The following is a 144,179-nucleotide window of genomic DNA, read 5'->3' as shown; positions in this document are numbered from 1 at the left end:
TGATGATCCGTGATGATCAATGATGGTTTCAACTGCATATTTCTAGGATGGTTTAATTGTAATTCTTATTAGTTCTCAGGAATATACCATCAAAACAATTAATTTTTTTATGTTAGACCATCATAAATCATAAATCAGCCCGAAATCCTACATTGGGATGATGGTTGTTCATGATCACTGCAACGTTTGATTCGCCAAGATTCATAAGGATACAATACATACCATGATGGTTTAATGGAAAGTCTTGTTGGTTCAGTAGGAATATACCATCAAAATCATTTAGTTCTGATTACGCTTCTTTTATAAATTATGATGGAAATTTCGGATGGTTCAACTTGAGCAAAAACCATCAAAACAAGTTTCTATTCTTACGTTGAACCATCATAAATCAGTCCGAATTCCTACATTGGGTTGATGGTTACTTATGTCGGTCACCATCAAAAAATATAATGGTTCATGATGAAATTATTGATGGTAACCATCAAGATTATGTTGGTCCATCAATGGGAAACCATCAAGAATTTTGACTTGCATGCACGTAAAGCTGGAATAAAATTTATTAATATACATTGAGCGAGAGAAACGAGCTCTAATTGTGAAATAAACCAAAATATCAACAAAAATGTTTCGTATGCAAGAAAAGACAAAAGCTTCTATTTTTACAGAATAATATCCTAGACATTGTCTTGTAAACATTTCTGGAATTAAAATGTTTTGTTTAAAGCATAAAAGGTGAAAAATGCTCCTTTATTCAATACAATGTAGCCTTACAACACACAAGAGTGTTGATGATTTACGGGAATTGAATGCACGCAACAGCCGAAGAATTATTTAAAACTTATTCAATCTATATCAGCTTTATTTTAATTTTATATCTTCAAACTGGTGTGCCTTTTTTATTTAGATAAAGCAAATAAAAACACTAAACACTTTTTGAGAAGCATCAGATATCATTAAGTTCATAGCGAAAAAGTATCTTTTTTTTGTCTTTCACCTCACTAGAAATGTCAAAAATTATTAAAAATTTAAATTTAAATTTTTATTTTTATTTACATTTAGATCAGACACGCTTAAAAACATAAGATTCTTTATTTTGAAAGATTCATATAAATTTTAAAGCTTTTTTTTTAAGTCTAAAATGTTGAGATTATGTAAATATTTTGATGATTACTTAAATTTCTAATTTCCATGACTTATCAAAAAACAGCATGTCATTAATTTGACTGGGAAACCTGCAAGTGACGTAGTGTGAGTATCTCTATACTGATTGGTTGTTCAAACGTAGCATTTGTTTACTTTAGCAACTGTTCTTTCCATTCCATTTCGAGAAATCCAAGCCCGTCAAGTATCAATTCTCTTAAGTAACATAATCTATATTCTTTCACAAATATTTCAATTCTTTCACAATATACTTCTTACTTAACACAAAGACAGACACAAAGCCATGTAGAACATAAACAAACAAATTATTTATCGATGTTGCCAGATACGCAAAACGAAAATATTTCACTGTTACAATAAAATACATGAATAAATAATAAATCTAAAAGGAAAGTAAAAGACGTAGATGAAAAAAAAGTATATTTCAATGAATTCGAGGTGCAATATATCGCTGCATTTAATTAGTTTCACGTTAATAAACTTATGTGGATAGCCATTTTGCTTGTAACTATTAGCTGGCGCTGACGTCATAGGTCAAATATGCGGGTATCCGAGATCTCCTTCTTCTTGAAATGCGTTGTTGTTGTTCAATTACGTCGCACTAGAGATGCACAATGGGCTATTGGCGACGGTCTGGGAAACATCCCTCAGGATGATCCGAAGACATGCCATCACAATTTCGATCCTCTGCGGAGGGGATGGCTCCCCCGCTTCGGTAGCCCGGCGACCTGCGCGCGAATCTTGAAATGCGAGCACCTAATTTAAAAACCATTTCAAATTTTCTGGTTTTCAAGTGACGAACAATTTTCCTTATATTTTCAAATCAATCAATTTTTTAACATGATCTCAGGCCGGCAGGATATGCAATACCACTAAAATGAATTGAAAGGCTTGAATTGAGTTCTACAGTCAGGTAGAGCTCAAAGCTGCTAATACTGCGGTCTTTGGCTCGATTCCCGATGCAGTCAAATTTAATAATTTCTACTGCAGAACAAAGGAATTTTCTTAAAGTATAGCAATATGCATTAAGTATTCCTTTATTTTTTTCCGTTTTATTATTTTTAAGAGCATTTATAATGAAAATGTAAGAAATTAGAAACATTTTTTCTCATGTTCTGAATAAATATGAAGCCAATATCTCCCCTTAATACGAGGGTTGCTATTTATATTTCTGGCCTAATAATGAAAAAACAAATATGCAGGATCGAAATTGATTTTATTGTTTTTCAAAATATTCTACATGATAATCAATACACTTTTGCATACGTTTGAACCAATTTTCAAAGCACTTTTTCCAGTCCGATTGAGGTAACTCCAAAACATGCGTTTTGAATGCATCAACCGCTTCATCGGGGGTCGAAAATCGTTGTCCACGTAATTTATTTTTGATGTGTGGGAATAAGAAGAAGTCATTGGGTGCCAAATCAGGGCTGTACGGCGGATGACCTATCAGTCTACTTTCGCTCCGAAAGGCATTTCCGTCAGAAATGCCTTTGTTTGAGTCGATGTGTGAGAGCTCGCATTGTCATGATGAAGAATGAATCGCCTGTTCTTCTGCTTTTTTCGAATTTCTCCAATGACTTCTGGCAAACAAATGGTCGTGTACCGTTCAGAATTGACCGTCCTGTGTTGCTTTAACGCCACTGTTGCCACATGACCGTTAATGCCGAAGAAACAGGCAATCATTTGTTTCGATGTGCTTCTTCCTCGAACAACTTTTGTTGGTTTGGCCTCCTCTTGGAAGACCCATACAGTTGATTGCTGTTTTGTTTCCGGCTCATATACATAGATCCATGATTCGTCACCTGTGCAGATGTTATTCACAGCCTTTGATGCACCTTGAACGTATTTTTCCAACATTTCCTTGCACTAATCGACACGAGCCTTTTTTTGAGCGTTTGTCAGATTATGTGGGATCCAACGCGAACAAATTTTTTTTACGCTCAAATGTTCATGCAATATTTTATTGATGCTAGTCATACTAATGTCCAAAGACGCCTCTATCTCACGGTATGTCACATGACGATCTTGCTTTATCAGTTCACGCACAGCATCGATCTTTTCTGGCACAACAACGGATTTTGGAAGACCTGCACGGGATTCGTCCTGGATCGAACGTCGACCACGATTAAATTCGTTATACCAATTTTTTACAGTGCTGTAGAATGGCGCTTTATCGCTGAATAAAGAATTAAGTTCATCGAAGCACTCTTGTCTTGACAATCCACGTCGAAAGTTATGAAAAATAATGGCACGAAAATGTTCACGATTCAATTCTATTTTTTGAAAGAGAAGAACTTTTCAATTTACTGTCAACAACACAAATGAAGCTATAATGGTAAATCGTCTGCTGAATTTATGTTTAAAAATATCAAAATTTCGATTAAAATCGTCTGCGGTCGCCTAGCAACACTTACTGTTGCCAAGGCCAGAAATATAAATAGCAACCCTCGTAATCACTTATAATTTCGACACTCGGTCAGATTTTATATTGTAACTGTCTTACATTGCTCAAATCCCGCAGTGAACTGATCGTTAAGACACGGTTCCCAGCAGAACAGCTTGGTTCACCGAAGTCAATCATCACTGGCTACGGCCAATGTGCGGGTGACTGACCACTTGGATTAGTCTGCGTAGGGATAGAGGGTGTGCGGTATTTGTACTCCTTAAACTGTTCTACCTTAAAGTGCTCGACTTCGCGTGCAGGCCGTCGGGCTACCGAAGCGGGGGTGCCATCCCCTCTGCAGAGGATCAAAATTGTGACGGCATGTCTTCGAATCATCCTCAGGGATGTTTCCCCGGCCGTCGCCTATAGCCCAACCTGCAGCTCTAGTGTGACGTAAATAAAATACCTACCTAGATAGAAAACAGAGATTTTATTTTTTACATCATAATGATGCTTATTTCTCACATTATTATTCCTTATTTTTTTGGTTTTTTCCATGAATTCTTGGTTTTTATTCTTGTCTTTATTTTCAAAGATTCTCTTTGAATTGAAGTAAAAAAATAACTTTTGCCATGTCATATTTTCCTAGCATTTTACATTTTTAAAACAAAGGATGGATGTCAGTTTTAAGCTAAAGATGACAGGAAAGAACGAAGATTCTCAAACTGACTCCGATGTCAGATCTTTTGTTTTGGCCCTCGGAGAGAAGAATTTCCACTCTCTTAAAAAACGACAAGAGGCGTCGCTAAGCAACGCATTCTGACAAAGGTTATAAGCCAGAAAGAAATAAAAGTTGATGTGACATTAATTTGAAATATTTAAACATAAGTAATCGCTTTATAAATTGTTAAATATCCTTCATTTTTTTTCTAAACAGTTTGAAATGCTGATAAAGTAAATAAAACCTTTGTAACATTAAAAAACTTTTGCAATCCGTGGCAGGTTTTATGTAAATTATACGCTAATAATTAAAATGACACTAATATTTATACTTATAAAAGGTAGTAAGAATTAATTCTGAATTTTATTGACCTTTTAAACAGGGTACTTGCAAGTGACGTCATGCATGCGTGTCGAACCTGATTGGCTGCTGAATCGTAATATTTGTTTTATTTTATTTTATAACCATCGTTGAACAGCCGACCCAATTTTTGGGTTTACGACTACTAATGTTAAACTCCGTACCCTTGTAATTTCGAACCCAATCCTAAAGACAAGGGAACTGGATCAAGTATTGGAAATAAATTTTGTCTTCGCGGAAGCCTTTTTGATGGGACTTACCCGCATTTGCGCTATATGGAGAGGAAGACAGTGAGAACCTCCCACGGTTAGCCAGACCGCAAGGGAACTCTAATCCGTCTACCACTGAGGATATTTCACGTCAACACTGTAGTCGGTGCAAGCCGGATGCTGAATTCGTATCAACCAGCCATCACCGGGATTCGAAACCGGTTCACCTCAGTGGAAGACAGACACTCCATCTCCTGAGCCTCTGTAATTTTTTTTATCATGATTTAATAGCCAATAAGGTACGATACCTCCACGTGACGTCGAAGTACCCATTTAAATCCGATCCGAAAATTAATTCCGAGTCATCCTTTTTAGACACAACCAGCTGATTTCAGCTGTCTTCATCTTCTAGAGCAGTAATCACCCAATTATTGTAACATTAGACTGACATCATTAATGCGATGAAAATAATATATTATATAAACTATTTTTTCTTGAGTGATCATAAATACACCGTTAATAAATAAGTAAACTTACTGAGCATTGAAGTTTGCAGCAGCAAACAATAAAATAAAAATCCCACAGCATAATCTTGTTTTTTAAGTTTTTTTCAAACAAAATTAATTAAAAATCCATGAAAACTAATTCATTGCAAATAATATCATAATATCATGTTGATAATGGCACAGCATTCTCCAGTAACAACAGACAGATGTCAAACAAAAGCAAGCATCAAAGTTAATTTTTTAAAAGAGAAAAAAACCATTACGGTTTTTTCCCCTATTTGGTAAGTTTTTACATAAAAAAGAATTACTTTACTTATAGTCAGAGAAATTACATTACTTTTTGTGCGTATTAGTGCTTTAAATGATTTAGGATTTTTTTAACAGTAGGAAACAGTTTTGGTCTACGCGTGAGCCTATTTCTAGTTATTAGAAAGCAAAGACAGCACGAGTAGCTATGATGAGCTATTTCGCGAGTTGGTACAAACATGGAATGTTCTTTCGAAAATCTTTTAAAATACATATAAAAATTGAAATATTTTGTTTGACAAAAACCTATTTGGAAAGACTATAGAATTTTTTTATTAAATACATTTGGTTTTAAACACTATAAAAATTTTTAGTGTATTACTACTTAACTCTAAAATGATGTAAAAACACTTTGGATCTAGGTTTTTAATACAACAAGAATGTTTTTTACACTATTTGGTGTAAACTCAATAACACTAAAATTCATGATTACAATAAGATAAGACACGCATTAGAGTCAGCAAAGATGTGACGTAACTACCACTACAAATTTTAAACATCAATTCACTAGTATATAAAACATGATAACTCGATTCAATCATGAGGTAAATTTTGCTAGATGTAAGTTGGCATGGTAGATGTCTTCTCTCCCCACATTGATGAACTGCGGACGTATTATGAACACGCCTACCACGAAAGCAACGCCCATTTGACTAGGACACGCCAACTTCGAAGGATGTTACAGATTGAAAAGTTAACTTACTATCTGTGACTGAGTCATTGTTCTCCTCACGCTGTTGCTTCTCAGTCTCATTTACGCACAACAAGATTTTGCCCATACTTCACTATTAATAGCAACACAGGAGAGACCACACACAACCGCAAACTTAACACTGCGAGCACGACAAATACTCAAAAAAATTAAAGAAGTTAAAAGAGCTCTCACCACCAGAGTTCAAAATCTAGTGAACTTAATACGGCTCTCCCGATCTTTCGCAATTACGGCAACTAGTGGTATCCGTTCATCGAATTATATTCCTATAAAATTCTGGTGGGGGAGTATTGTGGAGTGGCTATCCCAACCAGGTTATCCCTGCCAAAATTGGCGAATACAATTCATGAATGGATTTAATGGGTGATGGAATGGTAAAGGCGTATAAGTTTGGTTTGAGCTTTGTCAATTGTTCGCGTTAACATTTAACTATGAACTGTGGTGGCTCAGGGGATAGAGCTTTCGTTTTCCAATGAGGCGAACCGGGTTCGAATTCCACCGATGGCTGGTCGGTATGAATTATGCATCCGGCTTGTGCGGACGTAAAATATCCTCAGTGGTAAGGAGTCCTCTTACCGTCAAGCTAAACGAGGGAGGTTTTCATGGTTTTCCTTCCCATATAACTCAGATGCGGGTTACTTCCATCAAAAAGTCCTCCACGAACGCAAATTTCTTCCAATACATAATTCAGGAGTTCCCTTGTCTTCTGCATTGTGTTCAAAATTACATGACTACGGAATTGAACATTTGTAGTCATAAACCTAAAAAATTGGGTTGGCTGTTCAATGACAGCTATAAAATAAGATATTTAACTATTGACCGGAATAGCCTGATTTGTAGTGCACTGGGCCCATGTCCAAGAGGTCGCGAGTTCAATCCCAGTCGCCGAAGACTCCCCGTGTTGTAAAAGATGACTGATGCACGTTAAATCAGTCGAGTCACAAAGTCTTCCATGTTCCCATTACAAACCATACCTCTAGGGATACTAATTCAGGAGTTTCCTTGTCTTCTGGATTAGTTCAAAATTACGAGGCTACGGAGTTGAACATTAGTAGTCGTAAACCCAAAATCGGGTCAGCTATTCACCGTTGGTTATAAAATAAAAATAAAATATTGAACTATACCTTTTAAATTGTGTATGGAAGCTCGATTCGTTACTTACTGGAAATAACACGTAATTTTACGAGTTTTTACTAAGTAGTACTGCATATTTTTTACAGGGAAAAAACAGTATATAATAATATTCCTGCAGTATATTCTGTAAACAATACCTGTAGCATGCACTTTCAGTTCACTTGCCCAAAATGAAGACAAAAAAATATACACATTAATATTCACATAATTAATGTTTAAGCAATTAAAGAGCATAATTGCTTTAAAAATCTGGAGATTTGTTAATAAGGTTGGCGAGATTAAAAACCTCAAAATCTTCTCGCTGGTGGATATGTAGAAGTGGAATTATTAGAATCAACTTCAAATTATAACAAGTAATTACACTAAGTTGGAAGTTTCTAGTACCACATCCTTTAATAGATTATTTCAGATTTTGTCAACGTTTTTTCGTTTTTGGCTACTTGTACACTTACATTTTCAATTTTATTTTAAGGGAGGTCATTAGGAACACCGCATAATAATTATGTATATTAATACTATCAACTTTATGATGTATAATGAATTAATGTTTTCAGCCCTTTTAATGAGCATGCTAAAATAATTAAGACCGTATATTTCTGTACTTTTGAGTACCATTTAATAAATTGTATGAGACTCTTTATTAAAAGGTTTTGTAAAATATTCTACTCAAAGTTATTTATACAAGTCCGGCAATTCCTACACTGATGTTTTCATAAGCCTAAGAGTCATGGTCTATTGCCCGGTATTCCCTAAACTGATGTTTCTAACTGATGATGTTAAACTGCTGATGATGTTAAACTGACTTGATGTTTCATAAAGACTTGACTCTGTCAAAATCTATACCAGCTGAACAGTTGAGATTAAAAAAAAAATAATGATACATAGAAGGTTTAAAAGTTTTATTCCAGAACTACTGGTTTTATTTTAAAGCTTTTTCAACTGATATCGCGCTTTCAGCTTATGGCGACAATAACAATGAAAAATAATTTCCGTCGCAATTCTTCAAAGTCTCTTAATAAAGGAGAGTCATTTCATAATATTTTCCTAAAAAAAACTATATTTTCCAACATAATTTCATGTCGTTATGTGTCGTGTTATGATATGATTTTTAATAACATTATTATAATTTCATTTTCACGTTTGCTATCGGCAGATGCATCTATTGAAAAGGTTTTGAGCTAAAATCAGGAACTCTGGAGGAAAACAATGTATGCCATGTCATATCAATTCGCTTCAGTTTAATTTTTTTTAAAGCAAAAAAAAACTTAAGAGTTTTTTATTTATAAATTTTTGAATATCATTTGCCTGATTTAAAAATAAAATAGCTATTTTATTCAGTTAAAGAGATATGAAAATATGGATTTTTTTTAATTTCAGAACTAATGCGATACATTAAATTTTCATTAAATATAAACTAAAACATTTTGAATATCTAAAATTTAAATTTTATCTGCTTATCATCATCTGATAAAATTGATACTAAAATAAAGAAAGAGGCTCTCTTAAAAATTCAATGAATGAGCTTAACTTTTGCTTTTTCGCATTTTTTCTCAAAGATATTGAACTAATTTGTTTTCCTACTTGAGTGCTATATTTTTAGCATATTATACCATCTCGCTCTTCTAAAAGCTCACTATAGCAGGAAACTAAATTAATTAAAACAGCGGACGCATGCGAGCTGTTTTACATGTGTCAGATATTTACAAAGAAAGTTCTCATTTTTCAAATTATTTTCTGAACTTAAGTGAAGCAATGTTTTTATTATCACTTATAGTTTATTGTTGTTGTCAGAGAAACTGATTAAAAATATCATTTCTTCTCAGCAGCGATGGGAATTTCTTATTAAAATATTTTTGGAACTCTTCGCTTCCCATGAAGTTTATTGAGATTCTGTTTGAAGATGATGCTGAAGTAAAATAAATTTTACGCCGTAGAAAATTCTTTTTATAGATTAATTTATTTAAAGTTGTGTAGCATAATAGTATGAACCGTTTTCAGTTAACTGATACATTATTCACTTATTCACAATTGTGCTGATTCACTTATTTGCTGATTCTCAAAAACGCTAGTTAATTGAGTTGATTATACTTAATCCTTCAGCAAGAGTTATTCGTAGAATCAATTGTGACACATGGTTCATAATATAAGTATTAAGTGACGATTCTTGTATTTGATGATATCTGAAACTATATACTGTTTTCAGTTCACTGATTATCCCCTATTCACAATTGTGCTGATTTATTTATTTGCTTATTTACAAAAATGTTAGTTAATTGAGTTAGTTAATATCTTAATCCTTCAACACGAATTATTCGTAGAATTAATTGTGACACATTGTTCTATTAAGTGACGATTCTTATATTTGATGATAGTCTGTATGCTTGTCATGTTTCCTTGAATACATGCATGTCACACTCATGTTTTTTACTCATCAATTAATCTTTTCAGCAAGTGATAAAACAAAGTATTAAATGTTTATTTTTTATTAAAATTTAATTATATCATGTAACCCCCCAATTTAAAAATTTAATAAATAAAATCAGAAAATAATATGGAATATTATGTAAATATTTACCAAAGTGTAAAATAAACATTATTTAACAGGAAACAATCTGAAAAACAACCTATAAAATATTTCAAACTCACCACATTATACACTGTTCGAAATTTCATTCTAAAATTATGGTAAAAGGACCTGCAGCAGCCTGCTTATTCAATTAACCGTTAAGTTTAAGGCAAGGAACTTTTTTTACCTTTACCGTTTACAACTAGTATGGTGGTAAAAAACATGAATACAAAACTATAACATTTTTAACCATTTGCAATTAACATGGTTTCAAAACCGTAAAGAATGCATATAACTGACGATTGCAGATAATTTGTCAGCTATGGTGTTGCCATCTAAGCGTGCATGAGAGTTTCGTAATCCAATCACCCTGAATTTCGAATTGGGGAATGCAGGAGACTGGAAACTATTTATGTGTCGAAGGGAATGGGGGAAAATATTCTGGTGTACAAGCTGTAACTCGAACCCTCGTTCTGTCAGTCATGAGATTGACATATTAGCCCTCTAGGATATAATATGTACACATCTTCAGGGAACTAGGTGGCTTCATTAAGTGAATCTGGTTGGTACAATAAGATTCTGGTTGAGTAACCGTATCCGGTGAAAGCAGTTAATAAATGGTTTTTCACACAGTTAACGGTAAAATCGCAGAATAGCCCCCCTCTTGGCGACTTTTTGAAATTTCGCCAAGTTGGTGATTATTATTGAGATCAGCGTTGCTTTTGGTTATTAAAAAAAAACAATTTAAATTATTAAAAAATTTATTAAAATATTTTTTAATAAAATAAAAAATTAATTACCTTTAATTAAATTAAAATTTCAATCATACACCATTCAATTATCACTCGCTTACCGTTTGTATTCAATAAAATTAAAAACTCACTCGTCCATTCACTTGCCATTTTCGACCTTTATTACACAAAAAAAAGAAAAAATAACTGTAATAAATGAAAAAACGGTTAAAAAATGAAATTATAACGATTATTCTAACAGCAAGAGATCAAAAGCATAAATGGCGAAAAAATAAACCCTTTAACCTCTTTTCTAACGAAATCAAACTTTCACGTACGTATACATGCCAAATAACCAATCAGGTTTAAGAATTTTGGTGGTGTGATCGGACGTTTAAAATAATCTCTCCGAAATATCTTCCGGAAACCTAGTTCAGTGAGATGTCAAAAATTTGCTTGGCGAGATTTTAAAAAATCGCCATGGTTCGAGCTGTTCTAGGATCCACACTAGTTAACAGTTTGAATACCATCTTAGTTATTTGACAGTTTTGTTTGAATATGTTAAAATAACCATTAAATAAACTGTTATGTAATCTTTTTTTTTCCCAATAAATTTCTTACCGTGAAATTTCTTACGTTAATTATTGACTCTTCTTTTTGCCTGTTAAGAACATAAGTGTTGTTATCACTAAGAACAATTTTATTAGCCGACCGTAAAAGGTTGCTGTGCTGTCATGCTTAACAGAAAACTCCTTTTTTTTTAAAAAAAATCAATAGGTTTTTTTCTCATACGTTCGTAAAAACTTTCTATAAATTAATGTGGACGAAGGAGGCATAAATTATATTCGACAGTAAATGAATACTTTGTTGCGAGAGAAGCAACGAGATTAAATTCTCGGATTGATCGTGATATATTATCAGCCACCTGATTAAGACAAATCGTTTGGGTAGACCTATACTGTAAATGGAACGTTATTGGTCGAGACACATAAGACGAGGATATTGGATAACGATGTCCTTTGGGTGCTAAGATTGAATTCAAAACAGTATAAATCAATATACAGTGAAGTCTATAAAGAATGAAATCGATTGTTCCCAGCTGAAGAATTCGCTAAAAAGAAAATTCCGTTGACGAAATTTGCTCAACATTTTTAGTCTGTGTTGATAATTTGATAAGTATATAATTATTATATTTATTTTAAATGATCGAATACTTGCTAAACATTTATAGAGATTATAAATTTTATTGAATAAATGAAAGTCTCAAAAAAGAAAACAATTTAATTTAGAGAATAACTTGTATTAGTATTAACTTTCGTTTTTTTTAATTGAGAAATTACGTGCGTTTCGTGAGGTTAAATTAGCATGAAAATTTTTACATTCGAAGAATAAGCTAAGCATGAGTCATTTTTTTCAACTCACGAAGTTCTATTGCTTCATCTTATCGTTGTAATGAATAATGCGAGTCATTCCAGAAATAAGCACGTGTTGGATCATGTAAGAATGAGATCCAATGTCACACAACTTTGTCAGTTTTCAACAAATCAATTTTAAATTTAAAAGTAAAAATTTTCAGTTAATATGCATTCAAAATTACTTTCACGTCTGTAGCATTTAAGTAGCATGACATTTAAGGTGGCTTTTTTTATTACCAATTGGCAAAATTGGTTTTGTTTTGAGTTTGGTATGCGCTCCTTATTTGGACGTCATCATACTTTTCAACTGTGTTCAAGTTAACAGTGCGCATGCGTCGTCATTGCATGCGTTACCATGGCGATCGCTGCTGTTTGATTATTTTTTTTAGAATTCTTTTTTTTTCACTTTAATTTTGTTATGAAGTTAGTGAGTTTATTTTTGAGATATGGGATCAGAGAGATCCTAGAAATACTTTTTGAGTTGTGAATAAAAGAGAACTTCCTCATTTGAACGATATTTTTGTTTTTATTGTTTTAATTAATAATCAGAAACTCTAACCTACAGTTCAAACTGGATCGTTTTCTATACTAATTCACATGAATATCACAAAGAAAGAGGGTGAAAAAAAATAGACAACAACCATTTTGACAATGGGTAACCTGTGATCTTCGAAAGGCGATCGCAATTTTTTTTATTGAGTGATATTGTTACCAATATTGATATATTCATATGTCACATAGTTGTTGCTATTCAATGAAAAAACGCAGAGATGCATCGAGCTCAGAAGTATTTGTTTTTTTTTTATTTTATCTATTTTTTTTAAAAGGCAGCTTCTTCTATGCTATTCGTAATTGTAAAAATACCGCAAAATGTAAAGATGCACAAAAAAGGGAAACAAAAGAACGTAACAGGTTTCCGAAAATTAAAAGAATCAGTGGTCCATTTTTTTTAAATTTTGAATACTTACTCCATCGTTGCATTGTTTGAGCTCATAACGATTTCAAATATTCAGAATTTTTCATCTAGATAGAAAAAAAATCCCCAAATTTATTTGCAGAAAGAGTATGACAATTTTTCATAATTATAAGCTATATATAAAGTACATATATTAATTCACAGCCACACTGTACTCCTACTTTGAAATTAGGGCTGAACTTCGAGTTAAATTGATGTTTGTTTTTTTAAAATTCTGGACAAAGTAGTTTCGTAAAACACCAATAAATAATCAATAAATAAGGGTCGAAATATTATGAAATTATGACAGGTATTTTTTGAAAGTCTTTGCTATTGAACATACGTAAGTGTGCGCTTTTAGTGGTTCCATTTATGCATTATTTTTTGAGACATTTTGGCCAAAGTTATGTAAAGCATTATGGCAATAAGCAGTGCTTAATCTATAAGCAACTTCTAAATTACCTTTCAGTGGTTGAAAACTGTGGGCGAAACATATTTTCTTTTGCTTCTTAATTATTGCCTTTTTAAGTAATAAATAAAAAAAAAATTTCAAATTTACGTGCGCATAAAAAAATAACTAAAAAGTTTAATGATTAACAAGTGTTGACGTAATATTACAATTATTATTCAAAAACTAAATTTATACTACAATGAATAATTTTTGTGTAATAGTATTTACTTATGACATTACCTAGCTAGTATTTACAATTTAGTTATCTAAAAAAGTAATTTTATATAAAATATTTGAAGAGTTTTGACATGGAACTTCAGTAAAATATTTGATTTTTAATTACCTTTAACACCCTTTTTATTTACTATAAAGTACTGAAATAAAATGATACGAGATAAACAGTCATAAATTTTCCATATTATTAAAAACTTACTAATCATCAAAAATAAAATAGATCTTTCTATTAGTAAGTTATGAGAAAAATATTAAAACACGTTTCTCCTTACAACATCTTTTTAATACTTTTTCTAAAAGCACCGTTTAATTTTATTACATTAAATCCTAAACAATTAGAAAAGTGTATAATATAATACCTTTTTTCAAAAATAAACTACTTGGAAATCGTGTATTATACGAAATACGTCTGATATAAAGACATCGCTGTATATAAATGAGTATAACAACTTTTTTTCGTAAGCCTAATGTTCATCCAAAATAATGTAGGCATTGCTAACGATAATTTACAAGAATTTAATCAAAATATAATTTCCTACAGCATTTTTCTTACAAACAGCTTCAGTTGTTTAAGGTTAATATTTAGTTTTCTTTTATTAAACGGTGACAAAATGTGCATAAAATAACTAAGTATTTCTGATAAATTTTCTTACTTTTAAATAAATTAGATTATTTCCTACCAAGAACAGTTACCGTTACTTTTAATAGATTCGAAAGATAAGCACTAATAAAGTATTAATAGCAATGATGTAATTCTTTTCGAAAGAAATTTTTTCTTTGCAAAAATGTTTATTAAATTCATTAATCTAAATGAAGAGAGGAACCATAGATAAACGATAATTTATTTTAAAATATTTCTGTTGGTCTACAGTAAATGATGTATGAAATCTTTATAGCTGTACTTTAAAATTGTTTAAAGAAACATTACACCCGAGATTAAAATAAGTATTTTTTGTAATTTACTCGTAATGCTACAAATTTTTTTTTTATTAGTCTTGAAGAATCCCATATTTTTACTACATTCAAAGGTTTAGAAAAACAACTTAATTTTCGTGATTTCATAAAGAAATTTAAAACTATTACATTAATTGAGATCTTAGATACTCCAAGAAAAAAAAGCTGTTTAATCCAGCTGAGAGTAATTACGTTTTTATTGGAATGAAATTTAAAAATGAAATTAAAAAATTTGTCTAAAAATAAATAAATGAAGAGAATCAATATCAAGAAAACAAAACAAAGTAATAAGCTCTTTACTTCGCAAATTTCTACATGGAATTTAAAATTATGATAGCTATAGCCACCATTGGCACTCAGAAAAAAAGAATTAACTATAAATGCGTTTAAGGAATTAATTTTAAAATAGACAGTGTATTTTAAGGGACTACTCTTGTTTTAAGGAATAACGTTGATAAAGCATTTAATACGATGAAACGTTTAAAAGCAATTAGTTTTACATTTCTTGTGGTTTGCAACATTTTTTAAATTAGTATTGCCTGATTGGCTACATTGCATTGCACAGGGTTAAAGATAAGGTAAGGAATAAGGCTTGTTGTGGAAAAAAAATTTTTTTCTTAAAGAAGTAATATAAGATGAAAGATTGTAAATTCAAAATGAATTCAAGATAAATGTTTCTAAATTCAGGATGAAAGATTGCAAAGTGAAAATGAATTCAAGATGAATGTCTCTAAATTCAAGATGAGAGATTGTAAATTCAAAATTTATTCAAGATGAATGTTTCTAAATATAAGATGAACGATTGTAAATTCAAAATGAATTCAAGATTAATGCTTCTAAATTCAGGATGAATGTTTCTAAATTTATGATGAAAGAGTCTCTTCTCAAGAGATTTTAAAAAAGCAATGATATATCGGAATGGCTACCTCGTGATTCTATAGTAATAAGCATCATTGCTTTTTTTTGAAAAAATATATACAATTTTACAAACATTTCAAATTTTTTACTATATACTATTGTGTGAAACCTAACACTCCCATTAAAATATAATTGGAAATGCATACACCGTACACGGAAATAAAACATTTTATTTGCGTTTATTACAGTAGGATTTATATTTGAACGACTTAGACGATATGTTTGTGTACTGAATGCTTATTACTTGTTTTCTTTCTTCTTGCAATCATATTTTTTATCTTCTCAATCCTAAATAAAATCGAAATGATTCCAATCAAATCCTAGTCGCTTTAGGTGATGTTGCTTCGCAACGGATTGTTATCAAAAGAAGTATCCATCTCAAACTAAAAATATTTTATCTTCAGAAATGATAACAAAGCTCATTTCATATTTGCTGTAACTATTAGAACATCAAAAATGCTTATGCAGCTGATTTGTGAGAATTGTTTTGGTAATGACATAATTTCCGTCGAGTTACATTATTTGTATTCAATCATTTATTGTTTTATTTATTTATTTTATTATTTATTTATTTTATTATTTATTTATTTTATTATTTATTTATTTTATTATTTATTTATTTTATTACTTATTTATTTATTATTTATTTATTTTATTATTTATTTATTTCATTATTTATTTATTTTATTATTTATTTAACTTATTATTTATTTATTTTATTATTTACTTATTTTGGTATAAAATGCATTGAAGGAAAAACTATTGTATTTCGCGTTTTTTCTAGCAATCACCATAGTTGTGTTTATGGTATCCGACTAGTTTCGCAACCCTTTTTTTTAAAAATATTTTTATAAACTTTTAAAAAACTAGTTTATTTATTTTTTAATGTGCCAAAGCTTATAAAACTATTTTGGTATAAAATGCGTTGAAAAAAAAGCGATTATAGTTTCACGTATTTTTTAGCAATCATCATAGTTGTGTTCACGATGTTTTTTCTAAAAATATTATCATAGAATTTTAAAAAAACTAGTTTATTTGTTTTATAATGTGTAAACACCTACAAAACCTGTTATAAAAATTATTATTTTGCTTTTTTAAAAGGCTATTTTCAGGAAAAAATAAGGCATTTTTTGTATATACTCTAAACCTCGTAAAAATATCTATCCCCTGTATCAAAAAATCATTTGAAGATTTAATTTATATGGTTATCAAATACTATCTTGACAACAAGTGCATATATTGCTGAGTTAGGGATTAATGTAGTTAAAAAAAGCGAATTTTTAAACGTTTTTGCACTTGTCTTTACGAAAAATCAAGCACAAAAAAAATAAATTCGACTTTTTTCTCTTAGTCAGTTGTTCAAAACATATGTGCTATAATCATAAACACTCGGGAAACTTTGTATACACCGAAGAGCCATTACATTATGACCACCCTGCTAATAATATGTAGGACCACCTTTAGCCCTCAAAACTGCTAGCACCCGCCGTGGCCTTGATTCCAAAAGGTGCTGATAGGTAGTTTGAAGTATCTGGTACCAAGCGCTCACCAACTAGTCCTGCAATTCCCTCACATTGCGAGGGGGTAGCGTGGCAGCACGAATTCGGTTTTCCTAGTAGGACCACAAATGCTCTATTGGATTAAGGTCAGGTGAATTTGAGGGCCAAGACATGACTTGAAGGTCACTGGAATGTTCCTCGAACCAATCCATGACGATTCGACCCTTATGACATGGTGCATTATCCTGTTGGTAAACACCATCCCCCCGCAGGAAAAACTGTTACCATGAATGGGTGAACCTGGTCTGCAAGTATGTTCAAGTAGCTTACAGACGTCAGGGATTGTTCTATGAAGATTATGGGTCCTAATGTGCCCCATGAAAACATTGTTCCTGGGCGAGAGAAACGAAAACCTGGGCGAGCCCATTGTTATAGATGGAAGGTGGACTTAATGTAATGGCTCTTCGGTGTATATATATAGAAAATTATTTTAAAAACAACGTACTTATAAATATCATAGTATTAAGCACGATATTTTGTAATATCATGTTTAAGGTGGTGTAAAATGTAAAAAAAATCTGATTTTATAATAAAAACATTTAAAGACTTAAAATCACTAGTCTATTCACTGTCATCACTAAGGCCCGGATTTTGATGACATTTGCATTTTTTTGCATTTTTTGAATTTTTGGACATTTTTTGTCTTTTAGAGCATTTTTTTAGATTTATAGGGCATTTTTCTTTAAATTTTGGGGCGTATTTTGCATTTTAATGCATTTTTTAAAGTTTTCGGTTAATTTTTTCCAATTTTTATTATTTTTTATCAATTTTCATTGTTACACTGGCTTCCAAACATTGAAGAAAATCGATAGGATATTAACAGGTGAAGCAAAATCTTTTCAAATTGAAGAAAAATTGTCAGTAAGTGAGACCGTCTTTTTCAAGTACACACCTATAACATCAGTAGACGTTGAAAGAAGCTTCTGCAGGAATGAAAATTTACTTTCAGACAAGAGACGCTAGTTTACATTTCAAATTATCAACAACAAAAAAATTAATAATCCAATGTAATTCTGATATTTAGTAATATTATGAGATGGGAGTTGTTACATCCCTCAAAGTTTCTCTACAAAAGAAAAATATTTTGGTGTCAATATATTTTCCTTTTTTTGTTATTTTAGGATATAAAACATATTTTTCAAACTTTAATGAACGTAGAACAAGTATTGCATTGCTTTATATTTTTTAAATGACTCATAATAATTTTAAAGAGCAAAAAAAATTTTTAATTCAATATTTTTACTTTATTTAAGGCATTTTTTGAGCAATTTTTGCATTTTTTAAGGGCATTTTTTGCCCTTTTTAAGGGCATTTTTTGCCCTTTTTAAGGGCATTTTTTGCCCTTTTTAAGGGCATTTTTTGCACTTTTTAGTTGAGATTTTTTAGGTCATCAAAATCCGGGCTCTAGTCATCACCTTGCACAAAAACTGCTATAACTTTTTAAATAAAGGATTTAAAAATAAGAGTAAAGTTTTTTTAGAAAGCGTAAATTACTGGAATTTTAAATTTATAATAAACTTAATGTTGAAAACTTAGTCTAAAATTATGTTTTTGCTCTAGTTAGTCAATCCTAAAACTTAATATTTGCTGAAGAATTTCTGCTAATTATTAGATAAATTACTGAAAATTACTCTAAAAAGTACACTTTAAATGAATAAATTTCTATATTCGAGGAATTCAAAATTCGGATTTTAAAAATTCGTATTCAAAATTCGGATTCAACTTTCAGGTTATATCCAAACCTGGAAAATGTGTATTCATTAGCCTGGAGATTCTTCATATTTTCCAATCTGGAAGTATGTTTTTTTCTTCTAAATTTAGGCAAAAAACTGTTAAATGTTTTGTCACCTCCATTCCTTTACGCAAATCTTTGTACTTCTGTTACTTAAAGCTTAATCAAAAATAAAATCCCACGCAATTTGTAGTAATCACGTGGTGGCAATAGCTTCCAATCAACATTTCACTAATATTTAATTTTCAAAACTTAAATTTATAGTAATCGAAGTAATTTAAACCACAATAGCGTGCATTAAGTAGAACACCGACCCATCCTCCACAGGAACGGGAATAAAACGGAAATCAAGGAAAGCAAGACGTTTTCGATGTCGAAAAAATTATTTTTTCAACCATATCGACAAGCCATTTTTTCTAAATATTAAATACATTTTAAAACCTTAAACTTTACATTTATGAAAACTACATATTAATATCATTCGATAACAATAAAAAGGAATTTAAAATGTTTATAAATTTAATTTTTATAAATATTTGAAAATTTAATGCATATATAATTTTTTTTTTACCAGATATAGCTTTCGGTAAGCTCAAAAAATTTTCTCATGAAAAATCAACAAAATATTGGCATACAGTCATGTAAATATGTTTGAAAAATTAGGTGAAATAGTTTGTTACATAATATGTACAGAATATATTATATATAAGCAAAATAAATGTAGTATTTCTGAAAAAAATGCAAAATTTCGTTCAAATTTTAAAAAACTTCCCCTGTATAACAAAATTATAATGGAAAAAATAAACTTTATATAGTTAATTAAATGTAAATAAGGGGTATGTACAAGCATAGAAATTTTCATAACTTCACAATGATTTGTTTTTTGTACGAGCGTACCGAAAGTTATGTCTGGTGAAAAAAAATTATATTCACATTAAATTTTCAAATATTCATAAAAATTAAATTTATAAACATTTTAAATTCCTTTTTATTGCTATTGAATGACATTAATATGTAGTTGTCATAAATGCAAAGTTTAAAGTTTTAAAATGTATTTAATATTAAGAAATAATAGCTTGTCGATATGGTTGAAAAAATCATTTTTTCGACATCGAAAACGTCTTGCTTCCCAAAAGTTAAAATATTGCATTAAATACTTGTTGATAACAGTATAAATAGTAAGAATATGAAAAGCTAAAAATATAGTAAAATTTCACTCAGTGATAGTGTTGGTGATCAGCAAACGAAGATAACAAAATAAAACAAGCAAACCAAATGCTTCAAAAGTATGTAAGATATCAGGTTCGAGTTCAAGTAATACATTATGAGTAATAGCTTCAAGGTATATGTTCCAATGCATCAGTACAGAGCTCATCTCTCTTTCTGCTATGCAAACAAATCAATGAGAACATGGTTCCTGTAAGAGCCAAGTATCAGCAGAACAAATCAGCTCTAACACTATTGTTGTTAAAAGATTCGAAATGAATGCTATGGAATTTTATAAAAGGAAAACGCTTTAATTACGATATTTGCAATAATTTTGGAAGCCTAATAAAAATTCGAATTACAACATATCTAATCAAAAAATACAACTATTGTAGAGTTGAGTTGTAGGCTGCTGATATATCAACAACCTTCCACCTTGCAATTCAGGTGATTGCAACATTTCATAAGTTTAGTCTATTGGGAATTTTAACACGTCGACCAATTCTAGTGGCGAAATCTGTTACTAATTTGGTGGTACAGTTTCATTCACTGCTTCTGGTACATTTTTCTTTTTCTTCTTCTTACGCTTCTTTTTCTTTTCTTCAGTGAGCTGTTCTCCATTTCCTTGTGGAGTATTGACTTCACCTTTATCGGTTAAAACAGTATTTTTTAATTTCTTCTCAATTTCCACTATCTGATTATTCAATTTGCTAGTAAGGTTAGTCAATTCGCTCTGTAATGTAGACAGTTCTTGCAAATCACAATGATCTTTTAATCTTACAAGTTTTGCAACTAGATATTGGGCTGCCTTAACCATTTCAGTAGAATTTAATTTTCTTCAGCTTTTACCTCTTCCTTTGTAATTGAGTTTTCAACTTAGGCTTCCAAAATTATTGTAAGTATCGTAATTAAAGCGTTTTCCTTTTATAAAATTCCATAGTATTTATTCCGAATCTTTTAACAATTGTCATTCAAACATAGGTACAAAAATTAAGTTTAAGGGTATTAAAATCAAGGCCAATGTCCAAGGCAATTAATAAATACATAAAATGACTGTCTAGTCTAAATAATGATAAACCATTAGAATCACTAAAAGTCAATGTAAGCTAAAAGTTAAAAATGAAATAGCTCAAAATTAAAATAACGAAAAAAACATGATTTAAAATCAGTGGAAGATTATAATAGCGCATATAAATGCAATGATAAGAAAAATATAATAAACTAGGAGGCTTCGCCCCCTTCTGGCTGGCGCTCACCAACCCCCGGAACTGCTTTCACAGTTCATTTCGGATTGCTTCGCAATCCAATGCTCGCTTTGCTCGCTCATTGGATACGTTCTTAACGTCTAGTTTTTGTATACTTTTTTGAATACTGAAGTTCTAAAAACTTTTCACTGTAGAAAATTCTAAACCTGTACATTTCAATATTAATTTGAAATTGCAAACAGCTCACATATTTTTGATTCAGCTCACATTATTAAGAAAATAAGTATAGTCATAGAAAAAGTCAAAATTATAATATAATATTTGTCAGTTTAAATAAAACTTTTTATTCAAGTCATTGCTAACAATTCAAATTTCTCTGAGGCAATTCTAAAGTATAAATTAAGGTAGTATTGTTAAGTTGAAACACAATATTTTTAGTTTTGATGTCAACAATTCATGATGATACAATTCAATTTTTCACAAAAACGATTGTTTCCATTGTTAAGTTCAATGTCAACAATTCAACTTTTTCTGAGGCAACTCTTAACCTCTAAATATTTTTTTTGTACACATTTCTAAATGTCAGTATTCAACCACAGATCAACTTAAAGTCCTCAAATTTAGCATTAAGTTGTAAAATGTAATGAAAAAGGGTCGTAGCAATGATGAAAGTAGAAGTAAAGTTAGTACTGTAAAATTAAAACAATATTTTTAATCAATGAGCCAAGTTCTTCAAGAAGCAGTTGTAGAAGTAGGTTGTTTATTTAAAACTTTTTATAGAATTTCTTTAAGAACACCGTTGTTAATTTGGGCATTTGGCGATACAACACTTTTAGAATTGAAGGATTTGTTACATCAAGCGCTCAGGTATCATAATTTTGATCTAGTTGCGCTTCTATGTCATTTTGATTTATGTTGCTAAGTTAACTTTCAAAAAATTCTATGGCTGGCAACAGCATTTTTATTTTTTAAGTTGTTTATTCTTATTTCTTTTAGAATTCGTTATTTTTTTAGCGAAATGTTTTTTAACCTAACAGAATTCTTTGCCGACTGTTTTCTCTATGAATGAAGAAAATAAAGTAAATATTTAACTGATGTGAAAAGAATCTTATTTCGTTGTACAAAGTACTTCAGCCAAAATTTGGGAGCCACGTAAGAGAATTATATATATTAGATCAGTAATATATCATTAATAGGGAGAATGCTTTGGTGTTTTCAAAACAAAACGAACGTTGCCACCGGCGGAAAAGAAATACAGCCAAAATTTGGGAGCCACGTAAGAGAATTATATATAATAGACTAGGAGGCTTTGCCCCCTACTCGCTGGCGCTCGCCAACCCCCGGAACTGCTTTCGCAGTTCATTTTGGATTGCTTCGCAATCCAATGCTCGCTTTGCTCGCTCATTGGATACGTTCTTAACGTCTAGCTTTTGTATACTTTTTTGAATACCGATGTTCCGAAAACTTTTCACTGTAGAAAATTCTAAACCTGTACATTTCAATATTAATTTGAAATTGCAAACAGTTCACATATTTTGCTTAATCACACTATTCTAAATTTCAGTTGTTGAGAAAAGTAACAGTTGTAAGTTTTGTTTTAAAGTCTTTCCCACCAGAGGGCTAAAGCCATGTGTTGTAAAACAATATGAAATAGTAGTCTGCCACTGAACGCCGGATCTAAAGCATCGGCTTCGATGAATATAATTTTGTATTTTTAATTCTCTGTAGGGCGCCATCCTAATAATATGGAATTTGTAAAATAAATATATATATATTTTTGATTGCTGATGAAGCCCATCATTTTGTGTTTTCATAAGTGTTCAGACGAAGAACAACTATAAGTTTTTTATTTTATCACAAAAATATAAAATATGTAAAAAACAAAGAAAAGAGTAAGAAAATGAGTATAGTCATAGAAAAAGTTAAAATTATAATATAGTATTTGTCAGTTAAAGTATAACTTTTTGTTTAATTCATTGTTAACAATTCAAATTTCTCCGAGGCAATTCTAAACCTTAATTTTGTTCTAAATGACAGTATTCAGACACACAACAGAAGTTTAATATGAAGTTCTAAAATGCATATATATATACATATACATATAAAAAAGGGATTATAGTAATTAAATGAGTAAAAATTAAGGTAGTATTGTTAAGTTGAAACACAATATTTTTAGTTTTGATGTCAGCAATACAATTCAATTTTTCACAAAAATGATTGTTTCCATTATTAAATTCAGTGTCAACAATTCAAATTTTTCTGAGGCAACTCTTAACCTCTAAATATTATTTTTTTTATGTACACATTTCTAAATGTCAGTATTCAACCACAAAACAACTTAAAGTCCTCAAATTTAGCATGAAGTTGTAAAATGTAATGAAAGAGGGTCATAGCAATAATGTAAGTAGAAGTAAAGTTAGTACTGTTAAATTAAAACAATATTTTTAATCAATGAGCCAAGTTCTTCAAGAAGCAGTTGTAGAAGTAGCTGGATAGAGGTTTTTTTATTTAAAACTTTTAATAGAATTTCTTTAAAAACACAATTGTTAATATGGGCATTTGGCGATACAATACTTATAGAATTGAAGGATTTGTTACGTCAAGCGCTCAGGTATCATAATTTTGATCTAGTTGCGCTTCTATGTCATTTTGATTTATGTTGCTAAGTTAGTTAACTTTCAAAAAATTCTATGACTGGCATCAGCATTTTTATTTTTTAAGTTGTTTATTTTTATTTCTTTTAGAATTCGTTATTTTTTTAGCGAAATGTTTTTTTAACCTAACAGAATTCTTTGCCGACTGTTTTCTCTATAAATGAAGAAAATAAAGTAAATATTTAAGTGTTGTGAAAAGAATCTTATTTAGCTGTACAAAGTACTTCTTTAAAAATGAAAACTGTTGCCACCAGCGGAAAAGAAATACAGCCAAAATTTGGGAGCCACGTAAGAGTATTATATATAATAGATGTTAATCTAAGGTACTAAGAGTAATCCATAAATTTAATGTAGATTGTAATGAAGATTTTTGTTTACTGTTCATTTTTTTGTATCTTTAATAAATTAAATATTCAATATTAATAACGAAGAATATTTTTTTATATGTAAAATTTATTTTGAGTAAATAAGATGCATTAAAAGATGCCAAAAAACTATTCTTAATGCAGAAATATTTATTGCAAAAATTTAACATGTGATGAAAGCACCTATCTCGCTTTATATTGGGAACGTGTTTTTCAGCTCAGGATCAGTTCAATATTTTGATAATGAAAGCAATAGTTTAATTAATGATGTCTTCATGAAGAGAAAATATTTTTCTTTATTTATTGATAAGAAAAATTGATGTCAATTCAACTTGAAGATATGCTCTTCAAACGATTATTACATGATAGTACGCAATAATTCTGTCATTGGATAAACAGTTATTTCGAAACTGGAAAAAAAATCCTTCCTAAATGCTTGACGAGATCTTTCGTTTTGTATGGTACACTGAGGCAAACAATGAACATTTCGTAAAATTTACCGAATTTTTGGCTTGATGGGAACATTGAAAGGCTCGGTAATTTTTAACGAAATGCTTTGGTAATGGTTTTTGTAAAAAATATCGTTTTATAGTATGTAATAAAATTTGGTAATTTTATCATGATAGTTTACAACATGGTATAAAAGCTGTTTAATGGGTTAAATCATTTTTCAGTTTTTTTTTAAATTTTTACTAAAAGTGTCGCAATAAAAACTATAATTTTAAAAACCAGAATTCCCCGTAAATTGTTACCATATAAACGAAAAACACCAACTTGGTGGTATAAATATCGTTCTATTACAAAAATTACGTTTTTAACGCTTAAAATGATATTACTATGCAGTATAGTAATTTAACAAAAAAAATTTCTCCATGCTCGTGTTCAAGGTACAGTATTTTTCTCATTTTTAGTTATCTGTCTCTTACTTTGTTTATGGAAAGTGGCGGAAAAAGGGCGGAAACTTATCTTTAAAAGGGTGGTATCTTTTGCATCCCTTGCAAGTAAATCTTTACTTGTACCGGTTTCAGATAAAGAACTCCAGTTGAAATTTGAGCACACTAGTTAGTTAGAAATTGGCCGTAATGGCAATGATCCTTGCGGTGGTTTAAAGTCTAGCCAGCTTCAGGCTTATGGATAGTAGTTGCTCGATTCCAGCTTTATAGATACGGAAAAAGAAAGTTTATAAAAACGAAGTAAAATGTAACAAAATTGATTGCTTTTCTTCTATGCGAACTTTAAACATAGATAGCATGAACATTTGCGTTTAACTCTTTATTTCCTAAAGCTTCAGCCATTCGAGGAAAGAACTATTTTAAGAATTGAAGTTAATTATTGTCGTAGAATTCTAATTTTATTTTTTTTAAAGAATGTTAAACTAAAATTGTCCGGAAGGAAACTGATAAGAAAACTACTCTCTTTCTATTTCACTTTTAAAAGTACTCTAGATTTCTTAGTAAGTTTTTTTTTCTTTTTTAAAGAAAAAGAAACTCTTTACTTACTCTTTACGATGTTTAATCTTAAAGAAAAATGAGTTCTTCTCGCCGTCACAAAAATCACTTCGAGTGGAAGTTTTGTGAAATACTTGTTTTAAGATTTCGTTTAAGAACATATTGTAGACGTTTTATAGGGTAGAAATATATGCGGTTTCAGCAATATTTTTATCAAATATAGAAACTTTTTGGGTATTGGATTTTCAGAATTGTCCCTTCCTGACAAGTTTAATATAAACTAAACAATCATTTTTCTTTAGTGAAAGATTTTATTTAAGCGTTATTATATAGAAAGGATTCAGTTTTTTTTTTCATACGAACAATTTAACTGAATGTTCACCTTTTTATTTTGAGGAATAAAATTTTTTTTACATTTTTTAGCGTATATGCAAAAAATGCCTTATTTTTTACATAAAATGGCCATTTAAAAAACAAAAATTAAGTAATAAATTTTATTGCTAGTTTTATAGGTTTTTAAACATTATAAAATAAATAAACTAATTTCTAAAAATTTTATAATAATATTTTAAAAAAATGTGGTCGAAATGTTCGCATTTTAAAAACGTGAAAATATTACATCATTCAAAATTATAATTGAATATCAAAGTATTGAATTCACATTAAATAACACTTTTTTGTGAATATTAAGCTATTTTTATAACTGTTATAGACTTCGGACTGTTATTTATGAATTTTATGTTGAATTTCGTCCAAACTTCCTGGTGTTAATTAGGAAAAAACAAAAAATATCAAAATAAAGAAAAAACACTGTTTTGAAAAAACTGAAAGCCCTTATTTTTTAACTAAGAATTCAATTTTAAGTATTTATAAGTTCCAACTTTGCATTGTTTGATATAAAAAAGCAAAAATTTTAAAATAATCATTGATTTCAATAATTTGATTCAAATAATTTGAAAAGCTACTATCTTATGTATCGGATTGTATTGTATTTTCTGAATTGTCCTATCTTGAGAAGTTTAACATGAATTATACAATGTTTTTTTCTTCAGTGAAAGTTTTTTTTCAAATATCTTTTTACAGAAAGGATTTATGTTTTTTTTTCTATATGAACAATTTAACTGCATAAATAATAGTTTTTTAAAAACGTGAAGATACAACATCATTCAAAATTTAAATTGAATATCAAAATATTGAATTCACATTAAATAACAATATTTTGGAATATTAAGATATTTTTTTTTACTGTAGCAGGTTTCTGACAGTTATTTGTGAATTTTATGTTGATTTTCATTCAAAGTTTTTAGTATTAATTAAAAAAAAAGTAAGTAATATCAATATGAGAAAAGGACACTGTTTTGAAAAAAAAATTAAGAGTGTTAATTTTTTTAATCAAGAGTTTAATTTAAGTATTGATAAATTCCAACTTTGCATTGTTTGATCTCAACAAATATGCAAGAATTTAAAAATGATCATTGATTTCAATAATTTTGAAAACTAATATGATTCAAGTAATTTGAAAAGCTACTATCTTATGTTTGAAAATTATGAATAACATGTTTGAAATCTTATTCGTAAAATCAAAATAATTTGGTGATTTTCAAGCAAACTGAAGAAACAAAATCCTGACAAGGTCAATTCTTTATTTGAAAGACACTAAACCGAGAGAGAACCTTTTAATAGCAAATTCTGTTTCATCTCAATTTTTGTATTGAAATATGAAGTTTTTGAGTTCAAATGGTGAACGAAATGAAATCTGTAAACTGAAAATATCATTTGAGTAAAAAGGAATCCTGACAAGGTCAAAATGGCAAGAACAAAATTGTGCCACAAAGAAAACTCTAAGCAAAATCAATACATCGATATCCTTATCGATACATCGATGAATCGATAAGGGTAAGAAGTAATGGTATTTTTATCGAGATTGTACGTCTTATACTCTTTAAAATATCTTATAACTAAATTTTAATCAATTAATTCTAATTTTCTTGTCTTGCGCTATCTTTTAGCCTTAACTTTTCTATCTTTTAACTTAGCTATCTTTTAGCCTTAACTCCTTTTTTCAATTCCTACTATTTGTTCACACGTTTCCAATACCTTGATCAAATTTTCAATCGTTAATAAAATATTTTTTTATTCATCCCCTCAAGTTCAAATATTTTTTTTAAAACTTGGAATGGATCACAGTTGATGTTAATGCAGTTTTTTTAAAGTATTAATTCATTAAATAGGGATGAGCAAAAAATGAAATGGAATTTTCTGATAGGTTAAGCGTTATTCATTGTTTTAAATTTCACTATAAGCGATTCAGTTTTTCACATATTTTTAAAATAACATCAGTGATAATTACTAGCTTATAGCTCTATTTGAACAAAAAATATAGTTCATAGAGCTCACTTGAATATTTAATTATTTTATATTCGTTGTGTCAGATGCATTCAATAAAGAACATTACGTGGTAGCACGTGTGGTCCACGTCAACAAATTTATACTTTTATAGTTGTTTGATACCACGCTTCCTTTTTTTTCCATTCCTACTATTAGTTCACACTCTCCCAATATATATTTGTATATCTTGTTCAAAATTTCAATCGTTAATAAAATATATTTAATTTAACTACTCAAGTTCAAATGCATTTTTTTGAACTTGTAGTTCATACTTGATGGTAATACAATTTTTTCAAATATTAATTCATTCATTAAATTTAATTAATTAATATCTGTCTTATATGAACGAAACAATCTTAATTATTTAATAAAAAGCAACTAAACTAAAAATTTTCTTTGTTGACCTTAATAGGAATTGATTTTAAAATGTTTTTTTTTGAAGTTATACTTCTTATGCGACTTCCAAAAAGGTTGCGTTAAACGTTTAACGCTACATTTTTATTGGCCGGGAAATCACGTGGTAGGATCCAGTTTTCCCTTATACATTTCCATATTGTTTTGGTTGTCACTAGCATAAAAATAATAAAAGTCATAAAAGTATTGTTTTTCTATAAATATTTTTTTAGTTTGATTTGATACATATACAATTTAATAGGGTAGTATTTTTTATTTTCAAATTTAGTGGATAACAATTGCAAAAAATGAGTGAAAACAATCCCACGAACAATGCGACGGATTTAAGGTTATGTCAAGGTACGTCTCTTGTGAATATCAATTGATTGTTAGGTTTTTCTCTTTTGAAATTACATCATGACGCATTCACATACATTATTAATGCAAATACATTTTCCAGGGCGAGACGATGAGGCAACCACAAGCACTTCCACTGGTTCAAGAGGTCCACGAGAAAAAATGCTCAATATTACCAGTATTACAGAACACGGAAGCGAGCGGAGCAGGAAAAAGAGTCGTTGAATAAAACCAGTGATCCTTCTACGACTGCTGATTCTTCTACAATTAACGTCGCAGGTTACGAAGTTTAACTTCTTCCGCGCGGAGAGACTCCACGCACATTTTTTTTTATTGCTTGCTTCTCTTCAATAAAAAAAAAAATTCGAAAAATTTTCGAAAGATTTCACCCTTAATTTTCTAACGGAATCTCAGATTAAACTTTGAATAAGAGACTTCCTCCAAACATTGTAAAGAAAGAAAAACTGATAACAAATATCATATGCGCACAAATGAGTTGCATGTTCTTTATCATGGGTTATAAGACCTTTAAAATATCAAAATATCGGAAAAATATTTCTGTCTGAAACGGAAAAGAGAATTTTCGTTTGCCTTTGAACATTGACATCTTCATCAATAAAATAGTTTTTAAAGATCGATAATCGATATTAGTGACAATTTACCATTACTTTAAACTACATTTTGAATTTTATCCTACAAATCTATTCCTTTTCTTCTTCTTTTTTTGTTTATTTTCTTCCTTGTGTCTAACTTTTTGTAATTCTTTTCTGTTTCTAAAGTTTGACGTAAGCTTCATTATTCTAAACCATTGCTAAACAATTGAAATCGTTAAAATAATTGTTGCATTTTGTTTTCTTTAGAGGACATAGATACTCAGACGTTTGGAAGAAAAATGATCAGAAAGGACATTTTTTTATCTTTTTCGAAAAATCTTTCTAAATTTGAACAAAAACTTATATATACTCCAGCATATATCCTCATCATGCACACGTAGATGCCTTTGAATAATTTTTTGTTAACCTTTCAGACGCGAGAGATAAATTTTGTAATTTTCTGTTGTTGCATTTTCTTATACAATTTAAAAATAATATAAATAAAAAAAATGTAATCTATTTAAAAATTTGAGCAAAATTTGATATTTTCTTTAAATATAAAAATTCTAAAACCTTTGCTTTTGAAGTTCCATGCAATTAAAAAAATTAAAATTTCGTAATTAAATAAAGAGAAAACGAGTTACAGTTTTTACAAGAATTCAGTTAATGTAAATACAACGAAGACGTTTCAATCCACGTAGATGCTTTCAGTAGACGGAAACTTTAGCGTGCAATTCATATACCGAAAAGTACTGACATCTTAGTGCAAAAGATATGAAGGAGGTGAAATCAAATGGTATGATAGAAACACATTCAATAGAATTGGGACTAAATAGTTCAGCAAGTTATTTAATAATATATTTACTTTCATTTGTTTACGCAAAGTATTACCGTTTTCCCATGTTCCCCCATATGCATCACAAGCCATTCCAATATTCCGGATGGAATTACGCCCATCTTTTCTTCTGGAAGGAAGCCCCGCATAAATGTTTTCGGTTTTTATATTACGATCTCTCTGTGAGGGAAGCGTTTCCAGATCATAAAATATTTTAGCAAAATAAAAATGCATGCAAAGAGATCTATTTCATCTTGCTATAAAAAGAAACTTAATCGAAATGTTCTTGTTATTCGAAATGTTTTTCGCGATTTCTTAAAAATGTTTATGGGTTGCATGCGTCTCTCTGGTTTCTGCAGATATTTCAATACTTAGTACAGAGAACAAAATGAAAATCGATCAAACTGAATAACCCTTGATCAATTGTTTAGATTTTTCCGGACACCTATGGCAGAATTTTTTCAAACTTTCTGCGACTATTAGTTCTAGTACTAATACCTTACCGAAAGGCATTTTTAATAGTAGCAAATATATATGTTACTAATTTAAAGTAACAAAAGCGTTTTCTGTTTACAAAAAGGAAGCCTTCACGTATAGAGTAGAACAGTGGATAGTATTTTTAATCATAGATGCAAGAATCTTTTTTTAATCTGCATATAAAGGAATACATATTCTAATATATATTCTGCTGTTCTAAAAAAATATTTGTATAATTAACTTCTCTATTAATTTTTTTCAATTTGGAAATTCCATTTTATAAAACCAATCTGAAATTCCAGGTAAAGCCAGTCATTGCGGAATATATATATACACTTAGTAATATATATATATACTCTTAGTGTATATATATAAAAGTTCAAAATGAAGATATAACAAAGAAAAATTATAGACATATGAAAAAAAAGGGGGAGGGGGAAGTAATAAGTAAAAAAATAACAAACAACAGAAAAAAAAGAAAGGAAAAAAAGAAAGAAAAAAAAAAGGATGAAATTTTATTAAAAAAACCGGAAAAAAATATTTTATATGTATAATATAATGTAATATATAATAATATTATTTAAAAAAAAAATTTCCGGTTTTTTCCCGTTTTTTCCGGCTTTTTTTCCGTTATTTTAATAAAAATTTCATCCTTCTTTCCTTTTTTTTTTTTTTTTAAACTGTTGTTTATTATTTTTTTACTTATTATTCCCCCCCTTTTTTTTCATATGTCTATAATTTTTCTTCGTTTTAACTTCATTTTGGTATCTAATGAGTTCTGTTTACTTGCAGCTTAAGCGCAAAAAATGAAAGTTATTGCTTTTCTTAACTATCTTCGTGTTTTCTTGTATTTATTTACTTATTATATATATATATATATATATATATATATATATAGATAGATAGATAGATAGATAGATAGATAGATAGATATACGCGAGTTCTTCCACCTCCAATATGCGAGAAAAGCATTTTTTGAAAATAATTCTGCAGAAAGGGGGGGGGGGAATTCTGCAGAATAAAAGAAAACATTTCAAAAAATTCTGCCGGTCATAAAACCCAAACTTTTTTGCTTTCCAAAAAAAAAAAAAAATTTCTGCAAGAACTCTGCAATGTTCTGCGATAATGTCGGAGTGTCGCCACGATTCTGCTACGGGATTCCGGACTAGGACTCAATCTTAATGGATCCTAGGATGAACTATAAATATGCAACCTAATTAGTGTGGACGACATCTATGAAGTCACAAAATCAGACTAAACAACCTTCTTCCTCTGATTTAAAAGCACATTTTTCTCAATGTATGTGGATTTTTAATCATTAAAATATGGAGATAATCAGCACTCAAGAATAAAGAGTCCCATTATTCAGACTATGGAGAGTTTTGTGGCCGAAATGATAATTTCATTTTTTAAGTATTTTGCGTTATCCTTAGAACTAATAAAACTAATTAATAACGTTTTGCATGCTATTCAAAAATTGTTCTCGATATTTTTTTTAAAAAAATTATAATTCTTGTAATTTTTTATTTTATTATTTATTTATTTCAAGTTAAAAATTTTGAACTGTGAAAAATGCAAGTTTTTGCACTAATGGCAATTAAATGAGGCAATTCAAAATTTGGAAAGAGTCCTATCAATTAATTAATGAGAAATAAAAATTTAAAACAATGCCTCTTGAAAATTTAATAGAACAGAAACTATTCGATTGATTTCGTTTCGAATTATGTACCTTTTTTAAAACTAAAATTGCATTGTTTGAAATGATGTAAGAATTTGTATATCATGCAATTCAAAAAAGTTTCAACTATTATTATTGAAATTAAAATAATAAATTAAAACTAAAAAAAATGTTTACGTGGAATTAAATTTGTATGAATTAATAATATAATTGTATTCAAAAGGTTTCCGAATAGTTTAAGAAGTATAGCAAATTAAACAAGAAATAAAATCAACTTTAAGGGGTTTAACTTTCAATTGCTTTCTTTTCTGAAGTATTGGAACCATGATTTTCAAATTGCTTCTAACCTCCATATTTTAAGGATCAAGAATAAAAATTTATCTAAAAAGGGTGCGCTTTTTCAGAGAAAGCGCAGTCATTTATTTGATATTCTAAATTTTAAATAACACAAATTAATTAACGTATTCTAAGTTAGGCTTACGATCCATATTCACATTGAGTTTTTTTAAGTGAAAATCCAATCATTTGATCAAAAGTTATTTCGAGATTCTCAATGATTAGACTTTTTATTCTCAGTTATAAGAACCACTTATCCCAAAGACTATTTTATGCTAATTTCTTTTGAAAAAGTATGATAATTTTTATCCTTTAACTGAATAATAACTTAAAGAGTATTTTTCTAATTGTATGACATACTATTTTAAAGCCACTTTAAATTATGCAACTAAAATTCATAAAAAAATTTCAGGAACCATGAACCTGAATGAATAATTCTGAGAAAAAGAAAATGTAAAATTACACATTTATTGTTTATAAGATCTTCGAATTAAATATTTAAAATTATTAATGCATCCTTCCGTATGTAAAACGGCTAATGTAGCAACTGCTTTTTATTTTTCCTTCTGTAACTTTTCCATTTGACTATAACGTTAACATAATTCAAAATTTAAAATTAAACACTCTTTATGTCCGAATTTTAAACGCTTTATTTTGGAGTCTAACTAACTTCTATAATATATATATAACTAACTTCTATATTATATAATAAAAGAAAGCTGTTTTATTTGCAAATAAGCATAAAAGCGAAAACGATTATGTTATACAACAAGAAAAGCATATTCTTACAAGCAAGAGTCTTCTAAAACTCATTTAAAAGGGATTCAGAGTAATCACTTATTTCCATGCTAAAAATAATGAATAAAATAAGTAAATGAAGTAAATAAATGAAAATTAAAAAAAAATAATTAAAAAATGTTATTAGTTATTCGAATTAAATAATAAAAATTACTAATATATCTTTTGGTATATAAAGGAAGCTAATATAACTGTTTTTTTATTTTTCCTTTGCAACTTTTTCATTTGACTATAACTTTTACATTATTGAAAATTTAAAATTAAACACTCTTTATGTCCACTTTTTAAACGTTTTATTTTGACGTCTAACTAGCTTCTTAATAGCAATTTTATAAAAAAAGAGAACTGTTTTATCAGCAAATAAATCTAAATACGACAACGAATATGTTGCATAACAAGAAAACATGTTATCGTTTTTTGTTAAAAACAAGCAAAAGCCTTCTAAAACTCAATTAAAAGGGATTAAGTGTAACCACTTGTATCCATGTTAAAAATAATGAATAAAATAAATGCACAAAATAAATAAATAAAAATTAAATAATTGAGATTAAGAGTCACGCGAACGGTAATTCTTAATTTGTCAAATGAGTGGTTCTAAACTTATTCATGTCAGTTAAAAAAATAAAAAATAAAATTGAAAAAATTGTTATTGCTTTATTACAATCACTGGTTACTCATTGGTCAAATGCTTTTTCTTTCTGGATTGACTCCGATAAACGCCACGACATTTCAAATCATGGGTTGCAAAAACTGTCTCAATTGTTTGTCGTAGGATTGCTTTTCAAATACTGCCTATGTACGTGTTTCAAGACGTCACAAAATACCTTTCCTTCTACAGTATTCATATTTATATTAAAATCACCGTCAAGACTGTAATTTTAAGTTAATAATAAAAAGAATATAAAAATACTTTAAATCATTATTATGTAAGTAAATTAAGAATGACTCATTATATAAAGAATTCTATCAAGCAGCAGCGGTCACCATAGCAACGAATGCAATAACGACGCATGCGCACTGTTTACTATCACTCTTGAACACAGTTGAAAAGTGTGATGACTTCCAAATGAAGTGGGCTCGCCATAAAACGCAAAACAAGACCCATTTTGCCAATGGGTAAGAAAAAAAATTTAAAAATTAAAAGAACTTTCCTTTTTTTTCCTCTTTCCTTTTCTTCAATAAAAAAAATTCATAAAAAATTGTAGTTAAATATCATATACACCATTTATAGAATTGAAACCTATTTAAATCCATTATTGTAAAAGAGAGAGATTCTTTAATAATAAAACAGGCGTTCATTAAGAAATAAAATTTAACGTGTCATGTCAAAGAACTCTTTTATCTGAAAATTTCCCTATTAAGCAGAAAAGTAGTTCCCTCAAAATACTTCTCCCAAGTAATGACCATCACAATAATGCTAATGGGGTCTCAGAGCTCATTTATATTATTTTTGGCGAACAAGAAAAAGTGTTATGCGAGCACTTTGCTAAATTCCTATTCATTATCATTTTAATCATTTTCTTCCATTTGCTTCGGCGAGTTTCCGCCAAATAAAATTCAATACATGCATACAAAAAATATATAATGTATGCCTGTTGTGTTGTTCTCGAACAATCGATTTCGGTTTGGATTTGTCTCCTATTAACACAAATTTTGTGTCATCTACTCTAATTAGATGGTAGCTATAAAGATAACACTTTCTGACTTGTAGTTGTTTGGAAAACGAACGAAGATAAGTTACATAGCAACTTTTATTTTTACAAGAGAAAAAGGCTCACAAATAAATATTGGTTAATATAATAGGAACAAATCATTACCTTCAAGAAACCATATAGAATATGAAATTAGATTTAGAATATTTTTTCCTTCAATAAATAGAACTGAAATTTCAGAATTTGAAATTCATATCTAATATTTCTTAACCAACCTCAACGCTAAAATTCCTAATAATTATGCAGTCGCTTGCCAAATTATTGGACGCTCTATAAGATTCTATGTAAAATCTTAATTATTGGGTGATACTATACAGCTTTATTGTTTTTACGCCTCTGAAACCGATTTGCTCTTGTTTATATTCGTGTATCACTGGGTTAGCACTCTAATGCAATACATTAAAAATAAATACAAATAGGAAGTATGTAAAAAAATCTCCTGAATAAAACCCCTTTACATGTATGTTTAAATATTAAAGTATTGCCTATAAACTGGTGCGAAACATGCAATTATTAAAACACTACAGTGCGTCTAATAATATGGTTTAATTATTATAATATGCTAATATAATACCTAATATAATAAATATTCTATATTTTTATAACATATCGTTCACTTTATATAAACATGCGATTTATATTATATATCGCCTAATTTAACCAATTGATACATGAACGTAAGCAAGTGCAAACCGGTTTCAGTCGCGTAAAAACAATAAAGCTGTATAGTAGTATATGATAATTAAGATTTTACACGGGATCTTATAGTGCGTCTGATAATTTGGCAAGGGCATATATTTTTAGCTTGTCGTCAAAAAACTCATTAAAAATTAGTTAGTAAAAAAAGTAGTTAATATGAAAACAGTTTTCTGTTTTATTTGAAAAAAACAAAAACAGAATCATTAAAAAAATGGCTTTGAAAAATACAAGCTTGCTTGGACAGCAGCAACAATAATTTTAATGAAGACTAAAGAGGAGGAATGGCTTGTGTTCATCAAAGCTAATTCTCAAGAAAAGAGACAGAATAGTGAGGATAATTACAGTTTTAAATCAACACAGTCAATCTTCACTGTGTAACAATTCTCAGAGAGAACAGATTTTCTACGTAATTTTTTTGTCAAAATTAAGTTATACTTAAAATAAAACTGACGGTGATCTCATCTCCGTTTATGTGATAAATAGACATTGTTGATCTTCATATGTGTTGTTTGGTTGAATAACACAGAGGCTAATGCCGGCAAATAAAGTATTTATTAAAACATAATATGAGGAAACAATAGTTCGCACACACAGTGCTACACATCTGAATCAACCAACAACTAGTCAGCTTCTACAACAAATATATATCTATTTCCCCTATCCGGAAGTCGTTGTATTACATCACGCAACTCGCGCAACTTATTTGAGAGGGAGAGGAAAAATGAGATTTTATTTGCATATTAACAACAATATGTTAATTAACTCTTTTTTTTAGCTTCTTAAAACAAAGATTTCTGAAGGATGCTCTTTATCGTCTATCATTTAATTCGCGATGTTAAGTCAGTGAGGAAAATACGAGTTTTTAGCGCAACGTTCAAAGCTTTGAATTTGCTTTTTGAATTCCATATAGAATAAGTACAACTCTTCATTTCATTGATTTACTGGATTTAATGTTTTCAAAAAATATTTCTCAAATTCTATTTATTTTAGTGCTGAAATTTAGAATTTTTTAAATACTTTTTGAAAAAAATTTAAATTGCAATCATAATATTTAAAATTTTACGAATACAATATCCGTGATATTAGTGCAATTAACACAAAAACTATGAATGCACTCTTGGTATTTGAAAAAGACAAATAAAATTCCGCATTTGTTTTTTTTTGCTTTTTCTTTTTTTTAAATTCGTTAATTCTATTAATTCCAATTTCGAATTTTAGGTAATTTTAATACTTTTTGTAAGGAAAATGGTTGATATTATAATAATACTAACAATTTTACGAATAGGAATATAATATTCGATTCTTTTAGAACAATCATCTCAACATCCATGAACATACTAATTGTATTCCATAAAGACAAATAAAATTCTGTATTTATTTATTTCATTGAATTTAATTTTTTTTTCTCAAAAAATATATCTCAATTTAATTTACTTTTTTTTTTGAATTTGCAAAATTTCAAAACTTTTAGTTAAAAAAAACTGTTTAGCATTAAGGCGATAAGACTAACAATTTCATCCATACGACTACTATGCACAATAATCTCAAAAACCATACTTGCATTCAATAAAGACAAATAAAATCCTTTTTATGATTGATTTATCCGATTTAATATTTTCAAGAAAAGAACGTTTCTGAATTTCTATTTGTTTTAAACTTGATTTTTTGACATTTTCAGGATCTTTTTATAAAGAATTGTTTGACATTAAAATGATGGGACTAACAATTTTCTTCTGTCTTAATGCATCCTCTTAAATACAAATATTTTAAAATGAAAAATGACATATTCACAAACTTCTAGTAATAATGCTTTACATCAGTGTAATAAAGATTCGCATCAATGTAATAAGGCTCAGCCTCTCCCGTTTGCTTCGAAATTGCTAAGGTTCCATCCCGTTTTGGTTTTTAAGTAATTTTCAGGCCTACTAACAGAATTAAATTTAAGTCACTAACCAGTATTGAAAATCGCAGACACATTAAATACCTTGCAAATGCAACCTACATTGGACAAATCAGCATTAAAATTTATTTTTACCCTGGTTGCATTAGTTCATTTTGATGCACCAGGATCTAGTTTCATAATAATACCGATCCCCTTTTAAGCATCACGAGTTCCTCACCATCTCTCCATAGCACGTAGAAATGCATTTTGCCCTAAATTGCCTCTCTTGCCCACAACCCTTTTTTTTATAGTTTTGTTCTTTAGTTTTATTTATTTTAATGATCCACTCTGGTCTAGCACGGTTTCTCTAATTTTGTTTTTCACCTTTGTTTTTACATTTTTCGTTGGGAACTTTCCGTTTAATACTTCAGACCACTTTTGACAATCGTGTCTGGCAGATCTTGAGAGTGAGTAAATATTTTAAACATGCCGATTTTAATTACCATCTACATATTTTTTTAAACCAATGAAGATTTTATTCAAGAATATATCTTCCAACAACCCTGTCCTAACACCTCATCCCTTCACATCTATCTAAAGTAACTTCTTATTCTTGAAATATGGATACACTGTAAAAATACTCCGGATCAAATTATGGTTATAATAAAGTACCGGCACTTTGGGGGCAGCATCCGTAAAAGTCGTTTTGTTGTCAAATGTATTTTTATCGGGAAATATTATACCGTAATTTTCACAGTAATATTTATTTAATTGGAGTGATTGTTTTGCTCCGTGACATGTACTGGAAGAAATTAATTGATCTACAGTGTGGAATACTACATACCCTCACACTGTTACATTTACGTCAGGAACTGCTTAAGTAAATTCAAAAGGAAAAAATTTACGTATGATATATATATATATATATATATATATATATATATATATATATATATATATCATACGTAAATTTTTTTATTCGTTAAAGTTAAAGCACCTAGAATATGATCTGAAAATAGCGAAAATATTTAAGAATAATTTACGCTGTGATTTTTCTCAACTTAAAGATATTTGATAAAGAACAGTGATTGGAAATTATTTGGCAAAGTAGTATTAATATTATTGTTAATTTGTATTGTAATGTATAGTTAATTGTATATCGTTAATTGGTTTAAATAAACTATCAGCGATTTGTTTGAAAGTTCTACCCGCTTCGTTCACTTGCCACCTTCTGATTTTTAATTGCTATTTCTACACATAGGATAAGAACATGAAATGCTTTTGATTTTTCTTGTTCGGTATGTAACATATTTTATAATAAACATTTTATAAGAAGGGAAAAATTCGATTTTATTAACATTTTAAATAGTTTTGTGGCCTGGAAACATTTTATTTTTTCGGAATATTAAATTTTGTTTCAAGACCAGCATGTAAAGAAATGCACTAAAAATATAATATCGCATTATTGCATAAAAATTATAATTTTTTTATAAAATAATTGAAAATATCCTAAACAGTTTATTGAGTTGAATGAACTGAATTTAAAAAAAACTATTTTATCGCTTTTTTGAATATAATTTCCTGCATATTTCTGAACAAACAGTAAATTTTCTGCTTTTTATTGAAAGCTCCATTCTCAAGAGGTTAAAATGCTGCCAATTTTATTTCAAAAAGAGTGTAAGCGCATTTCTTAGGGTTTATTTGGCAAACATTACACTTCAAGGAACTGTATGTTTACTAAGTAATATATTGTTTTGTTTTAGAGATGTAAGCTATATATATTTCTTTTCCTATTATTGAAAATATTTATTTCACAACAACAGGGCTAAATAGATTCTATTTCTTTATATATGTTCATCCACTGAATATAAACCGAAATATTTCATGTTTTGTAAGGGGCGTCTGGTGTACTATATCTGTTATATTTATGATTAAAAAATATATCAGATATTGAATGGAAAGTATATTGTATTTCTTACCTCTGTCAAATGCGAAAAATTCAAATTTATTTATTTCAATTTTATGTATTTTTAAAGACAGTGCTAGAGGATGCACTGATGATAAATCTGTAAACTAATTAATTCCAACTTATACGAATTAATGCCTTTTCTGTAGTCAAATATTAATTATTGACGTATTATAGAAGTAACAAAGATTTATAACTTTCAATAAATTTTTAATATTTCAAATATGATTGCGAAAAGTGTCGATTTTGACTAATGTCTTTGCATGCAATGCAATAAAGAATTTGTGTGTGTTTATGTCTGAATAGTGGATTGCGGGTATATTGTAGTTAATGAAATCGCGACATCAAATACGAATTTTAATTAGTGCAATAATAAACAAATTACGAAGGCTGATTTTTGATCTTTATTTATATTTTTAATTCACAGACATTTAAAAAATAAAACTTTCTCATCATGTAAGTGGAAGCTATATATTAAACTATGGAGATTCAGTTTGTCTGATAGTTTAAAGATAGCATGCTATTATGGAAACTAAAGATACTTAATTTTGATAATGGGTATAAATGGTATTAAGGTAATTGGTGGATGTTATTGAAATATGGTAATTTGTTTTGCCTTTTAAAACATTAAAAGGTAATGTTATATATAAAAGTGCGCTATAGCGCAATTTTTATCCCAGCTCTCGGCACTTAGTTCAATTGACATTTATGTTTATTTGAAATTTTTGTTTCGCTTAATTATATTTAATATAAGTTGTTATAATAAATACATTTTACATTTATCCACAAAAAAAGGAAGTATATACATTGTTTTATGTAGATTAAAGCAACAAAAAACGAAAAGAAGGAAGAAAAACGTACATAAAGCCCCGAAAAAAGTACAGAAATGGACATACTAAAAATTCAGTTCTATAAACAAGAACCTCCTTCAGTGTCTAAACATCAAATGATGGTTGAGAAATAAAAAGGCAAACACGCGTAAAGTGGCTTAACCAATGGGGACAGAGGAACAAGTTTGGACAAGATAATAAAAGGGGAAGAGAAAGTTGTTCCCAAAATGCAAAAATTTTGATTAAATTTGAGTTTAAAGTCGTTTTTTACTTTCAAATAAACTAAACTTCACCAACCTTAAAAAAACTATTGCTGATAATAATAGCTAGAGTATTTATCACATTTCGCGTCAGTGTGGTCTTGCGTATATTGCGTTTGACCAAGTTTATTGGACAAACATATTTAGTGTGTCTAAGTATATAGGACAAACTAAACGTACGCTTAAACTTCGACTTACAGAACACGACAGATATATCCAAAATCAAGACATTAACCAATCTTACGTCGATCTATATTGTGAGAATTCAAATCACAAGTTTGAGTCTTCTTATGCTGAACACTACCCTTCATCTACTGAAATACTGTTTTCCAATATTTGGACGTCTGTTTCGATTTAATCTGTTGCTCTTTGAGGTTCCCCACAAATCTCTTCAAAACTTATCTACATTTTCTATTATGCAATTTTTATTATTTAACTTACTGTTAATAACTTTTTTTTAACATTTTTGAAACTACAGTATTTGTGTATAACCCCCTCTCAATAGATAGTGCCATTTATTGACTTGGATTGTAGGAAAACATTCGATTGCGTGATTTTCAGCGATTATTGTTTTCTTGGTATTGATTGTTTTAATGGAACATTTGTCGGTGATTCAAACTGACAACCTAAGTAACATATTTTTTTTTATTCCATCTGTTGTAAATGGTATTTTAACAAAAACAATATTTTTTTTTTACCTTAATGATACTAGTTTATCATAGACGAGTGGAATATTTTTCTTTAACAATTTGAAATGAATCAATATAGAGCGTTTCTAAACTGCATTAATAACTTCAATATGAATGATTTTTTTTCTTCTAAACCAGATGGGCAGAGTCTCGTACCTTGGACACATTTCTACTCTTTTATTTCTCTCTAAAGAATGTAAAAATAAAAATAAACCAAAATACGAAGCACAATTAAGAAAAGAAATGCAAATAAAAGAAATGCGTTATACTATTGGCTATTAATGTTTTTTTCGCCAATGAATATTTTCATATATTTAAAAAAAATGTTTCACAGTAAAGAAAACTAATTCATGGTGTTGTATCTTGGGCCACCTTGCCTAATAAATTTTCAACTAACCGGGAACAGCTAAAATAAATCAAATGACACCAATTAATATTTCATAGGAATATTTCAAAAATTTTCAGATTTTCTAGAGTATAAATTTTTTTATTTGTTGTAAGTTGAATGTTAGCAGGAGTTTAGAATAATCTGTTGCTGAGCTAGCACTGAGTGTGTTGCATAGAGGAATTAGACAACATTACTGTTATCTAAAATACACTTAATTGGAAAAAACTACAGATTTCTGTAAGACTTACAGGTGTTAAACAAAGTAATGGAAACACTTTATACTAACGCTTTTTTTAAATTTTTCTCAAAAAATAGTTAAAGAATCATTTTATAAATTCAGAAGTGTTTAGAGTATGCAATTTCTCAAGTGTATATATCAATGATGTTTAAAACTTTTAAGGGTTTGTGGGAACGACAATGAAGTACAAACGGAATAAGAGTGTTTTTGAACACCCTATGATCAAAAATGTAGCAATAAATATGTAACTTGTGACTGTTATTTTGGTAATTATATACAACAAGCGCACAAAATTTCGTAAACCTTGCTTAACTAACTCTAAACCTAGCAACAAGGAAAATTGTTCGACCTTGTCTCCCTTTTTATGACTGCCCACATACCTTCGATCTTATTGGCCAGAAGAAAACCTTACCAGCCGGTATCCAAGGTTGAACTAACGGATCTCTGAAATCACATATACCGTTGAACATTTAAAAATAACGCTGAAATCTAAACCAATCAGAATCACGATTGGGATTCAACATCGCCCAGCTTGGTGATCAACCGCGATTACAACTTGGCGAGAATCAAGGGGCACCCTCAAATATAGTCAACCCGAGTTAGGCTCTGCCACGTGTTCTTCGAATACGGAGATTAGTCTCTGGCTAATGCCCTATAGTAATTTGTTAAATAATATTGCTTCCTCGCTTTATATAAGTTTATATTATTGTTTGTATTAAAATTGCTTTATATAAGTTTATAATGCTGATAACAAGGACCTCTGACATATTACAATATTATCATATTCTCTCTATGTGATGTTGGTGCAGAAAAATTGCCAGCTAATCTCCAGGAAAACGATTTTAATTTTGTTCGCGAAGCGAACAAAAATGTAATTGCAAAGCAGTTATCGGGGGTTGGTGAGAGGCAGCGAGCAGGGGGCGGAGCCCTCTAGTATATATATAAATTCATATTAGTATTATTAAATAAAGTTCTTTAAAAATTTTTGATTCAGAAATTATCTTTAAGCTATATAAAATAGATATAATATAAGAAAATAAACATAATATCATAAATAATGCATCATAAATAATAAATGAATAGTTAGTCTTATCCGAACAGACTTATATTTACCCTGAGTATTATAACCCAATCATAAGGATTGCCGCGTAACAAGTGATAAAACTCCCCCCCCCCCCCAGAGCTACTCCAGTGAGCATGCGCATTATGTCACCCATAAACTGAATAATTCTATCTACAACGGGTATTTACTCTAGGGAGAAATATCTACTTGTGCACTCTGAATTTTGATTACGGGTGGACATTCCAAGCATTTAACGTTAGTCTCCGACCACTTTCAAATCTTTCCCGCATGATCGTAGAATGTTTTGGATTCGTGAGGGGAATAATACTTTGGAATGTGTCATCGGAGAAAAAAATTTTTTTTGTCTCTTCTTTTTTTTTTCTTTTTTTTTGGAACAATGAAATAATAATAAATATCCCACCAAAATATAAAATATTCTGGCATATTTTTTTGTGATGATATATGCTTGGAACTGATTATAAGTAACTGTAAATATAAAATACAGAGATTAAAAAGTTTTGATGTAGTAGTTAAACATTAAAGAACATTTAAATACAGAATACAGACATGACATACAGAATACAGAATGTCTTTAGTACACAACTAACAAAGAAACTTGTACTAATGACTTGAGACAAAACATGAGAACTAAGGCTTCATTACAAAGTAAATGTTAATCGAATTTCGATTAATATATTAATTCTCAAGATATATTTGATAGGAACATTCCTAGAAAATAATAGGTCTCATTCATAAAAAATTGCTGTTCATTATATTTATACCATCATTTTTCATACCAATAAAAAAAATATAAAAACAGGAATCTTTTTTGAAGAATTCAGAGACTTTCCTGTAATCAACCTTATACCTTTCAATGGAAATCTGAAATCTTCCCGATAAAAGACAGCAACATAAAGATTCATTACGCAGTTAAAAAAAAAAAAGCAATATAACAAGCGAAAGCTTCTTATTATGTATGGTTTTATTACTTTTGTATCAAATTATTTTCAACTATATATGCCTATCAAAAAACAAAATACGGGATTTCTTGCAAATTTTGGTGAAGAAACTTATTTTTTTCTCAGTAATGTAATGAAAATCAATAAAAAAAACCAAAACATTGTTGGAAGTAATGCATGATGTTACGGAATTTTCTGCCCATTTTTAAATGCTATGTTATCTTGCATGAGTGAATGCTGTTAACAGCATTCAATGCTGTTCAACAATGCACTCTATTTATGAAGTTATTAAACAATAAAATTAATCAAGTCTCTTGCATCATGAGGTGACATAACAAAGATTAATAGATAAAAATTTCGGTTCCTTGGGGTATTCATCCACTTTTCCTTCGAGGTTCATATCTTCCTTACCTGCAGTATGCATGATTCTTTATCGCCTTACGAGATGATCGCCAACAAAACCAATTATTTTTAGTTTTTGAAATGCCGGATGCTATTTAGGCAAAGTATGAAATAATCGTCCTGATGAGGATATTATGTAAATGATGTGCATGTTACTGTGAATGATCGAAATCGGTGGTTGTTGACTTTCACCGGTGAATGTTGACAATCAAATTAGTCTCTTTGGTGAATGTCCGAAATATTTATTACATCCGATTTGATATTAATTTATTCGTGGATATAATTACATTTATTCGATATTTTAATACTTACTGACGATAGATTAGAACAAACATCAGTGTTTGGAGTATCGAGCAAATATATACCGGGCAATGGCACTTGACTTTAAAAAAACATCAGTGTTGGGTATACCGGGCAGTGGCACTCGACCTTAAAAAGACATCAGTGTAGGGTATACCGGGCAGTGGCACTTGACCTTAAAAAAACATCAGTGTAGGATATACCGTTCAAATGTATACCGGGCAATGGCACTTAACCAGACCCAGTATGACTAGACATTTGGTAAATGTCCGAAATATATACTAGGTATAGTGCCACTTTTGCTATAGCTTAAATATTTAAAAAAAATTAAAGAGAGCGTTTGAATCAATTTTAAACTGATAACGAAATTACTGCTTTAAAATTAAAAAAATAATAATAAAAACTGCGCCAAATAAGAGTAATTGAAGTAGATGCTTTATACAGCGCATGTGCGGAAAAAAATTTTAAAAAAAATTATCCACGTGCATCTAAAAGTGGATGAATATCCCAAGACACCAAAAATTTCAGAATAGTTTCGATAGTGCATTATATGAAGCTCCTTGAAAGAAATAAAATTATGACAATTCGATTTACGAATGATATTTAAGCTTTATAAAGTAAACACTTGTTCAATCTATTGAAAATTTAACATTAATTCTAGCTCCTCACTTTTTTATTTAACTACAAGTACATTGGCAGAAAAGTTAATTTAATGTTAAACAATAATGCATTGCTAACTTGCTAATAATAAGGTGTCAAATAGCACCATGATTCCGATTAAGTTTGTCAAAAAATACAAAATGCAAAATGACCTCAAATAAATCTCAAAGGATTTCGAATCAAATAATTAGGAAAACTCTACTATTGCGTTTAATAAAAGGGAAGTTTTATTAACTCAACAAAAAAATCACAGCATCGCCGTTCCAAAAAAAATCTTTCACTCTCTCCAAAACTATTTACATTCCAAAACTATCCCCATGGCAACCACAAAACTCAACTCGTTGCCAACTACTAACGGACATATAATTAGTAAATTATTTTACAAAAAAATACGGTTCCTCATAAACACATAAAATCTTACAAAGTTCTTTCATGGGATTGTGTAATAAAGTTTCTCATAGTTAGATAGTTTTGTAATGGTTCACGGGGTGACTTCAAATATACTAATTAGTTATTGCATATGATATTTTAAGTTGCGAAATCAAGCACAAAAAACATACTTTCTCCAAATAAATACGCTTTTTTGTCGATGAATCCAGATTTCTGACCCCTAAAATATCGGCCAAAGACACAAAATGGCCCCCAAAAGACAGTAAACAATCTGTTAAACATAGTTATCGACCATCAATATACCACATTTCGTCAAAGTTAAATTAATGAGTGAAGATACAAACTAAACAAACTATACATGCATTATTTCTGTTAATATACCTATCAAATATACCTTGTTGGCAGTAAATATACAATCTGTCTATCATAAACTCTATTAACATTCAACATGCAATCTGTCGAACATGCAATATTGACAATCAAGATACAATCTTCCAAACACACATTGTTGAAGGGTTATATACAGTCAGTCAAATTACATTACTCACAGAAATGCATAGAATAACGAAATTATTAATTTTAGTGACTCACTTAAAAAAAGTATGGAAGATAGGGAATATTTCTAATATTCAGTGAAATAAATAAATATATGATGATTCTGGGGATAGTAGTTATTGACAATGTCAACCTTCATCTATGAAAAGGTACCCCCAACATAGAATCGAGTTAACATGTCTTATATACTTGTGAATTGGAATTGTATTTTTGTAGTGGTAGATTCACTACAGTACTCCCCCCCCATAATTATAGCTGTGACAGAATTCGATGAATGGATACCACTAGTTGATTCATTGCTGTTTTGTGGAAAGCCGGGATAGCTGTATTAAGATCACCGTACTTTCGAGTGCTGAATGTGAGAGCTGTATTACGTTCACAGTTGCTCTTGTGTTGTCTTAGCAGTCGAGTGAGTACGTTGCGTGTGATCGAGTCAGAGTAGCAACAGCGTGAGGAGGTGGACAATGTCGCAGTCACAAGTAGCAAGTCAAATGTTCAATGTGGACCATCAATCGAAATAGGCGTGTTTAAATCGAAGTGGGCGTTTCATTCAAGGTAGGCGTGTTCACATCACTTCCGAAGGTCACCAATGTGGAGACAGTTGTTATCGACCATGTCCAACTTTATCTATGAAAAGGTACCCCTACATAGAATCGAGTTAACATGTCTTATATACTAGTGAATTGGAATTGTATTTTTGTAGTGGTAGACACACTACAATGATGTATGATTAGAAATCGTGATTAGTATTTTTTTCAAAATGTACTTTTTTTTATGACCCAAGTTTAAAAAGGAACACATTTTTATTTTTGTTCCCATTTTATCATAAAAAGGAATATAATTATTACCTTGTAATTTACTTGATAAAATATAATAAAACATTATTAGAATAACAATATGATTCTACTTAAAAGGATATGTAATGTCCCTTTGAAAATGTTTACTTTAAACTTAAATCTAATAAAATCAATGTGTTTTCGGTATCAAACAGTACTACAAATCCTTTTAAAAGTCTTCATTTCTCTTTCGAATGTAATTAGAGGGACTTTACATGTTTCATTAATTTATAATTAGATCCGCATAAAAGGAAAACAAATGAAAATTGTGCACATTATTACTGAATTAACTATTTTAATCTTCCAATGAGAATTTAATTATTCACATCAGTTAAAATCATGATTTCCTTCGATAAAAATAATTAATTTCCCTCAATTAATTTAATAATTATATGAAATAGATACATTTCAGTGCCAACATAAGGTTAAATAATATAATTGCTTTCTTAATTTAGAAGTAAAACTTACATCTATTTCATCGATATTAAATCAAATATTAAAACGTAATGAGGTATAAAGATTTTGTGTACGAAATCCTCATTTAAATTTCCTTTGCACCAAATTAATGTTATAGGAATTGATTAACTCTATTGTTTTCGATAGAAACATATTAACTATTAATCGAAAGAATACTTGATAATAGAATTGCTATAGTTTATGATTTATGCTAAGCCAATGGAGAATAGAATTAATTATATTATTTATAAGAAAAAATCTGATTAAATATATTAGTCATGGGGAAAAAACTAATTAAATCTTTTGTTTATGAGAAAATACTGAATAAATTTAAATTGCGCACACTAAGAAAAAAAATGTATGGCCAAAACATGATAAAATTTACAGTGTTTCTGGCTCTATAGAAAGGCCAGGAATCTTGATATTTTCTGCCGAAGCGCTTTTGTAATGTTTTTAGCAAATTTAGCAATAAAATATGGCTTTTCACTACGTGTGATAAATTCTGTCATTTTGTTACGATATTTTAGAGGATGGTATAAAAACTATTTCTTCGGTTGAATTTAATTTCCAGTTTTGTATTTTTTACTCAATCTGTAGTAATAAAAACCATAACTTTTAAAAGCAGAATTTCCGATTAACTATTAAAATAACTGAAAAATTACTATATGATTGGTTTAAATACCATATATTTGGGTTTTATTAACTAGAATTATGGTTTTTTCTTACCAGAACTGTCATTACCATACAGTAGTTTTACCAGGATTTTGTTCTCCGTGAGAAATTATGTATTTCTAGAAATTAATAATTACATTTATGTGCTGCGCACAAATTAATTAACAACACAAAATAAAATTTAAAAAAAAAAAAACAAATCGCTACACAAAATCAACACAATTGTAAACTAATTGAGCTCTAAGGATTATATAGCTTAGTTGTATTTTAATAAATAAATACTTTTTTTTAAGTATTTTCGAGTGAAAAAAAAGAAAGGAAAAGAATATAATACTTTATGTTTGAAAATTAGCTTATAAAATTCATGATTCTTAGAAACTTTTCTTAAGAAATGTAAATAAAAACAAATTTCTAATTTTTAAAAAAATAATAAGAAACAATCTGAAACATTAAATAAAACTCATCCGTCAATTTTCAATCACATGACTAAATACTGAACAATTAGCAATATTGATCAATTTTTTTTCAAAAAATCTTTTCTTTGTTTGGATAATATTTGTAAATTTCGGAAATGTATGTTAATGATGTGTTGCTAAAGATATTATTTTACTACTTAGCAATGACTATTCCCAAATTTATGAAACTCATATTACATTTTTCAATCAGCCCGCCAGTTATTTTTAACTTGTATAAAAATAAATTTTTACATTGTTTTTTTTTTTTTCAAATATTTTCACTGTACTAAGTAGCTGTAATTTGTTCAACATTTCTGTAGAAATGTTATTATCAGTAATTGTAAATAACATTTCATCCTTCAATTTCAATAAAACTAATTTAGCTTTACGGAAACTAAATTATTTTCAACTGAACTAAATAAAATGATGATATATATTTTTCAGAAAAACTGTTTTTCATTTATATTTATATCATTAATTTTATTAAATACTTTTAATTTACTTTTTATTTCTATAGATGTTTTCGAACTTAAAAAGTATTCTGAATAAATTTATACCTCTATCAATTGATTCGTCGTGTTAGATATAAAAATAAAAAGAACGCATCAATTTATGCAAGTGAGTTGAAAGTCATATTTTGAAATCTAGTCAAATTTAATTTCTCATATAATGAAAGGAAAGGCATGAAATGCAGATCGAGGATTTTAGCTTAATTTCTCGTGCATTTTCAAATCACGTGAAAATGCATTTATCATTAACTGGAATTCATTAGTTTAATAAATTCACTTCACATTTTAATGCATATGTTGTTAATAACAGTGAATTTGTGAGGCTTCATTTCATTTTTGTATATTAGAACTCTTTATTTTGTCTGTAGTCCTGACATTTATTTCAAGTGTAAAGGAGAAATATACCTAAAGAAATGCTTTCATTTTTTAAGAACTCCTTTTTAAAAACTCATATTACTTATGAAACATAATACAAGGCTATTCATTTCAAGTTCTGATCTAAAAATAACTGAAAATACTATATGAATTACATACACATTAGTATATTTTGACCTAAATTCCATCTGATATATTAAAATTCTGTAATGGACTCTAGAAATTTCAGTAACAGCTTTCAAAAGGTTCTTCAATTATGAAATTCCTATAACGTTTTCAACATCCTTAACCCGGCTCAGAACGAACCAAAGAGACCTGTGTCTGAAAGGCTCGTCTCATACACGGCACCATCAAATGAGACTTGTGTCATAACGTATATGAGATCACGATTCTGAAAGATTTAAAATGTGCATTTTTAGAACTTTTTTTTTCTCGCTTTAGGAAAAAAAATTTAAAAAGAAAAATAAAATAATTCATCAGAAAAGATAATCAAAAATGATTCCCAAAAAGATTCGTCTGTGCAAATTCCAAAAAAAAAGCCTCCTTTTTTTAGCAAAGCAACGTTGGTTAGATGATGTCGAAACCATCAGAATCGAAGATTAAATGAAGTTTCCGAAACTTTCATAACTACGGTAAATGAGATCTACGGTTCTGAAGGATTTAAAATATGCTCTTTTAGAGCTTTTTTTCTCTTTTGGTGTGGAAAAAAAAGTTGAAAGAGAGAAAGAAAGAGATTCATCAAAAAAGATCATCAAAAAAGATTCATCTGCTCAAATTCTAAAGAACAAAACCTTTTTTTTTAGCAAAACAACGTTGGTTAGATGATATCGAAACCATCAGAATCGAAGATGAAATGAAGTTTCTGAAACTTTCTTAACTACGTTAAATGAGATCGACGGTTCTGAAGGATTTAAAATATGCTCTTTGAGAACTTTTTTTCTCTTTAGGTTTGGGGAAAAAAAGTTTGAAAGAGAAAAAGAAAGAGATTCATCAGAAAAGATCATCAAAAACGATTCATCGCTGCAAATTCCCCCAAAAACTTACTTTTTTAGCAAAACAACGTTAGTTAGACCATGTCGAAGTCATCAGAATCGAGGAGTATTCTGAGATGAAACTTTAAAACGAAGTTTCCGTATCCAAGTACTGAATTGTATTGCTTCAGCATAAGATAACTTCGAAGCATATTAAATGGGTACATAATGCACATAGTATTTGAAGTTGTCAGACTGCACCTGGGAATTAATTGCCTCACTTTGCATCATAGTACTGGGTGCTCCTCATTGACTGCCCTTACTATGCATTTTTAGAATCCTTGTAAAGAATGGAAGAAAAATAGCTCGAAAATTAGAGGTTCCAAAGCAAAGACAAAAAGTCTATCGTAATATGAGGAATCACTGAGAAGTTGATAAAAATATATTTGGTTGACGAAAAAAAGTTATTTGCACCAAGTGTAATCACTGATTATGAAAAGTGATTTACCAAAAAAAGTAATTTACACTCTTGGAACACTTGGGGCAAGATTTGTTTGGTGTAAAGTAATTGCCGTCATTTTCAGCGTTAAGGTGCACGAAAATTATTTAGAGTGTACATTGTTATTTGACTCCTTAACGATCGGTTAATTTTCAAGAAAACGGTAATAAAAGTGCCTATCTTCTGGGCTTTTGTATTCTTATTACGTTTTTGATTAGTGCTGTCATCTAGTTTAAAATAAACTAACTTATCTAGTTTAAAATAAACTAACAAATACCTTAAAAATATCCTGGTGATGCCATCTGGTGTGTAAAATGAGAAATAAAATTTTTTCCGGGGGCAAAAGAAATTTATTCGTTTTATTCTTATTGGTGCGTTACTACTGAACACTCCAGCCCGTCAATATCACGGGAGCGAGAAATAGAGGGCGAAACCTCACCCCGTCATTTTCACGGGAGCGAGAAGGAAAGGGTAAAACGTATAAAATGTCGTTTCCTATGTATTTTGAGTTGAATTGAATGAAACTGAATTAAATTGAATGGTTAAAAATAAAAGATGCTTAAATATAAATCAAAAAATGTAAGTAAATAAAAAATTTCTAAATATAAAAGTATTACATATAAATTCGTGCAAACTATGTCATTATTAAAAAAGCTACAGTGCGTCTAATAATTTGGTCTAATTACTATAATACACTAATATAATGCCTGATATAATAAATATTCTATATTTATATAATATATCATCTAATTTATCCAATCTTAGAATTTATATTATATATCGTCTAATTTAATTAATTGATACACGAACGTAAACAAGTACAAACCGGTTTCAGTCAAGTAAAAACCATAAAGGTGTATAGTATCACCTGATAATTAAGATTTTGCATAATAATTTGATCGCGGACTGTAGTTTTTAACAATACTTACACAAACTTGATTTCGTTTATACTTTACTTGTGGTTATAAATAGCAAAATATCGGAACTGTGACGCATTAACGCTTTTTCCTAAAAAAAAAAAAAAAATCTGTACATTTATGGATTGGTAATTTATTTCTCAAACTTTTCTTATATCTCCACAAACTTCAAATTTATTTATTCTTTTAAATTAATGGAATTTCCTTGATGATTTATTTGAACAATCATTTACAATTTAATTACCAGCCATGTATCCAAGAAATAATAAGAGAGGATAGATTTCTTTTAACGAACCACACACTACGCTGATGGAAATTCAATAACACACATTAGTAAGAGAAATCGAACTTCAGAAAACTCATTCCGTTCCTTTTCTTTCGAACTTAGTTTTATTCTGTATTTCTTTGGGGACACCCAAGAGTGTTTGGTCGCAAAGTGGTCCGCTTCAGAAAAGTCCGTAAAACTCTTTTGGGGACGATCGATGGGGGGTGTGGGGGAATTAGGGGGTGCTGGATGAGAAAGGGTGGCGACTTCCCCTTTATGTTCTGCGCATGCTCCTCAAAAGCATCTTTTCTCGCTGTTAGGGACGATGGGTCGTCACTTTTTCCGATGCAAGAAGTTGAAAAGGACGCTCAAGATGAAAGATCGTTTGCCCGACCCCAAAGCAGACGAGGCCATGTGACAGTCCTTCGGAATGGTCCTCATTAATCGTTGCTGCTGTTGGAACTCAGTCAGGAAGGGTAGTTTTGCCAGTGGAATTTTTACCCTGGTAAGTGCAATATTTATAATATTAAAATTATTATAAGTTTTAAAAGTTTGAAAACTTTGAATTGATTTTGAAATATTGCAGTTTCCGAAAAGAACGAAATGTTGTACTTTTAAAGTCGGAAGGAAACTGATTTTAGCTATAAATTAAGAAAGCTGAAGACTTAAGAGTAGGTTGATTAATAAAAGTTTTGCGTGTAAAATATATCAATTTTAAATTCCCTGTTAACTTAAAAAATTTCATTCTAAAAGGAATTTTGAAATACAAATATACTTTTGAGACTCAACTTTCAATTTATCTAAAAAAATTGGTGTATTTTTTTTGTTTAAAAAGGAATGTTTTTTTTTTGTTTGTACATCGACTTAAAACTATGATTGATTTTTCTATAGATGGTTGAAATTTCATAATTACAATGATAAAATATTAAAATCTTAAGAAATGTGATTCAGATAACCTTGTGGACAGTTTTATGACTTATAAATAGTTTATTATTTGAGTTATGGTAATACGTTTCATGGCCGAAATATGAAAAAGTAATACATTCTAAAAATATTCTGCAATATGTAAAAATTGCATTTATACATATTGCAGAATATTTTAAAGTTGAAATGAAACTTTTACTCATTTTAGCTATAAATTAAGAAAGATGAAGACTTAGGAGTAGGCTGATTAATAAAAGTTTTGCCATGCAAAAAATATCAATTTCTAATTCCCTGTTAACTTAAAAAATTTCATTCTAAAAGGAATTTTGAAATACAAATACGCTTTTGAGAGGCAACGTTCAATTTATCAGAAAAGTTTCGTTAAATTTTTTTGCGTAAAAAAGAATGTTTTTCTGTTTGTACATTTTTACAAAGTGATTGTCTACTCAGAACTATAATTGATCTTACTCTAGATGGTCGGAATTTTGTAATTACTGTGAAAAAAATATAAAAATGGTACGAAATGTGATTAACCTTGTGAACAGTTTTATGGCGTATAAATAGTTTATTATTTGAGTCATGTTAATACATTTCATGGCAAAATATGAAAGAGTCATACACTCTAAAAATATTCTGCAATATGTAAAAATTGCTGAAAGCATAAATTTAACATTTTCATGCAACGATAAAAAATAATTGAATAATAATTAGGAAATTAAAATGAAATTTATTTAAAAATAATTTATCACATAAGTTTACTTTTTAAGGAACATATGTAAATCAGACTCGTGTTTTTCGCATTATTTAGTACTCGAGTCTCAGGTGGTTAAATGAATTCAAAATTTAGGTAATACTGTAAAAGACAATTTTCAAAAGTCAATGTCTGAGAATTGAAATTTTTTTTTATACAGAAACATGTAGTTTCTAAAAACAATGAAATGTTTACACTTCTGCTATTTAAATGTTTTTCATTCAAATTCTTGTCTTATGATTTACCTTAACTTTAATATTTTTTTCAAATTTAATAATTAACCTCTAACATTTTATTGTCAGTAAGTTGTCCTGTCTCTTTCCGTAATTATTATTTTTTTTTACAAATTCTAGACAACGATATTTCTTATAAAACTTTAATATTATTAACAGTGTGTAAATTCAAATTCGTTAAAATAAGCATTGTTAATTATTTCAAGTTCACTACAAAATTTGTCAAGTCGGTATCAGTTAGGGTAATAAACACGAGAGTTTCATGAACCAAAATTCAGGAAATCAAATAATTCTTAAAAAAAAATATTATAATTCTATTTTATTTAGACTGAAAACCTAATAAGCTAAATTAGCCGGTGGAATAAATAACTAAAATATTTTTACGCAATCAAATATAATGTTTTTGCATTAACATACAACTAAAAAATTTTTGCATTATAAACCAATTACAGAAAATTTAAAAATAAAAGTTTTCGATGATTTATTTTCTAAATTGCCTTTTATAATTAACATGTGCTGAACTAAACTCAGCAGCACGACAGCCCATATAGGGCCAAGGCCTACTGTGCCTATCTAAGTTTTCTTGACCTTGGGCTCTGGGGTGCAGGAGCAGATGCTCCGGTCAGGTGGTCAGCCGAACGCGGAACCCCCAGTGTTCAGTTCCCAAGCATGCTTGGTACTCATTTATCGACCCACTGAAGGAATGAAAGGCTGAGTCAACCAAACTTTTATTAATCAACCGAGGATTGAACCAGGGACCTGTGGCACGACAGAGCAAAGCGCTACCGCTCAGCCACCGGGCGTCAACTAACATGTGTTATCGCTCATAAATTTCAATTATGTAAGTTTTAAAAAAAAGTGTGAATAATGCTGTGATGTCAAACATGGCATAAATTTCTAGAGAGAGGTATTTATTTATCACCAAAATTTCATTTTGATCTATTGTTTTTCATAACCTTTAAAGTAATTTAGAGTATAAAACATAATTATACACTGTTAGAATTTTCTTTATAAAATTATGGTAAAATAACTGGTAGAAGTCTGTCCATCCTATTAACCGTAAAATTTACGGTAAAAAAAACATGTTTTAACTTGACGGTTTTTAAACCATTTACAACTAGCATAGTTTGAAAACCTTAGAAACGAAATTTAACTAGACATAGCATAGGAGTTAAGCTTAAGGTAAGGGGCATTGGAGAGTTCAGGACGTTGGTAACTCGAATGTATTGAAAATAATCGAGAAAATAATGCGGTGTCAACGCTGTGACTCGAATCCCAGTTCTATCGGTCATGGGACTGCCAGATTAGTCTTCTGGGCTATAATACGTAAGCAGTTGAAAGGAACTAAGTGTCGTCATTAGGTGAGCTTAGTTGGTGTGATAAAATTCTGGTTGTTTAAGCATCTGGTTGTGTCTGGTTGGTCTGGTTGTTAGGGGAAGACAGTTAAAAAAGCTCACAGTTAACAGTGTTTTCTCACAGTTAACAGTTTGATTACCATCTTATTTAAAGGGTATTTGACTGTTTTGTTTGAATATGGCAAAATAACTATTAAATAAATTGCTATTGAACCATTTTTCCGGAGAAATTTCGAATGGTGTAAAATTTGACGGAAAAGAATTTTTTGTTTCTGAAATGCATTTTGGGGGAAAATGTTTCAGAATCTATGTTTTGGAACCGCTACATTTTCAGCTCTCTTTCTGCTGATTATTTAAAATTACCATTTTTTTTAAACTAATTTCTTATAATTTCATAGTTTTTGTAACTGAAGAAATATAAAGAAATATAATTGTGTAAAACTTTTAACGTCTTCAAGATTGTATATTTTTTCAGAGGAGCATAAAAATGAACCTAAAACTTTATTTTTTTCTGATACTTGCTTTAATTTTTGCGAGAAAATTTTTTATTAAACCAAGTTTCTTAAAACTCACAAATTTACAATTGCGTATGAAATTTATTTTAAAATTATTCACTTATTACTTATGCATTTATACTACGTATGAGTTTGGATGTGGTTGAGTTGTGTTTTGTCAAGTGAACAGTGGAGTTGCCTTAATTAATTCACATAGTTGTGCCATCTATCGTGAGAGAGGGGAAATATTTGACTTTTTGTGTTAAGCAGCTCTGTTGAGCCGCCACCTATGCAGGAATGGTAGTTATGTGTTCCCGTAGTCCCGTAGTGTAGTTATGTGTTCACTGAAAACTACTCATGTGTTGAAGAAATAGAGAAAATATTGTGATACCAATGCTAAGATTCGAATCCTTATTCAAGTGGTCATGAGACTGACTGATTAACCCTCTTGGTTAAAGTTATACCCAGCGGCGAGGAGCAGCATATGAAGTGGCTTCATTTGTTGTTCATAACACACTTATTACTATGAGATTATTAAGCATCCACTGATGGTAAGTAAAAATATAAATTCGTTATCCTTATAACATGGCTTAGCCTCCAGCTTGCAGAGAACATGCGCTCGATTCTCATTGGCTATGAGATGGGCCTAAATAGCACTGATAAAATTCTTATTGAAGAACCGTACTAGGTGAAAAAAGTCAACTAACGCTTTTTTCTCGCAGTTTAAAGTTCGACTACTATATTTGTATATGGTTATTCGACTGTTGTGGTTAAATATGATAAATAACAATTGAGTAAATTATCATTTAAATAATTTTTGAAAAAAAAGAAAATTTCTAACAGTGTATTATCCAAAGAAAGAGCAAAAGCAGCTTGGGTCGCAAGGCGATCCAAAATTTAACTGCGATATCTATTCCGGGGGCGAGCGATAGCAAGTAGAACGTGGTTGATATGTATTATGTTAAATTCTAATGCGTATAGATACAGATTGCTTGAAAAAAAAGGAAAAGGCAAGAGGACAGTCATAAGCATAAATGCTTAAAAGTGTATGCAGGTCAAAAGATTTCGTAAATAAATTTTTGTTTCAGCGAGGGCAACGAAAAGCTGAAACAAAAATGTGATTATAAGTTGGGCAGAAGTAAATGGTTAGCCGACCAGCCTGTGTAGGGGGCAGGGAATCAGAAAGGTCCTGGGTTCGAATCCCGGTCAAGGCATGGATGATTCTTTCTCTCTGTCTGTGTTCTATGTCCTTTCTCCTTTGTGTGTGAATGTGACCTGCCCTATAAACGGGTTGTGGTTGTGTGAATGGCGTGGCAAAAGTCGATTTCCTGGCCATAGATGGCGCCACTGAAAAACAAGAACAATCGCACCCCCACTGCCAAAACAGGCATACGACAAAAACAAAGTAAATGGTTTAAGGGAACTGTTCATTTGAATTACATTTTTCTTATTTTTCTTTTCTCTATGGCTACTAATTTTCATATTCTCCATAATAATTTCTCTCAATATTTATGGTTCATAGTTAACGTAAGAGAGGCTTTTTTCCATTAAATATCAAGTAGCTGCGTCCTGTTTTCATTTTCTGGTCTTTTCTTTTCTTCTTCATCTTTTTAATGAGTTTATGTTAAAATAAAGAGCTTAATACTTTGTCATAAAGTACTGAAATTTTTGATTGTTTACATAAGGAAAAAATTAGAAATATTTGTTTTAAATGTAATTGTTTCTAATATTGTGTGTTCCTCGTATCGTAATGTATACAAACTGGATCAATAGTTCTGAATCAAAAGTTTCACCGAAAGTATATGTTGTACATGTTGCATATTTTTTGTAATGTTTATTTCAAAAATAGTACTAGCATTCATACGAATCTAAACTCCAATGCATGCCTCAAATCCCATTGATAAAAAAAAAAATTCTGATTAAATTACCGTTCTGTATGGTAATGCCGAATCTGGTAAGAAAACACATTTGGTAATAAAAACAATAAAATACGTTATTTAAACTATTCATTTGGTAATTGTTTTGTTCACATGGCTACTGCTTGACAGAAATTTAAAATTATAGTTCTTATTACCTATCATTTAGTAACAGATATAAAACTTGAAAAATTTAATCAAATAAATGGTATTTATACTATGTACTAAATTATCATGATGAAATTACCAAATTTTACTAGTTTTACAAAATTGTATCACTCATTATAAAACTATATTTAATTATTAAAATTACCAAAATCATTACCAAAACGAATTGGCAAAATTGCCTATTTTGATGGAGTTTTCAATTGTCTAGAGCTAGAAATAAATAATAAATTTTACCTCATTCTGGTAGTTATGACCATAAAGTTTTTCTTAATACGTAAAAATTGTTTCTTAGTGCGAAAAAATCCTATCACGAGATCAAAAGTTATTAATTTTCCTGTTTTTTTCCCCACTGTGTGCATAGAGAGCCATAAAAAACTGGATTACTCTGAATAATGTTTGATTTGATGATCGGATCCTCATGTTTTGAGACTCAATATTATTGGTACGAAGGGGTGACCTCGAATATGCGAATTAATTAGTGCAAACGATATTTTAAGTTACGGAATCAGACACAAAAACGTACTTTTTCTGTGTAAACGTGCCTTTTTTTTTTAACGAATTTGGATTTCTGACCCCACCCACCCAATTTAGGGGTTAGCAGCAATCTAGCAAATAGGGTCCCATAGTTTGGCTTGGAGAGTGGCCTGGAGTTCGGACCCTTTAACGATAATTTTGACTTTTTGCTTCCTTCGTCATACCTCAGAACTTTTTAAGGCAATTGAAAAATATTTGCCTACAATTATAAAGTTTGCTTATCCAAAGATAATTCCATGCAAAAAAAATAATAAATTTCAGTAAATATTTATTATTATTTTATTAAATAATAGTCGAGAAAGTCGTGAATTGCAATTATTACATCCCTTTAAAGATAGTAATTTTGAATGGCAAAAAATAAAAAAATTGAGTAAAATCGGTTAAATAGTTCTGAGATATCAAAGTTTGAAAAAGAATGAAATATATCAATGAAATATTTATTCAGCATAAGAAAATCGCCTTTCATTCGCATGAAAAAAAAAAAGAAATTACTTTTCGGACAATCCAATATATGTTTCAAATTTTAACAAAAACCATCAGATTTACTAGAAATGTTCAACAGCATAGCGTTCCTTGCAGAGTTCCACCTTAAACAATCCGATTCTATTCTCTAACTGTAACTTTATGTCCTGAAAATTCTTGGCTTTAGGTCAGTTTGTCACGAGTTGCGTGCCTTGAAACCATTTCAACTGACATCTTACCAACTTATGGTGTCATCTTGAATTGACACCTTGTCATAGTTGTCGCATAGAATAAAGCAGTTGATGCTCTGAATATGTCACTTTACGTCAACATTCTAAGACTTCTTGCCTTGTTCGCTCGTTTATTCTTTTTCAACTATTGTTGTTGGGATTTAATAGCTGAAGGTATTGACGTTCAAAACCTAATCATATCATATTTGGCGATTAATATAATTGCGTTTGGCAACTACTGATAGAGCGTTTAACTTCCAATAATATTGGCGCTTAAAAATTATTGATGCTACCATTTGTCAACTACATTAAAGATTAATGACTAGGGACGTCTTTTTTGAATAATTAATATTAGTGTTTAAGAACCAATAATTTTGACGAGAAAAGCTATAGTTTTTAAAATTTAGCAGTTAGTGATATTAACATTTAACAACAAATTTTATTGACGTATAGTAAGTAATATTAATGGCACTCAAAAACTAATGTAGCGTTTAACGTCTAATTATATTGATGTTACTAGTAGTTATTATGTTAAGAATGTTATACGATAACGATATTAACGATATTATACATATTTAACAATAATAATACATACATAACGATAACTATATTATTCATACATGATAATATCGTTTATCATCCAATGACATAATGACATTTTATTCTAACTTCTAATGATGTTTACGTTAATAATTAGTGATGTTGACTTTTAATAAATAATGTTATTTATGCTAAATGAATAATGGTGCTAGGTGCTGGAGTAGTACAATTGGTGTTTGACAGTTAATAATACGGAAGTTTAAAAATTAATTATATTTATGTATAGCAAATGAATGCATTAAAGTTTGAAAATAAGCGAGAATAGCGTTTAACATCTAATGTTGACCTTAACGTTTTACATCTAATGTTATTAATTAACATCATTGATGTAAAGATTCGACAGTAGAACTTAACACCTTCATCAAAATAATTTAGCAATAAATAAATATTATACATTTACATAAGAATTGTTAATAGATAACGAGTCACAGCCTGTGACAATACAAAAACAATATGTTAACAATGTAGCAAACAATGTTTAACAACTAGTAATATTTACGTTTAATGACTAATAGTAATTATGTTATGGAACTTATTTAGGACGTAAGATACATATGATATCATTTATCAGCCAATGACATAATGATATTTTATTTTAACTACTAATTATGTTTACGTTAATGACTAATGATATTGGCGTTTAATAAATAATGTTACTGACGTTAAGCAAATAATAATGCTAGTTGCTAGAGTTTAACTACTAGTGTCATTAGCTTTTAACAATTATTGATCTAGACGTTTTTTAATTAGTACAAAAAACACTAAAGTTTAATAATTAATTATATTCATTTTCAGCAAATGAATACATCAAAGTTTTGAAAAGCGGTTAACAACTAGTAACATTATTGTTTTAAATCTAATGCTGTAAATTAACATCGTTGATGTTAATATTCCGCAATAGAACTAAAAACTTTCGTCAAAATAACTTACAAATAACTAATAGTGCTAGAGTTTGTCAAATAATGACATTGGCTTTTAAGAACTATTGACATACAACCAGTTATACTACTGTCTGCTCAGAAAAAACGTTCTCACACTACTGAATACTGGGTTGCTTCCTGTAATTAAAATAAAAAGCGTATTTTAAGGAATGGAATCACTGACCCGAACCGAAATTTATTTTAAATGTTTGTAAGAGTTTATAAGACACCCGCTCTTGTAAGAGTTTCACCATAATCACCGACATTGCTCCCCGAAACTGAAACACCTGTAAGAGTTTTACCCTATAAACACCGACATTGCTCCAGACAACTGCCGCAGAAACTGAAACACTTGTAAGAGTTTTACCCTGTAACCATAATTACTGACATTGCTCCAGACAATTGCCGCAAAAACAACACTTGTAAGAGTTTTACCCTGTAACCATAATCTCCGACACGGCTCCAAGCAACTGTCGCAGAAACTGAAACACTTGTAAGAGTTTTACCCTGTAACCATAATCACCGACATTGTTCCAGACAACTGCCGCAGAATCTACATAGAATTAATAGTTCTAGTTCATTTACGTCGCACTAGAGCTGCACAATGGACTATTGGCGACGGTCTGGGAAACATCCCTGAGGTTGATCCGAAGACATGCAATCACAATTTCAGTCCTCTGCAGAGGGGATGGCATCCCCACTTCAGTAGCTCGACGACCTGCACACGAAGTCGAGCACTTTACGGTAGAACAGTTTAACTAGGACCCATACCGCACACCCTCGGTCCCTACGCAGGCTGATCCAAGTGGTCACCCACCTGCACACTGACCGCAGTCAGTGATGCTTGACTTCGGTGATCTGCTGGGAACCGCGTCTTAACGATCAATCCACTGCGGGACGTATTAATAGAAATATCTCCCCATGCTCATTTCATAACGTACTGAAATCGGATCATATTGTTGACTCTACTGTCAAGACTTTTAAGAAAGTAAGGCTGACAAAAGCAAGAGAAATAATGAAGCAGAGCAGTGTCATTATTGGATGTAATTAGCGTGGTTTAATGAATTAATAAGTATATTTTTAGTTCTCTCTTCTTCCAATTACAGAATTTTTTTTAAATAAATTATTGGTGATTCTGCTAGTCTAAATCCAGACCTATCGGCAAATATTCAATTTTGATAGCATGTACCCGCAAGCTAAATAACCTAATAGAATAACATCTACAGACCTTTGAGTTATTCATTTTTTGGAGAAAAAAATAAGGTCATATTGTCTCTGCAAAACTGTCGGACAATTGTTTGCAGTATACGACAACTCTCATAACAATAAAAACAAACAGAAGTCTTCCTCCATTTGAGAGCTAAACATATAGTTTGTCTAAAGTAAGAACTCCCCTAGTCATTCGTCTGGACCCGTAGTGGGGACTATGGTTACGAATTATTATTATTTTAAGTAGGGGTGTATTAATTAAGTAGGGGTAACTGTTTAATACAGGTTTCGGTTCGAGTCAGCGAGAGAAAGGAAATCTTTTCCTTCGATCTACTGTGTTAGGTCTATAGTGAAGAGACGCTACCCTCCCAGAGGAAATGTGCTATTCTTGTCTCCATAGCAGCAGACGGCCTCAGGCTTTGTGGCAGGGGGAGTTCCTACAATAGACAAACTATACTATTATCGTAGCTACGTTTTTGAAATCTTAGACACCAATTTTTTATCGTGAGGGAGAGAGATTGTTCCAGAAAAAAAATTCTCACCGGAGAAAATAAGATCATCTCCGACTCCACTTATAATTTTTAATAATCAGGTCAGCGTAATATGTTTTCCTTTATAGAGAAATGAGTAGCAGAAGGAAAATATGTGCTGTCGAGCACCTAAAGAAGAATCCTATGATATTATCTTTTTAAGCTATATTTCAAGATAAATATATTGAAATCCATATTTAAAATTATGAATTAATTTACAATCGCCTAAGAGTAAATAGTTAATTTTATTTTAATTATAAGATTTGTGTCAAACTGTGTTAACAGACGCATGCATTTAAAAATAGGATTACAAATTTGTAAAACACCATAAGAAATTAACTTTCTGCACTGTTACTGTTGTTGTCTTCGGTCATTATGGCAAAGGGAGAGCGATTGTTCTTGTTTTTCAGTGGCGCCATCTATTGCCGAGATTTCAACTTGCACCACACCCATACGTCAACTTGCACCACACCCATACCCGTTGATACGCGGACGCATTCCTACATCCATTCATTCATACACCGATCGTAATTTTGGTCTGAGCCAGAGAACAATCGATCTCCAATTCAGTACCCCTAGAGGTTTTATTTGTAATGGGAATATAGAGGAACTTGTGACCCGACAGATTTATCGTGCACCAATCACCATTTCGCCAAATCTCTGTAAATACACTTAAGCATGCTGTGATCTATGAGCTGAATAGTCTTTTTCTAATTAAATATTTGTTTATCGACAGGAGATAACAAAGTCTTGTCGTAATCTTTGGGATTTCTGCAGCAAAAGGGGGCAAAGGCCCCTTAATTAATACTAAAATAAAAATAGTTCTGACTTAAAAATTATTTGAAAAGACGAGCATTTAAAGTTACTGTAAAATCATCAAATCAATATTGCATTATACTAAAATTACATTTAAATGTTATCATTACAATGCCTTACAGTGCGAGCCGCGTTGGATCAGGGCATACAGTGTTCGCATATTCCAATGAGGAGACCCGGGTTCGAATCCCAGCGATAACTCGTCAATACGAACTCCGCCTCCGGCTTGGTGGTAGAGGGATCATGGGTTAGATTCCCCTTGCCGTCAGGCTAACCATGGGATGTTTTCGTGGTTTTCCTCACCGTATAACGCAAATGCGGGTTAGTTCCATCAGAAAAGTCTTCCACGAAAGCAAATTTCATCCAATACCTGATCCAGGAATTCTCTTGCCTTCTAGATTGGGTTCACAATCACAAGGATTATCCGAACGAACTAATTATAAACAATTTAAAAACGTTTTCAACTTCTGAATAGTTTACATTTAATAAAAAATGTATTTAAATCAATTTGAAAATGTAGCTTTTTTTCTTTTCTTACCGTTTAAACTCATGGGAATTTGAATTTACCCTCTTTTAATAATTCAGAAATGCATTTATTAATGCATCAAGTCATAGACTTTACCTTTTTAGAGAAGATTTTAGAGAGTTTACTTTCTTCTCTAAATTCTTTATCTAAATTTTAGAGAAAAATCTGCGCACCTGCTACCTGAAAGTGCAATGTTCTAGGGAAGGGAAAAGCAGACAAATCTTTATTCAGGGAACGATACTGACCTTATTTTTTGAATTCCTTAAATGGGAATAAAATGTTTTGTTTAACAGCCTTCCTAACCTTAAAAAGCTTTTACTACCTTAAAAAATACCTTTTTTTCAGGGATCCCTTTTTTTAAAGGTAATGCACCAATGAAAAATCCATTCTTTAAGCAAAAATATATTTTTTTGAATTATATGGACGAACTTGGCACTATTTCAAAATATTATTTCTAAAAAAATCAAAAGCATAGTATAATTATATTCCTAGAGATAATTTGAATGCTGATTTTGTTGTCTATAATTTTTAAAAACGGTAAAAAAAAGAATTAAATAGTATATTATATAGAGCATTTATCAAAAAAAAATCATAATCAGTTAGACATAAAGATAGATTATTACACATAGGCAAAATGAGTGTTGTTTTGGGTTTGATGGCACGCGCACCTCATTTGGACGTCATCAATCTTTTCAAATGTGTTCAAGAGTAATAGTAGACAGTGATTGCTGCTGTTTGATATTTTTTTTAGAATTCTTTTTCACACTTTTAATTTCTTTCTTTGCATTTAGTTGGTGAGTTTATTTTTGATATATGGGACCAAAGAGATCCCATAAATTCTTTTTGAGTTGTGAATGAAAGAGAATTTCATCATTTGAACGATATTTTTGTTCTTATTGTTTTGATTAAGAATCGGAAACTCTAAGCTACAGTTCAAACTGGATCGTTTTCAATACCTATCCAGGTGAATATCACAAATAAAGAGGGTAAAAAACTTGGACAACAGCCGTTTTGTAAATAGGTAACGTGTGATGGCCTTTCAGCGATTGATATTTACAGATAATATGTCGATTTTAAGGTAAATAATTTGCATTTAAAAATCCTTTTATACAAAACTAATGAAGTATTATGCAAGTAATATTCAGACAATTAAAATGTTAAAAAAATAACATTCAAACATAAGATTCCTAAGATTCCTTTCTACATATATATACACTCAAGAGCCAAAACATTATGACCATCCCTAAATTTTGCAATGAACTCTCCTGGATGACGTGAAAGGCACGTGATCAGGTCGAAGTGCTATTGAACTGTTGCTGGAGAGTTTGAAGAATCATTCCTTCACTTACTTCTGCGTGTGATGGGAAAGGCAGTGGATCTAACCAACTTTTATAGAGGGCAGATTGTAATGTCTCGAAGACTCGGAACAAATATTTCCGAAACTGCAAAACTCGTGGGTTGTTCGTGATCTACAGTTGTTAGTTGACGACATAGTGCTAGACGTCCACACGCTATCAAAGTCTCGCTTGGTGAAGCAAAACCAGAGTCAGACAGTGGCTCAGCTGACAACCCAAAACAATGCAGGGTCAAGCAGAAAAGTATCAGAGCACACTGTTCAAAAGACACTGTTGGATATGAGGCTACGCAGCAAACGTCCCACTTGTGTGCCTTTGCTGACCAAGCGTCATCGCCAACTACGCCTGCGCTGGGCCTGGGAACATCGCGACTGGTCCATGGATCAGTGGGAGAGAGTTGCCTGGCCAGATGAATCAAAGTTTGTCATTCATCACGCCGATGGCAGTGTCAGGATACGCCGTCTTCCAGGCGATCAGTTGCTCCCTCAATGTACAGTAGGTCATACACAGGCTGGTGGTGGCGGTATTATTTTTTGGGGGACGTTCTCTTGGGCGTATTTGGGACCTGTGGCTGTGGTAAAGCAGATCATGAATGCTACAGGGTGTCTGAACATCATTGCTGACCAGTTGCACCCTTACATGGCCTCTGTTTTTCCAGCTGGAAATGGAATTTTCTAACAGGACAACGCCCCGTGTTACAAGGCTCAAATCGTATTGGAGTGGTTCCAGGAACATGATACTGAATTCCAGTTAATGTCCTGGCCGCCTAACTCACCGGATATCAATATGATAGAACACATTTGGGATCTCATGGAATGGCAGCTCAGAGTTCAAAGACCACTAAGTCGCAATATCTCGGATTTGCGTGACCGTTGCTTAAACATCTGGTACAATCTGTCTCCGGCCATCTACCACGGACTTGTGGCATCCATGCCAAGACGGGTTGCAGCTGTGTATATATATATATATATATATATATATATATATATATATATATATATATATATATATATATATATATATATATATATATATATATATTATATATATATATATATATATATATATATATATATATATATATATATATATATATATATATATATATATATATATATATATATATATATATATATATATATATATATATATATATATATATATATATATATATATATACAGAGAGAGAGAGAGAATAAGAATCCTCAGGAAAATGTTTGAACGTGGGAAGTGTCAAATGCAATTCTTTTCAGTACAGATATAACTAAATACTTTCCATTTTGGTTAAAAAAAAGTATTTTATGCCAACACTCTTAAAGCATTTGGGTACAATTATGATAGAATTATTCATTGCGAAGCAAACAAAAAATTATTGGGGGTTGGAGAGCAGTAATTGGCAGGGGGTGGAGCCCTCTAGAGATAAAAAAAGTTTTAAAAATATTTTTAGCCCACACTCGTGGTGCGTAGATATGTAAAAAACTTTAAAATTGACATCTCTTCCATTATGCAAGCCTTCTCTATACTTCCAAATGACGTAAAAACTAAAGACTCTTTACAATCTTGCATAAAACATAAGAATGTCAAACTTCCTTAAATATTACTTCACATGCAGTTGACAAAATTGAAAGGTTTTAGGAAAATTTACATCAAAGAAAAACCCAATACCGCATTTGTTTTTAAATAAAAATGTAAATTTTGCTTTTTTCGTTAGTTTACCTAAATAAGGAATTCAAACTTAAAATTCGATGGCTATATTCAACAGTTCATATACCTCAAGGAATAAGATTAAATAAAAAAGCATGCAACGGTACTTATTTAATAAATGGAATATATATATATATATATATATATATATATATATATATATATATATATATATATATATATATATATATATATATATATATATATATATATATATATATATATATATATATATATATATATATATATATATAATATGCGGTGTATCCACACCGATATTTTTTAGTAAATTAGTAGTGAGAACATCATGATTAACGAGTCCAGTTTCGGCATAATATTTTATTTTACTAAACGATGGTGAATTAGCAGTTTAACCCCTCTCCAAAGCGGGAGAGGGGGAACACATATCCCGTCTAAGCTGACGGATTTTATTAAAGCATGATAAACAACAAAAAGCCACGCAAAAACTTGTGCTCTGCGTTTTATAGGATGATTAAACAGTGTAAAAAAGTCCAGTCATATGCTTTTTCTGTATTCTTACGCCTCATCAAATTTATTTATTACTCATAGCAAATCGTTTAATCTTTCCTTATATGGAAGTGAAAGATCTTAAAATAACTTCTCTTTTGAAGTATAAATCTAATTATTATTGATTGGCATGTTTTTAGCCTTGAAGTCCCATTACTTGTCATATTTTGAACGTTCACATCAACCACATTACTAGGGTTGTTTACACACGTGGAGCCCATGTGAAATTGATTCAAAAGTCCTTTCTTTGAGCAATATTTACATTGATTCAATGGGTTCTCCTGTGTAGTATGATGTATTTTGGGTTTTCTCACATTCGGGGTTACATTTTTATTTTTAGGACAAGCCGGGGCTTTATGTCCTGGTGCATTACACTTAAAGCACTTAATGTCATATTTCGGGTTTTCTAACTTCTTATCATATGGTCCCTTATTAGCTTGAAATTTATTTTTATCCAAGTCACTTTTAATTTTTTCATAAAGTTTAAGTTTTTGTTTAAATTCAAAAAGATTACTGGCTCCATAAAGAATTGTTTTATTATTTGTTTGGTCTGGTATTCCTTGAATTATGTAAGTGATTAGAGCTAAGTCATCAATATCACTTTGAGTAGCTATTTCTCTTATTTTTAGGAAATATTCTTGAAGAGTTTCATTATACCTTTGTTTTCTTTTTTGCAACATTGCATGTACTTCTGCACTATTGCAACTAAGTCCAAATTCTTCAAGCAAAAGATTTTTTAACTTTTCATACGAATTTAACTGAGTTTCACTTCTAATTAAAGTTAATGCGTTACCTTTCATGCATCTTTTTGCAAATAAAAATTTTTGCATATCAGACAATTTAAATAAATTAGCATGAGTTTCAAAATTTTCAAACCAAGAATTTATGTTATCAAAGCGGTTTCCATTAAACATAGGGGTAACTGCTTCAATATCTGAAAAACTAACTACTAATTTTGTTTCATTTTCCCTATTTATATAATTACTAGAACTTTGACTATAGGATACCATATCTTCATCAACACTACTTTTTGTACATATAGAATTTAAACTAACTTGTGTAAATTGATTTACACAAGTTTTAGTTGGTAAATGTGGTTCAAAATCAGTTTGAGTTTGTTTACTTTTAAACTGAATAGCTTCCTCCTCATCTTCGGAGGGATTTTCATTTACGATCGAATTTTTTAAGTGATTAAAATCACATAAACAATTTAAAATATGCTTGGCAATTTCCTCTTTATTTCTTTCACTGGAAATATTAAGAATGTCTGAAATTTTGACTAAATCCGAAAATTTAAAAGTATCACAAATTTCTTTCAGTTTGTTTGCAAATTCATTAGTGTTAGTTTCAAAAGAAAATTCTGAAAAATTAAGAATTTTGTTACGGTTTCATCTAGACAAATAATTTGGAAATAAAAGTTTAAATAATAATTTAATTTTGTTTGCCTTCGTTACTTTACGTGACGTTTGAACCACATCTATTTCTTTTAAAAACATTTTAAAAGCAGTATAAATGCACTATATCATAAAAAAATAAATAATAATAAAAAAAAACAATATAAACACAAAAATGCACTATAACAATATAATAAACACAAATATTTCACTCTTTCAAAGATTCGTAATAAAATAAAAAAAAAATTAGATTACTAAAATATGAAGTAAAAATTATTCATTATCGAGGAAAAAAAAATATGCAGATGTTCACGGGATTCATTTTTGTTACTTAAAAAAAAGCAATTCGAAGGCGGAAATAAATATTTTCCTTTGAAAGAATTTTCTCTAAAGGAGCAGAAGCTCGTCTAATAAATATAAATCGCGCACATTTTTCTTTTCTTCTATGTTTTGATTTCACAACATTTTTTTTTTATCACTCGGTGCCGACTCACTACACTTTTTTCTTTTTTTCACAACATCATGATTAGGACTTTTCTAAAACACTAATCTGTATAAATCGCACACTTCCATTGTTTCTTGGGCACTAACAGGCATTGTAGACACAAACGTTTTCATGGCTGTGACACTAAATCCTTAATCACTTTCAGCATTCTATTAGCGGCGCATGTACCGGAACTGGTACCGTAAAATCACCGATGAAGCAATTTTTCTCCCGGGTGGTGAAGGGATGAGGAATCCTTCAGAACGGCGTTAGGCGATTTCTTCCGGGTGGGAAGTCTTTTCATTTTCCCCCCACATTCGAGAACTTTTTAATCTCAGGAGTCCAATGAAGTTTTTTCTCTTTAAACCAAGGGGGTGAAAAAGGGAGTTCCAAGGCGACGAAGTAGCAGTCAGTTTAGGCATAGTTTCCAGCGCGAAGCCACATCCTGAGCGGCTTATAATATGCGGTGTATCCACACCGATATTTTTTAGTAAATTAGTAGTGAGAACATCATGATTAACGAGTCCAGTTTCGGCATAATATTTTATTTTACTAAACGATGGTGAATTAGCAGTTTAACCCCTCTCCAAAGCGGGAGAGGGGGAACACATATCCCGTCTAAGCTGACGGATTTTATTAAAGCATGATAAACAACAAAAAGCCACGCAAAAGCTTGTGCTCTGCGTTTTATAGGATGATTAAACAGTGTAAAAAAGTCCAGTCATATGCTTTTTCTGTATTCTTACGCCTCATCAAATTTATTTATTACTCATAGCAAATCGTTTAATCTTTCCTTATATGGAAGTGAAAGATCTTAAAATAACTTCTCTTTTGAAGTATAAATCTAATTATTATTCATTGGCATGTTTTTAGCCTTGAAGTCCCAAAATAGAATTTCTACCCTTATCCTTTAATAAAGATATTTTATGAAAAGGAATGAAGTTTTAATGCTTTTATTAATACAAAAGTATTTAATTTTTGTATTACATATATATATATATATATATATATATATATATATATATATATATATATATATATATATATATATATATATATATATATATATATATATATATATATATATATATATATATATATATATGTATATATATAAGTTTTTACTATTAATTGAAGCAATGAAATTGTTTATTAAGAAAATGCATTAGTTTAATTAACTTTTTCTTAGTTTACTTAACCCCTTTCCTTAATTATTTTATTTCTTCATGTAACTTAATTGTTTAAAGCGCAAATTAAAAATTAAGATTTTTCATGAGCCAAAAATATCTAAATTGCCTGTTTCTCAAAAAAAAAAAACCAATTATAATTGTGTTTTTTACATCGTGTTAATTGCAGAAGGAGTATATTCTATTATGACATGAAATTTGTTTAGCATCCTTTGAAAACTATAATACAAAGTTACATAACGGATTTTTTAGACTTATTTATTGATAAAATACATGCGCTTTTTCTTTAAAAAAAATCTGACGCCATGATCTTTATAAGTTATGAGTAGAGCACCTGAATTAGAATTGGTAGTATAGGAGCCTTAGTTATGAGTAAAACTACTATTTTTATATCTCCTTTTTTGTTAAAAATAAACAGTTTTTGAAGTTTACCTGCATATGTAAATAACATTATCACACAGGACTTTATGTTAAAAGGTTTCAGAATAAGCTACATATTTTGACAAACAGAAATTTATCAGTCAAATAACCGAAATAGAAATATTATTTTTTGACAGAAATAGAAAATAAGAGTATTTTTGAGCATGAAACATGAATGACAATGTGAAATGTTGTTTATCCATAACATAAGATTAAAAAATGCAAAGCGTGTTTTTCAACGTATGTTTTGATACTGCATCCATTCAACAGAAAACACTTTGACAAGAGCAGACCAATTCAGTTTGACATTCTTTCCTATTATGTATGCATTTCTCCTTAGACTTTCCGGTAACTTGAAAATCCATTTTACCGTTATTTGCTATGCATAAAATATTACATTGCAAAATAACATCTTTACGAATATTTTAAAAGTTTCAACCTAAATTTGAGATAAAATTACTTAACATGTCATATAAATCAAGTCTAAAAGAATTCATTTCTCAGGGTTCTGTTCGTAATTTCAAAACAAAACATAACGGTTTCTGAAGTAAAAAAAAATGCGGTTGTAGTTTTTGGAAATCACCAAAATCTGAAGTCCATAATTAATTTTGAACTTCAACAAAATCTGCAATCCATAATTAATTTTGAACTTCAACAAAATCTGCAATCCATAATTAATTTTGAACTTCAACAAAATCTGCAATCCATAATTAATTTTGAACTTCAACAAAATCTGCAATCCATAATTAACACAATCTCCCGATAACTTGTTCAAATTTCCAATCCTTAATAAAATACTTTTTATTCATCCACTCAACTTCAAATACAATTTTTTTTAAACTATAAGTGGAAGACACTTGATGTTAATACAGTTTTTTTTCAAATATTAATTAATTCATTAAATTTAATTAATTAATTTTAGTTTCAGATGGGAGAAAAAATTATAATTATTTAATAAAAAGTAAATAAAATAAAATTTTTCTTTGTTTACCTAAGTAGGAATTGACTTTAATTTCTTTTTATATTACTTGTTTTAAAATTAATTAAGTTCGGATATGGATTAGTATCTGTATAATTTTATTAATTTATTATTCATTTGACTCGATTCCGAGCCACTTTTGAAAAATGTCGTTGATGTTCTGACATTTTCTGTGTTTTTTAATTGAACACCATACAAAATATCTTTTCTTTTGTTTGTCTGTGAAATTTAAGGATTGATTTTGATTAAACACAAAATAGAAGACTCTGTCTCATTTGGTAATTTGACAGTTTTTTTAAGTATTCTTTAGAAAACTTTTTTTTTTGTAAAATACTTTAAAAAAAACTTACTTGTTCTCTAGATTTTTTTTACTGATTTCTTAAGATGTTACAGCTTTTTAATAATATTGATCTTGAATAAATTATAGGTATACTTTTATTCTTGTTACTTTTGTTTTATTTCATATTGATTCTCAATAGATATTAATTTTAGTAGTAATGTTAGCAGTAATTTAGTAGCAATTTAATAGTAATTTTTTGCAGTAATTAAGTAGTGATTTTTTATAATAATTTCTGCTATCTTTATTCCTGTATTTCTTAAATTTTTCTTACTTCTTAATTAAAAATTAAATTTTTATATTTAAATTTTTGCATAAAATTTTTACATTTTTGCATAAAAATTAAATTTTAAAAACCACAATACGTATATATGTAATATGTATTTGTGACTCAAAATGTTTCAAACAAATGAGTAAAATTATGTTTATAAAACATTGTTACACCGTGATTTTTTTAAAACACTTTCATGTTGCATAAATTTATTCAAAAGTATTATAGATATTTTGATGTTAAAAACGGATATTGAAATCTAAAGGTTCAAATGACAGGAATAGGATGCTTTTAAATCTGGATTTTCAAACTCAATGAATTGTTTTTTCTTAACATGGTGTAGACGATGACATTTTCGATATATCGTATTTCGAAGAAAAACTTTTATTTAAAAAAAATTTTCAATTTCTTTTTAATCCGAAATGCGTTTTTCCGTTTGAGTGCGCAATATAAAATAACAGTTGACGTGCTCACAGTGAGCTTAGCATTTCTATTTTCACTTACAAAATATTTTATTACATTGAGTTTGACAATTTCTGTTAGATAAAATTTTATATAACGATAAACAAAAACTCAGATGCCTCTAAATATTCATATAGCTCACTTGAGACTTAATAATCATCACTTCCAATTAATATCATCCGAGATATTTCTTCCTTAATAAATAATACGATATTTTATAAGATATTTCTATAAAATATTTATTTTAATTAATAAGATATTTCTTTGAAGATAGTATCTACTTTTTACAATTATAAGTGAACATTGCTAGAGTTTTCATTCTAAAATTATGGAACATATAGCCGGCATCAATCTACTTATTCAATTAGCCGTAATGTTTATGGTTAAAAACATTTCTTTACCTTCCCAATATTTGAAACCGTGTACAACTGATATGGTGGAAGAAAAACTGTACGCACTTGCAACCATTTACAACTAACTAGGTTTCAAAAAAGTAAAAATATAATTTAACTGGATTTGTATTTATGCAAAGCTTTTAATTAGTTAACAGGCACTAGAGTTACGTTTTGGTTTAGTGGTGTTTTGTCATGTGACGAGTGGAATGTGGTTGGTTTATCTAATATTGCCCTCTATCGAGAGAGATAGGGAATACTAGATTTTTTTGAATTAAGCTGCTATGTATTGCTGTCATCTATGCGTTAATTGCTATGCTATTTCGCATTCCAAATGTCCAGGGTCACTATTTGAGGAAGGACGCAGTAAAGTCTTCATGTCCTTAAAGAATGGAATAAATATTGAAAATATTGTGGTGTCAACGCTAGGATTCGAACCCTTGGTCAGCTGGTCATGAGATTGGCAAATTGGAAATTTTGGCAAAAGTTTATGCGTACCCGGCTGCATGGAACTATGTGGCTTCATATGGTGTTTACCACACACGTATTATTTTAAGATTATTTTGCATCCACTGTTGTACGAGGTATTCGATGGTGGAAACTATTTTTTTCTCCAATGCCCACCTGGAGAATGACCCTAGTCACACAGGCATCTGAAGGGCAGATTTGTTGGTCACTCTTTCAGGGGCACCATATTAGGTGGGCTAACTTTGCTCCTACTGTAAGGACAGATAGTACAGAGCAGGAAAGAACGTCCATGCCTAACTCTGAACCTTTCTGATGCAGGGTCAGTTCTCTGACCTTTACATAGGCCTGTCTGCGGGAAAATAAAAATATGAATCCGTAATCCTTATCGCGGATAAAATCCTGATTGTTTGATGGTATCAAAATGAAATAGTCAATGAAAATAGTCAAATGATTTTACTCAGAGTTAACAGTTTGAATACAATCTTTTTTTGTATGGTTGTTTGACTGTTTTAGTTAAACATAGTAAAATAGCAATTAAATGAATTATTACATACCATTTCTACTGAACATTTTTAATTGAGAACAGTTTATCAATTTTAATTATAATAATATAAATAAAAATATGAATCCGTAATCCTCACCGTGGATAAAATCCTGATTGTTTGATCGTATCTGGTGAAAATAGTCAAATTAGTTTGCTCAAAGTAAACAGTTTAAATACAATTTTTTGTATGGTTCTTTGACTGTTTTAGTTAAACATAGTAAAATAACAATTAAATAAATTATTACATACCATTTTCTACTCAAAATGTTTAACAGTGAACTGCTTATCAATTTTTATTATCAATCATAATATAATAATATACCCATTCATATAAAATAATAATGAAATTCTGCAAATAGTTTGCTGTGACGGCTCAGGGGATAGAGCGTTCGCCTTCCAATGAGGTGAATCGGGCTCGAATCCCGGCGATGGCTGGTCGATACGAATTCCGCATCCGGCTTGTACTGACCACAGTGCTGACTCGAAGTATTCTATGTGGCAGATGGATCATGAGTGGAGGTTTTGATGGTTTTCCACTCCATGTAACGCAAATGAGGGTTAGTTCCATCAAAAAGTTGTTCTCCACGACGGCAAACTTCTCAGTATAATTGATACAGGAGTTCTCTTGTCTTCTGGATTGGGTTCAAAATTACAAGGATGCGGAGTTAAACATTAGTAGTTATAAATCTTTGAAACAATAGTTTGCTGTACATTTACTAATTATCAGTATCCATTGCTCAACTTATTTTTAAAATTTTAGAAATTTGTTTTAAATATTTAGTTAAATATTAGTTATTGATAACAATCTGAAAATCAGTTATATAAGTTCATGACTGAAATGAATAAATAATTTCTCGTGTTCAAACTAATGAATATATAATTTTTTTTATTCAAATTGAACTCTACTTCCGAGATCAAATTTCCACAAACATAATTTTCGAACTGATGCTTAATTTCCTCTCTTCGAACTAAATTACTTAACTTTGAGTACCCACTTATCAATTTCATTTCCTTGACTAGACAAACCGTTTGAAGATAATTATAAAGAGTCACAGAGAAAACAAAAAGTCCTTGAAATGATAAGAAAAAAGCCCCAAATAAATGACGAAGGTGTCCTTAGGCAATATAGTACTTTATCACCATGACTGAATTGTGTAGATTAACTTAATTAAGAATATAAATGGAAGGGAGTATATGTTTTAATAAAACGATAAGAATTTTTTCCCTTTTCAATTACAGTGTGAATATTTTTTTCCCTAGATGAATAATGACATGCCTTTTGTATTAACGAAAACAAATGAAACTAATAAATGAAATAAATTTTAAAAACATTTAAATTTTTATTCTCTAATTAAACGGTATTTCTTTAAATACCGTTTTGCATAATTTTATTGGCCAGTTTTAAGAATTATCATATTGAGAATAGTGCAACATGGTGTTTTACTTCAATGATAATGATTTACACTCGGAGCACAAATGTTGCAAATGTTGTAGTTGATGAATAATGTTGCGTTTTGTTTCTGACACGCTTTTATTAATAATCTTTTTAGTGTGTGTAAGATGTGAAATTTTGTAGTCAAATTTTTAACCTTTTTAAAGTACAATGGTGTAAGAAATTTAGTTTTTGTTATTGTAGTTCATTTACGTCGCAGTAGAGCTGCACAGTGGGCTATTGGCGACGGTCTGGGAAACATTCCGGAGGATGATCCGAAGACATGCCAGCACAATTTTGATCCTCTGCAGATGGAGATTTCACCCCAGCTTCAGTAGCCCGACGACCTGCACGAGAAATCGAGCTCTTTACAGTAGAACAGCTTAACGAGGATCCATACCACACACCCTCGGTCCCTACGCAGACTGATCCAAGTGGTCACCCACCCGCACACTGACCGCAGCCAGTGATGCTTGAATTCGGTGATCCGCTGGGAACCGTGTCTTAAGGATCAGTCTTCTCCGGGACGTAAGAAATTAAGACTTTGATTAGTATTTTCAGACTTTGTCGATTATCACTCGAACTACTGGATCGATTTTAATGAAATTTGATACGTGCATACATTTATACAATACAAAAGCAATAACCATTCAGCAATTGTAATACACACGCATGATAGTGCATAACACTCGTTGCAGTCGGAGGGTTAATAGGTGGTATATCCCTTCGTACATGCCTTGCAGACGTGATATCGTACTTGAAATAATGAAGTTTATCACTTCCTGTGCCAACTGTTCTGAATTGTCCTGTGACAATTTCATACCTTCCGACTCCAACGAGTGTTACGCACGATCTTGCGTGGGTATTACAATTGTTGAATGGTTATTTGTTTTGCATTGTATCAATGTATGCACATATCAAATTTCATTAAAATCGGTCCAGTAGTTCTAGAGATAATAAACCAAATCTACAAATTCTCATAATTTCATACACCAGTGTGCTCTGATTTTAAATGGCACTTTATGATTGATGGCAATATGAGCGTCATTTATTTTTTGATTAGGTCTTTGCGTCTGTTATACAGCCGGCCGATCGTAAACATAAGTGGTTTAAATAAATGATGACGTACAAGATTAAACTTCCAAAAAGGAATTAACATGCAATTTATTTAAATTTTTAAAAGAATCAATAGAAAAGGGTAATTTATTTCATTTATACAATTTGTATATAAAAAAATATTTCATTGCATATTAATTATATTATTTTCAAAACATTGAAATTAAGAAAGTTAGAGGTTGCTATTTCTTTGATGATAAACTTATCAGATCTTCATGGTTTTTTTTATATTAAACACTTGTCACTCTAAGTTTATGCATCGTTTCTTATCCCTTACCCATAAAGCATGTAAACCTTAAGGCAACCTCGTGGTCGTAATTTTCTTTTTATTGTCACGAAAAGGTTTGTACTAAAAACCTTTTTTCAATAAAGTGAAAATATTGCAGTTTCAAACCTTTCATCTTAAAAGGATTAAAAATTATACTTTAGAGATTTTTCAGAAAGTTGCGTCACTTAGGTAATATGGTCACTTAGATCAGTGGTTCTTAACCTTTTAAAGCCGCGACCCAAATTTGAGAAATATGTTCATGTCGCGACCCAAAAAAAAGTAAAAATTAGGCTGAGTAAGCCACAATGACTTCTTCTAGGAGGTGTTGGTATTACTTATTATTTGGTGTATTACTAACTTTTTTGGTTCGACTCAACGCGACCCAAGAAATATGCTTCGTGACCCAACTTCGGGTCGCGACTCATAGGTTAAGAACCACTGACTAAGATTCATAATGACGTTTTAGCTGACGTCACACTAGACATTATCCCTTAAAATTTCATGACAAGGTGGATTTTGGCTGATCATACAAAACTTTACGAAGAGAAACCTCATAATTATCTAAGTTCAAGATTATTTTCACCTTCAGACTAGCTTTATCGAAGGATGATTTTCTCACTCTTAAGCGAACCTTTATTTAAGGTTTCTATATAGAGGGTTGTTTTCCAAGGTTTTGGATTATGGTAATGTGCGTAGATGTCACAGATCTCGTTTTGAGATTAGAAGGCTCACACGTAAACCTCATAACAAGCCTTTTTAGGCTTACAATAAAAGGTTTTTGTCAAGTGAAAATAAACCTTATTTTGCTATCTGGGTTTAATTCCTTTAATTCCTTTCTTACTCCAGAAAGTCATTTGTTTCTGTCCATCAAAAATCCAGCCCATTGTCCATAGACATCCCCTTTAGAGCTATAAAGTCAATAATCGTAAATTCAGAGTTAGGACACAATCAAAAGCTAAATTATGTAAATCAATTGTAAGTTAAAACGGGTAAATCTTTAACCCACAAACGAATGTTGAAGTTTTCTGAAACTCTTTAATTGGGACTTTTCTCACAGTCGGGAAAGTAGACAGGAAAAGCTAAAAGGATGAGTAGATCCTCCCCCAAATCCTCCCCTTATACAACCCACAATATTTAAACTGGACCACATATTTGATTACCGGGTACTAATGTACCTTACCAGAGGAAATAAATGCAAGCCTAATAGAGGGAGTTAAAGTTGCACTATAAGTTACTATGTATGCACTATAGTTACATAATAGCATGCTGAATAGCGTTAAAATGAGGAAATTCGAAATCAATATTCTGTATTACAACATGGTCCTATATCTCCCCCCAATATTGACCCATTATATTCAAACTAAACCGCGTTTAATATTTCTGGGTACTACTGTACCATACCAGAGGAAATAATGATAGGTTTCACCAAATACAGGGAAAGACCAGAAATTCATTTAATCTTACCCTCTACCTTAAATATATTAAAAAGGCTAATTAAATAAACAGATGAAAGAATAATTAATTTAATTATTAACTTAGAATATAAATCAGGTTACAACATAATCAGAAAAGAATTCGTAGCAATTTAATTTAAAGTTGTTTTCTTCAAACTAAATATGCCACTATAATTTAAAAAAAAAAATAAAAAAAAAAAAAAAACCTTGCTTCACTCAAAGCGAAACAAAATATTTCGATCATCAATCCCATTTTCACGTTCCTTACATTTATAGTTTTAAGTGAGACAAAAATAAAACTATTTTCTCTCATTGGGACACTGGACATTCAAAATAAAAAAGAGTAATTTAAACACTACTTAATTAATAATTTAACACTACTTAAATTATTACTTAAGGGGACACTGGACATTCGAAACAAAAAAGTGTAATTTCAATTCTATGATTTTCAAATTTTAACAGAATAATGGTAGCATTAATAGAAGTCAGTGTACAATATTTTTTTTTAAAAAAAACATAATTTTTGCTTTGAAGTTATAGCTAAAACTATAGTTTCTAATTGTTGATAATTGAAAAGTTCCTTGCGAACGAATTTCAATGTTTTTAACTATATTTTTATCCAAATGCGTTGTTTATGGGTATTTAAATTACATTTATCGGGTTACCGTTACCGTTTAAAGATATAACGTACCTAGACATAAAGTTTTTCCTTTGTCACCAAAGATTTATTCGAAAAACGCGCGTCTCCTATGTTTGTCCTGTTATTAAAAAATTAAATCAAGGCATTTAGTTAATCAAATGCATTTAAGATTAAATAAGGCACTTCAAAGTGTATCTAAATTTTTTTAGCAGCAATAAAACAAAAACTGATGAGCAAAGATTTTCTTGAAGTTTTGAGAACATTAATAAAATTCCAATTCGAGGAAAAGAAACTTAGTCAGAGAGAACTAAATTTTGATGCATGGATCTTTACAAATTCAAAATCTAGTGACTCGGTGAGGAAAACACCGATTTTAACACGATTTATTGCATATTACTAAGTAAAATGTGAAATTTTTAATGTCTCAAAAACCAAATAATGGATTTTTGAAGGATTTTTCTCATTCCAAAACGTCTTGTGTTCCCTTAAGACAACTTAACAAAATTAATTTACTTAGATAACTATAGTCTATAATAAGTACTGAAAGTTATTTCGTTTCCTTAGATCTGCGAGCGTACGATACAGGAAACTGATTGCCAAATTTATACCACTAACTCCCTAAATAGTACCAAACTCAAAACTATTTATACGGAAATACTCACATTTTTTGCGCCAATTAAGAGAAATAAATGCATAGATTCGTATTTGAATTTTGTTCATTTGAAAGTTTAAACAACATCATCTACTGTTTCCACTGACCTACCCAAATTTTAATAGATTTTTTGAAATAAAATTAAAATTATTTAATGAACTAAATTTATCAAAAAAATCAAAATATATTACATTCAAAATTACTTATTCTTCTTATTTATTTATTTACTTATTTTTTGCAAGAAAAAAAAATTTAAATGTGCCAAAACTAAATCAATGTAGTATTCGGATCGAATTTTTCTGAGGTTATCACTATAAATTTCTTAAAATTTAGTCTTAAAAATCCCAGCAATTTTTTGATTTTGTTTGTTTTCTAAACTAAGAGTTTAAGGATTGTTTTTTTTTTCATTATTATTATTAGAATAACGTAATTCTACGTTACATTTCAAGATAAACCTATTTAAATTGGTGTCTGATCTTATTTATTCTTATTTTTATTTTCGTAATTGGAGTGGTCATTACAAGTAGATTTCCCTCTTTTATTACTTCCGTATTAATCTGTGAATTTATGTAAAAAAAAATGGAGAAGAGTAATCGATTTTATTTGTTTTCCTTAAAAAAAGGGAAAGCAACTAGTCTTTTTCATAGTGAAATATTTAAAAAAATAAAAATGTCCAATTATAAATATCTCCTCGAGCTAGCAATGAACTAAACAGTCCGTGGCAGATATTCCTCTTTTATAAATTTCATAACGATGTTCATTGTAGTATGAATTGGATCTTTTATTCCTAATTTAGTTTATTAACTATTTTTCTTTCCTTTTTTTTCACTGCTGTACACGTTCTGCGGCAATATTTTCTGAGGGGCCATTCACTTAACCGAAGATTTGGCTCTCGTCCAGATCGTTGTAGAAACAAAAGGGGTAGGGTGGGTGTAGGAAGGGTGTCTGTCCCTAAAAGCTTTTCTACTATCTTTAAGCCCATTTAAACGGATGATGGAAGAATTTAGTGGGACATTTTTAGGATTTCAAGACATGGATTGTAACAATACCGGCTTCAAAAAATGTTGAAGTGATAAGAAAAACACATATTTTGAAATACACTGTGTGAAAATTAAGTTAATAATCCATATAATCTCGATATCTCGAAAACTTTATGTCGAAAAAATATTTTTCCCCTTGTCTTCATATATCCACCCCAATATTAAATTGAATTTCTACGTCGGGGAGTTTTTTCCCAAATTCTGGTAAGGTTGAATTTTTTTTCGAAATAGAAATTGTTGTACACAATGTAAGTTTATTGTAAACCAATTCTTTTCTATTTAGTGCGTAATTATTTTATTAATAATGATGGTCTAAGATAAAAACAATTAGAGCTTACGTACTCTATTTTATGTATTTTATTTTATGGTCATCGTTGGAAGACCGACCCAATTTTTTGGGTTTAGGACGACTAATGTTCAACTTCGTAGCCTTGCAATTTTGAAAACAATCAAGAAGGCAAGGAAACTCCTGAATCAAGTATTGGGAGAAATTTGCCTTCTTGGAGGACTTCTTGATGGAACTAACAAGCATTTGCGTTACATGGAGAGGGAAACTATGAAAAGCTCTCACGGTTAGCATGACTGCAAGGAGACTCTAAATCTTGATTCGTCTACCATTGAGGAAATTTTACGTCATCATTGTGATAAGGATGCCAAATTCGTATCGATCAGCCACCGCTGGGATTCGAACCCGGTTCACCTCATTGGAAGGCGAACGCTCTATCCCCTGAGCCATCACCTTGAGCCATTTTTATTTAATTAAAATCTCCTGAGCCATTTTCATTTAATTAAAATTTGTTGACAGTGTACCGTGGACAGAGTATACCTTACTACAGTAAATGCAAAATGCAAACCTAAAATTTAATTATATATATACACAGCTTTGTTGTTTTAATGTGACTGGAAACCAGTTTGCTCTTGTTCACGTTCGTGTTTGTTAAAAATATAGAATATATTTTATATATTATATATTATAATATATTATTATATATATAGAATATATATTATAATATATAGAATATATTATTATATCAGGTATAATATTAGCGTATTATAATAATTAAGCCAAATTATTCGACGCTGTGTTTTAATAATTACGTGTTTTGCAAGAGTTTCAAAATGAGGATAAAACAAAGGAAAATTACAGACATATGAAAGAAGGGGAAAAAGAAAAATAATAGTAAACTAAAGTAATGAAATTCTATATAAAATCAATGAGTTAATCGTATATCATAGTAGATATATCTATCTATCTATATTATATAAAACGCTAATACGTACGTATGTATGTATGTATCAATAAAACCGATGATATTTCTTTTCTCGCGCTGGCAACAGTTTTCATTTTTAATTGATTGGATTCGGTGCGCAAGAGCACGTAGTGAGCAACCAGATAACAATAACCAGAGTAAGCATTATCAGGTTGTTCAATTCAGATTCATGCACTAAAAACATGACAATATTTAATTTAAACTCAATTAGGAATTAATTAATTAATTGAAGTGAGAATGCTTTAAAAGGCCGCTGTTGAATTGATATTTTTCTACTGGGAGCTACCTAAACGTCTAAAAAACGTTTAAGTGTTTGTATTGAATGCATTGAATTTTTTTTATATTTCGCGTTTATTTATGCATTGAATTTTCACGCTTTAAAATGCAGAATATTAGTGAAGCAATATTTGATAATTTATTTTGCTAATATGTTTCTTATTTAGCTAATGTTTTGATTTTTTCACCATGTACAATCTAAATAGCTAATGTATACTTTTTTAAAAGCCAATAAGAACATTGGTAGAATTCTTCTACATAAGTACAATACTATGTCTTTGATGATAAAATACTATGTCTTTGATGATAATATGTTATGTCTTTGTGCTAGAACATTGTGTTCATTGACGAGCGAGCGCGGCGAGCCATGGTTCACGGCGTGAACCACATAGGATTGCGTAGCAATTCTCGGTTGGTTGGTGAGCGTTAGCGAGCAGGGGGTAGAGCCTATTAGTTTACTGAAAAATTTCTTTGTTAATTTACATAATTTTCCCACGTGCAAATCCATTTCGGGTAAATCCATGGCCAAAATTATTTACTAAAAAAATTTCCTTGTAAATTTGTATAATTTTTCCATGTGCAAATCCATTTCGGCAAATCCATGGTCAAAATTATTTACTAAGAAATTCCTTTACTAAAAAGGAATTCCTTTGCTAATTTGTATAATTTTTCCATGAGCAAATCCATTTCGGGCGAATCCGTGGCTAAAATTATTGATCAAAAAATTTATTTTTTAATTTATACAATTTTTCCTTGCGCAAAGCCATTTCGGGCAAATCCGTGGCTAAAATCATTTACTAAAAATATTTCTTTGTTAATTTATATAATCTTTTCATGTGCAAATCAATTTCGGGCAAATCTGTGGCTAAAATTAAGTGCAAAACAGGCAATTCATGTTTCTTTCTCTCTTCTATTTTATATTTTTTTCTTAAATAAATATTTATTTTCTAAAATTTTTTACAGTCAACTTCTTTAAATTATCCAGCATAATATTACCTTGCGCACATCCATTTTCGGGTCCATTCTTGGTAACTAACAAATCAAAGGCACTTCAGTAATGCAGTAAGAAAGCATTTTAAAACAAAACTCCTCTAGTTAAGCTTTTATCTCAATTTGCGCTTTTGTTTTCATTTTTTGCAATCTGGTAATCTTGTTACGAAAATATTTTAAATCATTCTTGAAATATTTCCCGTTCACGTAAGTCCATTTGAATTCGCTGCTCGCTTTATGTTTCATGTTTCATTCTGTTTTTTCTTTATATTTAATTTTCTGTCTTTACGTGTTATTTTAACTTTTTGTGTTTTATTTAATTTGTTGTAATTTTTGTAAAAATTTTTTGAGTGCTCTCCACACTATTGTAATGATATATTTTGCGTCGGCTACATTGATACATTATTAGAAAGCACTCTTTTTTGCAGATATAATCGTGTGGGCTGATGACAAGATATCTCTTATTTTCCGGATTTTTAAAAAAGAAATTTATACTTTTTCTTCCGGATTTTTTTTATTATTATTTCCACCCCCCCCAGTTTTCTGTTATATTTATTATAATTTTTCTTATATCCCCCTTTCTTCATATGTCTGTAATTTTCCTTTGTTTTATCTTCATTTTGAACTTATTTTATGAGTTCTATTTACTTGCAGCTTATGCGCAATAAATGAAACTTATTGTTTTTCTTAATTTTCTTCGTGTTTTCTTGTATTTATTTACTTTGCTATATATATATTTATAGTATCTATATATATATATATATATATATGTATATATATATATATATATATATATATATATATATATATATATATATATATATATATATATATATATATATATATATATATATATATATATATATATATATATATATATATATATATATATATATATATATATATATATATATATATATATATATATATATATATATATATATATATATATATATATATATATATATATATATATATATATATATATATATATATATATATATATATATATATATATATATATATATATATATATATATATATATATATATATATATATATATTATATATATATATATATATATATATATATATATATATATATATATATATATATATATATATATATATATATATATATATATATATATATGCATATAATACTAAAGATTTTGATATCCGGTTATAGAAAAAGTAATAAATGTCTTATTTTTTTCGCTTGATCCACACTAATGTTACAAAATCCAGCAAAGCATCCCAGCAGATATCCGGCCTAAGTCACGTGATGGTGCATCTATCACAATCTGGGCGTTCCCTCAAAACCTGCTGTCACTGAAGACCAGAATGAGGTCATGCAGAAAAACCAGGGTCTGACCTCAGATATTGTACTCACACACATATATCTATAGGGGAATTCAATTAATTACAGACGATTTTTCTTTCGAAACAGAGGAGACTGAATCGTTATCTACCTACCATGCTTTTTCTGTCATGTCAGAAACAGGAAACAAAAATGCTTTGTAGGCTGAATTAGTTTTTCTTCTTCATCTTTGATCCTGTTAACTTTTTCCTTACTTTTAGAACAACCGATGGAAATTTTACGAGGCTATATATTTCTTTAGCACGCAGTTTTATTCGCCATGGATTGTGCTAACTCATTTATTAAAGGGATTTCGCTTTATTTCCATGAATTGTACTACTATGTATTTTGTACTTAAAACGCAATAAATACATCTTAATGTAGGGTTGGGATGGCCTGGTTTGTTGAACACTGGGCCTAAGTCCAAGAGATCATGACTTCGATTCCCCCCCCCTTGCCGAAGTCTTGCCATGTAGTGAAATGGTAACCGATGCAGGTTAAATCTGTAGAGTCACAAAGTCCTCTATGTACCCTTTACAAATCATACCTCTGGAGTTATTGATCCAGGAGGTTCTTGTCTTCCGGATTGGTTAAAAATTACATGACTATGGAGTTGAACATTAGTAGTCGTAAACCAAAAATGAGTCGGCTGTTCAACAAGTGATATATATTGTATATATATATATATATATATGCTCCTAAGAGCCATTGCATTATGACCACGCTCCATCGATAACAATGATCTCGCCCAGGATTTCATTAGGAGCCATAATCCTCATAGAACAATTCCTGACGTCTGTAAGCTATTTGAACATAATTGCAGATCAGGTTCACCCATTCATGGCCACAGTTTTTCCTGCGGGGGATGATGTTTACCATCAGGATAATGCACCATGTCATAAGGGTAGAATCGTCATGGTTTGGATCGAAGAACAGTCCACATATTTTCCCCAAGTTCACCTGACTTTAATCAAATAGAGCATTTGTGGTCCTACTTTGAAAACCAAATTCGCGCTGCCCCTCGCAATGTGAGGGAATTGTAGGACCAGTTGGTGAGCGCTTGGTACCAGATACCTCAGACTACCTGTTAGCACCTTGGGGAATCAATGCCACGGCGGGAGCTAGCAGTTTTGAGGGCTAAAGGTGGTCCTACATGTTATTAGCAGGGTGGTCATAATGTAATGGCTAATATATAATGTATAATGTAAAAAACAAAGGTGATCGCAAAAAATTGAATTTTGATCTCCATTTTTGAATAAAACTTTACAATGTATATAAAAAGCAAATAATTTTGCAATTATCGACACGCAATAGAAATATATTATGTCTATTTTCGTGCAATTATTTGTACTTTTTCTCGATCTTTTTCATACCGAAAAGAATATGATATAGCTATTTGAGTTGAAAATCAGTATAATCAAGTTTATTATAATTGAGTAAAAGCACTTTTTACTACTTAGTACGTATTTATTAAATCGAGTAGCAGTCTGAAGTACGATCTATCATTATATATCATAAAATGCACTACATATCTGCGAGATTCAGATTTCAACGGTTTAGCTACTAAGAAATATATTGAACCCAAAACTAAACTATAATTATAACGTAAACATTAAACCAAATATGTTTTATAAATTAAAAATTATTTGGCAAACAAAAAGAAGATAAACAAAGTCGTTGAACCGTCGTTGTTACCGTCGTTGAACAACCCACCCAATTTTTGCGTTTCTGTCTTCTAATGTTCAACTACGTAGCCTTGCAATTTTGAACCCAATCCACAAGTCAAGGGAATACTTGGATCAAGTATTAGGAGAAATTTGCCTGCATGGAGGACTTTTTATAGAACTAACCCACATTTTCTTTACAAAGAGTGGAAGACCACGAACACCTCCCACGGTTATTCTGACTTCAAGGGGACTCTAAACCATGATAACTAACCAGGACGATCAGCAACTGCCGGGATTCGAACCCGGTTCACCGGAAGGCAAACGCTCTATCCCTTGAGCCATCGCGGCTCTCAAATGAATGTAAGAAAGGAGCGTTGTTGTAGTTGTAGTTCATTTACATCGCACTAGAGCTGCACAATGGGCTATTGGCGACGGTCTTGGAAACATCCCTGAGGATAATCCGAAGACACGCCATCACAATTTTGATCCTCTGCAGAGGGGATGGCACCCCCTCTTCAGTAGCCCGACGACCTACACGCGAAGTTCAGCACTTTACGGTAGAACAGTTTAACGAGGACCCATACCGCACACCCTCGGTCCCTACGCATACTGATCCAAGTGGTCACCCACGCGCACACTGACCGCAGCCAGTGATGCTTGACTTCGGTGTTCTGCTGAGAACCGTGTCTTAACGATCAGTACACTGCGGGACGTAAAAAAGGAGCGAGATTACTGTCAATATGACTTTTATTTTTAGGAGACAAACTACAAATTTTGTAAAAAATATTCGATATGTCACCCTCTTTTTAGGACATCAAAATGGTTCTTTTTATCAGATTTTCTTGGAAGATATGCTTTAGGTACATTTAGATATAGTAAACGTTCCAAAGGTCATTTTTTTTGTTCGAATTTTAAAAGTCGCCCCCCCCCCTCTTTTATTCACATGCTATTCCCCCCTCCCCATTTCTCATTTTTTATAGATGGAATGAACACAGAAACTTAGTTCCAAGATTTTTCAATTTTTCCAACTTCCAATCTCAATGTTTTCAATTTAATTTTCTAGGATTTCTTAAAATGGAGTCCTCTCTTTTCTTGGCAGCAACTGCACTACTTGCCCTCCTGAAATGTAGAACTAATCGTTTCACCCTTAAGATATTTGGTACTGTTGCATCGGATTATATCATGCGAAACTCTTCAATGACGCGAGAATGTGGCTATCGATCAAGAATAGTAATCCACCGTGAATGTTCAATGTTTATGGTAAGACAACAAGGTATCTCCTTGAACAGCAAATGCTTCACAAATGAAATTTCTGGGATAAAAATTACTGTTACCGACATAATAAGTAATACATTTGCAGCAATCTGGATTACTCTCACCCAGTGGACTAGGAAATTCAATTCATTTTCTTTGAATGCTGGATGATTGCGCTTTGAAGAGCGTGACATTAACCCTTCGCTTACAGCTGGTACACTAAGTGGACCAGAATAGCTTCACCATGTCAAGCGCCGTAGGCAAAAGGTTAACATCCCACTTGATTATTACCTTGTGAGAGGGTTACTGGAAAAAAATAAAAATTAAAATTAAATTATTTTATTTTATTTTACAACCATCGTTGAACAGCTGACCCAATTTTCAGGTTAACGACTACCACTGTGCACCACCGTAATCTTGTGTTTTTGAACCCACTCCAGAAGACAAGGGGACGTTTGGATCAAGTATTTTTGAAAATTTGCGTTTGTGGAGAACTTTTTGATGGAATTATCCTGCATTTGTTTCACATGGAGAGGAAAGGCACGAAAAGCACCCACGGTTAGCACCAGCACATCTACCAATGTGTTTCATAGTCTAAAACGCATCGGATCAATAAATTTCCTTTTTAATCAAAGTTTCCCTTTACTATGACATATGCTCCATCAACAGTATATACAATCGCTTTATTTGCAACGGAAACACTCTCAATTCATTGAAAAAACCCGAGTCACAGACAAAAATGCATAAAAAGTATTAATTTCTTTCCAGTTGTTTTATTATGATCAGTTCTGTTCTGACATCAATAGAAGATTTAGTACGATTAACTAATTTGGCACAAATATATTACAAAATTTGCCTGCTTATATGTAGCATATATTTGGAGGTTTAACATACTATTTTCAGTAAATTATGTTTTTATGTATGATTTTGTAGCAAAATTAGCACGCTATTTTTAATTTCCTCGTTCTATTTCATGCTATTCATACTATTTCAGGAATGTTTAACATGCTATCCCTGACAGCAAAATGAGGTTTATTTTTACTCAGCAAAAACCTTTCAATGTAAACCCAAAAAGGTTTGTTATGCGGTTTACGTGTAAACTGTCTAACCTTAAAACGAGATCTGGGACACTATGCTCTATTCTATGCACATTAATCTAATCCAAAACCTTGGAAAACAACCTTTTGTATAAAAACCTCAAATTGAGGTTGTCTTAGGGTTTTCAAGCGTGAAAAAATGCTTTAATAAAGCTAGTCTGAAGGTTAAAATAATCCTAAATCTAAGTAATTGTAAGGTTTCTTTTAGCAACGTCTTGTATGCTCAGCTAAAATTCACCTTGTCCTGAAATTTCATTGGACAATGTCGAGCGTGACATCAGATAAAACGTCACTATGGACCTAAGAGACCATTTTACCTAAGTGACAAAACTTTTTAAAAAAGCTTTAAAAAAATAATTTTCAATCCTTTTAGGATGAAAGGTTTTAAACTGCAATATTTTTGCTTTATTGAAAAAAGGTTTTTAGCACAAACATTTTCGCGACAATAAAAAGAAAATTTCGACGCAAGGTTGCCTTAAGGTTGCAATGCTTTCTGGGTATAGATCTAAGAATATCTTATCTATAATCGAGTGATCCTTAGTAAACTTTCTACGCTGTTGCTTTAAAGCAATGCTATATTTTTTCGAACAGATCCAAAGTATCTGTTACATAAAATACTAGTTACGTAAAATATACTTTGATACTATACAGATAATACTACGTAAAGTCTCTTCAATGTCATTTTCAGGACACCGCAATCCGAAGAAATCCTTTTCATACTCACGTTAATGGTATGTTTTTTGTGTTCATGTAAATATAAAAATTACTTCAAAATCCTTCACTGCACAAAAGAAAGAATTTTATTCATGATTTTTAAGCAAAATTAACACTCGATTTTCTCATTTACTCATTCTATTTCATGCTATTTATACTATTTCAGGAAGCTTAACATGTTGTAGATCTAACAATATCTAATCTATAATATGTAGTATAATCCTAAGTAAACTTTCAGCGCTGTTATTTTAAAACAATCTTATTTTTTAGATCACATCCGAAGTATCTGCTACATAATATACTAGTTATGTAACAGATACTTTGATACTATAATACTATACAGATAATACTACGCAAAGTCTCTTCAATGTCATTTTCAGGACATCACAATCCGAAAAAATTCTTTTCATACTCACGTTAATGTTATTTTTTGTATTCATGTAAATATAAAAAATACTTCAAAAACCCTTCCCTGCACAATAGAAAAGGTGAATCGAAAATCCATTACACCAGTTTTTTTTCTAAAATGTCGAACACTTCACGCATCAAATTCCAAGTTGCTTCTTTGAAAATCACCTTGAATCTTCTCTTTCATGTGGGCGTAAAAAGATTGGGATTTTTTTTGGAAAGATTAGAAGGGAGAGAGAGAGAGAAAAAGAGAGAAGTCAGTTTTATACAATTTTAAATCAATTTTTAAAATTTTATTTTTCGAACCCTGGTATCTGTTATCAGCACTAGGGAAAAAAGAAAATGGATAAATGCCAAAACAAAGAACGCTTTTACGCCCACTGTGATAACTATCGATAAATCACTCTAAATGCCTAAAAAGAATTTGGAACAGTGATTGAATGTGACTATTAAGGACAGACTTTTATAGTTAAATGTATTTCAAATCTTATAAATATATATATATATTTTTTTGCTTCGTTGACGCAATTATTGATGCCAGAATTTTGAAGTGTTAGTTATTCCATACCTTATTTTTATGGAATAGTTAATGGTATGGTATGGTATTATACCTAGATATCGATAAATCATTCTAAAAGCCTCAAAAGAATTTTGAACAATGATTGAATGTGACTATTAAGAACAGTATTTTATAGTAAAATGCATTTGAAATATATATATATATATATATATATATATATATATATATATATATATATATATATATATATATATATATATATATATATATATATATATATATATATATATATATATATATATATATATATATATATATATATATATATATATATATATATATATATATATATATATATATATAATCACATAACGAAGAATAAAACAAAGAAAAATAATAGACATATGAAAAAGGGGGGGAAAATAAGTAAAAAATAACAATCAACAGTTTATTAAAAATAATAATAAAATAAAAAAAATCATGAAATGTTAATTAAAAAACCGGAAAAAAAAGAAAGAAAAAAAAGGATATAATCTTTTCTTCAGCCCACACGATTATATCCGCAAAACAGAGTGCTTTCTGATATTGTATCAATAAAGCCAAAGCTAAATAAATTAATACAATACTGTGAGGAGCACTCAAAAAATTTTTTTTAAAAATAACAACAAATGAAAAAGATCACAAAAAGTACAAATAAGTAAAAATAACATGTAAAAACAGATAATAAAATGAAATAAAAATAAAAAAATAAAAAACATTAAAAAGGGGGGACTATAAAGCGAGCAGCAAAATCAGTTCAACTTACATGGACGGATATTTTTCAAGAATGATTTAAAAATGTTTTCGAAGAAAGATTGCCAGATTACAAAATATGAAAACAAAAGCGCAAATTGAGTGTAACAAGAGGGTTTTAAAGTGTCGTTCTTACTGCACTGTTGAGGTGATTTTTTATTCTGAGTTTTGATTTGTTAGTTACCAAGGATGAGCCCGAAATGGATGTGCGCAAGGTAATAATATACTGGATAATTTTAAAAATTGATCATACATAGTTTTAGAAGATAGATGTTTACTTAAGAAAAAGCACAAAATAGAAAAGAGAAACATAAATTGTCTGTTTTGCAGATAATTTTAGCCGCGGATTTGCACGATATGGATTAGCACATAGAAAAATTATTTAAATTATCAAAGAAAAAATTCTTTCAATAGATAATTTTGACACGGATTTGCCCGAATATATATATATATATATATATATATATATATATATATATATATATATATATATATATAAGACATTAATTGTCAGTCAGGTGATACTATACAGCTTTATTGTTTTTAAGCAACAGAAACCCGTTTGCACTTGTTCAAGTTCGTGTATCAATTGGTTAACATTGTAATGCAATACGTTAAAAATAAATGCAAATAAGAAGTATATAAAAATTCTCTCTAATAAAAACCCATTACATGTATGTTCAAATATAAAAGTATCGCATATGAACTCTTGCAAAAGATGCAATTATTAGAACACTACAGTGAGTCTAACAATGTGGTCTAATTATTATAATATACTTTCAAAGGCATTATTTAATAAATATTCTATATTTATATAATATATCGTAAAATTTATCCAGTCTTCTAATTTATATTATAAATCACCTAATTGAACCAATTGATACACGAACGTAAACAAGTGCAAACCGGTTTCAGTTGTGTAAAAAGAATAAAGCTGTATAGAGTATCACCTGATAACTGATATTTTACATAGAATCTCATAGTGTGTCTAATAATTTATCTAGGGACTGCACATCATTGCGATTCTCAATTTCTATGACATATGCTTTACTTTACAACCGTGTTTGTAATTGGAATTCTAGGTAAAATTCTGCGTAGTTCTTTCTTGTTCTTGCACGGAAAAAACTACGGTTGAAATACCGAATTGTATGGTAAATACATTTTTCATAAACGTTTTATGGTAATGAAACCAAAACACGGTATTTAAACAACTAAATTGGAAATTGTTTTCTTTCATGTGGTAACGGTATACCAGAAACTCTGGTTTTCAAAATTATTCATTTTATTAGATTTTATAGTAAAAAATACGAAACTGAAATGTAAATTTAATTGAATAAAGTTATTATTAACATTAAAGGTATAATTTTTTTTTTATGTGAACGACATCTTAATTCTAGTTATTATTTTTTTCTTCGGCTTCTGACTTTGCGTTTACTCCTTACTTTGCAGAAGCGTAAAAAGCATCGTATTTAAAAAAAAAAAATAATGGGAAATAAGTCCTTAAACTAAAATAATTTCTAATGTTAGGAATACCACTTGAAACTCTGGAACACCGAAGTCGAGCTGTGGTCAGTAAGCGGGTAAGTGATCACTTTGAACAGTCTGCGTAGGGACCGAGGGTGAAACGGCATAGGTCCTCGTTAAACTGTTCTACCGTAAAGAGCTCGACTTCACTTGCAGGTGGTCGGGCTACCAAATAAAGGGAGCCATACCCTCTGCAGAGGATCAAAATTGCGATGTCATGTTATCGGATCATTCTCAGGGATGTTTCCCAGACCGTCACCATTGTGCAGCTCCAGTGCGACGTAAATAAAGCCCCTACCTACCTCTTGAGCTCAAAAAAATATTGCAAATGCCTAATTTTAAATCAAAATACAGCGTCTCACATTAATATATTTCGGTAAATATGAAAATCTTTGCTTCATCGAAGTAAATTTGAAAATTTGAAATAATAAACTAATTACTTTTTTTTTTACATTTTAGAAATTAAAAGGAAGTTTTGGAGATAAATGGGTAATATTATTAGAACAGGAACAAAACCAAAAATTCTTTCTTGGTAAAATAATATGAAATTCAAACTCTTCAGTTTTGAATATTTAACCACATCATAAACTGCTTAATAATTGAAATTATTTCTTTTTTTGATAAGTAGTTTTCTGCTAATCGAAAAAATAAATTCTTTTTAGCTCAATCTTCCATTAAAGTTGAACATTGATTTCAAGTGTAATTAGCTTTAGTTTACTTTTTAACAAATTGTAACACATTTTTATGTATTTTCTTTGCAGTGTGTGTATTTGTTTCTATTCGTCATCTCGGTTTTCAATGTCAACACATCGGCTGAATCTATAGGTAAGTCTTCATGCATTTTTTAAATTATTTAAAACATCTTGTAAAAACGATTATAACGTTTGCCAAAAATTTTTTATTTATTTATTGTATCATGAAAAACGCTGCAGAAACCAAAATGCCTCTCAATGCATTTCAATACTGCTGTTTGTCACCTAAACTGTCCAATTTTTCAGATATCACTTGCTTAATTCTATTTTTTACTTTCGAAATTCTTATAAAAAGTTTTTGACTACCGGGTTGCTGAGCTGTCTGTGTGCCTCACTGTGAAGCCAATGGTTGTGGCTTCGAATCCAACTCAGGGTATGGGTGTTTCTCTCTGTGTGTTGATCTCTATTGTGTTATGTGTGAATGTGGCCCACCCTATAATCGGGTATCTGTGGCAGTGTGGCGTAGGTAATGCTGCTCACCTACGTGACTTAGGTTCACAAGTGTCCCGCAGTGGACTGATCGTTAAGACCAGGGCTAAAGAGAATAGAAGGGCTGGTTCACTCCTTTGAAGTAGCTCTCGCCACGCCAAACCTCCGATTTTCTCTAGTGACGTCACTTTGGCGCAAAGCTCGCACTTTTACTTCAAGAACGGAGCGTTCGGCCTCACTAGCTCTAACTAATATTGGAGCATTTCTTTTTGCGAGATATTCTAAGACATTTGTTATTTTCTATAATGACTTTCCTCAGTTTTTGCAGGGAATTTACAAGAATTTAAAACTATTATCGAAATGCCAGTTTGCGCGATTGAACTTGAAAAAATTTTGATAGAAAAACAAAAGGAAAAAATAGAATTTTCCGCGTGTTCCCGAAAGTAAATGAACAATGGATTCCGAAATGACACAGTTAATATAAAACAGCAATATGTTTATTCTGTCGTTAAGAACTTTTATAAAAATTCATTATCTAAATAGAAACCGCCTCGTTACTCCAAAAAGAAAGGCAGGTAAAAAAAATTAAAAAATGGATAAAGTCAAAGAAAATTAAAATGTAAATAAAAAGTATAAATAAAATATATAGTATATAGTTGGAATTCTCCTAATTTCATAACATATTTTTTAATGTAGTTATTCTAAATATTTATGATTTTTTTTTAAAAATTATATCATCTTAAATTTAAATATCTATACACAATTGTAAAATTTCGAATATCATTATGAACCTAAATTATTATTTTGTTTCAGTAATTAGCGTTTAAGATTGATGTTTCCTAATGATTAAGTATGAAGAAATTGCTATTAACGGCATATTTTAAAATCAGGGATTCTAAATTTAACTCAACTTATTGTTATAAAAAAAATATGTAGATGAAAAAAGTGCCGATATATGCTTTCATTTTTCTTAATAATTAAAGTTAAAACTGAACTTTTTAAAATAAAGTATTTATAGTGTCATTTTCGCCAACTAGTAAAACATTTTTATAAGTTTAAAATGGTATTATTTTTAATATAATGGCCAAGAAAGTTTTTTTTTTAAACTATGCTTATGAACGGAAATAATGTGTTAATTACGTAAAGTCTGAAAGCTAATAACTAGAAAAAGTCTAACTTGTTTTTACAAAGAGAAAGATGTAAAGTTATCATAATATCTTTGCTTGCGATCTCCGAGATCTGTGGACACAGTGACGTCATGAGGAGGGAAATCGTAGCTTCAGCTCTAAGAGCGGAGTGAACTAGCCCTTCTATTCTCTTTAGCCCTGGTTAAGACACGGTTCCCAGCAGATCACCGAAGTCAAGCATCACTGGCTGCGGTCAGTGTGTGGGTGGGTGACCACTTGGATTTGCCTGCGTAGGGACCGAGGGTGTGCGATATTGGTCCTCGTTAAACTGTTCTACCGTAAAGTGCTCGACTTCGCGTGTAGGTCATCAGGCTACCAAAGGGGGGGGTGCCATCCCCTCTGCAGAGGATCAAAATTGTGTTCGTGTCTTCGGATTATCCTCAGGGATGTTTCCCAGACCGTCGCCAATAGCCCATTGTGAAGCTCTAGTGCGACGTAAATGAACTACAACAACTACAACAAGGTTCACAGGTGCCCACGGGGTAACGTGAAATAAGCAACACTTCCGACATCTTCCGAAGTGAAGAACGAAAGTTCGGTACGTGCCGTAAAAAAACAATTTGACTGAAACTCGGATATTTAGCATGAGTTTATTTTAAAAATGTAGTAAAAGATTACAAATTTTTATTAAGGGATTCCTACAGGGATGAACTAGAATATGCTGGAGGGTGTTTGTAAACAAAAAAATTTATTTCATTCATTTGATTGTTGGGTTTTTTGTTTCAACAGAAGGTGAACAAGCCAGACTGCCAGTTTAATGGGTGCAACAGTGCTTCTCTGGTCGTTAGACATTTGGTCATAACTAAAATCGACTATATTTTTAATGGCACTTGAACCCTCTAATTGTACTGGTACACGAACCGACAGTCATTTTCCGGTATTTGAACCCACTATTTTTTAACCTTTTGCTTACGGTAGGTACTATCAAACGCCGTAATCAAAAGATTAATCAGTTCTCAAATCACCTCTGTTTATAACAATACTCAAATCCTCCACAATTTTTTTTCTTGCGCCAACTCTCATTTTTTTGTTACTCCAAACCACTCTCATTTAATCAATAATAGAATCCACTATTTATATCGGTACGCGAAGCCATTAGCATTACCACAGAGCTTGAACTTACTTTTATGGGAGCAATTTTCAAACCGACTCTATTTTATTAAAAACTCTCACCCATTCTCTTTTTTTATCGGTTCTCAAACCCACTATGATTTGATCAATGATTGAACCCACTGTTTTTTATTGGAACTCGAACTCGATATTATTTAATAAATACTTTAACCCACTACCTTCCAATCGATTTTCGAACCCACTCTTTTTTGATCAATATTCACACCCACAGTATTTGAGTTAATACTCGAACCCCCTATTTTTTGTCGATCCTTGAACCCGTTATCAGTTTATATGCACTTGAACTCGTTATTATTGGATCAGTAATCGCACCCACTAATTTTCATCGGAACTGAATTCCACTATCTTTTGATAAGTATTCGTACCTGCAATCATTCGATCATTGCTCCAACCCAATCGACATTCGAATCCACTATTATTTGTTCAATAATCGAACCTTATGTTTTTCATCAGTTTTTGAACCAGTTATCATTTGATCATTACTCTGATCTATTTTCATTCAAACATTACTCTGAACCACCATCATTTGAACACTTTTTTGAACCACTCTCTTTTGTTCATTACTCGAACCCACTACCTCTTCATTTATTCTCGAACTCGCTGTCATTTCTATCTGTATCATCTATCATATTGATCTAACTTGTTTAATCTATCAGTAAAAATCCCGCAGTGGACTGATCGTTAAGACACGGTTCCCAGCAGATCACCGAAATCAAGCATCACCGACTGTGGTCAATGTGCGTGTGGGTGACCACTTGGATGTGTCTGCGTAGGGACCGAAGTTGTTCGGTATTGGTCCTCGTTAAACTGTCCTATCGTAAAGTGCTCGACTTCGCGTGCAGGTCATTGAGCTACAGAAGCAGGGGTGCCATCCCCTCTGCAAAGGATCAAAATTTTAGTGGCTTGTTTTCGGATCATCCACAGGGATGTTTCCCTGACCGTCGCCAAAAGCCCATTGTGCAGCTCTAGTGCGACGTAAATCATCTACAACTACAACAACTATCAGTGAATACCAATTATGGATTGAATACCAATATCAGATAAAATAAAAATTACTTTAATGGAAACTACCAGTAAAGTCTTATAATTTTTTTTACCACGAGGAAGAGCAAACCAGGTTGGGTGGATGGAGAGAGAAGCACCCTCTCCGCTTTGACTCTATGAGCAGCTAAAATTATTCATTTGATCAACTCCCGAACCGACTCTTTTTCGTTCAAAACTCTGACCCATTTTCTATTTTTCAGTGCTCGTGCCCACTTTTTTCTTATCAATAATCGAACCTCTCATTTCTCATCGGTGCTAAAACCCGTAATCATTTTTCCAATTTCCAAACTGACTGCTATTTGAACATTTCTCTAAACCACACTAGTCCCGCAGTGGACTGATCGTTAAGACACGGTTCCCAGCAGATCACCGAAGTCAAGCATCACTGGCTACGGTCAGTGTGCGGGTGGGTGACCACTTGGATCAGTCTGCGTAGGGACCGAGGGTGTGCGGTATTGGTCCTCGTTAAACTGTTCTATCGTAAAGTGCTCGATTTCGCGTGCAGGTCGTCGGGCTACCGAAGCGGGGGTGCCATCCCCTCTGCAGAGGATCAAAATTGTGATGGCAAGTCTTCCGATCATCCTCAGGGGTGTTTCCCAGACCGTCGCCAATAGCCCATTGTGCAGCTCTAGTGCGACGTAAATTAACTACAACTACAACAACAACTAAACCACACTCATTTGTTCAATACTCGAACCCACCACCTTTTTCTATCGATACTTGAACCCGCTCATATTTTAACAGTTTTACTTTCATTTGAACATCGCTCTCAATTTTTTCATCGGTACTTGAATCAGCTAACTTTTAATCAGCACTTTAACCCAGTCTCTTTGATAGGTACTTGAACCCACTATTGATGGTGTTTAATCAATAGTCAGACACACTATATTTTACCTGTTCTTGAAGTCACTATCATTTGTATAGTAACTGATTCTACTATCATTTAATCATTATTCGAATCCACAGTCTTTTATCAATAGACATGCCTTCAAGAAGGTGTATATTAAAATTAATATATATTAAAATTAATATATATAAAAAAAATCATTAGTTAACTGAAAAGTAAATTTTTTGAATATCAAAAGCTTCTGAAAGTTAGAATATGAGTAATTATCAGCATTTGAAACACTTAAAGGATTTGTAATGATTTTTATATTTTTATTGTGTGTTTTCTATTTTTTTATATCTGGTGTTTGTACAGCTAACTCTATTTAGAGTTTACGACTATCAATACTCAACCCCATAGCCTTTTTATTTTGAACGCACTCCAGAAGACAAGGAAACACCCAGATCAAGCACTGGGATAAACTAGTCTTTTCAGGAGACTTTTTACCATTAACTAACTCACACTTGTGCTACAAGGTTACGAAGACTTTGCACGGTTAATCTGATTGCACGGGGATTTTTTCCCAATATTCCTTTACCACTGAGGATATTTTACGTCAGTACTGCGATCGGCGTGAGACAGGACCATATTTTCCATCGTCCAACTGTTGCTAGGATTCAAACCTATATCACCTCATAGGAAGGCAAGCGCTCTATTCCCTGAGCCACCACGGCCTAAAATCATTCGTATAATTTTCTCCAAATAGAAAACAAATATTCAAAACATAAATTCTATCAATTGTTTTTTTTTCTTTTCTAAGGAAAGTAAGCGGGACGGATACCTTCATTTTACTAGACTTACTGTTTTACGTCCTGGTGACCCGGTTGTAGTATCCATCCCTGATTTATAATTTGTTTACATTTGAATGACACATACTTTTTAAAAATATCCCGTGTTTAAAGAGAACTTGAAGCATACAAATTAGACAGTTAAGGTTTACTGGCAGATAAAAAACGAATTAACATGTATCTTTAACGTGTCGAGTGTTTGAAAAGGATGAGGTTCTCGTGGTCTTCCTCTCCATGTAACGCGAATGCGAGTTAATTCCATGAAAAAGACTTCCATGAAAACAAATTTCTTTCAATTCTTGATCTAGGAGTTCTCTTGTCTTCTGGATTGGCTTCAAAATTACAAGACCACGGAGTGGAACAGCAGTAGTTGTATAACCGATAAAAATAGGTCGAATTTTCAAGGATGGTAATAAAATAAAATAAAAACTATAATAAATGATAGCATGAAACACGATGACAAAAAGAGATCTTGCCTATAGTGAAATATTCTCAGCAGTTAGCCGATATAGTCCACCTGCTCATGACTGGTACCAACAAAAACATCCCTGGTAAAATTATAAGACGCACTCTAAGATTCTATGTAAAATCTTAATTATTAGCTATACAGCTTTATTGTGTTTACTCAATTTGCACTTGTTTATGTTCGTGTATCAATTGCTTAACACTGTCATGCAATACGTTAAAAATAAATACAAATAGGAAGTATATTAAAAATCTCCTGTATAAAAACCCATTGCATGTACTATATTTAAATATAAAAGTATTGCATATAAACTCGTGCAAAGCATGTCCCTATTAAAACAACTACAGTGAATCTAATAATTTGGTCTCATTATTATTGTATACTAACATAATACCAGATATAATAAATATTCTATATTTATATAATATGTCGTCTAATTTATCCAATCGTCGAATTTATATCATATATCGTCCAATTTATCCAATTGATACACGAATGTAAACAAGTGCAAACTGGTTTCAGTCGTGTAAAAACAATAAAGCTGTATAGCATCACCTGATAATTAAGATTTTACATAGAATCTTATAATGCGTCTTATAATTTGATATATATTAGTGAATAATAATTTGGCTAATAGTTTGGTCAGGGACTATATATATATATATATATATATATATATATATATATATATATATATATATATATATATATATATATATATATATATATATATATATATATATATATATATATATATATATATATATATATATGTTCATAAAAATTAAATGTTATGCCAGCAAAGTGTTTTTTCAACCGCTCGTTAAAATTCAATTTAAATAGCAAGAGAAAGCTGAAGGATACTTTAGTTATACTTTCAGAAAATGACTTAAGTTAGAGAATAAGTCAATAACGAAAAAAAAAAAACAAAAGTTAAAACATTTGAAAATATAGTAACGGAATTTACTTGTATAATATATCGATTTAGTCGAAATCCCATAAGTAATATCGATAAAAAAACTGTGACAGAATGATAGAGTATCCTCTTTTTTTTCATGTTTTTATAAATGCTATGCATAAGAAAACCGAAACAAATATTTATTTTTATATTGGATACTTCTTCTTTTTTTGTATAGGTAATGCTTTTTCTCTTTCGTTGTTTAATTATTTGATTTGCAATTGTTAGATACGTAATTTTTTATGCATATTCGCTTATTCAAGAAATGGTATAATAGCTTGATTGATTTCTATTTTTCTTTAGATCGTATAGTAAAATCTTAGCAATAAATTACATTTTTTTTATAATTTATCTGTATTTTCTATCAGATCTTTTTTCTTACTTTATTCAAATCTAACAACATAAGTAGCTGGATTATATTATTTTGTTTCTTGTTAAATATATAGCTATATTCAGCTAAGGGCATGTTTAGAAATATCTGTTTTATGCGCATGAGATACTTTTGTTCGCAGCATATTTTCAGAAAATTGCTTAAAAATCAATTCAGTTCACAGCAGCGGTTTTCTACCTTTTATTTCAGATGTAAACAGGTAAAAACTATATAAAAGAAAAGTATTTGTACCAATAATTCTAACATTTGAAGAAAAGAATAAAAATACCGGTACTTACGTATTTTCACATTAAATATTTTCCCCAAATCAGAAAATAAATTTGACGGTGGTTTAAATTTAAATATTTTTTTCATTTTTCGATGCAATAAATTACATTTGTATTTGCCTATTTCGTTATGATCCATTACTATGTTAAAACAAATTTGGAAGGTATTAAAATGAATTAGGAACAGTGTTCAAGAAAATATCAAAATGACTTAGGCAATATCAAAATGAATCAGGCAATATCAGGTATTTAGGAAATATCAAGATGACCTTGTGTTGGCAGTATCAAATTAGAAAATATCAAAATGAATTGAAGCCCCCTCTGATGTGGGGGCGCAGGTCAGCCGTATGTCCCTGCCTTAGCCAGGCTCTGGAGTTAGGAGTGGTGTTGGCGAAAATGGACGACAGGATATTACGTAAGAACCAAAATGCCACACGAAATACAGTTAATATTTTTTTTAATTCAGAAATATATATTTACAAAAACAAGTAAAATTTCCCGAAGACAAATACTTTTTCTAGTAACTGAGCTATTTTCCATAATTTTGATTGAAAAAAAAACACCTATAGCAATTACATTTGAAAACTAAACAAAACAAGTACAAAATACTATTCATTATAAGATAAATTTCTAATTTTTTTGAAGAAGATTAACTTTTTTTCTCAATATTAAAAAAATCTGTGTGCTTGAATGACATACATGCGTCACAATTCTGTATGTTTCTGAAGGTTTGTTAACACAAATAATGATATTATGCACTGCGCCACCTATGAGATCTAAAAGTTTCGATGATTTCAGTAAATCTATAAATTTTTGAAATGTTCTAATTACCTACTATCAGGTAATGTTACAACCAAAACCTGTTTTTTTCTGCTGATGAGTTTAACAGCATTCGTTTTCAGAAAAAGAATTATTTTTACAGAGAAGCGTATAATTCATTTCTCCCAGATTTATATTATAGTTCGTTCACCAGGAGTTGGCACTTGACTCCACCTCCTCCGACGAAGAGTTCGTTTCATCTCGAAAATAAAAGGAGGAACGTCTCCGCGCTTGAAATTGAGACAACCCTTAATGCTCGCCAATCGCAAACAGTGCATTATTTTTCAGTCACTTACATCGCTTTATCATCTGCTATTTTACTCTAGCTAATTAAATATATTTTAAATTTAAAAACAGCTGTTTTCCCAGAAAAATATCTCAAAAAGGGCAAGCTATTCACTCAAAAGAGAGAAATATCATCCAATTTATTAAGTATTTATTGTTAAAAAATTGCACACAAAGATTGCGAAATAAATATTTTTGTCATACGATAGCCAAGTAGCAACCTTGTTCAAGATTGTTCACATCCTTCTCCCAAAAATAACGAAATAGTATCGTCGGATACCACGTGATGAAGGCGCACCAACTTTTAGTGAACGAACTATAATCATTATAATTTACATAAAAAATGAAGCTCAAAAATTTTTATTCTCCTCTATGTTACATGAACTCAAAGTGATTTCTCAATGCAAATGTTAATTATAATTTTTTTTATAAAAAAGTTTAACAAAGGTTTGGGTAATGAAAAAAGGAAAAATATAGTTTCGAAGATTCACAAATACAAACTGTTACCACATAAACTAACTTTAAAAATTTTTCTCCTTAAATTAGTTTGAAAAAAAACCACATAGAATTCGCTTATTAGTAGTAAATTTTCACTTTCTTAATTATATGTCTTTTCAGAGCTGCTGATACTGAACATAATTTGTCTCATATTTTCATTTTTCTGCGTCGCCTCATCTGTGATTCTCTTTGTTGGTCTTTGTGTGGTAAGAGAATCCGAATATTATTTTTCTTACGCTGTTATGTTTACGAGTTATCGCCAACTGGAGTTATGTCGCCAAGTTTTAATTTTTTTAAAAATTTCTTTCTCAATTAGTTCGGAAAAAAAATTGAATTTTTTGGCTCTGTGGAAAGTTTATGGAATTGATTTAAATTCATTTTTATTACTTTTCGAAAGTAAAAAAATCTATTGGATGAAGTTACCAAGACAATTAGGGAAAATGTGATCATCACGTGTTTTAAATTGAACTGAGAATCGAAAGCCTTCGTTAGGAAAGATTACCTCTTCAAGGAAAAAAACTTAAAGGCAGAAGAAAATAAAATGTTTATTATTATTTTCATACATTTTATCTATAATTAGATATTTGGAACTCGAGAAGAAGTGAAATGAGTTTAATTAAGCAAACGATTTAATTCCTTCGTCAAAATTTTTTTCTGCGAAGTATTTGTGCTACACGGAGAGAAAAAAACAACAAAAATCTTTCATAGTAGATAGATAGTAAAAACACTTTAACCAAACTGGTTGAAAATTGAATGAATTGAGCTAGCAAATAAAGAAACATGCTCTCTAGTAAAAGTTATTCTGAAGTTACCATTGAAAAGCTGCCACTAAACAAGAAAAATTTTCTCCTCATTCTACAGAAAATAACTCCAGTTGTCGCTACTTAGTCTCTTTATTATAAAATGTAGTTTATTCATAAGCATATATGGCAGCGTTACTTTTAAAAAGTAACGAGTAAAAGTACAAGTATTTTTAAAAAAAGTAACGAGTAAAAAGTAAAAAGTTCTTATTTTAAAAAGTAACGAGTAAAAAGTACAAGTAAAAGTACAAGTACTGAACAAAGAAAGTAACGATTTAAAAGTACATTTCTAGGAAATCGAAAATTCAAAGTAACCTAAACTTTTATTGAATAATATTCTTATGTTCTTTAATGTTTTTGCAAAATTGTTGCTATTTATTTAATTATTTTTAATTTTGAATGTTATGGAGGTTAATTTATTTTTAAATTCGGAAGAATATTATAATATAATTTTATAATAAAATCGTATAATATAATTTTAATATAAAACTTTTTATGGATTTGCACGAAAAGGAAATTTTATCAATTGATTTTAATTCTTAGTTTATTATTTTTATTTGTTTGAATTAATATTGATTTAAAATTGTTTTACTCTTTAGAAACGCGGTTTAAAAGCACAAACGTAAACAAAGCAAACACGGCGTTTCAGATAGCTTTATGATCCGTGAGCTAGTAAAAAATAATTGAATCTGCAGTATAAGTTGAAACCGAAAGTATTTAAACACGAAGTTAGCTGTGAATGCATATATATTGCACATTAATTTTATAAGTAAAAAATAAACATAAATATTTTTCTTTAATTAATTTTTTTTTTTTTAAAGCTTACCGAGCTTTAGAAAAAAGTAACGATTTCATTCGATATTTCCGTTACAAATACTTGTACTTTTTCCCTAATAAAGTAACGAAAGTACAAGTAAAAGTACTAAATTTAAAAAATAACGAAGTACAAGTAAAAGTACGTACTTTTTACTTGTACCGGCGGTACAAGTAACGAAAGTAAAAGTACTGCCATATATGTTCATAAGTAGATGGAAGAATATTAATAATTATGATTTTAAATTAGAAAAATGTGAATTGTAACTTTCTTCAAATCAAGACTTTAATCATTTGTTGTCTCAACATCATCGGAAAAATGTTGTTGGTCTATTTCGATGTTGAAGTCTTTTTGTCCCTTCTTTGGTATTGATTAAAAACAAGTAATATATGTATAAAAAAAATTATAGTTAATTCCTTCTTTGGTCAGCAAAGAAAGATTTTATTTTAGTTGGTACTTTTTATTAAATAATTACAATTTAATCTCCCATATAAAACTAAAATTAATTAAGTTTAATTAATGAATTAATATTTGAAAAAAACTGTATTAATATCAGGTGTCATCCACTACAAGTTTAAAATAATGTATTTGAACTTGAGTGTATGAATAAAAAGTATTTTATTAACGATTAAAAATTTGAACGAGATCTATAAATATATATAGGGAGAGTGTAAACTAATAGTAAGAATTGCAGAAAAAAAGGGGCGTGGTATTAGACAACTATTAAAGTATAAACTGGATGACGTGGCCCACACGTGCTACCGCGTAATGGTCTTCATTGAATTTATCTGACTCAGCAAATATAAGAAAATTAAATGTATAAGTGTGAGTAATAAACTATTTTTTTTTTGTTCAAATGGAGCTATAAGTTAGAAATTATCACTGATGTTATTTTTAAAATAGGTGAAGAAAATGAATCGCTTATAGTAAAATTTAAAACAATGACTAACGCTTAACCCATCAGAAAATTCCTTTCTTTAATTTTTGTTTGGGAAATGAATATTTCAATTTTGTTTTTAAAAATTCTCGAATCTTGATTTCGAAATTTTAAATTTCATATTTTGGCACGTAAAATTACATTCTTTAAAGTGATGTAAAAAAACTACATACCTTACAATTCAACATTTTTTCCACTATTATTGAATAAAATATTAAAAAATAATAAACATTTACGAAAAGTTATTTTCTCAATAACTTTTCTTCTTCAATAATTGTATGCAATAATTGTATCGAAATAATTCTTCTTCAATAATTGTATGCAATTTCTTTTAATTCGCTTAAAAAGTTCTCGAGATATAGTGAAATACCCAAAAAGTAAAATTAACATTAGACCATTAGAGGGTCCTAACTTTGGAGCTCTCACCTAGCCAAACTATTTGGACCATATTTCCCAGACTGCAGACTCCCTCTAAATCTTGGGGTGCAAAATCTAAACCCGTCGAAGAAAAAGTCAGAGACAGTTCGTTTTGTGTCTGATTTCGCAACTTAAAATATCGTCTGCATTTATTATTTAGCAAATCTATGCTTGAGCCATTAAGATTGAGTCCTAGAAAGTGAAAATCCGATCATTAGATCAAAAGTTATTCAGGATAATCCGTTTTTTTGGAGCACTGTTCATTCAAAATGTTGCATTTAAAGTTCAATATAATAACCCCTTAATCGAAATTGTACATTTCTAAAATAATATCCTACCGCTCATGGGCTACAATAGTAGCACAACTAAAAAAACTCGCGTTTTGGACTAAGAACATGTGTAAATATGAAAATACACATTCTTTTCAGCAGCAATATTAGCACAACTCACAATTCAACTTGAAGGCGGCAATCTTCGTTTAGCAAACTAAAGCATTTTCTATGCATTTTCCCTAGCAATGAAGACTTTAAATCCATTTATCTCAGAACATGATTTTTTGAGTTATGCCTCTATTGCAGCCCATGAGCGATATCAACGTTTTCGTAAGCATATAGAAATTCAATACAAGAAATATAAGTGAAATATCTGGTGCCTATGTTTTATTCCAGTTTTTTTTGTTTCCAATAATAAAGCAAAGTTTATCACTGTTGATATCTAGTACTGATACGTGTATTTTTCTTCCCTGAGATAGGACAACCGATTATTTCTCCTGCCTTGGGTCGCCTCCGTCTCAGCTGCCACAATATTGGAACTAGCTGCTGCATTCTATATGCTACAAGACACGGTAAGCAATAGCTCTCTCATCTCTTTCATTTTTTCTTTTCAATGTCGTAATTTAATTTTTTTTTCTTCAATGATAAGGTTTTTAAATGTCGTATAGGGTAAACTAACCAGTGAAGGAACACTTAAGCTTCGCTTGCCTTTTAAAAAATCATATTAATTTCAAAATTCGTGATTTTAGTTAAATGACAATGTCAACACATTTCCTTACTAATTGCAAATCATGTAAAAATTGTAGAGAACTTACATAATTTTGTTTTAAAGTTTTGGAGGTTCAAATAACAAGTAGTAAGAAGACCAAATGAAGGAACAGCTCTTACCAGCGAATGAACACCCATTAAAGGAACACTTAACTTTGGTTATTTTTTAATGCTTTTTATGAATTTATAAGCCATACAAATATTTAAGAACAAGCCTATTCTTGAAATTATAGCACATAAATACTTGGAAAATGTTAACTTTTTTTGTAATCATGAATTGAAAATTAAAGTGTCAACATATTAACACATACTGTTCATTCACTGGGAAATCTGTACCCAGTAAAGGAACATGCCTGTTCCCTCACTGGTTAGAAGTTGTTTTTTGTATTTTTAACATACTTTTGATACGGAACATCACTAAAAGTATAAGAAAATTAAAGTTTATCTTTTATTTTCATTAACTTAGAAAAAATCCCAGTAAAGGAAAACTTGTTCCTTCACTGGTTTTTCATCGTTTGGTGCTCCAGTGAATAAACACCTCCTCAATACTTTATTATGCTATGATGCTTTTAAAAAAATAAAACGTAACTTCAATCACTATATTTTGAATTCTCTTTTTCACAGTGAGAAAAATAAAACTATTACACGCAATTAATTCCACTTCAAAGATATAAATACAAACACTCATCTTATAATTTTTTCAGAGAAACAAGGTGTTGCAGAGATAATAACATATTCAAAAAAAATTCCCGATAAGTCTATTTGATCAGGTAATCCAAAACATTGCTAGATGACTTCCTATTGTTAGGCAGTAAGCTATTGTTACCAATCAATCTAAAGAAAATCTTCCAAATTCTTATTTTTAATCAATATATATGAAATGTTCCTTCACTGCTTGATTTACCCTACTAAAAGAAATAACCACTTTTAAATACGTACTTAAATTGATATTTTTTTATAATAAATTATAATTAAAAATTTATTATAATTATAATTAATTATAATTATAGCTAATTATAACTATAGCTAATTATAATTATAATTAATTATAATTATTTGATAATTCAGGAAAAAAAATTATTATGTGAAACTTCTGGTTTATGGGTAACTACTAATTGTTTAATCAAATCTTCCTTTATTTGAAATGATTTCTCATTATTATGACTTTATAAAATCCTCCTTAGAGATAAAAATCCTACAAGTGAGAAAAATGCACTGTATTTTAAATTAACACGAACTATGTGGTTAGAGAAACGATTAGTGATTTTCAATGGCATTCTATCATAACGGTGTTTACTTCACTCGTGAGCTGAATTAATTTATCTCATTTCATCTGATTTGATTAACATTTTAACAGTATATTACTAATGCTATTTTCATTGTGATCAGAATAAAAATAATGAATTTATTATTACGAAGTATTATTAAATATATTTTTATATCAGGTGTACAAATAAGCTCCCGCCTTTCGACATAAGATGGCATTACAAGAAGGTTATGTAAAAATCGATCGACTGGTGTTAAACGTCTTATGGTAAGTTTGTACACCTGGTAACAGCATGACCTTAAAGTATTAGTGATTCCATATAAGCATTACGTAATTGTTTTCGTGCAAAAATGACAAGTTTTGTGCCAAATAAGCGTCATTGCTGGGAACTTTTGATTTACTTCCTTAATTTGAAGAAATCTGCAGCTGAGGTGTATCGATTGCTTGGAGCAACATATGGTGAGGCTGCCTTAAGTGAGAGAAGTTGTCTTGAGTGGTTTCAGAAGTTTAAAAATGGTGAGTTTGACGTGGAAAACAACGAACGCAATGAAAAGTAAAAATTGTATGAAGACAAGGAATTGGAAGAAGATTCGTCCCAAACGCAAAAAGAACTTACTGAAAGAAATTACAACAGATTCAGCAAACAATTTCACATTGTTTAAAATCGTTGGGAATGATCCAAAAACAAGGAAGTTGGGTTCCATTCAAACGGAAGCCAAGAAACATTGAGAGTCGATTTTGTCATTTGGAAACACTTAAATGGGAAGTCTTACCCCACTCGCCGTATTCGTCAGACCTTGTCCCATCGGATTATCACCTATTCCGGTCGATGACACATAATGTGTCTGAGCAGAAATTTACATCAGTTGAATAAACCAAGGATTGGGTCGATTCGTGGATATCCTCGAAAGGTGAAGAATTTTTCCAACATGGTATCCGGATGCTCCCAGAAAGATGAGAAAAAGTAGTGCCTAGTGATGCAGAATACTTTGAATAAAAGATAATGTACCGCGTTTTCACAATGAACTGCTAATTTCTGATAGAAAACGACGGAAACTGATTTGTTTTCCCAATAATTGCATGCGTTTTAAGATATTGACACCACAAGCATAATGTACATAATTAGTTTCACAGCCCTTCCTTTGTTAACTACTTGTAAGAGTAGCTTAAAAAGTGGCAGAACTTAAAATTTAATGTACAAGTTTATTTTGCAAATTTTGATTCATTAGACACAATTTTAAGTTTCATACATGTTTTTATAAATAAAAAAATCCAGTTTGAATTAAAAATTATTATTGTACACTATGAATTCATTGTATTGAACATAGTGAATACTACATAAAAAAACTAAATACTAAAAAATACTAAATGAAAGAAATAAATGAATTATAAGAGTACAAAAATATTTTAGAATGTTGCAGAGGGAATTCATTTTTTTAAAGTATAAAATTAGGCCCACTTGAACAAAAAAATGCGCAAGATAATTATACTTATAAGAAGTTCAAAATACTTACGATATATATGGCACATACTTTATCGTTTTAATTATTCAAATTTAAAATCATTTGATTGTAAAAAATATAATATTTAATGAACTTTTGAGGTGTTATGCCTGTGTTTATAACGATGTGTAATTATTCTGGAAAATAATTTGTAAGGATTGTTAAAGAAATTGAGCATTAAGCGATAACGATGACTTATATCATTATCTAACAATATCACTATTATACTCCAAAAAACATATTCCAGTTTTTGGCATTAAGCATTTTGATTTTCAAAACTCGTCAAAATTTTCTAATGTTAAAAATGGGAAATTTATATATTTTCCATGAGAAAGCTATGTTGAAAAAAATATTCACGTCCATTATTCTTGATTGCAGAATAATTTTTAGACATTTTGTTAGGGTACAGTGTAAAATGATTTTTGTTTCTTAAATAATGTACCTTTTTTTGCTATCTTTTCAAAAAATTATGATCCAAAGATGACATGATTCCAAATTTTTATCATTTTCAATAATTTAATCATTCCAAAAATCTTTTCATTTCCTTGAAATGTATATCATGCAGTTTTCAACGCATATTTCCTTTAAAAATATTTATTATAAAAATAAATATAACTTTTATAAATCATTGTAGGTACATTGTTTTTTCTATAAAATCTAAAGTTTATTTTTTCGATTTTTATTATTCTTATATTTCCAAGAATAGTTTCCCCAAAGGGAATTGATACGGTTATTTTAATGATAGATCTATGTACTTTTTTAATTTAACTTTTTATGTCTCGATGTCCTAAGCAATGTTTCAGACTCATAAAATCATATGTGGCACTTACTTTAAATGTTTCCTTCTTTTTCTCCTTAAGGCACCTTTAAGTGTTAACTTAAGCACTTCGAGCATCGAAATTCAATTTCAATCTTTATGTCAAACCGTAAAAATATGTCGTAATACTTTTTTATGTCAAAAATAAACTTAAATATTACATTAGACCGACATTGTACTCAGTCGCTATTTGATAAATTTTCAAAAATAACGAAATCGAAACCAAAGGCTTTGCGAAAATATCGCTAGAATGTTCATTTTTTGTCAAAAATGAAGTAAAACAATGCACAGCGGAGTGATTAATTAACGTTTAAAAGAGAAAAAAAACAATGTCAAAACCTGACGAATCATCAAACGATTGAAATATCAATATTGACTAACTGTTTCATAGAACAATGGTGGCTCAGGGAATAGAGCTTTTGCCTTCCACTGAGGTGACCGAATTCGAATCCTAGCGATGGCTGGTCGATACGAATTCTGCATCCAGCTTGCAATGACCACAGTGCTGACGTGAAATATCCCCTGTGGTAGATGGATCATGAGTTAGGGTTCCTTTGCCTTCAGGCAAACCTTTGGAGGTTTTCGTGGCTTTCCTTTCCATGTAACGCAAATGTGGGTTAGTTCCATTAAAAAGTCCTCCACGAAGGTACATTTTCTCCAATACTTGATACAGGATCATCTAGATTGGATTCAGAATTACCAGACTACGGAGTTGAACATTAGTAGTCGTAAACCCAATAAATTGGGTAGGCTGTTCAACGACGGTAATAAAATAAATTAACTGTTTCATGGAAGAAAAAAAAATTACTGTAGATCTAACAAAGAATCGAAAAAAAGGGTATTAAATATCATAATAATTGATAAAAAAAGTATTCCCTAAAGAATGCTCTCGAAAGTGCTCTAGTATGTAATCTTAGAATCTTTATCAAAAATAAAGAAAAAGTATACTTATTGTTTGCCGCAATTTAATATTTAAGTGGAGAAAAAGCGAAAATCTCAGCGAAATCTGTTGAACACAGTACAGAAAGGCAATGTAATAAGCATCAAATCAGGTTTAGTTGGAGGTTGAAACATAGGGGTGTTTCTAACCATTGTCTTTCTCGCTCGTCCAAAGCTCTTTACTTTGAGCCTTGGTGGCTCAAGAGATAGAGCGTTTACCTTCCAAAGAGATGAACCGAGTTCTAATACCAGCAAAGGCTGATGGACACAAACTTCGCACCCCTTTCGCACCGACCACAGTGCTCACGTAATATATCTTCAGAGGCAGAAGAATCCTGGGTTAGAGTCCCCTTCCCAGCAGACAAACCGTGGGAGGTTTTCGTGGTTTTCCTCTCCAAGTAACGCAACTGCGGGTTTGTTCCATCAAAAAGTCTTCCACGAAGGCCAATTTCTCCAAATACTTAATCAAGTTGTTCCCTTGTCTTTTGGAAAGGGTTCAAAATTACAAGGATACGTAGTTGAACATTAGTAGACGTAAACCCAGAAATTGGGCCGGCTGTTCAAAGACGCGGTTATAAAATTAGGAAATAAAATTAAGTTATAACTATAGAAATACAATTTATCATGCAATTAATTATCATACTACTTTTGAGCCAGTGTCGGCAGTTTTGAACTCGCGTTCCTTAGCAATAATCTATCACAGTTCTTCTTTATTTGTTTGATTTTTCTCTTGCTTTTTCTTGCCATTCCTAACCTGCGTATAATTTAGAATTCGTCTCTCATAAGATATCTTCAAAAATATACACCGAAGAGCCATTACATTATGACCACCCTGCTAATAACATGTAGGACCACTTTCAGCCCTCAAAACTGCTAGCACCCGCCGTGGCCTTGATTCCACAAGGTGCTGATAGGTAGTCTGAGGTATCTGGTACCGAGCGTTCACCAACTGGTCCTGCAATTCCCTCACATAGCGAGGGGGTAGCGTGGCAACATGAATTTAATTTTCCAAGTAGGACCACAAATGCTCTACTGGATTAAGGTCAGGTGAATTTGGGGGGCCAAGACATGACTTGAAAGTCACTGGAATGTTCCTCGATGATTCGACCCTTATGACACGGTGCATTATCCTGTTGGTAAACACCATCCCTCGCAGGAAAAACAGTTGCCATGAATGGGTGAACCTGGTCTGCAACTATCTTCAAGTAGCTTACAGACGTCAGGGATTGTTCTCTGAGGATTATGGGTCCTAATGTGCCCCATGAAAACATTGCTCCTGGGAAGAGAAACCATGAAAACCTGGGCGAGCCCATTGTTATAGATGGAGGGTGGTCATAATGTAATGGCTCTTAGGTGTATATTTATTAAGGAGAATACGGAATACTCAGTACACGATGCATTGAATATCAGTAAATTATTTTAGGATTTTTCTTTTCTTTTTGTTTGATGGAACTCATTTATTTTTTGAATATCATTACTTATAAAAATAAAACGTTTAATCAAAATATGTAAAATTAATGTAAAAAGACGCCTCTTCTTTTTATATTTTCAGATTGAAAATCCATGGATCCTTATCTTGTTTGGAACAGATCTTTCCTTCTGTCTTGTTAGTGTAAGTCCAATTTTTTCTTTAATCTTCTTTAATCAAGATTTTGTAAAGTTGGAACATTTAATTGCAAATTTTTTATCCAAAGCCCACCCTATTGATACTCGTCATTCAGGCATTTTACAGGACAGATTTGCTGGCCACTCTTTCAGGGACACCATATTAGCCTGGTCGGTAGGACGTTGTGCCCATGTCCGAGAGTTCGAACCCCGTCGGCCGAAGACTCTCCGTGTAATAAAGTGACTGATGCACGTTAAATCTGCCGAGTCGCAAAAGTCCTCCATGTTTCCATAACAAATCAATACCTCTGGGGGTACTGGATTGGAGATCTTTCTCTGATTCAGGTCAAAATTGCGATCTGTGGATGGATGAATGAATGGATGCATGAATGGGTCCGCCCTATAACGGGTGTGACGTTTGGTGTGGCAGAAGTCGAATTCTTGGCCATAGATGATGCCACTGGAAAACAAGAACAATCGCACCCTCTCTGCCTAAACAGGCATACGTCAACAAATATTAGGTGGGACGACATTGCTCCCACAGTAAGGACAGGTAGTACAGAAAACATCCACGCCTTGTCAACCCAAGACCTTTCTGGTGTGAGGTCAGCTCCCTGACCACTACATTGCCCGGTCGACTTGAATTGTAAATTAAAAAATAACAAAAAAATTGTTCAAAACAATATTAGACAAGGAACTAATGGATCAAGTATTGGTAGAAATTTCGCCTTCGCGGAGGACTTTTTGATGGAACTAACTAGCATTTGCCTTACACGGAGAAGAAAGCCATGAAAACCTCCAACGGTTAGCCTGACGTCAAGACAACTCTATCACTGAGGATATTTTACGTCAGCACTGCGGTCGCGCGAGTCACATGTGGAATTCGTATCGACCAGTCATTGTTGGGATTTGAAACCAGTTCACCTCATTGGAAGGAGGATGCTCCATCCTCTGAGCCGTCACGACTCGGAATCGAGAGATTAGAGAGATAATATAGAAAAATTCCCAGTAAAAATTAAAAATATCCTTTCTGGAACTTTTCTGGAGATTTTAGAAACTTGCCCAGCAATAGACAATGATGTTTCTTGTAAAAATCATAAATATTGAGTTGCCGTTAAGTTTTTTTTTCTTTAATTCATGTTGCTGTTGCAGTTGTAGTTAATTTACGTCGCACTAGAGCTGCATGATGGGCTATTGGCGACGGTCTGGGAAGCACCCCTGAGTATGATCCAAAGACATGCCATCACAAGTTTGATCGTCTGCAGAGGGGATGGCACCCCCTCTTCGGTAGCCCGATGACCTGCACGCGAAGTCGAGCACTTTACAGTAGAACAGTTTAACGAGGACTAATACCGCACACCCTCGGTCCCTACGCAGACTGATCCAAGTGGTCATCCACCCGCACACTGACCGCAGCCAGTGATGCTTGACTTCGGTGATCTGCTGGGAACCGTGTCTTAATGATCAGTCCAATGAGGGATTTTAATTCATGTAAACCACAGAATGTGGCTTATTTAGTTTATCAAGGGGTGCCATCTAGTGGTGAGAGTTGGATAGCATAGTACGCATAGCATAATCAGATGGTGATCAGGAGTGCTATGGTACTGCCATCTATGTCTACTTGGGAGAACTACGCGTTTATGTAATCCAGGTGCACTGATTGTGGAATGTATAACGTTAAGATTTCTTCAAAAAAGTGAGGAAAAAAAATAAAAATAAAATTGTCTTGATTTACATTGTTTTAATATGCATTTTAATGTATGAACGTTCAATGCAAAATTCAAACAATTAAATTATACATTACGCTAAACTCACGCTAAGTTTATTTAATAAAATATACTTATTCTCATAATGACCTTGCATAATAATTGAAAATTTTAAGAAAATCTAATTAAAAATTTGCATTCAAAATTGTCTTCCTGATACATTAACGCAAGAAAAAATTTTTGTGAAACAAAAACAGAGCCCCTGCGTCAAAACATATTAAAATTTATTTGTTGAAAAAAATATAATATTTGATATTTTCTATTAAATTAATTCCATAAGTCTGATAGTTATTTTTCTTATCTCTTACATACAACCACTCAACAAAATTAATTTTACATTTTTCTGATTTGCGGAATTGAATTATACCTATTTATACAAATTATTGCCACCGACAACTATAAAAAGTTCTTTAATTAAAAAATAAGGTCATATAAACGATTATAATTTAAATGTTATTCGAACGTTGGGACTAGTAAATTCATTTATTTTTAAAACTAATTACATTAAAATCGATTAAATGCGTCATCTTTTAAAGACGTAATTTATAAAACAATGTTAAAAAATAGTTAAATAACATTTGAATGAATTTCGAAATAGAAGTTTAAAATAAAGGGTGCACTCTGAAAAATTTCCGTAAAATTCAAAGAGATGATTTGAAATTTATACTACCAGCTATTGAGGCCGGGATAGCCCAGTTGGCAGGGCGCTGGACCCACGTTTGTGAGAACGGAATTCTAATCCAGCTCTCCAAAGATTCCCCGTGTAGTAAATGGTGACTGGTGCACGTTAAATCTGTCGGATCGCAAAGTCCTCCATGTTGCCATAAACAAATTATATCTCTGGGTTTGAAGAATTGGAGATTGATCATTCTCTGGTCCAAGTCAAAATTACGATCTGTGGATAAATGAATAGGTCCGCCCCCTAAACGGGTGTGACGTACGGATGAGGCAGAAATTAAATTCCTGGAGATAGATGGCGCCTCTGGAAAACAAGAACAATCTAACCCCTAGCCTTAATGTCCCACGACAATACACAACAACTACCAGCTATTCCCTCTCTATAAAATGCAATAAGGAATCCTAACTCTCCTTATGCACGTTATAAAGTATAGAATTATCTTCATATTTTTCCAATCAAACAAATACAGTGCAGAAAAAAAGTCCAATGCAATAAGTATCTCCTTGATCGGGATTTCCCATAGAGGGCTTGCAGCATCTGCCATATGTCTTGGGTTCAATCCCTGTTAGTGCCAAAGAATATCTTCCACGCCAGTGAAAGCAGGCAACGAGCTCTTAGTGTTCGTTCTTTGTCTCCCGTTCCTTGTAGGGCCTAAATTCTTCAGATTCGAAACGTCAAGACCCAATCTGAAGATAAGGTTTACTAGTATATTGTTAATGTTAGAGCAAAATGTATACATGAAAAAAAAAATTCTGAATGCCGTAATTTTAACATTTAAAAGTTCAGATTTAATTAAAATTAGTAGTAATATTTTATTTGCGTCTTACAAGAGCTGCACAATCACAAGAGCTTCGCAATGTGAATAAGTTAAGGTAATAATTTCAAATTATATTCTAACTTTATGACAAACTTTATAACGAACTTTATAACAAACAAATTTTACAACAAACATTATAGCTTCAAATTATATTAAGTTAAGGTAGGTAGGTAGTTTATTTACGTCGCCATAGATAAATTATTTACGTCGCAAATAACCCATGCTACACAATGGGTTAGTTGCGACGGCGTGGGTAACATCCCTGAGGATGATCCGAAGACATGCCATCTCAATTTTGATCCTTTGCAGAAGGGATGTTTCCCCTGTTTTGGTAGCCCGATGACCTGCGAGTGAAGTCGAGCACTTTACGGTAGAACAGTTTAACGAGAACCAATACCGCGCTCCCTCGGTCCCTACGCAGGCTGATCAAAGTGGTCACCCACCCGCTAATTGACCACAGCCAGTGATGATAGACTTCGGTGTTCTCCTGGGAACCGTGTCTTTACGATCAGTTCACTGCGGAACTATATTAAGTTTATAAAAAAACAGTTGCAATTGGGAACTTGCATTTTAAGAAGAAGAAGCTGACACATGTGACCTCTGACGTCAGCTCTATGTCGTCAGCGTCGTTCATCATCAAAATAGCATATAAAAGTTAAGTTTTTTTCACATAAGTTAAAATATTAAGTAATGTAAAGTTAATCAAATACAGAGCCGTATCGCACATCGAATTTGTTGAAGGATAATTCTTTCTCCTCTATATCTTTTACTTAACTTAGATTTACAATTTGTGCATTTTATTGCATAATTTGTTTATTTGTGTTCTACATGGCTTCGTGCCTGTCTTTGTGTTTAGCAAAAAATATTTGTGAAGAAATCTTTGTGTAAGAATATAGAATATGTCCCTTAAGAGAAATGAATGGGCTTAACTTAGAATGAAAAGAACAGTTGCTGCCGTAAACAAATGATGCGTTTCAACAACCAATCAGGATCGATGTACCCACACTACGTCACTTACAGGTGTATCATTATAAAGAATAGCTGTTCAACACGCGAGATAGAAAAGATGAATTTTTTAAAATTACAAATTATGAAATAATATTAAGTTTTTAATTTTTATTTTTCAAATTTAAATTTAACATTTCTGATGAATGATATCAACAAACGCATACGGATTCTCTAATATTTTAAAATTTAACAATATTTTTCTATTTTAATAAATTTAGGAATATTTGACGCCGAAAAATAGGTGGGCTTTATTTTGTCTAATTTAGTTTAAATAATATGTAATGGAAGTTAAATAATTTTCATGCTAAATTTGTTTAAGAATATCAACTTCAAAATTCCACAAGCAATGTTTAAATTTTTTTTTCATTGATAACTTCAAATTCAAGAAAATATAAAATATAAAGAAAATGTATTTCCAAAATTTAGAGAGAACTTACATAATTCTTTTTATATTAATTTCATTTTTTATCCTCAAAAGTATATTCTGTCATGTTATGCAAAACATAATGCGTAACGTTGAAATTTGTAAAAATTTTACTTAATTGCAATAAAAATTAGTAATTAAATATACAAAACTACACTGTAAGAAATTCCAGATAAAACTACGATAAAAAGAACCAGTGCTCAAGTTGCCAGTACATTTTACCGTAAAATCTGTATTTACCGAAAAACATTATGGAACATAAAATCTCATACACGAATTTTTACAGTACTATTTACAGCAAAATCACAGAATCATTGTAATTAAATAAATAGTATTGTAAAAATTAAAACTGTGTGAAATTTTACAGTAAAAATGGATTTTAGACTTGAAACACTCAGGGTGCAAGTACTTTTTACCGTAATTTTATCAGGAATTTTTTACAGAGTATGCAGTACAGAATTCTTACTACAGTTGTAAAACTTTCGAAAATAAAGTCATCAGATAACGCACCGTAAAATAAGAACAGAAGTTTTTTTTTGAATTTTTTTCTATAAATCAAAGGAGTTTTGAAAATCTTTTCTTTTTTAAATAATTTAAAATCTGAAGTTTAATAAGAAACATTTCTTACTTTTTTTAAAAAAGGAAATTTCATTTTTTTTAATTGCAGAATCTCTTTGAAAGTTTTCTGAATTAAATGCTTGTGCTTAGGAGGTATAATCTGAAATAGCACCTTTTCAACCCAATATAAAAAATAAACAAATATGAATCAAGCGAGTACAGTACAGAAAGAATATTACTGTTCGTGTGAACTATTTTGTTTGAATAATTACTTTTTAAATGCACACCGTGGGGAGCAATTACTAAAAGCTTTTCGTATGTAAATTAAACTGCGCTTCTTTTAAGATTTTATTCCGTATAATTCACTTTACTTATGTTTTTAATAAAAAGACGAAAACTATTTTCCCCTTTGTTTACTTATGAACTAAATAACTCAATGAAGAAAATCTACATAACTGGTTTTAAAAAATCACAACTAGCAAGGTTTAATTAAGGAGTTTGAATTTTCCACAAACCCAAACGAAAAAAAAACACGTTGTAATATAAGTTTTAATTGCTTTAAAAACAATGTCTCCCTCTGGCTTTAAAAGCTAATTTTACTTTATGAAGAAAACTGCATGATGACGCCAACAGAAAACTAAATTAAAGCTATCTAATTTACTTTTGAATTGCTTCCATCTGCAAAATTTTGGAAATATGGAAGTTTGCGATGAGCAGTGTTTAGTATCTTTGAGTGTTATCAGAAATAGTTTAGTACCAGTTAGAATATGTTTACCACATTTAAAGCGTAATTGAAAAAAATTCGTTTATTTGTAATATTATTATTAGTGTATAATTTTTTTTTTAAATTTCGTATTTTTAAAAATCTAGAAAAAAAAAAGGATGACACACCTGCAAAGGTTAGGGAAAAAACATGTAGTTCTTTCGCTGTCATAAATGATTACAATCATAAATGCCTAACGCTTTCTGCGTTTTTAACTACAGATCAAAGGTAGCATGTAAGGTAAAATGTTTATAATTAATTATTTACTGAATTACATTTAATTTTGAGGGTCAAATATCAAAATATGTTACTGTGAATGATTGAAATTGGTGGTTGTTGACAATCCCATAGTCGCTTTTGTAAATGTCCAAAATATCTTCTCGTTCTAGTTAGTGTCACTGACAGGTATGTCCTACATCAATGTTTTCTTAAGGTTTAGTACCACTTCCGGGTATACAATTTCGCTGCATGACCTACATCAATGTTTTCTGAAGAGGACACCATACCGCGGAAGAAAATTTTCTTCGCAAATTCTCTTTCATTACTAACTTAAAATTTAAAAGACGGAAAAACTAAGTTCAGAAACTCCTAGATTCAGTCATGATGTTTCAATTGCTGAAAAAAAAATACTTCAAAATATTAAAATGCAAACAAATCATTAGAAGAGAACTTCTCCGTTGCACGAACCTAAATTATCATGTCATAATTTTTTTTCCATTTGTATATTTTAAAATTTTCTTTTCAGTATTTGAAATTTCATGGCTTACTCTAGGTTTGTCTGAATTCACTTTCTCTACATTTTAAATTAATAACGAAGAAGAAGGAGAATTTGCGGCGAAAATTTTCTTCCGTGGTATGACGTCCTCTTGAGTGTCATTGCCCAGTGTGTATTTAGCCGGTACTCCGAACTCTGATGTTTCTCCTCATCTATCCTCAGCAGATATTAAAATATCGAATAAATATAATAATATCATCAGCGAATAAATTAATATCGAATCGGATACAACAAATATATCGGACATTCCACAAAGAGACTATGTGATTATTGATATTGACCGATAAAAGTAGACATTCACTTGATTTCGGTCATGCACAGTAACATATACATTCAGAGAATGCACGTTTCCATGTCAGATTCCGAAGCTTAATTTATTGTTATCACAAAATATTAACATATTTGAGATCAATCCTTTGAGAAATTAAGATAACTTAAGATAAGATTAGAAGTGAAGATTAAGATTACTTAAAGAGTGAAAATCCGATCATTAGAACAATAGTTATTCAATATATCTTTTTTCCGGTTGATTGTACTAATCTTCTATGCTATTGATTACCAATAGGCTTTACATTTTAAATCTTGTGTTTCATCAAAAAGATGAGGCTCTAATTAAACTGGTTTAGATCTTTTATTGTCTGAGGAACTATTTTAGATGAAATGACCAATAATTGGAGTCAATGATTATACTTGCGTTATTTCAAAAATCTTTTGAAAGGAAGATGCCTGGGAAGATACCAAGGATGCACGGTATCGGACCTTGCTAAACTGCATGCATCTTGTTATAATTCGGTTAAAATTCGCCCACAGGTTGTTGGATTTCCAAAGCAATCCTTCAGTCAAGGATCAAAATTGCGAAGGCATGTCTTCATGCTATCCTAAGGGATGATTCTCAGGCCGTCGCCAATAGCCCAACATTCAGTCTGATTGTGCAGTTCCTGACAAAAGGGAAGGAAGGGGATAACAAGTGTGACAATGCGCATTTGAATAAAATAAGGATACAGTAGAACCCAGGTTTAACGAAGCCCTATTTACCGAATATCGCGATTTAACGAATTTTATGAAATTAATGAAGTAGATTTATAGGAAACGATGAATGGCGACTCTGACACAGAAGACGATAAGGATGAGAACTGTTACTTTTTCTGGTGCTTTGGAAAAAGTTTGGAAACAGTGAAGGCTTACCTAATGCCTTAAATGAAGGAGTATTTTCTTCTCATCATGACGTTGAATAAGAACTTTTTAATGTAGCTAGCAAACCTTACTCACGAAATGCTTTAAAATTTCAAATTAATCAGCGTATAATCATTCGCTGTGTTTAAAGTGCCTGATTAAAAAGTGTAAGATTTCAATTTATTTTGCTTATTTGCTTATTAGAAATATTCGAATATTCCATAAGGTTAGCTTTTTTTTTCCCTGATATTACGAATTTTCCTCGATTTAGCGAATAAAATTTTCGGTCCCTATGAATTTATTAAATCGGGGTCAGACTGTATTTTAAATCCTTGTTAAATATTTTTATATTATCTTTTCATCAAAAAAATACATATATTATCAATATTCTAGTTATATTCACAATGTTATTGAAACGAATTGTTAAAGTTTAGAAATTAAATTTGAAATATAATGCTGGACGTAGTGCCTTGTTTGCGAATTGCAAGTTTTTATTTATGTTATAGATGCACAAGTATTGCATAACATTACATAATTCTTTTTATAACCGCCATTGAACAGTCGACCCAATTTTCGGGTTTACCACTACTAATGTTCCACTCCGAATCCTTGCAATTTTGAACCCACTCCAGAAGACAAGGAAACTCCTGGATCAGTATCCCCAGGGGTACTGATTTGTTATGGGAACAGGGAGAACTTTGTGACTCGAAAGATTTAACGTGTATCAGTCACCATTTATTGCTCGGAGAGTCTTCGGCCGGCAGCGATGAAATCCACGACCTCTTGGACATGGGCCTACCAACCAGACTATCCCAGCCCTGGCCAATAAAATTGTGTGTCACTAATCCCCTCACTGTCTAGCGGCAGCTAGACATTATCAATGACTCCATACACTCTCAAAAAATCCAGGGCAAGCAAAGGGTCTGCTGCGAAAGTTTCCGTAGAAATGTGAAGACAAGACAGAATGTGCTCCAGGGATGCACTCTCCACTCCGCACTTTGCACAAACCGGGAAAACCCTGTTGCTATTGCAGGAAGGAACCTCAGGTGGTCGCTGGCAAATCTCGACAGTGCCGTCTGGTCGGCTCCATCGCAGGAAAGGCCAATGGAGCCCCCAGGACATCTTCGACGATACCAATCATGAGATGGAGGGATCCTCCAAGATTTTAAGTCATTGTTTTTCCTGATGGAGTAAAGCTCGTCAAAAGTCAATGAGGCAACTGAACACAATGGCTCAACCGAGCCCTGCTTTGCCAAGACGTCAAATAATTTCAAGCAAACAAAAAAGGTTGCAGTGAAGGTATTTCGAAATTTTAAAATAAAATCACGAATTTAAAGTAAAATTACGACATAAAAGATGTTCTGCAAAATAAAACACTTAAAATAGCTCAGTTGCGATACTATTAGCACAAATAACGATTAATCTAAACTGAGATAAAAAGTGCAAGACGCAGCATGTAGATAACTTTGCCTTCTTCCCGCTGTTGTCAGAGCGGGATCACTGACTCGTGACTGACTCACTAAAAACACGCAAAATATTTTTTTTTCCTCTATTCCTATAGCCGCCGTTATTCATGCTACTTCATGTAAATAATATTTGTGCGCATACCTTCAAATAACACACTTTGAAATTTTATTTCCAACGGTTGAGTAAAAAGTCGCTATCGGTTCATATGCATAAGCTATCTGCATCACTCTTTGGTTTTTATAATCGGTGTTGAAAAACTGACCCATTTTTTGAGTTAACGACTATCATTATTCAACTCCTTGTAGTTTTGAACTCAACCAAACAGACAAGAAAACTAATGGATTAAGTATTGGGTCAAACTAGTAATTGTGGAGGATTTTTAGATGTAAGTAACCCGTATTTGCGTCATAAGGAGAAATTAAGCTCAAAAACCTCCCATAGTTAGCTCATAGCAAGAGAATTCCAGCCCATGGTCCATCTACCACGGAGGATATTCTACGTCAACAAATGTGGTTGGTGCAATCTGGGAGCCAAATTCGTATCGACCAGACATCGCTGGGCGAACCGGGGTCACCACATTGAGAGATGAAGGCTCTATCCCCTGAGCCACCGAGACTTTTTCTGGATTATTTAAAGCATGGAAGGATAAAATAAAAAATGAAAAATATGTTTAATGAAAATTCTGCGTCAAAGAGTAAAAAAGGGGAAAAATTGTGATCGTTTTATTACGATCACTGGTTACCCATTGGTCAGGTCAAATGCTTTATTTTCTGGTTTGAGTGTGATGACGTCAAAATAACGCACGCCATCAAACCCAAAACAAGACCCATTTTGCCAAAAAATTTTAAAATGATAAGAATTCAATGGTTATTGCCTTGAATTTATTTTAGCATTGAACTTTTCAATTTGAATCACTTTTTTCCTCTCATGAAATCCTCCACAAATACTTTAACCCTTTTTTAAATTATGTTTATTTTTACAGGTGTACTGCATTGTGTGTGTTATTTCACAATATCAACAATACCTGTCCGGCAGGGGTAGAGCAGGACAGCATGCTAATGGACCGGTCAGTAATTGCAACACTATTTTATTTTTATGATTTTGTAGTTAGAGATCCGGAATGCAGAATGCTTGGTGCTTAACAACATTCGTTGAAACATTCTTTTTTAAATTCTTTTTTCAAATTCTTCAATTCAAACTTTTCTATGTATAACACTTAAATATTTCTATCTTAATGCACATATGTCATTTCAACTGCATTCAATTTGTGTACTATTCCATACATACTTGTATTTACCATACCATACATACCGTACTTGTGTACCATACCATAATGGCGTGTACCATACCCACAATTTGAAAAATAAAGGAATATTTTTGCCATACATATTGTCTGATTTTTTTTTAAAGTGAGATATGCATGAATGTTTGCATTTATTCTTTCTTTTAAATGAATAAAAAAATTTCATAGGCATATAGATTGAATGTATTTAAAGCTATTTGGATGTATTTAACGCATTTCTTTCTTCAAATTTGCAAAATTGCGCATGGAATTTTTACCATTATTTAGCAAAGTACAATGTAAGGTATTAAATTTTCAGTACATTACATAACATGCTGCCCAAATTTATTTTCAAACACAGACCTAAAGTCTCAACTAAAGCATATTTATACCAGTTAGGAGTATTTTTCGTTAAATTATAATTATTTTTAATGTTGCATTTAGAAGTTTTGCTTTCTAATCAGTACAAAAGTTAGCAGTTTTAATTTTATTGAATGGCAATTAAAATGAGCTCTTTGCTTTTTTTAAACATGAAACCTTTGTTTGTAATATGCATATTTGTGCCTAAAATTTATGCCTGAAAGGAAAATTTTGCGCAAAATATATTATAATGTTTTTTTTTTATAAATTCAAAATTTTAAAGTTGTAACTATCCTAAAAAAGTTAAGTTACTCTTAAGTTTAATTTTAATTAATCATAAAAGTTTCGTTATATTGATAATGTTCGTGAAACATTTCTTCATGTAGCTCAGTAGAAATACATTTTTTTTAATAGAACAATCAAATTCATGACAAATAAATTCATAGGTTTAAAATAAAAATTGATTTCCGAATCATATGTTTGCATAATCATATACATTTTACCAAATTTCATTGACAAATATCAATAGCATCTGGAATAAAAATGAATTCTAAAAGCGATAGAATAACTTTAACTCTAAAAGAGTAAAGTATATCACTTCTTTTAGACTTTAAAAAAGGATGAAGATAACTTTGAGGAAGTTAATACTACACAAAAAATGTACACAAACCGCAATATATCATTCATATGAAAACCTTAAATATTTCTAATATAATATTTTAAATATGTAGGCAAAAATTCCTTTCTTTTTCAATTCACCATTTGTTTCATCCGATGTAAATAATTGTCAATATAACAGGAAACGCCTGATGGGCAAACTCTTTGAATTACTGGGAGTGCGAATAAGTTTCTGCCACTTTCGATCAAAAATTAGCAGTTTATTGTGAAAAAACGGTACATATATTTTATTCAAATTATACTCAATTACTAAGCACTACTTGTCTCATCTTTCTGTGAGCATTCGAATACCACGTCTTCATCTTTTGATGATAACCACGAATCAACACATGCATTGGCCACGAGCCATTGACCCCTAAGAGATGATAGTTTGAAAGAGCAAGGTCTGGTGAATACGACAGGTGGGGTACGATTTCCCATTGAAGTGTTTCGAAATGGCAAAATCAATTTTGATGAAAAATCAACGTTTAGTGTCTCTTGTCATCAGTTCGTATGGAACCCAACTACCTTGTTTTCGGATTATTCCCGATGATTTCAAGCGATGTTAAATTGCTTGCTGAGTCACTTGTAATGTAAGAGCAAGACCTTCTTGCGCTTGGGAGGAATCTTCTTCCAATAATTTTTTCCAATTTCTTGTCTTCGTATGATTTTGGCCCTCCAATACGTTCTCTGTCTTCCCCGTCAAACTCGCAGTTTTTAAACTTCTGAAACCACTCACGACAACTTCTCTCACTTAAAGCAGCCTCACCTTATGCTTATCCAAGCAATCGATATGCCTCAGCTACAGATCTCTTCAAATTACGGAAGTAAATCAAAAATTTCCGCAAATGACGCGGCAAATAATTATTTGGGTACAAAACTTGACATTTTTGCACGAAAACAATAGCGTAATGCAAATACGGGACCATTAATACTTTAAGGTCATGCTGTTACCAGATGAACAAACTTGCAATACGACGTTTAATGCCAGTCAATTTCGACATAATCCGGCTAGTAGTGCCATCTTGTGACAAACCACGGAAACTTATTTGTACACCCAATATTTCACTATCAACATAACCATTTGCCTCAATCTTCGTCGGAAGTAAGGAGACTTAATTAGAGGGGGTGGACAAAATAATGGAGAGAAAGTTCGACTTTTATTACAGTTTTTCATGTTTCTCTAGAAATACCCAAAGAATCATTTTATATATCATCAGAAGTGTTTAGATCACGCGATTTCTCATACATATATCGATGAAGTTTAAAGCTGACAATAAATTACAAATTGACCACGAATTACATACCTATAGGAATTTCATAGTGTTCTTTTTCATTTCTAGCAGCAGCACTTCATATATATCATTCGCTGAAGAGTGAAAACCACTCCTCACAGACCCATGAGGAATAACAACAAATAAAAAATAAATTAAAAACATTTCAAATGCAGAAACAATTAGAACAAAGGAACATTCAATCGAATATCAACAGTAGAAATATGAACATAAACAGAAAATCAGTCAGTCAGCAGTTCCTGCAACTGCTCCCGAGTATTCCAGTATCTGTCAGAGGTGTTTCCCGTAACTGCGGGGCAGACCCCCAGATCCTCAGCATTCATTGGGGAGTCCTCCCCGCACTAGAGACAGTTTGGATCGAGAAAGATCTTAAGTCTATGGAGGTGAGCGGTAAGGCAGTCGTGTTCGATTTCCATCCTGAAGGCAGCAACCATATTGTGTCTCGGGTGATCAGGGATCTTATTCAGAGTCGCCCTCCAGACCTTGTCGCCAATTTGTTTATTTAAATTATTTTCATGACTCTTAGTTAACGTGTTTTTAATTATTCTATTTATGGAAGAGTAAGGAATTTTTCTCTGGGAGCTCTGCGCGATACCAGTTCCTTTTTTAGCAAAAATATGTGCCATTTTGTTTCCATAAATATTACAGTGAAAAGGAACCCACTGTAACCCAATGTTCTTTTTTAAGCACAAAAGTAGCCCAAAATTCTCTTTACAACTTTTAATTCCAAGAAAATCGAAAAAATCAACTGGTGTAACTGCCTTGATTGCCGAGGTAGAGTCGACAACCATAGAATATGATAAATATTGAGGAACTGACAATAAATTACGAACGGAAAATAGTTTGTTTGAACACTCTATGCCAAAAAATGTAGCTATACATTTTTGTAACTTGTAACGATTATTATGGTTATTATTTGCAACAATTCCACAAAATTTCGTAAGCCGAGATAAAATATTATATAGATAAAATATATAGATACTAGATTACTATTATACTATTATACAGATACTAGATGAAACATAAGATATGGACAACTTTATAAAAAAAATAATAATAATTTTTTTTGTCTTACGTTTTTTCGCTACAACTTTAAAACTATTCAACAAAAAAAATTAAACAAAATTTTTGGAGTAATTTGAAATTAATTATGAAATTTTTGCTTTAAAATTTTAAAATAGTTCGTTGAAAATTGTGCAATATATAAGCAATTAAAGTAGTTATTTTGTACTGCACATGCGCGGGAAAAATTTAATTTTTCTCTTCATAATTTTGCAGTGAATCGTATTCGGTAACTGATACAAAAAGTCTGCTTTGAATAGCTTAAAAATTATAAGAGTTTCGAGCAATTTTTTGAGCAGTTTTTGTACTTCTTAAAAGAAAGCTCAAAATGATAAGGGGTTTTCTTCACAAATTCAATTACAAATGATAATATATTACGAAACACGTTCATACACCGAAACATGATTGTACAAGGGAAAAAAACGCGAAAAGATACTTTTATTTGGGGATGATCCCCAAAATGCCGGTGCCTTTAATAAATCTTGTTAAATAGCAAAATATGAAAATTGAGGAAAACCCCTCATCATTTTCAGTTTTCTATTAAAAAGTACGAAAATTACATTAAAAACTGTTTGAAAATTTTAAAATATTCAAGTAGGGCTTTTTTCATTATTTGCCAAATACAATTCACTGCAAAATTAAGAAGAAAATGCTCTCTTTTACGCAGCATGCGCAGCATAAAAGAACAACTTTAATTGCTCATATCTTGATTAGTTTTAAACAAATTTTTCTCAAATTTTTTTTAAAATTGTAATTAGTTTTAAATTACTTCAAAACTTTTGCTAAATTTTGCTGAATGATTTTAAATATTAATGCATTAGTTGCAAGGTAAGACAAAAGATGAGTTTTATTTCAAAGAATATCCTTTTCACCATAAATATTTAACTAGGAATACGCACCTTATAGTATATAATAACTAGGTATGCGAATTATTGCGCATAATAGAGAAAATAATTGTTACACGTTGCAACCTTCTTCCTAAAATTGTTTGGCATAGTCTGTATGAAATAACTTTTTGTCGTTGGCATTTTATTGTCGGTCCTTCAAACCTCAAAAAGCTCTAAAATTCCTATGTGACTATAAGAAATCGCTTAACCTAAGCACTCAGGGTGATGGCTCAGAGATGGCTCAGGTGATATGTATTTCGCTTTCCAATGAGGTGAACCGGGTTCGAGTTCGAATCCCTGCAATTGCTGGTTGATACAAATTCCGCATCCGGCTTGCACCGACCACAGTGCTGACGTAAAGTATCCTCAGTGGTAGACGGATAATGGGTTAGAGTCCCCATCCTGTCAGGCTAACGGCGAGAGGGTTTCGTGGTTTTACTCACCATGCATCCATCAAATAGTCCTCCACCAAGGCAAATTTCTCACACTACTCGATCCAGAAATTCCCTTGTCTTCTGGATTGGGTTCAAAATTAAAAGGCTGTAGAGTTGAAACCCAGTAATTGGGTCGGCTGTTCAATGACGGTTATAATATATGTAAAATAAAATTACTACCTAATGGCATCGGTAAAAATAGAGCCAAAAACACTGTAAATTTAACCATACACAAGTAGTTTTGGCCATACTTTTCTTACTCAGTTCGTATTAGTCTAGAGTTGGTAAACCACTAAAGCTCTTCGACAATTGTAAGAATAGTGATTTAGGTCTTTTTTTTAGAATAATGGAAACAAATACAAATTGAAATTTGTCCCATCTGAAATCACTTGACAATTGCACTTTTAAAAGATTTTAATCTTGAATAAACAGTAATATATGGTAAAGCTCTATATAAGCTTATAAATTTCCTTAAATTTGGCTAAACCACTATAAACCACATTGCCACAAATAAAGTAATTGAATTACACCAGTTTTAAACTTAATTGCTTCCTATAAATAAGAGTGGAAAAATTTAAGAAACATTAGTTTTAATTTATCACTATTTCTCACTAATATAATTTTATTATCATTTTAGCAAGGAAAATATTTTAAACATGTCTTTATATTTAAAATTGAAAAAAAAATGAATACCTTAAAATACTTATTACATAATGTAACAAGTAAAAAATAAAGCCTTTAATTTCTTTTTTTAATAAAAAGTCGAAATATATTCGTTAAAAGAATAGAAAGAATATTAAAGAAGAATAAAGATAAGAACAGAAAGACCATTAAAGAATATATCTTAAAGTTATGTAATTCCAAACTTTTGTTAAAAAATTTATTGTGAATTCGTTTTCTTTATTATTTTATGTTACGTTTTTGTCTCGAAATTGTACAGCTTCCTAATTGAAAATAACAACAAAAAAAAGGTACTTTAAATATTTTTTCTCCCTTTATATGACACCATATGTTAAAAAAGCAAATATGCGAGTTTTAATTTAATGTTTAATTTTTTTTTCAGATAGACAACATTAGTTTTAAAATTAAGTAAAAGCTTAAAACGACATTTCTTGCTGAAACACATTTTTTTTTTTTTTAAAAATGTAAATAATGTCAAAGAGCAATGCAGGAAAAGTTTGAAATAATTTTTTTAATGAATATTGAATAATTTTTAATGAATAATTTTGCAAGAACTTTTCTTCTGATTTCTTTTTTGAAGAAATTAAGTGAATTGCATACCTATGGGGATTTCATAGTATTGAATATGATAATTCTGTGTCAAACCTAGGAGAGCTTTAATAAAATATTCAACAAAAAATAAAATTTCTAACAAAAATAAAATAAAGTTCTCAATTTTATTGTAAAACATCAGATTTGGTTCCTCATATTTAGTTTCCAATTCCATTGGGATATAACTTGAATCTGAAAATTTTTTGTAATGACTAATTAATAATGCATTGTTTCAATATTAGTTATTTAATAATTAATTACCTTAAAAATTGCTAAGTATTCACTTTTAAATAGATTAATTAGAAATAATGTGAATTCTTAATTCTTGACATTGCTTTAAGATTTAAAATAGTTATCTTGTATTCAAAATTATGAGTACATTCAACACAATTTTAATGAAACTTATAATTAAATTACTATAACATATTCAGGAGTAATTTTTAGTATTAAGAGTATTTTAAAACAGTAACTAATTTACTGTTTAATAATTCCAAAGCTGTAACTAAATAATTTTATCATAAGGTATCGAATGATAAAGTCATATTACAAGACTAATTTATGATGTAATTTTGAGTAAATTTTATTATTAAATCCTTCAAATCATTCAAGATAATAAAAAGTGTAATTATTACAGAGCAAAATATTCAGAAGGGATGATAAATACTAAGTCAAAATTTTAAAGCATTCTTTCCTCACTAAAACAGGAATTAGCAACAGATCTAGTGCGATTTTGACAAAAATATTATAACTTAAGAACGGTTATTAATGAACACCACATACGTACTTGTTCTTTATGAAAAATTTAAAAATTTGGATGATGAGTCAGGTGACTCACTGTCAGGTGACTTTGGAGGGTGACTCAGTTTCACTTCCCAAAGATGGCAGGCTGATTTTCTCCTGCCTCGTAACAAGCACACTATCGATTTAAATCCCCTTTTATTATTATTCACAGTAGAGTCGTTGTAGTACTGGGGGTAGATTGTTCGCCTCGGAATCAGGTAGAGCTCTAATCCAGGCGATGTTTGGTAAATTCAAATCCCGCATCAGCCGCAGTGTTTAAGTAAAATTATGATCATTGGTTAGAGTCCTCTTGCCATCAGGCTAACTGTGGGAGGGATTCCTGGTTTTTCTCTCCATGTAACGCAAATGCAGGTTAATTCCATCGAAAATTCCTGCAGGAAGGCAAATTTCTCCCCACATTTGATCCAGGAGTGCACTTTTCTTGTATATTTGGTTCAAAATTACGAGGCTACGGAGTTGAACATTAGAAGTCGTGAGCCCAAAAATTGAGTCGGCTGTTCAACGACGGTTATAAAGAAGAAAAAAAGTCCTATAGCCTGAGCCGCGAGGGCTCAGGGGATAGAGTGTTCGCCTTCCATTGGTAGCGTAAACTTGAAAAGAAATCGGCTGTTCGACGACAGCAATAAAATAAAATATTCATAATCGCAGAAAAATTATGGGTTCAAATCATTAGTATCAGTTTTCGTATGTTCCTTTCTATGTATTTGAAAAAAATGAAAAAATAAAATAAAAACATTCTTGGAAAACAAGTTTGTTTATAATGCTTGAAGAAAGAATTTTTTGTCCAATAGCCTTGATTAAAATTACAATGCTATAAATTAGCATTTATTACCGCTTATCTGATGTGAATCAGGTGAATCAATAATTGAGAATGAAAAAAAAAAATAAACAATTGGTGCTCATAAACGGAGATTTATAAAGAGCAATTCAAAAAAATTTTAAACACGTGCGAGGAACAGAACAAAATTCCTAGTTATTTTTATTTCTATCTCGTTTCAAATTAAACCAAATTTTTTTTCAAATGCACATTCCAAAATTAACCCTATTACTAAATGAACGACTGTAAACACTGGAATAAGTATGAGGAACAGAACCAAAATCAAAATAACTATTGTTTTTTTTTATCTCAATATAAGCAAACAAAAATTTATTTGTCAAATCTAATCAAAATTCAGTATTAATGATTAGCCTTTTTCGGTGCAATGCTCCCAGTCTGACAGCACTTTTTCTGACAAAATTGTGACACATTGGAAAAAGATTTTTCTCTCTCTCTCTCTCTCTCTGCTTCTAAATATTCACCTCATTTTAGCTACCACAAATAACTGAGAGTTCAAGAACATATCTTTAATTAAAATTCAAGATTAAAGTTAATAAATGTAATATAATAAAGTTTACAATTAAAATTTTCAACTCCAAAAGGTTTTAAAAAGACACTAGAAAATCGTCTTGGATGAGTTTGAGGAGTGATTTATTAAAGATGCAAAAGGCAAAATTCTTGATGGTTCCATCAAAAAATTTGATGGTTCCAGTACAACTCGTGATGGTTTAACATCATTTGATGGTCACCATCATCCAACATTTTACTTTATATGTTCATGGTTTTGTTATGCTAGCAGACTTCCATCATTCCATGATAAAAAAACGTTACTTTAATACTGTGATGGCTAACCATCAAGAGAAGTTTAACTCTCATGGACCAACAGTCCCTGATGATCTGTGATGGTCCATTTGGGTTCCAACAATACATTTTCATAATGGTTTAATGAGAATTCTTGTTGGTTCTCAGGAATATACAATCAAAACATCAAATTGTCTTTTTTTATGTTGGATCATAATAAATCATTCCAAATTCCTACATTGGGATGATGGTTGTTCATGATCATTCCAACTTTTGATATCCAAGATACTACGATGGAAATTCGTGACGGTTAAACATAAACAAACCATCAAAACAAGTCGCTATCCTTATTTTGGACCATCATAAATCAGTCTGAATTCCTACATTGCGGTGAGGGTAACTTATGTTGGTTACAATCAAAAAATATAATGGTTCATTACTGAATTAATGATGATTATCATCAAGATTATGTTGGTCCATCAATGGAAAACCATACAAAATTTTGACTTAGGTAATGATAATTTAATTAAGGATAAAGATTAAGATGATTTGAAAAATAATCAATCTCAATACTCAATGATTTCATCACAAATCAAATATTCATCGCTTTCTTTTCTCGTCTCAGAAATTTCACTTTCAGTCGTGACTGCTGCCACCGCAAGAAATGAAAAATGATAAAATATCCAATTTAAAAAGAACGAAACCAATAAATCACTAAGCCATCTTGAAGATCATTTGTCGACCGTCTGAGGTCACATATTTTGTCTAATTCCGAAAACCAAGAAAAATGCAGGAATAAAAAGGATATAGCCCCTCTATATCTTACCTTTTGTTAAAATACAATAAATAGTCTTTCTTGAAAAGAGGGAAAATCGAACGCCGCAGCAAATGAATGGGTTTCTGCGAAGATAAATTCTACTTCCAATTCAGCTGCTGCTTCTTCATAAAAAGCAAATAAAAAACGTTTTCAGTTGACGACAAAGGAATTGACAGTTTTGATACGTAAAGTATGTCGCCGAAAATCAGAGAACAAAGCTTTATGTTTATTGATTCAAATTCCTCTATATCAACTTTTTTTTCACAATTTGTGTCAGAGACAGTCTTAAAATGTAAAAACGCTTTTATGGTAACAAAAATATTAATAAACATCAGTTACAAAAAATTCGTTGAGAGTCGTTATTTCAGGGAAGAAAAGCTTTTAGAATGCAAAAAATGACACGTAAATTATTTTTTTTAAATAGAATGTTTAAAATATGATATTTTTTGAAATACTTACAAAATTATACTAACGCTTTAACTGAAAATCTTATCTATACATTGTAAAAGAAACTTAATTAAAATACACTAATTAAGGTTAGAGAGCATATGTAAAATTTAATTACTGTTAAATAAATTTTCGAATGCTTTCATTTCATTGATTTTTATGAAAGGATAATCCTATAACAAAATAGAAATACAAATGACAGCCTGGCCTACTAGTTTCTAAGACCAGTTTTTCTCCAAGTTAATTTGGGTAATCATCCAAAATCTAGAGATTTGGAAGTTAATTTGGACACCATAGTGGACACGGACATAGGACGACATAGTGGATGGTTGGACACGGTTTTCAGTAAATCGTCGAAGTCAAGCATCATTGACAGAGGTCAATGAGTGAGTGGGAGACCATTATGATCAACCTGCAGAGGTATCGAGGGTGTGCGGTATCAATTCTCATGAAGCTCTTCTAGCCGTGAAGTGCTAAACTTTGCACGCAGTTGTTAGTCTACCAAAAATAAAGGAGCAATCCTCTCTGCGGAAGATCAAAATTGTCTAGCTTTTCCTTGAATCATCCTCCAGGGATGTTCCTCTATGTCCTACAAGTCATCTTTTTATTTCGTGACGTAACGAAATTAACTGTTTATTGAGTTTACAGCCGAAATGTAAATATAGTTTGTCTACTGTAAGAAATCCTGCATCACAAAGTCTGAGGCCGTCTGCTGCTATGGAAACCAGAATGGTGCATTTTAGGGAGGGTAGCTTCTCTTCAATCTAGGGCTAACACAATAGACGGATGAAAAAGATTCCATTACTTTCGCTAACCCCAGTCAAAACCTGTCCTAAACCATCTTAACCATGACCCCACACTCCTACTTGAAATAGTTATACCTCGTTACCATAGTCTCCGCCATATGCCCAGACGAACGGCTAGGGGAGTTTATACTTTAAGCAAACTATATTTGTTTCACCTTTGTCCAAATTCTGAACAAATACCGGTTTTGAAGTGTGCTTATTCCTCTTCAAGCAGGGCTTGTTACTTAACAAAACCGGTTTTACATCCATTCTGGTTTCGAATTTCAGCAAAACTTGAGGCAAATATTTACAGGGTAAATGAAACAGCCAAGAGGCTCCACCCCATTCCAGTCGTCTATTCAACTGGTCATATGTTTTAGTAGTCCACAAACTGAGGAAGCAACTGGTAAGAAAGAGGTACACAAGGGACGAATTCCTATTCCTTAACACTAGGATGCGCAGGTGTGATCTGCGCAAAAGTCTAGGAATCTGCTTCTCGGACTCTTACTTACCGCTCCCTTCCCTTGTGAGTGGCCTGCCCTAGAGGTTTACCATGGTGGTTAGGATGTTGCAAGAAGCAGAATATAAGCTATTCCATCTTTAGAACCCATCACTTTTCTTTCTGCTTGCTGATATTTCTTTTAGAAGTTTTTTTTTGTTCATTTTTTTCCCTTTACTTGTTTTAAGGAATAAACAGACTACTTTCGATTCATTTTCCTTGAAAAAGCCTCCTATAACTGAAAGCCTCCACACGGTTTCTTATAGGTAGTCCGATCAGACCACTATGACGGTAAACTAGTTTGGGAAAGAGTCATTTGATGGAATCTCTAGTATAAATAAGAAAGTGATAGCAAATATACGTCTAAAAATTTGTTTGATTTATGAATATGATTGGTTTGTCTTATTTACTTGTCAACCACTACAGATTCAATTCTCAAATGTATATAATAAATTTCTCTGAGTTACTTTTGATATTGAATTTGGTTTCATGCGCACAACTGGTTCACTTTTTAAATAGACTGCGCAGACTAGTTATAAAATACCGTGCGGAGGCTTTCTGATGTAGGAGGTGGTAGCTAGTACAGAGAGACCTAGAGTGTCTGGCTTCAGTATAATCTGTGTGAAAAATATGCTCTAGAAATAATGAATTCGGGATTTATTTATTAATTTATAAAAATTTAAAAGTTCAAAGGACTCGTATTTATTAAATTTGAACACGTAAAAGAAATGGTTCAGGTAAACAAAAAGTTCAAATTAATTAGATAAAACTGCTACGTTATTAAGCTATTAAGATCCTTTATAAGTATAGCTGAGAAAAAGAAAAAGTAAATGACATTAAGATTTCAGAATTTTTTTGTACATTTTATGATTGAAAAAAGGACAGGTAATACAGACGTTTTTAGAGAACTTAGCAGAGGAAAAGAAAGTTTTAAGTAATAAAGTTACAGAAACTGCAAATGAATTACTTACAAATCAATTTTAAAAAAAATAAGTCAAGGTTGTTTTAGAGAGCTTTTAAGTGAAAAAAGGAAAAAGGTTTGTGCAATTAAATATTTCTAATTCCTCAATTTTCCTGTCATGTCACTAATGGTATTTGCGATATTTTACTCTATTTTTCATGTTGTCTTTTCCTCAGCTTTTCTAAAACATTAATAACGTAAATAAAATCATTCTGTCTGGTAATTTTCAAAAAGTTAATAAAAAGAATTTAATCAAATGTGCTCTTCACCTTGTTAATAACGCAAAGTAAAAACGGTAGACCTTAAAATGAAAATAATGAAAAAAACATGGAAGCAAAAAAGCTAAAAAGTTCATACGAAGTCATTATTCACCGATATCATTTTCCTGTCCCTTAAATGCCAGGAAATTTTTATAAACTGTCAAAAACTCTTAAATTCACTGCTCTCTGTTTGCTTATTAAATGAATATTTTCTGGAGAAAAAAAAACAAATTATTTTGAAGTTCTTAAATTTAAAGAAAACACTTCAACAATTTCGATTTTTCTGGAATTACCCATGTATCTTTTTAAGTTTTAATAATACAAGAGAAAATATATAAAAAATGAGAAATTATATCACTGACACTATGAAGTATTAGGAATTTGCTGCTTATTGACATAACTGATTGGATTAGTTTTTTTCGCTAACTATTTACGCCGGTATGAAAAAGCAAAGGAACTGAGAACTGCTTTTGGATTAGGGTTACTCATATCTTACACGTATTGAAAACTTTATCAAATCTATCCCAAAATTTTCCCTTTTTAAATAGCAACTCTTAATCGGCTAATGGAGTCATGGGCACCTCGTGTGTCCGCAGATTGACAAAGTAAACACCTTAAAAGCTCTTCTTTATAATATTCTAATAAAAATCAACCAGTAATGTAAATTTATAATTAGGTAGATGCTTTATTAACGTCGCACTAGAGCTGCACATCGGGCAATTAGATTGTCGACGGTCTGGGAAACATCCCTGAGGATGATCCGAAGACATGCCATCGCAATTTTGATCCTCTGCAAAGGGGATGGCTCCCATAATTTTGTAGCCCGACGACCTTAACGCGAAGTCAAGCACTTTACGGTAGAACAGTTTAACGAGGACCTGTACCGTGCACCCTCTTTCCTTACGGAAGCTGATTAAAGTGGTCACCCACCCGCTTACTGACCACAGCCAGTGATGCTCGTCTTCGTTGTTATACTGGGATCCGTGTCTTTACGATGAGTCCACCGCGGGGCGTAAATTTATAAAGAAAGGTTTTTATTTTTATTTATAATGGCATATTACAAAGACAAATGTTAACAAAAACAAGAAAAAAAAGTAGAAAAACCAATAACAAATTTAACAGTGAACAAAGGAAAAAAAGTCAGTCTATAGTATAGTCCGTGGACTCTAATTTGCGTCTAGCCTCCATTGCTTGTCTTATGATTTTTCTTACAAATTGCAATAAACTTTTAATTTTTTTATAAGTTTTATCATTTTCAAGCAAAAACCTCTCCCAACTAAATAAGTATTCCTGTTAAGAGGATGCCATACCGCGGAAGAAAATTTCTGTCGCAAATTCTCTTTTTCCTTCATTATTAATGTAAAATTTAAGGTAAGTTCAGACAAACCTAGAGTATGCCATGAAATTTCAGATACTGAAAAGAAAATTTTAGAATATACAAATGGAAAATAAATGATGAGATGATAACTTAGGATGACGCGACGGAGAATTTCTCTTCTAATAATTTGTTTGCATTTTAATATTTTGAAGTATTTTTTTTCAGCAATTGAAACTTCATGACTGAATCTAGGTTTGCTTGAACTTACTTTTTCCTTGTTTTAAATTTTTAGTTAGTTATGAAGGGAAATTTGCGACAAAAATTTTCTGCCGCGCTATGGCGTCCTCTTAACGATGAAACATTATCACAGAATACAACTGATACAATCTCATATATCCCCAAAAATATTCCAAGCGATATCATAATTAGTTTTTTTAGAAAAGCTACATCGAAAATGGTCAGTTTCAGCATTACTGATATGAGCCCTGCAGATTCCCCTTAATCAGCCCCGTAAGAGCCTTCCAATGAGGTGATGGCTAGTAGATACGAATTCCGTATCCTGCTTGCACCAACCACAGTGCTGACGTGATTTATCCTCAGTGGTAGACAGATCATGGGTTAGAGTATCCTTGCCGTCAAGCTAACCATGGGAGGTTTTCGTGATCCTCCTCTCCATGTAACGGTCTTCGGTGTTCCATCAAAAACCCGCCACGAAGGTAAAATTTCTCCCAATACTTGATCCAGGAGTTCCTTTGTCTACTAGATTGGGTTCAAACATGAACATTAATAGTCGTAACATTAGTAGTCGTTGAACATTAGTAGTCGTAAACCCAAAAAATGGGCCCGCTGTTCACCGACGGTTATAAAATAAAATAATAAAATAAAATCAGCCCCTTTTAACTGTCGATACTTAATGGAAAATGTATTTGTTGCCTATGATCAGATTCCATTCTAAAAACTTTTTAAATCCACTGTTTTTCAGCTAACTAATCCACTGTTTAAATCAACTGTTTTGCAGCCAATACCAACTGTCCGTTTCCAGCCAAGCGTGGGAGGTATATCCCAAACCAAAACAGTGCCATCCATCTCCTTCCAGGTGACACGACAGAATGGCACCTGCTGCAGGAGTGCTGGTGGTCTACTAACCGTACCAACACCCAATACGTCCAGCATGTCCAACAAATCAATGGGACAGACGGACATGAGTTCGATATCGGATGAACCCAGTTCCGAAGTGTCTCGGTTCGGCCGCAGCAGCACAGACGAGACTGGGGATGACGAAGATTCGAACGATAGAACAGTTTACAATTCTGTTTTACTGAGAAAAATGAACTCACCTCCCAGCATCATATTGGAAAGTGACGAAACAGCAATTAATGAAGAAAATCAGTGTTGAAAAAAATTTTAAAAAAAAATGTTATAGCTTTTCAACTCGATGGTGAGATGGGTGAAATATCCATTTTTTGTTTTGTTTTATGGTTGATTTTCAACCCCATATGAATTTTCTGAATTGGTTCGATGTTTTATGACACTGGTGTAAGAATTTAAGTGAATTTGCAGACTTGGTCGATTATCTCCAGAACTACTGGACCGATTTTAATGAAATTTGATATGTACATACATTGATACAATACAAAGCAAATAACTATTCAATAATTGTAATACACACTCATGATTATGCGCAACACTAGTTGGAGTCATAAGATCTGAAATTGCCACGGGAAAATGGCAATGATTAACTACCATATTTCAAGTATGAAATCACCCTGCAAGGCCTGTATATCTGTAAGAGGTGATCATACTCCTTATTAACCCATTTGTTTTTGTTTATTTTGCAACAGCTGTTTCATACTTTCCGACCCCAACGAGTGTTACGCATCTTCATGCGCGTGTATTACAATTATTGAATGGTTATTTGTTCTGCATTGTATCAATGTATATACATATCAAATTGCATTAAAATCTGTCCAGTAGTTCTAGAGAAAGTCTTCAAATTCTCTTAATTTCTTACACAATTGTATGTTGAGTTTTAAATAACTTTTGTCTTGATAGTAGAATAGGACAAATGCTTTAAGACATGAAAATAAATTGTGTGAATAACATAATTTCCAAATCGCCGGATACTCAATGACGTCATTATAATGACGTCATTGGTGAAGAAAGCTCTCTTATTTCGCCATTTTGGAATTTAAGTAAAACTTTTGTCTTTTTTATTTTTATGTTGTTTATGTGTTTGGTTCTTAACAGAATTCTGTGGGTAGAATATTGCTCGACGGCAAAATATTTTCGAGGAAAGACAGAAAACAAAGTATGCAGTTTACTAGAGTGGAGAAAATGAGACTATATATCTTTTAGAAATTATAATTCAAAAAAGTTTAGCAATAAAATTATATGTTATTTGTTTTTTTGTACGGGTAATTTTAATAATCTACACTTGTATGTATATAAATGCTTAAAGATTTACTTTTCACTTAAGTTTTTTACAGATAAAAAATTATTTGAGTGAAGCTGAAAAATCCTTTTAACATGCGAAAACAAAGTTAATAAAAAAAAAATCTTAACGACAGAAATACTAAACTAAAATGCTATTTTAAGAATTGAATTGGAATTCTTTTTCTTTTCTGAAAATATCAAATAAAGTTATAAATTAAAACGTTGTATATCTCTCAAAATCTGACTTATTTTGTTTTGCATGTTTCAATACACTCTGCCGAATCGAGTAAATGACAGCTATTAATTTTGTTTGAGATTAAAATATTGATTGAAAGCATGTATTTACTTTTTTTTATCCTTTCATTCATATTTTTCACTTTAATCGTGAGGCAAGAGAGCTCTTAACCCTCATGGCGGCGACAACTGTGTCTAGAGGGAGCGTTCTACTTTTTAATTACATTGTGAAGATGTCTTAAAATGCAAGGAGGATATTTAGTTCTAATAAAAATTTAATTTAAATTGTCCGATGCAAGTTAATATAGGCATAAGACGACGAAAACAAAAATTACATAATTTCATCTCCCGTGAATATAATAAACTGTGCAAAGAAAACTAGTATTTAATAAGATATTAAAGAAACTTCTGGCTCGCATTTTTGGAGAAAAGAAGCTTTCAAAAATATTTTATAAAAAACAATTTGATCATGCTTTTTCTTAATATTTGTTTTTAATAATTAATTTTCCATAAAAAATTAATAAAATTTGATGAAGGTTAGTTTAAAGGATATATAATTTGGAACTATACGCTCAAAATAATATTTTTGAGTATAAAGTAGATAGACATGTTTCTGTATAGTGAATGTTGTACGGTAATCGATAATGATATTCGATAATCTAAAAGTTTTTTTTCGATACTAAGCGACCCTATTTTTGAAGATCATCACTCCTAGGAAAGCATGTTAAAAGTAATTTTATAGATTTAAATTTCTTAGTAGAACAGACTTTGTACATATTTAAGAATATTTATAAGATGTATGAATTTTATATGCTTATAAACATACACTAATGTCAGTTTTTAATAATAGTGAAAAACTGTCAGCTTTAACAACGTTTCAAAACCAACATTTTTAAAATATATTTTGTAATTTTCCTCAAAAATTGTTTTAAAAAAATTGTTAATAAAAGATGAAAGTGAATGTCTAAGCGTGGAGAAAACAAAAATGTGTTGAAAATTTGATGTGTCACTTTTGAGACAGAGGAAATTAAAATCACCAAAACCAGTTTGCTTGCCAGAGTGAATTTTAAGCTAGTTCTAATGGTCATTTTTTAATTCCTATCAATTTACACCGGTAGTCAAATATTTTTATTGCACCTTCTTTGTTAACTATTTGTCAGGTTGTGATAATATTTCTATTTTTTTTCTCTCTAAAATACTAATTTTCTTCCTCTTATCAGTTCAATTTTGTGCTTCATTTTTGACAGAAATTCTTAACACTTTATATAAAGGGAGGTGAGTACAGAACATCATGAATATTAGTATTTACAATCATAGGTTTAGGCAAAAAATTGTATTATGCTCTCATGCTTATTTATTTCAAGGATTAACTTAGTAAGAAGTTTTGCTCTACAAACGTGGCTATATATCCAATCTAATATTTCTTGAAAGTATGTATATCTTATGTTACCCATTTTTAAGATCTCAGAACATGATGTTTTTTCCAATTTTTAAAATTATTGAGGAAAACGTTTTTGTTTTATCAAATATATTAAATTGATATGCATTCTTACATCGTATTTTTTGGTTCTCTTAAGTCAGTACTTGGAACTAATAGCGACATAAAATAAAGTTATGTTTTTAATCCCTTAATGGTTAACTTTATTTTTTATTCTTATTTAATTTACTTCTTAGAATAATCCTTATCATAACATTTATCTCGCAATCTTTTCTTGCAGCACTGCCAAATAATGTATTTAAATAGCACTGTTCGCCAACACCTTGCCAATCAAGAATACGTTAAGCTGCATTATTATACAACTTATCTTCATGATTCGTAAAGTAGACCAAAAAAATGACCATTTCTATTTTATACCCCATTTTTACGATAATCAGTGTAATACAGTTATGGTACAATACTCATAAACTTGATAAAAGCTTGAAAATTTAATATTGTATCTGCAATTCATTTCTGTTAATAAAACATGTGCTCATGTAAAAAAAAAGGAATAAAAATTAGAAATTTATCTAATATGAGTAGGTCAAAACAAACTACGTCCATAAATCTTTATTTTTCTAGATCTATTCTTGTTGAAATTGAGAATATAGATACAATATTTTCAATATATTATATTTGTACTAATTTTTTGTGTTTTATTTATCCAAATAATTATGCAATGATCCATGTTTTAAAATATTGATTAATTGTCCATCATTGTAATATTGATATGAAATTCTGTAAAATATGTGATTAATAAATCAAAATTTTCACTTATCCCTAGACGTTTTTTTATTTAATATCATTAATTATTCATTTATTATTGATTAATTTATTTATTAATCAAGATTTTAAAATGGTGTCATGCCATATTTTTTATTTTATGAGCTGCATAATGGGCTATTGACGACACATCCCAGAGGATGATCCGAAAAAATGCCATCACAATTTTGATCCTCTACAGAGAAGATGGCACCCCCGCTTCGGCTGCCTGACGACACACACACGAAGTCGAGCACTTTACGATGGAACAGTTTGACGAGGACCGATACTGCACACCTTCGATCCCTTCGGAGACTGATCCAAGTGATCACCCACCCGCGCACTGACCGCAACCAGCGAGGATTGACACCGGTGTTCTACTGGGAACCGTATCTTAACGATAAGTCCACTGCGGGACCATTAGTAACCACCATGTTTTGTTAATAAAAACGCATTAAATGGTATAATAATCCTACAGGGATGTGTGGTTCATAGCTTGGTACACTCCTGTCGGATATTGCCTTTATTGTTTTCTTTTTATACTTATTATTTTATAAGTCTTAGAGGTTTTATAGGCATTGCGCTATAATTCCTACACTGATATGTTACCTTATTGGATATTATAAATAAAACCCAAATAAGTATATAAAAGTAAAATTTGTGTCTGTTTTATAAAAAAATGAATTATTAAATAAAGAAGATGATAATTTTTATATGTAATCAACTTAGATAGTCAAAACTTCTTTAATAATCAAGATTTTTTTCAAAATGCAAGAAAAAATCAATGTAGTTTTTTGTTTTTCTATATCATTTGCATCCACCAAATCATAGTAACATACTTTTTAGAGCACATCTAATAAAAGTGTCCATTCATCGCTATACTTCATACTTTATCCATAACCGCTGGGAATTAGATACACTGCCGGCATTACGTACATTACCGGCGACATATAAAAACAAAGATTTATTCATAGTGAAGTAATACAAGTCAGTATTTCTACACTGAAATCCAGCTTCATTATTCTATACATTATTTTATCTAGCAAAACTGCGTCCATATATTATTATTATTCTATATATTATTTTATCTAGCAAAACTGCGTCTATATATTATTATTCCATATATTATTTTAATCAGCAAACTGCGTCGATATATTATTATTCCATATATTAATTTATCTAGCAAAACTACGTCTGTATGTTATTATTCTATAGATTATTTCTAGCAAAATCTCTCATTTGGTCGCAAAAAGCAAGATTAATAATAAATAAATAACAATTAACAGAAATAAACTTAAAAGATAATCTTTCATTAAAAAACTATTTTTGGTCTAAAAAAAACAAATTATACAGCAAGAAAAATGAATTTTATTGATCGAAGTTTTCCTTTTATGCATTTTCTATTTTCAAAAACTTAATTTTATTGAAATTCAAACAACCTACATAGTTTTAATTGTAAGTGTGAAATGTATGAACAAATTACAACTAAAGCATAATTGTATTCTTACTACGAGATTTTAATTGACTATCGAATGTCTAATTGATTCCTAGATTAATGAAAATTCCTCTGATGAAAAGGTAGAGAAAATATTCACGGAATTTGGAATTGTTCTCACAAATGCTTTCAAAATACTTTCCCAAAATTAAAGGACTACAATTTCTCTTAAAAAGCTAGAAATAAGAGGTGTTGT

General features: G+C 30.8%; 1 protein-coding gene across 1 annotated transcript; it reads left to right on the top strand.

Annotated features, from left to right (window-relative positions):
• Window positions 1-53,008: 53,008 nt before the first annotated feature.
• On the top strand, window positions 53,009-142,503 carry LOC107453978 (uncharacterized). The gene is made up of 7 exons (XM_016071004.4): window positions 53,009-53,196; window positions 94,121-94,184; window positions 103,380-103,465; window positions 106,979-107,071; window positions 113,345-113,404; window positions 123,810-123,893; window positions 138,601-142,503. The coding sequence occupies exons 1-7, from the start codon at window positions 53,122-53,124 to the stop codon at window positions 138,976-138,978; spliced, it is 840 nt and encodes a 279-aa protein (XP_015926490.1). The 5' UTR covers window positions 53,009-53,121; the 3' UTR covers window positions 138,979-142,503.
• The last annotated feature ends 1,676 nt before the right edge of the window (window positions 142,504-144,179 follow it).

Source organism: Parasteatoda tepidariorum, chromosome 8 (assembly GCF_982258835.1).
Source record: "Parasteatoda tepidariorum strain Cologne lab strain chromosome 8, Ptep-v5.0, whole genome shotgun sequence".
NCBI lineage: Eukaryota > Metazoa > Arthropoda > Arachnida > Araneae > Theridiidae > Parasteatoda > Parasteatoda tepidariorum.
This window is presented reverse-complemented; position numbering and strand designations above follow the sequence as displayed.

Coding starts and splice junctions, on each gene's coding strand:
- LOC107453978 (XM_016071004.4), top strand. CDS start 53,122: ATGGTCCTCATTAATCGTTGCTGCTGTTGGAACTCAGTCAGGAAGGGT. Junction 94,185..103,379: donor CACATCGGCTGAATCTATAG/GTAAGTCTTCAT, acceptor ATGTCTTTTCAG/AGCTGCTGATACTGAACATA. Junction 103,466..106,978: donor TCTTTGTTGGTCTTTGTGTG/GTAAGAGAATCC, acceptor TCCCTGAGATAG/GACAACCGATTATTTCTCCT.